Source organism: Nilaparvata lugens, chromosome 6, assembly GCF_014356525.2.
Source record: "Nilaparvata lugens isolate BPH chromosome 6, ASM1435652v1, whole genome shotgun sequence".
Taxonomy (NCBI): domain Eukaryota; kingdom Metazoa; phylum Arthropoda; class Insecta; order Hemiptera; family Delphacidae; genus Nilaparvata; species Nilaparvata lugens.
This window is the reverse complement of record NC_052509.1, coordinates 25,097,535-25,239,540: the sequence shown is the minus strand read 5'-3', so window position 1 is coordinate 25,239,540 and position 142,006 is coordinate 25,097,535. Positions and strand designations below refer to the sequence as shown.

General features: G+C 33.2%; 3 protein-coding genes and 2 long non-coding RNA genes across 13 annotated transcripts; 2 read left to right on the top strand and 3 right to left on the bottom strand.

Moving 5' to 3' along the window:
- Positions 1-20,335: 20,335 nt before the first annotated feature.
- Positions 20,336-30,220, bottom strand: LOC120351853. Its single transcript, XR_005571586.1, has 4 exons — positions 28,032-30,220; positions 26,954-27,077; positions 25,903-26,022; positions 20,336-20,473 (listed from the first exon to the last, which is right to left on the bottom strand). It is a non-coding gene; the product is annotated as an uncharacterized LOC120351853 (long non-coding RNA).
- A 2,981-nt stretch (positions 30,221-33,201) lies between these two features.
- Positions 33,202-41,888, top strand: LOC120351850. 4 transcript variants are annotated; one of them, XM_039430541.1, is made up of 5 exons: positions 33,202-33,306; positions 36,282-36,333; positions 36,968-37,051; positions 37,223-37,429; positions 37,975-40,181. In XM_039430541.1, the coding sequence occupies exons 2-5, from the start codon at positions 36,301-36,303 to the stop codon at positions 38,788-38,790; spliced, it is 1,140 nt and encodes a 379-aa protein (XP_039286475.1). In that variant the 5' UTR covers positions 33,202-33,306; positions 36,282-36,300; the 3' UTR covers positions 38,791-40,181. The 4 variants fall into 4 exon arrangements, with proteins under 4 accessions (XP_039286475.1, XP_039286477.1, XP_039286474.1 ...); XM_039430543.1 differs by lacking the exons at positions 33,202-33,306; positions 37,975-40,181 and adding an exon at positions 41,743-41,888 and having other exon boundaries at positions 36,207-36,333; XM_039430540.1 differs by lacking the exon at positions 33,202-33,306 and having other exon boundaries at positions 36,207-36,333.
- LOC120351851 lies at positions 40,571-96,341 on the bottom strand. 5 transcript variants are annotated; one of them, XR_005571585.1, is made up of 5 exons: positions 96,133-96,341; positions 95,880-96,011; positions 56,229-56,306; positions 47,962-48,051; positions 40,571-40,853 (listed from the first exon to the last, which is right to left on the bottom strand). XR_005571585.1 is itself a non-coding variant. In XM_039430548.1 (5 exons), the coding sequence occupies exons 2-5, from the start codon at positions 86,677-86,679 to the stop codon at positions 40,788-40,790; spliced, it is 255 nt and encodes an 84-aa protein (XP_039286482.1). In that variant the 5' UTR covers positions 86,680-87,025; positions 92,863-93,655; the 3' UTR covers positions 40,571-40,787. The 5 variants fall into 5 exon arrangements, 4 of the variants coding, with proteins under 4 accessions (XP_039286482.1, XP_039286479.1, XP_039286481.1 ...); XM_039430548.1 differs by lacking the exons at positions 95,880-96,011; positions 96,133-96,341 and adding exons at positions 86,659-87,025; positions 92,863-93,655; XM_039430545.1 differs by lacking the exons at positions 95,880-96,011; positions 96,133-96,341 and adding an exon at positions 95,290-95,851.
- Positions 96,342-96,761: 420 nt separating this feature from the next.
- Positions 96,762-97,832, top strand: LOC120351856. Of its 2 annotated transcripts, none has more exons than XR_005571589.1 (2): positions 96,762-96,921; positions 97,638-97,832. It is a non-coding gene; the product is annotated as an uncharacterized LOC120351856 (long non-coding RNA). The 2 variants fall into 2 exon arrangements; XR_005571590.1 differs by lacking the exon at positions 96,762-96,921 and adding an exon at positions 96,959-97,368.
- Positions 97,833-123,266: 25,434 nt separating this feature from the next.
- LOC120352004 (uncharacterized protein K02A2.6-like) lies at positions 123,267-140,176 on the bottom strand. Its single transcript, XM_039431402.1, has 2 exons — positions 140,093-140,176; positions 123,267-124,688 (listed from the first exon to the last, which is right to left on the bottom strand). The coding sequence occupies exons 1-2, from the start codon at positions 140,174-140,176 to the stop codon at positions 123,267-123,269; spliced, it is 1,506 nt and encodes a 501-aa protein (XP_039287336.1).
- Between the last annotated feature and the right edge of the window lie 1,830 nt (positions 140,177-142,006).

The following is a 142,006-nucleotide window of genomic DNA, read 5'->3' as shown; positions in this document are numbered from 1 at the left end:
TCTATTAAATACAGAACGCTTGAAAAATTCAGCAACTGCATGCAACATGATTATAAATAGTGCAAATGACAACCTCACCTCGAATAATCCAAGCAGTATTTCATTACAGCCTTTCTAGAGGCAATCTGCTGCTTGTGTTTGAAATAATTTAGTCAAATATTTTGTAGATTACCAGCCTTTAGCATACAATTTGGTACACAATACATACCATGCAGACGCTCTCCCAACTTTAAAATCCCATGGAGACCAAAATACGACCTTCCGACTACTATTGACAATTGAGAATAATTTCAAAATAATTCTGTGAAACTTTCTTGCTTTCACCACCCACTTATCTTTCAAAACAAAAAAGTTTCGAGCATGACGAAAATTTAATGTTCTCTGCTCGAAATGTATCGACGTTGATGAACATAATCATTAATTAAAAAATTATTATGGGTCAGATAAAAATCATCCACACACCAGTTGAAAGGAGACATTCTCTCTGTTTATTTGAATGAAATTGTTAAACATTACAATGCCCCATGATTCTGGGAGAAGTTATATTCAAAAGAAAAACAAATCTTCGCGATGTTATCAATTTTATCATAAAAGTTGAATTTCCTTCAATCCTTCAACCCTGAAACTTTTTTAGCACTACTAGGACAGGACTAGACAGGTATTGAACAGTAATATTTCTATTCTCCTAGTTGATCATATCATTATTACCATATTTGAACAGAGAGGAAAATACGAGATCTAATTTCTATCTCATTTCATGTGATCAACTACAACTATGATAATAGGAATATTATAATATGAAAATAGGAATATTATAATCATATATTATCATACCAGCCTCAGCAGATAATTTATTCAGCCGAATGTGATGCCACACTCCAAAAACACCACACTACTACACACACACTGACCCTACTGCTTGGGGATGTGTTGATTCCTCAACTATTCTGCATTTCTGCTCACTCTGAAGTGAAACTAGGGGATGATCAGTGCAGTATTCGGTTCCTGAAAAAACCGGTTTTTATTGTGACTGTTAGCTTTCTCCTACTCACACTGAGGCACAACTGGGGATGAAAGATGAATATTGACTCTCTCAAAAAATCGATTTTCCAAGAAATTGATTTTTAGAATGATTTTGATATCCATAACACATGCAAAACATGTTGACCAAGGGTATAATTGATTTTTCAAGAAATTGATTTTAAGAATGATTTTGCTATCCATAATATATGCAAAACGTGTTGGCCGAGGGTAGAAAATATGGCAGAGGGGGAAGAGCAGGTGTTTTGGCCTGAAGACGAAACCAGGTTTCCCCATTCACATTTAGTTCCATCTCAAGAGCAATTAAAATTAATCAATCTTGAGGCCGGGCCTCACATGATTCCAGTGCGGCCGAAATCTGGCATTGAGATCACTTTTCGTCTTGAGGCCACACCATACACGTTTTGATCGGCCTTAAGACCCGGAATGAAGAGTACGGGCCTTAAGACCTATCGAAACGTGAATGGTAGGCCTAACAAATACATGGAAACATATGATTCAACTGCAGCTAGTGTTTTCATCTCATACATAGATTGTAATAATTTGTATGGCCTAACAATGTCAAAACCACTACCTTTTGGAGACTTCCAGTGGGTTGATCTGAGTGCAAATGATCTACTCAATGCACAACAGGGTGATAAATATGGTTACATTGTTGAAGTTGATGTGGAATATCCAAAATCACTTCATGAAGACCTTTGTGATCTGCCATTTCTACCTGAAGTGATATGTACAGGAAATAATCAAAAAAAGTTGTGTGCACATGTGAATAGCCAAAAGCAATATGTAGTTCACTACATGGCATTGAAGCAGGCAGTTGAACATGGATTAAAAATTTGAAAATTCATCGTGTGTTGAGATTCAAACAGTCACGTTGGCTACAGCCATACATTGAACACAATACAAAACTCCATACTCTGTCTCAAAATGCTTTTGAAAAGGATCTTTATAAACTTTATGTTAACTCAGTGTATGGGAAAACTATGGAAAATGTAGGAATTGAATGAGCATGCAATTGGTATGTTGTAGTAGAAAGATTGAAAAAATTATCAGAAAGCCTGAGTTTATTGATAGAACCAATTATTGTGAAAATCTAGCAGCTATCCATTTACAAAAGGAAAAGATTCTGTTTAATAAACCAATATATATAGGTCAAGCAGTATTAGACATTTCCAAAACGACAATGTATAGTTTTCACTATAATGTAATGCTGCCAAAATATGGTCCAAAAGCCATAAAGCTTGCTTACACAGACACAGACAGTCTCCTATACAAAATTTTAACAGATGATCTCTATGATGATATATTGAAAATGATCATGAAATAAAGAAGGCAAAAGGTATTCAATCTGCTGCATTGAAAAAGTGCATCAAGTTTGATGACTACCTTGATTGCCTCAATTTGAAGGAGGAGAGTAGGTTGATAAACACTTGTATCAGATCCAAAGAACACCATGTATACACAGTGGACATTAATAAAACAGCTTTATCATCAAGTGATGATAAAAGAATCATATTGAATGATGCTGTGTCAACAGTACCAATTGGTTATAACCCTTGAAAAGTTATACATATTATACATCATCTCAAAACATAGTTGTATATATTTAAATATTTTGTGAATTGTAACAAATTTATTCTTCTATTCCAACCCTTTACTACTCACATCCATGAGAGCTCCAGTGGTGGATTAAGTAGTCACTGTCTCTCAATTCCCCCCTCCTCCATTATGTCCCCTTATTTCTCACAAAACAAAGTTTATTTTAATTTTCCAAGTTTTTTTTATTTCTATGGAGGTCATTCTGAATTACTATTATTTTATCCATAATTCAAATTTGAAACATTTATTATAAAAGTTATTTAAGTTTTTAAAAATATTTGTTTATATTGTTAGTCTTTATTATTGTCTCAATTGAGGAAATTGAAAAAAATGTGTTATTTAGAATTATTGTTTTGTTTTAAAAGCAGAGTAAATTTTTATTTTTGTGAAAAAAGGGATATTCTTAATGAAAAATGTTACAGTAAGTCATATTTTGAAATTATCCTAGCAGGATTGCTAGATATTTATGAATTTCCTTGTTTATTGTAAATATTATTATTTGAATACTCAGTTATTATGCTGATTTATTTTGTCTTGAAGAGTAGTATTTTTTTTTCATTCATCTCATATTCTCATTAAGGATATCTCTTTTTATACCCCTTCAATGTTTCCCCACTTTGACGAAGTAAAGGGGCTTGAACCATTTCTACAATGGTGACCAAGAGGGAAACATAATTGTAATAAATTCAATTAGCAATAAATATAGTTTTGTAATTTGAGATATTTATGTGTTAATAAAACATATACTATAGTAAGTGGATGTGTTGATTATTTCACCTTACTTACCTTATCCTACTCTATACACACATAGTGAACATTCAAAATGGAACATAATATATTAGATTAATTCATACATATTGTGACACTTTTATAAAAAGGTAGTATTAAACAAAATACTTTATTCTATTTGGTATAGTAGGTACTGTCACGATATCCTTCTTTTTAAGGAACTAAAATTGATAAATAAATTATAGGAAATCAAATTATAGAAAATAGAAATATTTCTATCATGAGAATCTGTTGTAAACCAATACAAGACCTAGCTAACATAACTACTGCTATTATCTCACCTTATATCTATAATGTGTCACTATGTATCTTTTCTTGTATGTCATTTATATATAATAATGAATTTATTGTGCACTCTTTTCCATATAAAATTATTGTTGTGAATAGGAACTATTAGAAAACTATTCTCATTTAGTCAACATGTTTTTAAAATATGTCAAAGGGGTGCAGCCTCATAAATTATTTACCTGTCAATAAGACGAGAAGAATGTTCTTTATTTTTCATATTTGAATTTATAAAATATCTTGAAGATGTCGAATTAGAAAATATTGAGAGACAACATGCAATAAAATAAATAAATCAAAGTAGTGTTTACTCACCAGTATATAGTAGTTGAATTGTGGTTATAAGCAGACAGTCACCTGTCAAGCGCTTATCTTTGTACCGTTATTATCAAAATTAGCCTCCCTTGCTATTGCTTTATTTTCTGTCGTAGAATTAAAATTCAAGTAAGATGGGCAAAGGTCTCCCTGAACTATATTTTGGCTGTGGGAGTTGGCCGGAAGTGTTGAGCTTATTGATATATCAGTCAACGCCACGTTACACCACATTCCATCATTTGTGATTGGATATTATCTTTATATATTTTTTGAGTTCTATGAAGACAGTGTAATCGAGTTGAAAGGAGAGAATAACTATCTCCCAGACCGATTACTCTGGACTCATTCCACTCTTTCTTTGTATTGGCCCTCCTGCTCCCGGGTGGAGGTGAATCTCAAACAACGTGGAGACCATTACAAGAGGTAACCCCCCAGGAAGCCCATTACAAGATGGCGCCCAGCGTGATGAAGGAATGAGAAAAGCTACAATTTTTCTTTTCAGGTATATTGGAGCTAAGAAAAAATTTGTTTCTCTCCTGTGTGAAAACTCACACTCTGACAGATTAAAATCTGTAAAATCAAGGTATTGTGGTCAACACTCACAGTTGGTAAGTGCCTCTCCAAGGATCAGAGTAAACACACTGTACCTTGTGGGTCTGCCAAACGCCCGAAACATTCTGGAAATTATAAATTCTATTATAATTGTCCAAAAAAGTTTTCCTTTTATTTTCAAGAAAATTTTTTATTATAATATTCATCTTCTTGAGTGTGTATGACTCAGGGGACTGGCCTATTTATATTTGGTGCTGATAGAGTCCCCAATGTCGAACCTCAAATAGAGAGCTTAGTTGAATCTAATATTTTTAAGGGTAAAGTTCCATTAAGTCTATTACTTATGTAACTTAAAAATAGTACTTACATATTTTCATTCTACAACTATTTTAGTATTCTGGTCATAGGACTATTGGTTGCTTTATTTATTGTGTTCCCCTATTTGTTTTTGTGGTTGGTTGTTGCACTTATTTATATCCTTTCTCGAAGCACCATACACAAACACAAGCACTCAACCGTCAACACACACACACAATGCGCTACCGAGATTCACTGTATCGCATGCGCGCATCGCGACCGCGCCTCACATGCAGTCAGCCGCCTCAGTCTACACTACTGTCCAGATGTTATACCGTTCGACTCTAAAATGTCCAATTCACCGCGAATTCTAATCTATCCTATATGGATTTCAGTGGCCCTACATATGGTACAACCCAGGCTACAACCACCCCAGAACCGAAGAGCACCATACACCGCGCACAGAGAGAGGGGACGACATCTGTTCAGTGGGCTTCAACCCCGATAACATGGGACACCTATCATCCACACAGGCTGAGCCCGTCGACCAACCAACATCCACACCAGCTTCACCTGAGACACCCAAGGAGTATAAGGTGGAACCAGCAAGTGCAATCTTGAATGATACTCCAACTGACCTGCATAAACTGTTCCAGATGATTGGTGAAAGCATACTCACTACCTGGAGGAAGGAATGTGAAATCGTGAGAGACCGGATGCACACTTTTGGTACTAAAAATGACCAAAGACATATCGAGCTTACCACAAATCTTGCATCACTTGTTTCAAGTGTCGCTAAAAACGACCAAAGACATACCGAGCTTACCACAAATCCCACATCACTAACTTCAAGTGTTGCTAAAAACGACCAAAGACATACCGAACTTACCACAAGTCTCACATCACTCACTTCAGATGTTGCGGCAATAAGCACAAAAATGGATACCATGGAAGCCAAGTTGAATATGAGATTCGAACAGCAATCCACAGTGATACAGGCACTATCCCAGCATCTAGATGAGTCCATCATCAGCCTAAATCATCGGTTGGACGATGTACCCATACAAATTCAAAGAAAATTTGATGGATTTAGGACAAAACTTCATGCTAATCTTACCGCGCACACAAATGAACTGAGGGCGAGTAATGAAGCTGAACCAAGAAAGTGTGTTGATGATGATGCAGAAAAGTTAGAGGAGAAGATTAAGACAACAACCGACACCCGAAAGGAGGATTGTGATTGAGTGCATGAAAATTGGGAAAGGAATATGACTAGTGAGACACAACAATTGGGCATGAAAATGAAAGTAACCTATGACAATGTGAATAAGAGTAATGAAGAAATAGAAACCATGTATGTTCGAGGAAGAAGTTTGATCCAAAACCAGTCACCAACAGATAGCAGGAATATTTCAATGAAAAATAGCCTACCGACTCAGAAAACCCATGTTGTAAGGTTAGATGTGAATCTTCAAAAAATGAATCATTATATATCCACCAGACTACAGATCACTACCACCAAAATCAAGCCTTTAGTTACACCAACAGCTGAATCCTGTAACCCAACTCATTTGAAGAGACCCCGAGTACATGGAGGCATCTCACAACACTGGCGACATGTACATTTCAAACCTGACAAAAATAATCATCATCCAAGATCTCAAGGATATGGGGCCCTATCACAAGACCGGCGACATATACGCTTCAAATATGTCACAAATAGTCACAGAAAAAGATCTCAAGTATGCAGAGACATCTCAAATCATCGGCGTCATGTGCGGTTCAAACCTATTGGCGATAATCACCGGGCAGGATTCCAGGTAAATAGAGACTTTTCTCAACACAGGCGACATACATGCATCAAACCTAAGTTACCTTGGGATAAACATGCCCGACATGCTTCATAGATTTAAAAATAAAGTAGTGATTGAATTGCCCAACCTAAAAAGTCAACATAACCTTCGTACCTGTCATATACAATACCAACGGAAGAAAGCAGCCAACCAAAGTGAAAGATATTATCACAAGGCATCAAAACGAGTTAATAAGCAACATTGGAGACAAAATAACAATAAAAAGTTGATAGAAAATAAGAGTCAAATACAACATGAAGCAGTACAAAACAAGATAGCCTATTCTCAGAAAACTCATCAACAACGCCTAGGTTATTTGTGAGGCACTAACTGGACTACAGAAATTATACAAGTTATTTTCTAGTATGCACAATAAATGCCACAAATATATTCAATAAACTTCGATTTACAACAATTTGTAAACTCATTATGTGAACCAGGCCAAGAAAACTCCACTCAAATGTAAAATGTTGTAAAGCAAAAAATTACCCAATGCAAACTTGATTTCTTGCACACCTTAATGCATTGATGACTTATATAAAATTGTGTTTGTGTACGGTGTTTCCCTGTTTATCGAAAAAGGGGATAATTCATTTTTTATATTTTTATACTATATGTAAGTTATTTAGGGTTAAACTCCCAAAATTTCTGTTTGTTTATGTTTTTTTTTTTTTTTGATGGTACATCATCAGCTGTTTTCAGTCTATGATCACCGATGGAAACCTAGCACTAGAATATTTTCATGTTTATAAACAAAAAAGAACCTAACCTCAAAAAAGGAAAAAAAGTAACTTATATGTTTAAAGTTTGTTATAAAATTATTATTGTCAATTGAAAAATTCATAAAATGTTCCGAGGAACTAAAATAAAAATTTAAATGTCGGTTTTGGGAAATAATGTAAAAACATTTTTACATAGTGAATTTCATATGCAGTGTTACCAAGGCACAACAAAGACCAACTGTCAAAAGTTTATAATTTGAATACCTCGTATGTTGCAAAATAATTTTATTGTCAAATTCCAAATTGTGTATATATTATGTTTAAAGAGTCTGTTACTGTCTAAAATTAGGTGAGCATTGTCAACTTGAGATCAAATCTAACCTCAATGTACAATCATACTTGCAGACCGCAGTGTCAAATTTTGTAGTGGCGAACCTGCACCCTTTTTGAATTTGTTATAAGCTGGATTCTTCAAATAATCCACACATCTCGTGTAAAGAGTTTCATTATGGTTTATTATTTATTTTGTACATAAGATGATTGCAGACATGGTTCCAACATCTTACTATTTTTTTTAGTATTGGTTTATAGAAATGCTATTGTACGCCCTATGAATTGTTAAGTCATTGTAAGGAAATTGTTTAGTTCTGAGTACAATTTTAGCTCGCAATCATGACATTGATTTAGATTTATCTGAAATTCTCACAATGTACTCTTTATGCAAGAGCTCAATTTGTTCAAATTTAAATAAATAGAAGCCCTTGTGTCACGATATCCTTCTTTTCAAGGAACTAAAATTGATAAATAAATTATAGGAAATCAAATTATAGAAAATAGAAATATTTCTATCATGAGAATCTGTTGTAAACCAATACAAGACCTAGCTAACATAACTACTGCTATTATCTCACCTTATATTTATAATGTTTCACTATGTATCTTTTCTCGTATGTCATTTATATAAAATAATGAATTTATTGTGCACTCTTTTCCATAAAAAATTATTGTTGTGAATAGGAACTATTAGAAAACTATTCTCATTTAGTCAACATGTTTTTAAAATATGTCAAAGGGGCACAGCCTCATAAATTATTTACCTGTCAATAAGACGAGAAGAATGTTCTTTATTTTTCATATTTGAATTTATAAAATATCTTGAAGATGTCGAATTGGAAAATATTGAAAGACAACATGCAATAGAATAAATAAATTAAAGTAGTGTTTACTCACCAGTATATAGTAGTTGAATTGAGGTTATAAGCAGACATTCACCTGTCAAGCGCTTATCTTTGTACCATTATTATCAAAATTAGCCTCCCTTGCTATTGCTTCATTTTCTTTCATAGAATTAAAATTTATTTATTGTAATTATTTTTTATTTTCTTGCACTTCACATCACTGTATCACATGGCTTGTGCCAATGTTATTGTAGGTCAGTGATTGTTGTAATCACCACAATGAATGTGATTGTGATGTCCGATAAGGTAGAAGCTAGCTTCATATGTTATGTTCTAGTGATAAGAGGTTCGAATTTTGTTTTGTATTAAAAAATATCCCGGTTTCGAATTTATGTAAATTGCTGATTTTGAATCACTACATCTGGGAACTACTTTCTTTATTTACAAACGTCATTGTGACGAAAGCCATTTTGAATTAATTCAACCTATCAGAAGCCCAGATTTAATTATTCAAGGGGGTATGAACTTAAGTATCTTGAAAAATAACCACTTCTGAGATGATCATGTAGCGGTAGACAACCATGGTTGAATGTTCCCCGTTTAACTGTTTCAAATGTTAGAGTAAATGTCTCAAATAATTGTAAATCAGCACAAAATACCGTCTCTTATGTATTTTTTGATTAATTACGGAGTGAAGTGAAATATAAAAAATAAAAACATCACCCTGAACTATATTCTTGGCTGTGGGAGTCGGCCAGAAGTGTTGAGCTTATTGATATATCCGCAAACGTCACGTTACACCACATTCCATCATTTGTGATTGGATATTATCTTTATATATTTTTTGAGTTCTATGAAGATGGTGTAATCGAGTTGAAAGGAGAGAATAACTACCTCCCAGACCGATTACTCCGGACTCATTCCACTCTTTCTTTGTATTGGCCTTCCTGCTCCCAGGCGGAGGTGAACCTTAAACAATGTGGAGACCATTACAAGAGGTAACCCCCCAGGAAGCCCATTACAGTACCAATAAAGTGGAGAGGTGAGATAATTTTTCCATCACATTATTAAAGATAGACATAGTTTAATCATTATTTTTCATTATTAATTAACGTCGCGATCAAACAGTGGATGCCAAATTGGAAGCCATTATCATAAAGGTAGGTGACTACTGAGTCATTGTTTTAAATTTTCCATAATCACAACAAATTTAATCTTCACTAGCAGCCAAACGAGTAGCCCTTGAAATATTTATCTATTTATTGTTATTTCATAATTTATAATTATAATTCTAATTTTTTTGTACAAATAATTTATTGTTTTGTTTTAACTATCAAAACCAGTTCGATCATTTCTTGGTTTTTCATTTTCCCACCCTTACATACTCGGTGTAGGCACATATTGCTTACATATTTGGTGGAGGTTTATCCTGCCGTCCATATCTTGTTTACATAATTGGTGGAGGCGCCGGGTATTTAATCCAGCTTTTAAAATTTGGACTTTTCCGGTTACCTCATTGAAGATTCAATTTTTGTGGTTGCATTTTTCATTATTAAATAATTATATGTTTTTATTTCAGTGAAATTATGGGTGAAGTAGTTGAGTTTAAACCTTACGGGGCTCTAGAAACAGTTAGTAGGATGAATTTCGAGGATTTATTGAATTTGTGGAACAATAATTGATTACTAATAATGGATTTTAACGGATGGAGAATGATGATTATAATTGAACAGATTAATTTTGAGATTCACGTTATTGGAAGATTTACGATTATTATTGATTTTGAATTGCAAAAGCTATGACAATTGAAGATTTTGTACGATTGCAAGATTTATTATCAATTCTTATTAGAAAGAATTAGATATTTATGATGACATGAGAAATTAATGATTATTAAGATATGATTGAATAGGATAGAATTTATTATTATTGGAGAGATATCGATATTTGAGATATGGAGAATTTATGATTATTGAAACCAGATTAATTGGAAATTTATTATTTATTATTGAATAGAATTGGATTGGAACAGATTAACAATGGAAAAACTTAGACCGTTACTATTACCGAAATTTTTTGATGGAAAAGATGAAGAATTTGACATTGATGATTTTTTCAACTATTTTGAAAAGGTTGCCTTAGCGAACGGTTGGGATGAAAAAGATAATTTATTATACTTGCGATTTTGTTTGAAAGGAAGTGCTGAGAAATATTTTGACGTTATTGAGAATGATTTGACTCGACAGGACAAATTTGAATATATGCCAGTGAAAGAAAAATTGGTTAATTTCTATCGATCTCCTCTCAAATTGTGGAAACTAGAAAAGGAATTAGATACTTGTAGCATGGAATTTGAAGAAGATGGTAGAGATTTTGTAGCACGAGTCTTATCCCTATGTAGAAAAGTAGATTCGAATATGCATGAATCTCGGATTATCAGGATAATTTTAAGAGGTTTGTCTTCAAATATATTTGAAAGAATTATAATGTTATCAAATAGTACTATTGTAGAATTGTATAAAAATATTGAGAAATATGAATTATCATGTCAGTATTTGAATGAGTGGAAATTTGGACAGGTGCAAGTAATTAATGATATTATGGAACCAGAATTTGAAGAACTATTGGAAATCGGAAATGAGTTTGAAAATGAGAATTGTTTAGAAAATGCTATTATCTGTGATGATTTTGATTCTTGTAATTATTATGTTTCAAATGAAGTGGATGTATATTGTCATGTTAGTAACTTCGAGATTGAAAATGGGTTGGATGAAGTTCTTATTTGTAATGATTGTGATTTGAATGAGGAAGATATAATTTACAAAGAGGATAAAGATAGGGAAATGATTAAGGAAGAGTTATCAGATTTATCGGAAAGTGATTTGGATTTCTCTTTTACGATTGATAACAGGCCGTTTGAACATTTTGTGAACTCTGGTATGCGTAATGATTGTGAATCTAGAGGAGTCAAGATGCATCAGAATGTTAGTCTCGTGAATAATAGGACTAATAGAAAAAGAAGACGTAAGAAATGTAAAGTTTGTGGTAAACATAATCATTTTACGCGGAATTGTTTTTACAACGTTAATTATGCTTATCGGGTTTATAAAAGGATGCATAGAATTTGTGAAAAAGAAGGCTATGATATTAGAGTGTGTTCTTTTGATGGCAGAAATAAGTTTTCGGAAAATGCTAGACGTAAGAAAGCATATTGTACTGATAGGACACAGGAGTTTAGTACTAGGCATATTGATGAAAATGTTTTAGACGGCGGTCCATCAAATATTGATAATTCAAGGAATGAATTAGGAGGTTGTATAGTCACTGAATCAGGTTCTACTTTGGAAGGTGTTAGGCACAATGGGATATATGTCAGAAGAAACTATTCTAATACTGATGATAAGAAATATTCAATCTCCCATAAACACGAGATTGATCTTGTAGATATTAAAATTAATTATAGCCAGAAATGTGGATCAGCAAATAATGGTGTTGAACGAAATATTACTGACTCATGCTTGGAGCTGAAAAGTATTACTGACGATAATACACATTTTGCAAACATAAATAACAGGAGGCATGAATCAATTATCGATAAACAAGAACCAGGCCGTGGAAATAGTATATTGAACCGATTACAGAAAAAATGTGAATCAGCGATTTGTGTGAATAGTGAAGGTGAAAATACAGAGTCAGATTTGAATTATTGTAATTATCCGAAAGATATGAAGAATAATAAAATTGAAACTGATGGAATTGTTATTAATGAGAGTTCGGTAGAGAAATATGATGACATAATTTTGAATAGTTTGGAAAGCGTGTCCCAGTTAAGCGTTAATAGCGATGAAATATTTATTGAAACAATAATTCTGGAGAGGTTTGAAAAACGAACTCAGACTCAGCAGACTCAGCGAAAGTATTACATGAGACAATATTGCTAGTAGAACGAGGCCTTTTAGCTGATTTGCAGTTGTCATTCAATGAAGAACGCTGAACTGTTTGGGACTAATACATCATTCGATGTCAGATAAATTGAAAATAATCATTGTCCGATATGAAGAATGATTAATATTATGTGATGTGGAAATATTATGAGCTAGAAAGAATAATGATTAGAGTAGAATAAGATAATAAGAATAGAATTTTTATTAGATTTTGATATTTTTACTAATAATGAACTTTTCAATTTTGGGATTTTATTATTTTTTTTTTCACTGAGCTTGTAGGTAGTGATAATTTCAATCGTTTATGTCCAATAAAATTTTTCGATTAGGGCAGTAGTTTTCGAGTTAGGTATTTTCAATAATTTTCAAAAATTTTCTTTTTGGGATTTTGTGATTTTTTTCTCTATATAAAGTTTTGTTTTAGTATTTTGAAACATATTCTGGAAATTCAATGTAATTCACCGAACGAATCTGTTGTGAAGGAAGTTTTTCAAACGACGATTTTGATAGCGTTCGATATTGATTGACTTCTACTAAATTTTTGCTCTACTGGCTGCTGTTATGGCGAAATTATCGAAAAATTCAGAAATCTCCAGTTCATGGAAAACAATTTTGTGAATTTTCGATTTTTTTTCGGGAATCTTATTTTTTAGGATGAGTACATTCAACTTTGTTCTGTGAAAAATTTTGTTTAGAGCAAAGGGTTTTGAGGTTTTTCATTTTATAGTTTTTGTTGGTGACCTTGTATAGTAGCAAAAATTTTTTTTTTGAATTTAAAGATGAATTTTAGGTCATTCGCTTGCATTTCTAAAATGGGATAGGATATGTGAAGTAGATATTTTTGAGATATTTGAGGGTTCGTGAGTTATTTCAATAGGTAGTAAATTTTCGGCTACAGTCAGACACGGATTTTGAATTTCGCGCGTTTCTGCTGAATAGTTATCTACTGATTTTGAATTTCGCGCGTTTTTGCTAAATGGTTATCTGCTATTTTTCTATGGTTTATGTTGGGATTTCATTTTGGTTTCATGATATTTGATGGATAGTTGTATTCTACATATATTGGATTTTGGTTTTCAGTTATGATGAGTCCGATGAGTTCTTTTTTTTACGATTTATGATGATTACAAGGTATGCGGCGTATCTTGATTGTTAGTCTAGAAATTTCAGACAAATTCGGAAAAAGTCGATTTTCGAAAAAAATTTTATTGCAGTTTCATATTTTCTTAGCATAGATTTTAGCATTGCGATAATTATAATTTTGTTTAGGGCAAAGGGTTCTGAGATATTTCACTTTAGAATTTTGGCCCTTTGGATTTTATATTTCATTATATTAAGATTATGAATAAGTTTTATTGAAATATTTTCAAGGGTTATTAAAGGTAGATATTTTGTTGATAGAATTCATGAATTAAATATTTGAATTTGTTGTCATAAGGTGTTGATAATTAAGGTTTAATGGTGATAGTCATTTTTTTAAGTCGTATTTTTTTGAAGTCATGCGCTATATTTAAGTCCCTAAGAGAATTTTTGTAAATATTATTCGAAATTATTTATCATTTCATCATTGTTTATCAGAATTGATTATAATATTTATGGATTTATCATCCAGTGGTTGAATAATAGGATTATATTTTATTTATTTGATCTGTTTTCGATGGGGTCTTTGATTCAAGCCTATAATTATAAGTCCTCGTAAAATTTTATTAAAATATTATTACTGATTATTGTTGCTGGAGGTGAAGTCCATATTTTTCAATGGTAATATAGACCAAACTTATTGTCCATGGGTTATAATAAACGGTTATAGGGGAATTTTTTAGCTATGGATAGCAGAGTTTCAGTTTTATACGTTTATATCTTTGAATTGAATTTCGTTTTATAATTTTTTCTCAGTATAAAGTAATGATTACTATATTCTTGATTATATTTCATGATAATATTTGGGTTTCATTGTGTCATGGTTCTAATATTAATGGTTTGAGTAGGAAAATTTTTTTTCTTTTGGCACAATAGGTTGAGTTTAGGGCTTATTATTATGGTTGAGTTTTTATTTTCAGAAGTGATTTTTGGTAATCATTGTAGAACCATGTTTTACGATATAGAATCAGTTATTATAGAAGAGGGTTTATTATTCCATGGTTACATATTTATAATTTTAGGGTACAGTTACCTATGAAAATTGGTATTTGGCTGGGTTTTACATTTAATTTCACAGTTGCATTATTGATTTTGTATTGATTTTACAGTTATGACTAACCATGTTATATTTCATAGTCATTATAATTATATCTTAGTTATTTCAAATTATGGTTATTAAAGGAAAATGAACAGGAAATAATTATGGTTGATGGATAGTTTACCATTTTATGATAATCAAATGGTCATGTTGCATTCACATAATTACATATTTGGTAATTACCATATTCTGATTACATGTTACATTTTTGTAATATAACATTCTCACTGATATAACTTTCTTTTTTTTCTCGATAAATCATGGTACGTTTTAATATTTGGTGCCACGAAAAAGTACAGTAATGTAATTCATTGTTTTGTTATTTTATTTTTGCGTTTGTACTGATGTGACCTACGTTAAAGAAAGTGCAATTGTCACGTATTTTTGTTTAGTTGTCAATCTTGTTATTCATATCCAGGGCAAGGTCGTTCATTTTAGTGACAAACGTTGTTATTGATACTTTTAAACGTTCACTAATAGAAATTCATAATGAAGCTGTTATAAGACAATTATATTTTTGATGGATGAATATTTTATTCACTTTTATTTTGACTTGAATTTCTTTCTCAATAAAAATATAACTAGAGTATAAGTTTCTATATTCTGATTATTTATTGTATGATTGTGATTTTGTTTTCATATGACTCATATATTGTTCTGATTTCAGAATTGTTCCAGTATATATATATATATAGGCCTATGCACTTCTAATAAATTGTATCATTTCTAGGTTTCTGATTAATAATATATGCTAACCAGCCAGTCCAGTTGTTAATTGTAATATTCACGTCGAGTTTGTTAATATTATTGTAAACGTTTCTCTTGATTTTTTTTTTATTACGATTATTTGCGGTTGCTTCAAGTAGAGTTTTTTTTGTTTGTAAGAGGTTCTGTTACGCATAAACATGTCAATTATGGTACATTTTGCGTCATTTCTCATTCTCACGACTTTCACGGCGCAACTGGAGGCAGTCAGGGTCTTCGCGGGAGTTTTCTACAAGGAGCTACGTCACGCTGTAGCGTATGAATCATCGGTTCCACTAACATACGAGGTAGATTTCCCGGCAGCTCAGCTCGACATCTTGCAGGCGGAAAGGGTGTTCTGGCCTAACTGTCAACAAGAGGATTGCAGTTTAGCGGATGCGGTAGAAGTTTTGTATAATTCTACAAACGGAATTCTTCGCAACAGCCATGCTGCTTTCAACTCTTCAATTCGTTTGGGAACTCAAGCTTCACGAAAGACCAGAGCGATCGATGTTGTCGGCGATTTTCTTCATTTTTGTTGTGCAGTCGCGACGGATGGGGAACTTCATAAGTTGGAATTCAACGAAAAACATGTAGCTGATCACCTCAACGCATTCCAAGGGTTGGTTGCAGACGACCACAAAGATTTAATTCGGATTTCTCGCAACTTGAGGCAGTTTGCTGGAAATTTTTCTCAGCAATTTCACGATGCGTATAGCAAATTAACAGACAGTATGAGATTATTCGTACAACAGAATGTATCGGAGGAGAAAACACTGTTCACAAACCAGTTATTAATTTACATTTTTCACCTCTACTCACATGTAAATATTTTATCACGGCAGGAATTCATAAATACTGCGAAGGAACGCTGTGATAAAAAGCTTTTACCCTTTTCGCTGGTACACCCCAATTTATTACGTTCAGATCTCTTCAGATTGGAGAAAGGATATAAGTCGAAAGGACACCAGTTAGCTATACCTCTATCGGATTTGCAGCGATATTTTGATCTTCCACTTACGACTTGCGTGGTGAAGGAGAACTCCATGGTGCTTAGCTTAAAAGTACCGTTGGTCAGCATCGGCGGACAGTTTCAATTGCACAAGTATGTGAGGACACCTATGTATTTCGACGGCCAGATTTGTCAGCTTCAGCAGCAGGATTTCGTTTTGGCGCGGAGACAGGAGGACGGTGAGATTCAGGTCATCTCGGGAGATCATCTCTCTTCTTGTCGGGCACAGGACGATTTCTTATGCTATCTTCCGCGGCTGGTGCATGGAGGACATATGTCATCAAGATGTATGCATCACTTGTTTGCGGCGACAGAGCTGAAGGACATCCAACAATATTGCAGTTTAAGCTGTCGTCCAGCTAAGCAGGAGTTGGAGATCGTCGAATTTTCGCCTTCGGAGTATATCGTCGCGAATATACAGGCCAACACTACAGTCACTTGCGAAGGAGGTTCGTTTCATCATCTTCAACCTATTCCGGGAGCAATGTATGTGGTTTTACCCTGTCATTGCGAGATTTCGGTCGGCGGGAGAATAATGGTGAGAAAGACTTTTCCGTGTGACGCAAATGTTGATAAACAACCTCAGGTTCTCCATTACTTACCTTTGCATTGGGTTAAGTTTAATTCGTTGAAAATTGATGTTTTGCAACCGCATTTCAATCCTAATTTTGTTAATTTTAGCGAAATTTTAAAAACTGATATAGATATAAAGGTTCCGGAATTTACAGTTCAAGACGTAATATCGTCAGATATATTTCACAAAGTAGATCTTCCAAATTCTTGGGGAGATGTTGTAAATTCCTCTAGTTTTGTTTTTTATATATTATTTGGCTGGTTAGGGTTTTTAACTTTATTCTGTGCATATTTAGGCATCAAGTTGTATGTGTGTAAATTATCTGCTGTAACGGTAGCACAACCCAAGATACATATAATCGATAGTTAGGAGTTATATAGTTACTTTTCGATGGATTAACTGTTTTATTGTTTTTTTTCTTGACTATATAGTTATGAGTCATAATGTACTTATAAAGTTTTTTTTTCTCTTCTTCGATTTTTATTGCAGCTTTTGAAGTAGTTCAATGTTGATTCACAAATAAATTATTGTCAATTGAGATTTTCTTTTCATAATAAGTTGAATATTCATGTATATTAATGTGTATAATAATATATTGAAAGTTAGTTTCATATATAATCAATGTTATTGTGCAGCATAGTTTCGTTTTGAATTTGATTTGAATGTTTGTAATTTAGTTTGAGTAACCTACCTTTCTATGTAAAAGTTTGATTTCAATGTATAGTAGCATTATCAAGTCAATCAGGCACACGTTTGTTTCCCGAGTATATTATTTTGTTTAATCATTATTTTTTTTTGTTCCCCTCTTGACTACAGACTCAGGGACGAGTCTTTCAGCGGGATGGGTGATGTGTCACCTGGTCATATGGGACATATATATGATTCATATATTTATCTCATATTGATCAGGATTTTAGAGTTTTATTTTACGAAAAGTTTAATGAACGGTGTTTCTGCCTTTGAACAGTTTTGTCATCGACAGAAAGATTGTTTATTTCACTTGTTATCAAAATTATTGTAGTTTCTCTTTTGTTTTTCATAACAAACGTGATCGGCTTGTGCGACTGATAAAAATATGTATTTGAAATGGCTTCATGTTTGGCATTGACTGAGTTATATATTAATACCCAAAATTTTTACTAGTCGGTGTGTGAGCTCGTTCGTTAGGACTGTGAGTAAAAGTCCGGCTGTTCTGGTGAAGGGGATAGATTTTGTTCTTGTTTTATAATACAGTTTTCCTGTCACAGTTCGGGCAGTTTAAAGAGAATTGTATTATTGAATAGGAAGGGATCTGAACCCACTTCATTAGATCAGTTTTTTTTATTTATTTTTCATTATTAATTAACGTCGCGATCAAACAGTGGATGCCAAATTGGAAGCCATTATCATAAAGGTAGGTGACTACTGAGTCATTGTTTTAAATTTTCCATAATCACAACAAATTTAATCTTCACTAGCAGCCAAACGAGTAGCCCTTGAAATATTTATCTATTTATTGTTATTTCATAATTTATAATTATAATTCTAATTTTTTTTGTACAAATAATTTATTGTTTTGTTTTAATTATCAAAACCAGTTCGATCATTTCTTGGTTTTTCATTTTCCCACCCTTACATACTCGGTGTAGGCACATATTGCTTACATATTTGGTGGAGGTTTATCCTGCCGTCCATATCTTGTTTACAAAGGGAAAATTATTTTCAAAAATATTATCATCTTATCATAGAGATTAGATAAGACATGTCATGACATGATAAGGATCAAAAATAAAAAAATTATATAGGTTAGGTTAGATTAGATAACCCAATCAGCAAAATCAACTTGAATCGAAATCAAAACAAGCTCGTTTTGTCAAACGTGAGGGCTTGATTCAAGATTTCATTCGCATGCGTTTTGCTCGAAATGAGTTGAATTCAAGAGTCCGTTTATACATCGTTCAAGCCAGTTTCGAGCTCGAAATGCAGGCTCTAATCAGGCTGGTGCTGCGAGCTAAAATCAAGATCGCGTTGCGTGCTCGATTCAGGCCCGAGATGCACGGTCGAATCAGGAATGAGATGCAGTCTTGACTCAGGCTTGAAACGCATGCTGGATGCAATCCCCCCATTCAAGGCCACCTGGCACACCTTTCACGAAATTCAAGCTCGATTCTATTGTGATTCTAGATCAATTAGAGTCGGATTCAAGCTGGATGTTTAGAGTGAATCAATCCTGATTCAAGGCCAGTGCAATCCAATATCAATGCTTAATCATAATTCAAATTTCATCCAGAATTTGAAATAAATCTGTAATTCTTATTATTCATGATTCAATTATTCTTCCAAACTAATGCTCCAATCTTACTATTGCCTTAATACTCAATTTCTATACTCAGTGGACATCCATACATTCTATATAATTATAGATGAAATCTATATATAATATATAGATTATATAATATATATATTATATAGATTTTATTAATATATAGATTATATAGATGAAATCTATATATAATATATATATATATATATATATATATATATATACTATATAATATATATATTATATAGATTTCATATATATATAGAATGTATGGATGTCCACTGAGTATAGAAATAGAGTATTAAGGCAATAGTAAGATTGGAGCATTAGTTTGGAAGAATAATTGAATCATGAATAATAAGAATTACAGATTTATTTCAAATTCTGGATGAAATTTGAATTATGATTAAGCATTTATATTGGATTGCACTGAATCAGATTATTAATATATATTTTATATTTTTAATATTATTCAAATTGAAATATTCTTTAAAATTCTCCTGTGAATGGCAAATTACTTATTCATTCTCTCCTGTCAGGGCAGTCTATAAACTGTCTCTGTAGCTGTATTGATTGAGTCGAGATCGACCTCTGCTAACCAATAACAGCTTGCAGACTGTCCTGAGAGGGAGCAGTGCATGAGTCACTCGCCATTCGATGAATTAATTAAATCAAATCTGCTCTAGTTCAACAGCCCTCTTTGCTTGCAACACCTCAAATGGAGTACAGTTCATATACACAGTGAGAAACACATCAATTATTACTTTGAATATCTATTAAAATATTAAATATTACACTGTATATTAATATCTATATTAGTTTATTTTCTTTAAAGCTTAACTTCACAGTATTTACTATATGAGCGAAAAATGTAAATAAGAAAGCATTATTTTCAATAAAATGCAATGATTTTTATTAAATATTACAAAAATGAACTTTCAATTTATAACTAATTATATATTTTTACTTTGAACTGCTATCGTCCTCGATTTGAGCTTCATGAGGCGTAGTCTCTCTACTCTTGGTCCTGTAAAATATGAAATGTACAGTTTAGTGGGATAACTTAATAGGTTATTATGAGTAAAATATAAAATTTCTCGGTAATCAATTCTCAGAATGCTGATTATGTAGCTTAAAAACTTTTATAAGTTGGAGACTGATATACATACTGTAACTTTCAGGATAAGTTATTGGTCAAATACTCTACCTTTTGACATACATAAATGAATTTCAACCCCTCATAAGTGGTTGACTTAGACCTTCATAAGGACATCTCATTTACATTTATGACAGTTTGGCACACTGTCAAACGAGAGAATAAAGGGGAACATTTTGGGAGCATCTTTTGAAATGAAATGTAAAAATCTGGTGTGGCGCACTCACACAACTTTCCTTGCCGTTATGAAAATTGATCACCTGACGCTAATGTTCCCGCGCATCTCAAGTCTACTATTCAGTGATTTGAGCCAGCTGGTGACAGGGTAATAACGCTGGAGACACACATGAGGTCTGCTATCTCTTCATAGTGAATGATTTAATAGAATCAACAATAATTTGCAATTGAATAATCGCATTTTCTCGAATTTAAAGCTTATTTTCAATTTTAGGTGAAAATGTTACTGAACATTAATTGTAGAGATTTTCATGCTCAATCTACTCCACTTGATTTTTTTTGTTTCGATTGTATCTGAAGCCTGATAATTGGGATTCTATCTGCATTGATGGGGCGGAGCTCCTGAAATTTTTACAGATATGGGACTTGTGACAGTTGATAGAGCTTATCAATTACTATTTTAGGTATGAATTTGATCAAAATCGTTGGAGCGGTTTCCGAGAAAATCACGAAAAACCTTGTTTTTGACAACATTTTCGCCATTTTAGCCGCCATCTTGAATTGCATTTGATCGAAATTGTTCGTGTCGGATCCTTATAGTGAAAGGACCTTAAGTTCCAAATGTCAAGTCATTCCGTTAATTGGGAGATGAGATATCGTGTACACAGACGCACATACACTCACACACACACACACACACACACACACACACACACACACAACACACACACACACACACACACACACACACACACACACACACACACACCACACACACACACACACACACACACACACACACACACACACACACACACACACACACACACACACACACACACACACACACACACACACACACACACACACACACACACACACACACACACAACACACACACACACAGACCAATACCCAAAAACCAGTTTTTTGGACTCAGGGGACCTTCAAACGTATAGAAATTTAGAAATTGGGGTACCTTAATTTTTTTCAGAAAGCAATACTTTCCTTACCTATGGTAATAGGGCAAGGAAAGTAAAAAGTACCAAACAGATTACTAAATAAATAATCAGTTTTTCAATGTGTTTCGTTATTCATAAAAAAAGTGTTGTTTTAAGTTTTATTACTTTTATCAATCATTTCTATAAAAACTAAAACTTCAATCAGCCGCCATTTTTGATAAAAGTATCATAGAACATTTTTATTGATGTCGTCATTCTTGTTTTAAAAAGGCCTTTAAAACTATGAGCCACACAATGGGTGTTTACATTTTTAATATTTTAGTTACAAACCCTCATTTCTTCAAAAACTAAAACTTCAATCAGCCGCCATTTTGGATACAATTATCATAGAACATTATTATTGATGTAATCTTTCTTGTTTTAAAAAGACCTTTAAAATGATTAACCACACAATGGGTGTTTACATTTTAAATATCCCAGTTACAACCCCCAAGTAAACACGTTATGTGGGGTTGGAACTTGGTTGTACATTAAAAGGTAGAGTATTCTATCAATAACTGATCCTGAAAGTTACAGAATTATATCTACAACTGTCTCGAAATTATTGAAGGGTTCCCATACATATGACTCACTCTGTATATGTGCATATGTATCGTTGAATTTCAAAGGTTGTTGAAAAACTATGTTTGAAGGAGGTTCCGTCTTTGGGTAGCAGTGATTAGATATTGGATGCAAAAGAAGACATTGGAAAAGAGTATTGGGAGCAAGCGGTGAAGTGGACGAAACGATGAGTTCTTCTTTGATTCAAGTAACTGATTTGCAATTTCTCCACATGTATTGGGACTACTAATTTATGATTATTCCATACTTTCATAAAAGAAAGCCTTTTTGACATGATTGTTTTATTCACAAATAAGTTTATTGAATGAACTATTTTCATTTCACATCATATTGGACACTTCAATTTTCTATCTGTAAGTCAAATATTTTCTTGGATTTTTATTTTTATACTTTGAAAACATGATCAATAATAATAATTTACTAATGATGAATTTTATGATGAATATGTATGTCATTGGCCTTTGATGATACTGCTATTTCCTTATAATTGGAAAAAACTCAAGAATAGTATAATAGTAGGTTGCCTTGATCACATAAGACGCGTGGAGACCGCAGCCTGCTATGGTGTGACGTCATGCTGCGACCTCTCGCCCTGGCTTAACATGCATTCAAATGTAAAAATGCCAACTTTGAGCCCTCATAGCAAATCAACCATCAACTTTACATAGAAGTGATTGACATCAAAATGTTCAGCATTTTATCCCCTTTGAAACAATATCAAACTAATTTTCAGTAAAAATCCTATAAATGTTACCGGCGAGTCTAAAACAAATCGTTTGAACACACAATTTGATTTGATGATACCATTTCAAATACGTTTTTGTAGGTACTTTCTATTAGTTTTTTCTGCATCGTTTTAGTTCTTTCTCTTAAACAGATTCTATTCTCATTTAGAAATTTTATCCTTATGAAGTCTGTGGAAAGAACTAACAGCTTCTTTAGGAATTTCAGGATATTAACGTTATTTTATCAACAACTCCTGAAACATAGCAATGCGAACCCATCAACGGTTGCCTAGCTTTATCACAAAAATAAACAGTCTAGATAAGCCCTAAGAATATATGAACATCATTTAAACATTATAAAGATTTTTATTTATCCCAATTATGATAAAAAAATAGATAATCATGACTTTTAATGACTTTAATGCTGTTATTTTATCAAAAAATAAAGCGCATTACACTACTGTACTGTAAAGTAGTTGAATAATTTCATGAATAATTAATGTTATATTATTTGTGAATAATATATGGTATTTCCTTTGTAAATTTGTGTCCCATGAAAATAATCAATAAAATATACTAATAATCGTCAATAATAATAATAATACTGCACTGAGCAGAGACAAAAACACAATACAAGAGCAACGTGTTGGCACTACGCTTTCCAGTAGACAACTGAAATAATTATTAGTAACCAGACAGTTCAAGGTTCTAAAAATAACTTGTAACCATGGTGAACAGTTCCATGATTTCGCTAAATTGGTTCTAGGTATATGTCAATTAATAAAGTCTTAAACAAATATCATTAATACAAATGCTTGCAACTAGCATTCCGGGCGACGATACAACTATCAATTTTCACAAACAATTGTCAAATAATAAACAATCATTTTTAAATATTATTGGACGACCAGCATAAAATTAAATAAGTTCGCTTCATTTTGTCATATTATTGTTTAAAATAAGTCCAAAACAAATAAGTTACCAGCCTTTTCACAAATATGAATAGGTTTTACCGATTGAATATAGTGATAGATTCAAGGACTTTCTACACTTTTCGAAATGAATTAATGTTTTCAAAATACACATTGATGTGGAGCTTGTTTCTTTCTGAATTGAATAGCATATTCATATTTTTTATCAATACAGCGGTTTTTATGTGAGGAAGTGATATTTGACGCGGTGTTTTGTATGTAATTCTTATGGGAAGCCGGCGTTTGCCACGTAGGCTCATGCCATCTCATCCGCGTATGTAAACGCGATTGAGGCAACCTGCTATACACTATCCTTGGTTTACACTCACCATTCTATATAAAGACCGAGTGGCACATATATGTGTCACGAGTGAAAAAACCCTGAAATTTGAGAAACTTGAGGAATTTAACGATCTTCCAGAGTAATTCAAATTACTGTTAAGGAAATATTCATTTCAACAGGTGATATGATTTGGAATGTGTGGAGTATTCTGTATTAATTGACTGGTATATATGAAGTAAACCTAATTTTTTATTGGGAGGAGTTGATTAGTCATGTCGCACATATATGTGCCACCCAGGAGCGAATGTGCTATTCCTTTATAGTCGAATATATGACATTTTTGGTTATGTAAATATGGATGTTACTTATTTTTATTGTATGTTAATTTTTATATGTTAGCAAGGTTAGCGTTTTAGGCAATATTTACACTGCACTGTAGTAGATAGCCGTATTTGTTTTTCAAACCATACCTGTAGGTATGTAAATAAAAACAGAAATTCAAGTACCCATTTTAAAATTGGCATATTTCTTTTTAGAAATAAAAATATTAGAATAATATTATTTTTATTTTTCTTTGATTTCTATTCTCAAGTATTATTCAAAAGTAGCCCTAAAGAAAAAAGACTATAGGTATGTTTTATCCCAGTAATGCGTTCACACTAACTCACTCAAAGTTGCAACCATATTAGTCCAGTCAATATAGACATGAAAAAGAGGGCCTGCTAGTAATTTATATTTTATTTCTGATTTTTATACCTATATTTTTTTAAACATCAATGAAAATTAAACTTGAACTTTCAGCAGTAAAATTATAAAAACATTTTGGGACATATTATTCATTATCAAAATTTGGGAATAAAATAGTTTTGGGCAAAGCCTGCTATTCTTTCCAAATTATATTTTTATGATTTGTGATTGTATCCACAAAAGGATAAATAAATTCAGAACCAACCAATATTTGCATGATAAATAATTGTCTTGTTCTATATAGATACAGAGTGGCCCAAAAACCTTGTATTTTCAATAAAATGGATATTTTCAGAAAATATTTTTTTAATAGTTCAACAATACTATGAAGAATCTATCCTCTAAATCTCAAGGATTTATCTTTTATCGAATTTTAAATGTTCTGTCCCAAAAATTCAAACTTTAGGCTCTCATATCTCAAAAAGTAATGATCGGAAAAAATGTTTTCCTGAGAATACCTTTTCATTTTGATAGGTTGATGATATACAAACCGAAAAACTTTGAAAAATATCACCAGTATAAATTTTATTTTTAGCCTTTGCACAACCTTAAACCGACTCTAGCCGCGGTTCACACTTCTGCCAGTTCACTCATTCGTCAAACTTCTTATAACATATCCAACATTATTGAGATTTATTGTGACTTAAGTCTCCAATATGGTTCTTTGGAAATTACTATACTAATTTGCAGCTTGTTTTACAATAAATTTTTGCTTCATATGAAATTAAAAATCTGAGCCTATTCAATTATAAAGTTATCATTTTAAAATTTTAAAACTGCTTTAGTGATTAGGAAATAGTATAGTGCAACTTACTGAAAATGGTTTCCATCAGATGTAGAAAGGAGTTTTAAATCTAAAACTGTAGTTGGCAGCATATTCGTCTGTCATGGTGGATTTTGGTATATGCGTCTGCAGTTCTATTCCCACCTTTGCCTGAAATCAAATGATACATTAAATGTATGAAAGCGATTTTCTAATTGAGAGGAATTTTATAAGTGATAGTAAATGATATAACAATAAACCAATACAAGAGAGTTTTCAAGGACCTTACATAGTACTGAACTAATTATCAAATTGTAGCCTATCAATAAGAATGATTGCTTCTACTTACAATTTATCTAAAGTATTTATCAAGGGGGTTATTTTATACTGGTCATATTGGAATAAATATGGTTTCATCTAATCAAAATATAAAAAAAATTTAGTTCATGTCCCTAACAAAAATGTAACTATAGTCCCTAATAAATATAACTAATAATTAGTAGGTGGTGTTATGAATAGTTCTATTATTGTAACATTTTACAATAGCTTCTTTTATATCATAACCATCCATGATATTGAATCAATCTATTATAATATTACTATTCATATAAATCATATAATCACTAGCTTAAAATGTATTGAATCATGAAATTAAAACCACTAACTTGATAGTTTTTTAAAAGTTTGAAGTTAACCAACAATGGTAACAGTTTAATCAACTATTAGACCCGGTTGCACAAAAGCCAGTTAAATTTTAACCGTGATTAACTTCACGAGAACCAATCAGAGAATGCGTTTTTGATAAAACGGCTTCTCTGATTGGCTCTCGCGGAATTAATCACAGTTAAAATTTAACCGGCTTTTGTGCAACCGGGCCTCAGTGTTTGAAAATGATAAACTTTCAACTTATACACACTAAAAATTGCAATTACTGTTATATTAGGGTTATTAATAGGGCTTGACATAAAATCTTAAAACTGCTCCAGTAATTCTTGAATATAGGCTATTGTAGGTAGCCTAAGTTTGTTTGTTAAGGTTACAAGTAAGTTTGTTTATGTATGTTGAAAAATTTGATTATTGGAGGAGATAGAGTGCAACTTACTGAAAATGGCTTTCATCAAATGTAGAGAGAAGAACTTTTTTCAAATCTAATCCTTGGCATCATATTCATCTGTCATGGTGGATTTTAGAATAATATGTATCTGCAGTTCTATTCCCACCTTCGTCTGAAATCAAATGGAACATGTATGAAAGCAATTATCTAATTGAAAGAAATTTTGGCTAAAGTGCACGTCCAGTGCCAACATACCTGTCATCAAATTTTTGGTTGGGATCCATTTAGTAGGCCTATGATATTTTGAGCACAAAATCAAAAAATTAAACGGCGGTCACTATTGTTTTCAAAATAAACTAAGTTCAAAGTAGCACAACTTTACATGCATTTAACCTATGCTATAAGTAGCAACCATAAGTAGCTAAGGTTAGGAAAAGCTTTAGGTTAATAAAGCTTAGGTTAGGAAAAGCTTTGGGTTAGGAAAACTCAGATTGGGAATATCATAATTTGATGATTAAAATAATAAAATGGCTGCTACTCATAGGTTAAATTAATGCATGTGCTACTTTGAACTTAGTTTATTTCAAAAACAATAGTGACCGTCGTTTAAATTTGTGCTCAAAATAGCATACTTAATAATACAGAACAGGTATGTTGGCACTGGACGTGCATTTACACCGAAATTTTGAAGTAACTTAATAATTTAGTATGGTTTTAATAAATTGATAGTATTAAAACAATAAACCAATACACGGGAGTATTTAAGGACCTTACATAGTACTGAACTAATTATTAAATTGTAGCCTATCAATAAGAATGATTGCTGCTATTTACAGTTTATTTAGAGTATTTCTCAAGAGGTTGATTTGATACTAGTCATATTGAAATAAATAATGTTTTATCTAATCAAAATACTGTATTCAAAAAGTTAATTAGGTCAAATGTAACCATAGTCCCTAATATGCCTATAAATAACTAATATTATTAGTGGGTAAGCCTATTCTGGTATTAGCTTTATTATTGTAACATTTTACAATAGCTTCTTATATCTTAAACATTCATAATAATTAAATCAATCTATTATGATACTACTGAATCAGATAATCACTAGTTTAAAAATTATTACCTAAATAATAAAATCAAAACCACACTTGATAGTTGTTTTACAAGTTTAAGGTACCAACAATGTTAACAGTTGGTTAAATCAACTGTTTGGGTTTAAAAATGGAAAAAATTAACTTATACACACTAAACATTGCAATTAATGTTGTATCAGGGTTATTAATAGGGCCTAACATAATTTATTATTTACCATAGTGCTTTTAAAAACAACATGTGCTTTACAAATTTATCTGGGGAATAACGCTTTGCCAAAACTAGGCTAAACAGCTTTGTTTAGTAGGTAACTTCTGTATGCTATTAAACTTATCAATAAATATCCTAGACATAAATGAATGATCTTACCTTAATTTAAGACCTTCAGCAATCAAAAATTATCATCAACTTGATGATGCGATAAAATAAAGGATAAACAAACAATGAACGAACTTCACCTTCAACTACTGAAAACTGAAGGAGACAGGCACAGGACATCTTTAATGGCTGTCGCTCAAGCGCAGTAGTGCACAAGCATGAATCACCCCGGGAGTTTCAAAGTTATTGATATAGACAATCTTTATTGTTAACATTAAAACAGTCCATATTTCTGGGACGGATTAATGATTTCTTTATGGGGGACATTAATTTTGTGCTTCCACTGAAATAATGTTGGAATCAATAAAATAGTACCTAGTTTATTATTATTTGAATTTAAAACTTGAAAATTATTTCATAGGCTTGGTGTGTGACATGATTTTTAGCACAAACTGGAATCTAATTTGAAAAAATGATATAACTTTTTCAATTTTGGATGGAAACATTTGAAATTCTAGGACAATGTTTATAACATGAACAGAATCGTTAATTATTTTTTTCAAAATTCTCCATCATCAATTACCAATTATTTAAAATTTTAAACGTTAGTAGCCCGTCAACGGCCCGTCTGACGGGATTTTTGCATTGAGAAGAAGTGCTGGAAATCTACTTCTGTAGCCGAATAAGTGATAAAAGACTGCTTTTTTGAACATTTTTAGGAAACTTAGAAATCGATCAAATTTTTTCCAAGTCCTATCTGGATTAAAATTAGCGCAAAAGGTCTATTATATCATCAACAGTACGTTGTAGACGATTTTCGCAAGAGACAAAAAGTGTTTGAAATTCAATCCTGCATCCGAACTATTGATTAGAAATACAATTTTTCGACTTTTTTGGGAAACTTGAACATCTGGCAAATTTATTCTAAGTCCCTGTGGATTTAGCGCAAAAGGTCAATTATATCGTTAACAGTGCATTTTAGACGATTTTCGCAAAAGACAAAAAGTATTTGAATTGCAATTCTGCACCCGAATTGATTAACAAAAAGCTTAAAGTGAGACTTTTTGGAAAACTCAAAAAAATTTCAGTCTTAATTTGTGTAAAACATTTTCTTTATCTCGATAACGGTGAGTTGGAGACGATTTTTGAAGAAGATAGAAAGGGATTGGAATTCAATTCCACTTAGGAATTAGGCCTATTGGTCAGAAAGCCTAAATTGAGACATTTTTAGGGATTAAGTTACACAGGTGAGGGGGGAGGAGACACCTTCTGAAAAAAATGTTTGATTTTCACTTATAACATTTTCACTTAGTGTGTTGACTGGGTAGGTACTGTAGAAATTCCATACTGTACCAACCTTTCTAACGTTTATTTTAGTAAACATTTCTAAGTTTATCAAACGTTGTTTTCATAACGTTTATCAGCAATATACATTCTAGACGTTTATTAAACGTTTATAGAGTGAACGTTCATTTTAGTAAAATTCCCTAACGTTTATTAAACGTTGTTTTCATAACGTTTATCGGATTTATACATTTCAAACATTTATCAATTTATTAAACGCTTTTTAAACTTTTTGTGCTGTGTGGGATGAACACTACAGGTTGATCTCCTCTCCCCTGTATTAGAGGAGATTTTGGAAGTGACAATGAGAAATAGACAATGTAAAGAAGACAATGTAAAATAGGCTACTCGAGGATTGTTCGACACTCACAATAGAAACAAAATTCAAGGGAATACGTAGCAAGCTATATTCAAGATCGATTCAAATCGGCTTTAACCAATACCTACTATTACTTCAGGCCCCACAACTGATCTCTAATAAACTATGACGTCATCACATGTAGATCATCGATGATCTACTGGCGGTAAGCAAGCGAAATAAGGGCGCTGATGCTTGTTATCACATCTGATATGGTAATCAACAAAATTGGAATTACAAATTCAATTTTCACGGTGTTCCATTTCAATGAATATGGTTTGTTTATCATTCTTCTAATATTTGTTTGTGAAAAGTAATAATGAATTTGGGGTTTTAAATCATTGGGATACTGCTGTGTACCTAATTGTTGCGGGAATTATAACAAGATTCCAAAAGTTTCCATACGGTTTTAAAGTTTAAAACGGTTTTTTTACTTTTTTGAAAGATGATACTTTGAAATGAAAATGGATACGAGCGATAAGAAGAAAGAGCTTCAATTCTACAAAACAACGGTTTACATGAAGTGTAGAAGAACAGTGTAAATAAAGTGTGAGTGGAAAATTTAATTAAAGTGTGAAAGAACAGTGTAAATAAAATGTGAAATAACAGTGTAATTAGAGTGTGGAAGAACAGTGTGAATAAAGTGTGTGAAAGAACTTTTGAATTAATAAATTAAAAAGTAAATGCAAAGTGTTGGAACTGCCCATAAAATCATAATATTAAAGGTTTTACCTAACTGAAAAACATCTCCTGATGGGTTTCTTTGTACTACAGATCAATTGTGATCAAGTTTGTGGGAGCCTCTTTCCTAAAAAAGAGTTAGGAAATTTGGTTTATCTTTGATTTACCTCTCCTTTGACTCTGATACAGGCTATTATTAAGTATTTTTGGTTGAGATGAATTTATCAATAGCTCTATCACTGAATCGAGTAGGACTATGTCTATCAAGCTGAAAATATGGATAAATTATTGCATTTGTGGAATAAAGTGTTTTTATTTCAATAAAATTACAAGTGTCTTTAATTTGAAATTTAGATAGTATTCCATCCAATAAAAATCGATACAGTAACAAAAGTTACATTGATAAGCTAGTAGAAACTATTACGATCTAGGAAGAATCAATCTATGTTATGACGTCATTAATTAGTTGTGGGGCCTGAAGTAATAGTAGGTATTGCTTTAACTGACAAGGGTTATTCAAGGCAGAGTCAAGACTTGTTTGACTCATGCAATAAAAGCTAAATTCGAACAAATACTTTCGAGCCATATTCAAGATCAATTCTAATCAAGACTGTTAGCTTTGACTGACAAGGGGAATTCAAGGCAAAGTCAAGACTTGTTTGACCCATGCAATAAAAGCTAAATTCGAACGAATACATAGCATGCCATATTAAATTTCGATTCCAACCAAGTTTGTTAGCCTTGAAAAACAAGGGTATGCTGCTTTCGATTCTAGTATGGAAATTCAAGGGGACTTAGAGTTGAATGTCAAGCAAGATTGTTTTCAGCTGGATTCAACTTCAGCCTTGATTGACAAGTGAAGGCTGCTTCTAATTCAAGCCTTGAATCAAGCCTTACTGCTGACTGGGAAGGGGTGGCCAGACATGTCTGAACATGCCTGCACATCCTCGGTGGGCCCAGGACCGGCTTTTACTATCTACTAACCTCTTTTGCGTTGATCTCCCCTTACCCGTTGGCTGCCCCTCTAGCCACTGGTAACGGCCGGGTGGTGTGATGTATTTTCAGTTTTTCGGTTACTTGGTCGGTGGGAACACCTTGGGGGTCGTCACTCCGCGACTATCCTGTTGGATAGTGAACTCTAGTCTACATTGTCGATAGAGTCGGTTTAAGTTTTTTGGTAACCTTGGTAGTGTGAGGATCTTGGAGTTTCCGCTCCACGACGTCTCTATTCAGTTGGGTAGCTGATAGGTAGCTCTATACTACTTTATTGTAGGTAGAGTGTGCGTCAAGTTATTATAACTCATGAGGTGTGATTTTCCTTGGGAATTTTCACTCTTCGAGCTGTTTTTCCCGGTTTGTAGCACTTGGGGAGTTCACGCCGTCCTATGTACCTAACAATTTCTATCAATAATGACCACAATCTTGAATTTTTTAATCATGGTGTGAATAATCTTTGTTTCTGTCATCAAAATTCTTATTTGGCTTGTTTGAACGAAGAGAATGAGACCATTTGCAAGTTTCTATCTTGAAGTAGTCATGAAAAAATCGATTTGGTTCTAGCTTGTTACCTCATGCATATGGAAAAACACACAAGAAATCATGCAGTAGAGCTTTCTTGGAGGGCGCTAGAGAACACATTTATTGACATACAGAGCATGAAGATATTTAGGCCTATATCGTTTTACAGCTGAACAACGATCTAAATTTCATAGATTCAAAATATCTTTGTATCTCTTGCACAAAAAAGTTATAATAGGGAGAAATTTGAAAAAAATTAAGATATAACATTTTTGTAGGGTTTCTGGAGGTTATAACTAATAGAATATGCGTTTTAGGTGGAATATTTATGGAACCTAAGTTCTAGAGGACGATTTTTAGAATATTTGAGTTCGAAGAAAAGTTAAATATCTTGAACGGTTATTAAAATACAAGTGATATAGCAAAACCCTAAAATTTTTGGCAGTCATCTTGTTCTCGAGTCGTTTGCCTGTGATTTCGACTCATCAACCTAAATATTACAACGTTACAACATAGTAACATAAGATAAGGGGGTAATTTTCAACTCATTTATCAAATTGAAGCAGTATAACTAACAACATATTAGATCTGCCACTTTTTGTGCCAGTAATTTCGTTCAACTTCCCTATTTACCTACACCATTTGATGAAATGTAGTATAAAGATATAAAATCGACAATTTCCGTGTGAAATTTGCAGGTGTGCTGTAATGTAGGTATTAAAAAATTTCCAAGTGTGACCGCGGGACCCCCTTTTTAGTGAGGGGGGGTATTTAATAACTCCCAAATCAGCGACACCCAGAATGTGCCCCAATAATTTATATGAGTTGGCACCTATGATATTTTGTTCTATTAGATAAAATACATAATCTTTATCATATTTTGCATTGTATTTGCATTACATTCTTCATAGAATCATAATTTTTACACTGGAACAAAGTCGTCCCAAGTTTAACCAAAGTGACCATCCTGTACTTAACTTGTAAAAAATTGAAAAGCAAAAAAAATGTATTCACCGATATCATAATTTTTTAGAAATGGGTTTTCTAATGTGAGGTTTTCCGACAACGAAATCACAGAATGCAGCAGGTAGATTGGTTTTATGTCGATAGTTCAACTAATATTTTTGTACTATTCCTATCTAAATTTGGGAAAGGAACAGTTTTGGGCTTCAAGCATGTTGTTCCTTTCCCAATCATTCATAGTTGGGAATGATAAATTGCATCTATCAGTGTATAAAAAATAAATATACAGAGTGTCCCACCAAGTTTGTAACAGCTGTTGACCATAGATTCTACTCGAAATTTCTGACAAAAAATGTTCAGTAATCTTTTTTCCTTTCGACCTTACTTTTCGAGATTTATCGATTTTTCGATATTTTCAGAATATGCACACTTCTGGTCATTAAATACTCAATAACTCCAAAACTACTCGTCCAATTTCAATTTCAAGGTTATTGTTGGGAAGAAGAAAACATTTCAAACAAGATCAATGTAATTTTATCTGTTTTTAGATATTTTGTAGTTTTTTATTAGGGCTTAAACTTGTAAAGATGCCATTCTTCAAATTCAAAGTCAAAGTTCAAACCGATTTTTCTCGGGGTAATTATAGTGGTTTCAATATTTCAAAAACTTCTCCATTTCATAAGCTTTCGAATGACTATGAATTCGAAAAGATGAGTTCCATGATAAAGTGTTCATCCTACAGTGAAATCACCTGATTATTGCATTATTTTCTGTAACATAATTATAGCCTAAATCCTATATAAAATATTAATCATACACTTTCACAAGATCCAACAAAATCTATTTATAGAATAATAATTCAATGTAGATGAATGACAGAACTGAAAAAAACTGATGGTAATCAAGTTACATGCTCACTGCTTACAGGAATTCAAAATAGCCTCCATTTCTGTTTATGCTACTTCTACTGCCGTTCATCAAGCTTCGAGTTGCCCATCTTACTTTGTTGGGCCATGTCTTCATTACTTCAAACGTAAATCGAATTCTGAGAATCAGTTCCTCCCTGGTCTCTACAGGTTCTCTGTAAACTTTACTTTTCACAACTCCTCAAAAGTAGAGGTCTATTGGAGTAAGATAAGGTGAGCGTAGTGGCCAACTTACGGATCCACCTCGGCCAATCCACCGCCCAGCATAATATTGTTATCTAGCTACCCACGGACGTTTCTAGCATAATGAGGGAGGCAGCCATCCAACTGGAGCCACATATTCTGCCTCAAATTGCGAGGCACGTCTTCCATCAATTTGTGAAGTTCATCGACCAGAAAGTCCATAAAAACTTCACCATTTATTCTTGCAGGAAAAACAATATTTTTATCAATCATGCCAGCCCAAACATTAAATGAAAACTGATGCTAATATATATCGATATGATTATGAGGATTTTCCAAGGACCATGTATGTGTATTGAGAAAATTTACAGCACCAGTTCTTGTGAACGTACTCTTATCTGTTCATAAAATGTTTGGAAAACTCTTGTGCTAAGATCCAACGACAAAACTGCATCCTTGAAACAGTATCAGGTTATTCATTCAACTCTTGAACTGGGGTAGCATGAAATGGTCGAAAGTTATAGTTCTTCAATATTTTTTGAACTATCATTCTTGAAACATCCAACATCCCAGCTGCCCGCTGGATACTAGATCGAGGATTCTGCTCAGAATACTTTAGAATAAGATTCTCTAAAGCTTCAGAAATCAAGACGGGCCTCTTGTACCTTGAAACTGATCCTAGACCCTCACCATTTTGACATCTGTCAATCTTAAAAACATGTTATGCAATGGGTGTTTTCGGTCAGGAAAACGTCTCCTGTATACTCTCTCTGCCTCTCTTGAATTGCATCCACATTCTCCATACACCAATAACATGTTCAAGTACTCATATACTTGATACATGTACTCATGATACATATCATGCCAATTAACAGGAAACGTGAAACGAAAGTTGCTCGCAATTGACTGATAAGATTAAGCAGGGAACGTTTCTTTTGTTTTTTCGCGAGTGAGACGGATAGCATGTAACAAGTTTCATGAAAAGAGCTCCACGAAATGCGTTTCTCCGGTGTGCACCCCGCCTCTGCCTCATGGTACAGAAAATAATGCAAGTTATTGAAAAAGTCATATCAATGTTGATAAAGTCATTGTAGCATGTTAAAATGTTGATGAAAACTTGTGAATATTGTCAGAGAGAAATCAGGTGATTTCACCCTTAGGATCACCACTTGATGCATGTTGTTTGTGAATTTCCTCATTTTGAAGATATTCATTCCAGATATTAGCAGTTTTGAACACTTTATCATGAAACTATCATTTCCAAATTTATACTCGTTCAAAAGCTTATTGAATGGAGAGGTTTTTGAAATATTGAAACACTATAATTACCCGGAGAAAAATAGAGAAAAAACAGTTTGAAATTTGACTTAGAATTTGAAGAATAGAATTTTTTCAAGTTTAAGCCCTAATAAAAAACTACAAAATATCTATCAGCGAATGAAATTACATTAAACTTGTTTGAAATGTTTTCTTCTTTCCAACAATACCCTTGAAATTAAAATTGGACCAGTAGTTTTCGAGTTGTGAATGAGTAGTAGTAAATGACCGGAAGTAGGCATATAATGAAAATATTGAAAAATCAATAAATCTCGAAAACTAAGGTCGATAGGAAAAAAGATTACTCATCCTTTTTTGTCGGAAATGTTGTGTAGAATCTATGGTCAGCGGCTGTTACATCCTTGGTGGGACACTCTGTTTAAATCAAGAGTCGACAATAATATCGATAGCTTACTTGTAAAACCTTGTAAGTCTGAATTTTATGGATTATGGGTTTTTGGTATCATTTTATTCGTCTTTTCGAGCTCTAACAGGTGATCAAAACATTGTAAGTCTGTGTCGACTGTAGCGCTTTCTATGAGCAGTTGAAATAACTTGTAAGTCTTCATCGTTCAGATGCAGGAAGTAAGAGCTTGTATGTCTAGCAGTGCTGTGTTGTATTTGAGGTTAGAAGCTCATTGTTTTCTTTTGGTTTCTTCTGTGGCAAGTTTAGGTCCTATCGAATCTCTGCTATGGAAAAAAAGAAGAATAAAACTATTCCATTGGTAAGTTAACTTTACTATTTTCATATTAGATCAATTTATTTATAAATAAGCAGTTCAAATCCGGTATAGACTTACAAGGTTCTATACGGATGACAAATCGACTTACAAGGTTCTGGAAGTTGCATTCAAGACATAGCCTACGAGTTATTGGTTCTCTATGCTAGTTGACTTACAAGCATTAACACTCAATTTTGAATACAAAAATACTCATTAAGTGAATCCTTGAAACTTTCTATCCTTCTGAGAAACTTTCTAAGTCTCTCCATATTTTGATAATAATTATGATATCAGGTACCTTGTAAAATTTATATTCCTGCAATCTGAATTTATTCATAAATATCACGATCCATTTGCTATAGAAGTTGGTTTTCTACATTATTTATCTCTACATTACAGTTTTGTAGTTCAGCGACTCAACTTAGTAAGTTAGGCTTCATTATTATGTTAGTGAACATTTGATTTTGTTTCTTCCTTCATAACTTTCACTTTAATATTCCAAAATATTGAAATCAAAGTTCAACACAGTGTTACCATAATCAATGTTTACTATGAGCAAAAATAGAATTTACTCAATCTCCCAATCTATCATACCTTCATTTCGTGCTTTCAATTGAAACCTTTCATTTCTTTTCAGATGAGTCGAGCTGAAAAGATAAAAATGCTGCTAATTGAAGGAAATAAATCTCTACTTTCAGAAATGGATTTTGATAGGATGGAGGTAATTTTTCACAGATTTGTTTTATAACAGAATTTTTCTCACACCAGATTATTCATCACGTACCTACTTTGTCATCTAGAAAAACACAATACTTGAAAATAATAATTTCAATTTATCACATCGGTAGGTAATAATTTTGTATTAATGATTTTTATCATCAATTTGTTTCAGGTTTTAAGCACAAATGGCCTATTGGATTCAAACCCAAGTGATAATGATGAGGAAATAATGAGTAATGCTGTGCAACATGGATCCTCAATATCAGAAAATGAACAGTTTCCAATTGTTTCAAATCAGAGCATAACTTCCACAGAAATAATAAACAATGCTCTGACTGATAAATCTCTACTTTCAGAAATGGATTTTGATAGGATGGAGGTAATTTTTCACAGATTTGTCAAAGTAATAATTATCATACCATTCTACACTCTTCTTTGTGCTAATCTATCAAGCACCTTGGCCTCTTGCACCACATCCTGGTGCTCAGCTACTCTTCTCTTTCTCTTGAAGCTTTCAATAATGCTTTTACAACACTGTAGAAGTATGAGGTGGGGATATTTTCACTGGGAATCTTCACTTGTATTTCAAGACCTTTCGTTTGTAATTCTTAACTCATTATTCTCAGTAAGTACTGAACCAAGCATTAAAACTTGCATATTATTTTTTCAAATACATTGTCTCTTACAAGTAACTGTAAGTTTTGACCTCCATACTACTATCACAGTATCAATTTTAGAATGTTTGCTCTTTGCTATGATTTGCTTCTCTATACTTCATACTGTTCAATTCTTATTAGCTGAGCTCAGTTTTTCTTGTCAAAGGCTCCTCAAAACTATTGTCAATCACCAGACCTTAAGTGACAACACAAATCGAGATTGTAAGGATCATTCTAAATTTTTTTACTGATAATTTTTTTTTTACAGTCTGATGATGATTTCCTTCAAGTAGCTGATGAAACTGTATCATTACTTGTCGAATCTACCACTGCAATGGAAGAACAACTTTGTGAAGAAGTGACTCAGACTCTTGATTCAGATCAACACACAGTCAATAACGAAACCTTTGGAAGAGAACTTATTTGTGAGGAAGTGATACAACTCACTGATTTAGAGCAGCAGATCACCTTTAATCAGACCAATGAGGGAGAATTCGTTTGTGAGGAAATCAGTGAACCCAACAGTTTAGACCAGCATACACCCAGTGACCAACCACATGAAGAAGATGCAATAGGGCCTAAAAGACTAAAGAAACCTAATACATCTCGATGGATTCGACTCAGTAATCAAGGAAAGCGGAAAAGGGGAGAAGAATACCATGGAGTGAAAAAAGTATCTGCAAGTTGGCATTATGATGTACCTACACCAGCAAAACAAATGGAAGAGCATTGTAATTGTTCTTTCAGTATGAAAAGTGGAAGAATCAACTGTAATTTGTTCCAAGAAATAGAAAGACAAAATCCATTTGATCAGTTCTGGAAAGAGTTTGGATGGGATCAAAGAAGAACTCATATTCAAGACATGGTGAACTCTTTACCAACCAAAGATTTGAAAAACAAACAGAATGAAGTTTCACGTAGAGAAATGTCATTAGTTTATAATTTGAAACTTGATGGTAGAAGATTACGAGTATGCAATAAGATGTTTTTGAACACATACTCCATCACAGACTGGGTGGTTTTGAATTGGTTAAAAAAAGAAACAAACAAAGATCCACTCACCAACATAAAAAAATTTCATTGAAACCAAGAATCAAAGCAAAATAGTTTGCAAAAGAAATTTTGAGAAGTGTGCTTTTCTTAAAGAATTCTTGGAATCTCTACCTAAACTTGAAAGTCACTACTGCAGGAAAGGTACAAAACTGATAATAATAGTTCGAACCATGTATTGATGGACGATCTCCAAGCAGTACTGCTGTCACCATTTTTGAAAGCTTCAGCCCTATACTATAAAACTAAACTTATCGTCCATAACTATACAGTTTTTAACAATAAGACCAAAGAAGTCGTTTGTTATGTGTGGCATGAGGAACAGGGTGGCATCACTTCAAATGTTTTTGCATCCCTAATTGCTTATCATATTGATGTACAATTGAATCCTTCACCAGGTGAGACAGTGATCATCTGGAGTGACGGATGTGGATACCAGAACAGGAATGTGACTAACAGCCTTTTAATATTAGCCGAAAAAAAGCAGATCGCCATAGTTCAAAAATACCTCGAACGTGGGCACACTCAGATGGAGGTGTGATTCTATTCACGCTCAAATTGAAAAGAAACTCTGAAACAACGACATTTATGTACCTGCTAATTACATTGAAATTGTTAAAACTGCGCGAAAGAACCCAGGACCTTACACTGTGAAATATATTGACCATACTTTTTTTAAAGATTTCTCAAAATCTTGCATTATTAATTCGATAAGACCTAGTGAAAGAGTTGGGGATTCTACAGTATGTGATTTGTCTGCTTTGAAGTACACTAAAGAAAAAGAAGTGTATTACAAATTGAACTTCAACGATGAATGGACAATGTTGAGGAAAAGATTGAGAAAGTCAAACCGCTTCAAAGTGCCAGTACCTTTGTATACCAACGCATTAAAAATCAAACCTGGAAAATTTAATCACAGGATTTGAAAAGAGTGATTCCAAATGACTATCACAGTTTTTATGACAACTTACGGCATTAAGTCAAGAATTCTTTGTTGAAAATATTTTTATATCTACGTACTTTGTTCTCCAGTAGAAGTGTTCTATGTTTGTTTTTCTCAATTTAATAATAATAATCATTCATTTGTACATAGCTGTTCCTCATTACATAAAACCTTGTATGTCTTCACTAGGCTCGGGTGAAACCTTGTAAGTCTGATAACTATTGAAAAATGATAATATAATGAAAATTAATGATGTAGAATGTAACCTTAATGATGTCTTAATAATAATATCAGAAAAAATTAAGTTTGCTATCACTAAAAAAATGTGCAACTGTTTTTTGTATCTCCTGTGAAATTATGAAAATCAGGTTTTACAAGTAAGCTATCAATATATCGATTGTAGAACCTCGGTAATGATTAGGGCCACGGCTATCGATGTTCAACATCAATTTCGGATAATAGAGATGGGAGATAATCGGACTTGAATATTTTTCCGCGAGGTGGGACAAAGTCACCCCAGTTGACGGTATGTTTTAAAGGAAGAGATTCGGTTTATATTTTTGAATGGAAATATTTTGATATTATTCTAAATGTTTTGATTCTTAGATAACAGACACAAATAACAAAGAGTTATTTGATCAGCTGTTTTTGCACATTTTAAATTTGGACAATATGAATGTCATCAGACAACAATGCCTGTTGTCGTAGATGTAGGAAGTTTACTCACAAACGGAAATCCACTGAAGAGCTAAATGGTATTCTCTTTTGGTCCACTGCAATGAGCGCACTAAAAATATTGTCAATAAAAAGAAAATTGGGAAATTGGTTAAAATGAAGTAACTAATTCAAAAACAAAAACAGAATTCCTATTTATGTCATTTATTCAAATATCAATATTTTAATTAATATTTTAGTATAATGGACTTTCAACCTACTAATAATAATTATTGCTATGTATAGCAATTAATTGCCATATTAGCAATTATTCCTATGAAACCACTTACAGCTCCATTGTACATTCTGTAGCACACAGAAAATAATACCTATAGCCTATATTTTTGAGAATTAATTTCAATACGGTAATAGTTTTATTTTATGAGAAAAGTATGAACTTGCACGACGAACATGATGTAGGCCAAACAATAAGAGACAGCCTGAAACAAAAGCACAGTGTTGAGTTACCTTTTTCAATTATTTATCTTTTACATAGTATTATTGCAAGAATAATTATAATTTCATTGCAAGAATAATTATAATTTCATTACAAAACTATCCATACAATGAATATTTCACTCATATGAATATTATATTATACTCTATTCCATTCACTAATATTTGAAGTTAAAAATCAACATATCTAATATCGAAAAATTAGAAAAAGTGCTGTCAATGGTAAAAGCTGAATAAAATTGTTAAAAAATCATCACTAAATTCACTTTTATAATAAATATTATATCTCATAATTATAATGTGTTTCTGATTTTTAATATTCTTCTGTCTTATACTGAATATAATATTGTATTTCTAGCCAACTCCCCCTGACGGATTTTATCCATGGTGAAAATTACCTAAATCATAATATTATCACTTTCTATTATTTTTGCCAATAAAATATCTCATAATATTATTATTGGCGACCTACCAATTTTATCCTAATAGGGTGGATAGCTTTCACCTGTCACCTAAGGAAAGTCATCAGTTCCAAATAAGCCAATATCTTGATATATCATGAATGGATCTAATGCTTATGAATAAGAAATTCAGTTCAGAGCAAATCAACTTATAATTTTCATAACACTTGGACAATTTACAACAAAAATTTACTGAACAAAACCATTTTATACTTAAACAGAAAATTCTTACATGCTAAAAAGTACTTATCTCTTCATATTTGGCTCATTCATTGTCTACAGGCTTTCAAAATTACACAAAACTTTGAACACAAATTTAGAACACAATAAAATTATTCAGATCTCAAATAAAACATTTTAAACTTCACTTTAACAGAAAAATTTCAACAGGACAAAAAAGATTCTATTTCAGCCAGCAGCCATTTTTTCTGAGGGGCCTCTTTAGCTTGCTTTCTCAAAGGATACACCTTGAAAACGTCATCAATGCTAACCTCACTAATAAAGAATACAACTCTACAAATTTCATTTATTATACTCAATAAAACTTTATTTTTAAAGTTATTTTGAATTTATTTACCCTTTATGTTGTTTAGAATTATTGAGTACATATTCTTCGACGTCAAGCATCCTTTTCTCGATAGACCGATAGAAATGATTGAGTTAGAAAGAAAATTGAAGAGATTGAAAAATGGGAGTGCTCCAGGTTTAGATGGGATTTCCTATGAATTTTTCAAATATTTGGCACCTGAAGGAAAACACCTGTTAGTAAGCCTGTTCAACTTGATCATGGAGACTGGGAAAATTCCTTTGAATTGGGCAAAGCTGAAAATATTCCTATTGCATAAGAAAGGCTGTAAAAAAGATCCTAGGAATTTCCGAGGCTTATCTATTGCGAATTGTATTCTAAAAATTTTTACTGGAATATTAACAGATAGATTAGCAATTTGGGCAGATCAGAGTGGGATCATGGTGGAAAGTCAATCGGGATTTCGGAAAAATAGGTCATGCTTAGATAATATTTTCGTTCTAGATTCAGTAGTCAAATATTTTATGGAAGTAAAAAAGAGAAAGATGTATGCAATTTTTATTGATTATGAGTCTGCGTTCGATTCTATCCCGCATAACAGGCTATTTCAGAAAATGAGAGAACTCGGATTAAGTAGGAGAGTAGTTAGCGTTTTTCAATATATGTACTCGAACTTCTCACTGGTAATCGAGAACAGGTTGCATGGTTTACAATCCGAACCTATCCCACTGACAAGAGGCGTTTTGCAGGGTGACCCGGCCAGCCCACTTCTCTTCTCTCTGTACACATCGGCAATAGAAACTTACTTTAGAGATAAAGGAATGCATGGATTACACATTGATAGAGACAACGATGTACTAATGTTACAATATGCAGACGACATAGTCATCTTGGCGGATAGCATTTCTGATGTGAGAAATAAGCTCAAATGTCTTTATCAGTACAGCTTAGAAATAGGACTCAAGGTCAATGCAGCTAAGACCAAAGTTTTGCCATTCCATAAGGGTCGATTGAGCAATAGCCATAGAGATTTCGTGATTGGTGAGGAAAAAATAGAAATTTGTAAAAATTATAATTATTTAGGAGTAATATTCCAATCCTCAGGTAAATATACAGAGATGTGCAAACGCTCAATTAATAGAGGTAAAATTGAATCAATATTGGCTGTCAACATTTTATCCAAGGTGAGGTCTGAGAAATGGGAGGGGAAAATGAAATTATTAGATATGGTTATCATACCATCGAGTTTGTACGGGTGTGAAGTGTGGGGTTTCGGTTGTGAGCAAGCTGTGGAAGCTGTTCAGTTGTTCTTTTTGAAGCGCTTGCTCTTGCTGGTGCGTACGACGCCGAGTTGGTGTGTTAGATTGGAGGCGAATAGACCAAGGCTCAAATTTCATATCCTCAAAAGATGTCTATCTTGGCTGATAAGAATTGCGAACATGCCAGAGTCCAGATACCCTTTCATTTGTTATCGCCTACTGTTGAAAACCAACTTCAGTTCTAATTGGTTATCTATTGTTCAGAGAGAGATGGATTTGTTGGAGTTTCAAAATTTAAGGAACGATATTGAATTTGATGCTATTGAACTATATAATAGTAGAGAGAGAATTCTTGAAAGATATGTAATGAAAATAATGGATGAGGATAGATACTTGGCTCAGAATTCGCAAAGTTCTCCTTTTATAAATTGTTTAATCCTGAATATCAACTAGGAGAACAGCTAACGTATGATCTGCCAATTAAAATGATTCGTTGTATGACACAGTACAGAGTATCAAACACGAGTACATTCTTACACATAAACGGTCAGAGATATCAGCTTGACGGAGAGAAAATTTGCCCTGCCTGTGATTTAGATTTCGAATCGTTAATACATTTTCTATTGATCTGTCCGGAATATGAAAGTATTAGATTGCAGTATATTTTACCTTATGTAAATAATGTAGTTCAAAATGTAGACAAATTGATGGTACTGTTATCTAACTTTAATGATGAGAAAATCAAACAGGTATATCAGTATACTGTGAAAGCACTTATCAAGAGAGAAAATATGGTGTCGACCACCGATAGATAAGCATGATAATTACGATAGTTATCAGTCACTGCCAGCCTTAAGATATTATAGGTTAGATGTATAGAGGTATTCATGTTTTCAATCTTTGTTATTAGTCATTCTTACTTTTCTGTACTTGGTTGGTGGCATTATGATTGGTTTATCATGTTATAATATTGATGTAAAAAAATATTTATATATACAAAAATTATCTATATTCATGTGTAAATGACTCAACTCATTTGTATGGCAATAATTGTCGAAACAAATAAAATGATTTATTATTATTATTATTATTATTATGTTGTTTAGAATTATCTGTTAATTCAGAAATATAACTTTATTACAGTAGGATGTTCAACACAAATAATGTATCTGATAAATTCCCAGTGAAAGTTTAGTCCGCATATTGATTACACCAATATTTGCTATCAAGTTTTTAATATTTTGATATTAAAGTTTTTAATATTTGATTTTAATCAAGAAAATGTAATATTACAAATACCCCCCTCTCGACATAAAAAATTCTACTGTTTGAGAATTTTAAAAAAATTAACATTACATTGTAATATTTGAAATTGAAGTTTTTCTCAGATTTAAAAACAGGAACAATTTCTTCCACAAAAACATTACCGTACAAGTCATCTATAATATTGAAAATTGTTATAAAAATTCATCAATAGCATTTGTTATATATTTACAAACAATATTTCAAAGTATAGAATATCAAAATTATCTTTTATTCAACTTTCTGATTCAAGGGAATTATCTCAACAGAAGATTTAATATATTTAAAGAATAGTTATTGAAATTTCACATAAGTCTAGTAGATAGAGGATTAAAATGTTATTGCATAAAAACTTAGTATGTTGAACAAAAAAAAATTTTTATGAATTGATGAATTATTACATTTAATTTTCTTATAAAATTGCAATAAATTAAAAAATGTCCATTACTTTCACTGTTGACACGGTTGATTTTTTATCAATGTGAATTTTGAAAACAGTCCGTTAAGGCACTCAGTATGAATTTCAGTTAAGTGTTGGGCTGATCTGAATACACGTAGTGTTGGGCTGATCTTGATACACAAGACATCTATTAGCATGGCCTCATGCTTGTAGTCGACTGATGTATACCAAGCTTGATACAGGTGACATCTGTTAGCATTGCCTCATGCTTGTAGTAGCCGGGTGCATGCCAAGCTCACTCAAAGTCACGTAAATTGTAAATTGCGTATTATACATACAGTGTACATTTCAGGCTTGAAATGACAATGTAACTTGTTTTTGTTTTCTTTGGAAAAGAGATAGACACTGCATACAGGATTAATTTAGGTGAGGATTAACTTAGGTCTGGTAGGGTTTGTTTTTTTGATATTTTCAGCTTTCAAGGTTTAGAGTTCAGCATACAGGATTAATTTAGGTGAGGATCTTTTGTTTTGAATAAGTTTCTCTCATGATGCAGTGACTGTTATTTAAGTTTAAAGTTGCGAACTTGGACATGGATGGCAATTACCTCCAGGTAATGTAGTAGTGCAGAAGCTTGAGTTGTGTAGTCAGCAATAGGCATAGTCATTGGCGTTGACATTGGCGTAGGCATTGGCGTAAGCATTGGCATAGCATTGGCATCGGCAATCCAATTATGAGTCACACCAGTTCGAAAATCAACCAAATGTTCTTAACACTCTTCATGGCATTCACTTGTGTTGTAGATTTCAAGATTTTTTAGCTTGTAAGAATTTTCTGTTTAAGTATCAAATGGTTTTGTTCAGTAAATTTTTGTTGTGAATTGCCCAAGTATTATGAAAATTATAAGTTGATTTGCTCTGAACTGAATTTCTTATTCATAAGCATTAGATCCATTCATGATATATATATATATAATATATATATATATAATATATATATATATATATATATATATAAAAGCGAAATGGCACTCACTCACTGACTGACTGACTCACTCACTCACTCGCAGAACTGAAAATCTACCAGACCAAAAACGTTCAAATTTGGTAGGTATGTTCAGTTGGCCCTCTAGAGGCGCACTAAGAAATCTTTTGGCGATATTTCAACTTTAAGGGTGGTTTTAAAGGGTTTAAAGTTCTTTTAGCATGTATATTCTTCTTATTCCAATATCTTAAAATTATAATTGAAATGACCATACCATATGTTAATATAGAACTAAAATCTAGAGAGAGTACCTCTTTGAAACAGTTGTTCTGGTAACTAAATTAAAAATTTTGTGAGGTTGGCATTAAGTTGAGTTGACTTTGTTAGGTTGGCACCAAGTTGAAGATTGAAAAGCATTTATCCAGGACCTCCTAAACACAAATTTATCCAGTACCTCCTCAATAGGTACTGATTTATCACGGAAAAATTTATTGGGTACTGCTACTTCAATCAGAGCTATTGCTGGGAATATTATATTACTTGCCGTCAGGCTCGCTTCACTTGCCATATCCGTTCAGCCAGACGTTTAGTCTGGACCCCGACTGGATCGTCCTAACATATGATAAAAATATGACATAACCTTTCAAATTTGGTAGGTGTGTTCAGTTGGCCCTTTAGAGGTGCAATAAGAACGGATTTGGAAAAATTTTCAAAAATATGCCCAAAATCTACATTTTTTAGCATTTCCTCAGCTTTATCGAGGACAAATAAACAGAAAATGTTTAAATTTACTACAGAAGCTCAGCTGGGGTGCAATAATGTTGTGTTAGAAGGAATTTGAAATAATGCCAAAGATACACCCAAAATTAGCATTTTTTCAGCTTTTCTGCATCTCCTCACCTTTTTCAATAATTGATGGAAATATATTAAGAAAAATTCAGTACACAGGTGGAAGAATTTTGTTCACCAAAGATATGCCAATATAGTAACAGGTGTTTTTCAAGATCAAATTTGGTACAGAGGTTCCATTGAGGTCTACATGCAGGCAAGCAAAGCGAGCCCGCTGATCTCATTTTTGGACAATCCAGTCGGGGGTCCAGAATTCGGTACAGAGGTTCTGCTGAGGTCTACATGCAGGTGAGCGAAGCGAGCCCGCTGATCTCATTTTTGGACGATCCAGTCGGGGGTCCAGGGGGTGGAGCCCCCTGACTAGACGGATATGGCAAGCAAAGCGAGCCTGATGACTAGTATCAAGATATTAGCTTATTTGGAACCAATGACTTTCCTTAGGTGATAGGTGAAAGCTATCCACCTTATTAGGATAAAATTGGTAGCTCGACAAATGGTACACCCTGATGTGGGACTCAAACTACAAAATATATCCCTGGTTATAAAAAATTATTAGTAGTATAGAATATTTTGATAGATTGTGAATGGGAGATGCTGCTGAGTGGGTATTGGTTCGAGAGAGTTCAGGTTCTAATGAGTAAATATTTTTCACGCAGTAGCAAGATGGAGAACAGTAAAAATAATGAAATTTCATCCAGTGAAAATATTCAAAATGTAGTTGAGGAATATCAAGATTTAGACCTAACTTTAAACAATGACTCAAACAATAGTGTAGCTGTAAGTGAAAATGTTTCAAATGTAAAAATTCAAGAGGAAGTAGTAGAAATATCAAATGAAACAAGTATGGTAGGAGCTAAGAATGATATAAATCTTATAGCATTTTAACACAAAAGTTTGTGGCCTCTTTAGCTTGCTTTCCCAAAGGATACACCTTAAAAACATCATCAATGCCAACCTCACAAATAAAGAATACAACTCTACAAATTTCATTTATTATACTCAATAAAACTTTATTTTTAAAGTTATTTTAAATTTATTCACCTTCTATGTTGTTCAGAATTATCTGTTAATTCAGAAATATAACTTTATTACAGTAGGATGTTCAACACAAATGTATCTGATAAATTCCTGGTGAAAGTTTAGTCCGCATATCGATTACACTGATATTTGCTATCAAGTTTTTAATATTTTGAAATATCGAATTGAAGATTCGATTTTAAGCGAGAAAATGTAATATTACATTATAATAATTAACTCTTATGAAAATGTAATACTAGTTTTATTATTCTAATGATAATACAGAGATCTTACACTTTTCACATTCTCCCTCTTAATCGTGTAACAGCCAAATGGTGCTATGCGTACATCAAAGACGTTAACTGTGATCATGAAAGTGTTTATCTGGAAAATATTGAATGATGTAATATAGGCTACTGAAGTACTTTGGAAGATACATGTATTATTATTATTACCATATGGCACATTATATATAGACACACACAAACACATAGGTAAAAACAAATCTGGTCAGGTTAATAAAATATTGTAAATATATTAAAATTTGATGTCGAGGCTGTCAATGTAAAGTAGTGATTGTGGAGAAGCCGAGATAAAATCTTCTAAATCGCCTTGGAAGGCACATATAATACAATTTCTAATAATGTGTTTCATTGTCTGTCTAACCTCTCCATAATCACAAACAGGGGAAGGTAAACTGTACCAGTCATGAAGAGAAGCCCCGCATATCCCGTGGCCAGTCCTAACCCTGTTGAGGGCCGTCCACGTCCGTCTTGGCAGTTCAAATCCAGCCACATTTACACCAACTGAGTATCCGAAGCAGATGCTGAGGGGGATTTTTTCCATCCACTCTTCCTCCCAACTTGCTCTCATTGAAAAATTTTCATCGCTCAGTTGCTCTGCCATGCGCATGGGAGGATGCCTTGACTTTAACCGATCACCCCAACTCAGAAGATCTCCATGGATTGGAAGTGCCCTGTTATGCTTTATCTTTTTGTATTAATGAACAAGAACAGAAGATCTACGCAGCCCCGGTGGAGCAATTATGCTGAGAACTGGAAGCCAGTATAAATGGGAGTGCTTCTAATTGTCCCAGTGATTAAATGCATAGTGTGGTTCAGTTGCGCATTTACTCTATTCACATGGGCACTATTTAACCATACAGCAGCACAATACTCAGCGGTGGGATACACCAAACCCAGAGCAGAACAGCACAAAGTTGTGGCCGAAGCACCCCAAGTAGTGCCACAAAGTTTAGACCTATTATGTAACGTTGTCCAAAAATAAATGATCAGAAAATAGCTATTATTTATGTATTATGTGAGTTTATGATTATGGCAAAATGAATTTAATCTTTTACTCACAGTGTTCATCATTTCATTGGATAATACTTCACTATGATCACTGACAACCCTTCGAAGAACATTTGTTGCTTTCTTTGCCTGGAATTATAGGAGAATGATTAAATACAATTTTTAATAAGATAGAATATGGAAAGGTCACAATACAATAGTTAAAGTAGTATCTCACTACTGATTTAGTTCACAATTGTGGTTGATGTATAATTTGAACATTTTGACATTCTATTTAATAGAATGTTCGAAGTTTAATTTTTATAATTGCCGTGCTACCAATTTTTCCTTAAACGGTTGGAATAGCATTTAACACCTATCAACCAAAGGACAGTTGTCGGCTCCAATAAAATAGATTCTTGATAAATTGTGAATGGATCTATTGCCTATGAATGAGAAATCCAGTTTTCAGAGCAAATTAACTTATAATCTTCAGATAAAATTTTGGCAAAACACAGAAATATACAAAGAACAATAACTTACAAGCCTAATTATTTCAAGTAACTACGAACTAAAATACTTATCTAGTTTACAGTTGAAACACAGTGGCTATTGGCTTGGATACAGAAAAAACAAATTATCCACAAAAAAGAACACTATAAACTGTTTAAAACTCAATTTAAAACATTAATAAATTCACGTAAACAGACAATAATTCAGAGCACAAAATTACACACACAACAGCCAGCCATGTTTTCAGAAGAAGAAAGAACAGGAAAAGCTACAAGCCAGAACAGAGAGACCTCAAAAATTCATTGTCCACGCTACAGACACGTCACCACAAAATTATAATTTACAAGTTTAGAATTCACATTCTACATCTGTTCTCAATAAAACTTTATTTTAAAATGTTATTTTAAATTTTTATATATATCTCGATTTAAATAAACGATTTATTTAGTAATTTGTTAACCCTGCCTCGGTGACACCATGGAACAATGCAACAAACATTCACGATAATAAATTCTCCGTCAAAAAATTTGTCCGTCTATTGATAACTCTGACATTTACTATAAAGTTCCATAGATCTCGAATTGAAGATTCGATTCAATTGTGAGAAAAAATGTAATATTACAAATACCCCCCTCTTGACATAAAAAATTTTACTGTTTGAAAATTCAAAGAAAAAATTTACATTGACCCTAATGAAAATTGTTGAAATTTAATTTGAGAAGTAACAATTTTTTCTAGAAAAAACAATACATGTCATCCAAAAATATTGAAAATTATTATAAAAATTCATCAATAGCGTTTGTTATGTTTCCAAACAATATTTCAAAAATAGAATATCATATTACTTTTGATTTAGCTTTATAATTTAAAGAAAAATATCTCAACAGAAAGTTTAATATGTAAGAATAGTTTTTTGAAATTGCACATAAATTATAGATAGAAAATTAATTTTTTTGCATAAAAAATTTAGTATGTTGAATGAAAACTTATTATTATTATTATTTTTTTTTTTTTTTTTTTTTTTAATGATTGATGAATTGTTACATTTAATTTTCACATAAAAATTCAATATCAAAAAATGTTCATTTCTTTCACTATTGACGTGGTTGATTTTATTGATGCACATTTTGGAAAACAGTCTTTAACCTGCGCCGCAGTGCATATGCTTTCACGCTTGGTGTTGTTGTCATTCGAGTGGTGTCTGGCTTGAATTGTTTCGGCCGCATTGCAATGACTGTTAACGGTTGCAAGATCAACAGCTGGATTTTTTTCGTTATTTTTCGTGATAGAGAAATTCTGATTGCAGATTCGTTCTCAGCGACCCCAATTTAGCCTAAAGGCTCAGAATGTCAACATGTTTGAATAATTAAAATCATCAAAAAGTCATTAATATGGTAGTACACCACGTTCTGGGTGACTGTTTACTGATGACTGGAGTTATTATTGACACACAAAATCAAAATAATCGTGAGAAGAAATGCTGATGAACGCGAATAGACCGCCACTCCATTGTTCTATTGTCTCGGCTGCTTGGCTGAGCCTGGCTGAGGATCAAATAACCGACTGTTTGATCTTTTGTCTGTCCGCTAGGCGGAACTACACCAACCATTGCTGGGTGGAAGATGTTACTGCGGCCGCTCGCATTCCCACAACGCTGCTATTATTTGCTGTCTCAGCCCTAGTCCGATTCAGCCAAGCAACCACCTGCACTGCGGAGCTAGTTAAGGCACTCAGTATGATTTTCGTTAGTGGACTCCAGTGTGATGACGTTAGTGTTGGGGTGATCTGGATGCGTAGTGTTGGCCTCATGCTTGTAGTCGACTGATGCATATCAAACTCGATACAGGTGACATCTCAGTTAGCATTGCTTCATGTTTGTAGTAGACGGCTGCATTCCAAACTCGATACAGGTGACATCTCAGTTAGCATTGCTTCATGTTTGTAGTAGACAGCTGCATTCCAATTCAATACAGAGTCACATAAATTTTGTATCATATTTGTAATTATACAATGTACATTTCAGGCTTGAAATGACAATGTAATTCGTTTTTTGGAAAAGAGATAGACGCTGCATACAGGATTATTTAGGTGAGGATTAATTTAGGTAAGGTTTGTTTTTTGATATTTTCAGCTTTCAAGGTTTAGAGTTCTGCATACAGGAATAATTTAGGAGAGGATTTTTGAATCAATCTTCATCATGATACTGTGACTGTTCTTCTGAATTCAAAGTTGTGAATGTGAACATGGATGGCAATTACCTCCAGGTAATGCAGTAGTGTTGAAGTTTGAGATACAGAGTCAGCAATAAGCATTGGCATTGCTATTTGTGTATGCTTTGGTGTCGGCTTTGGCATCGGCGTTGATATTGGCATTGGCGCAGGCATTGGCATTGGCGCAGGCATTGGCATTAGCACAGGCATCGGCGTTGATTTTGGTGTTGGCATCAGCATTGGCGCAGGCATTGGCGTAGCTATTGGCATTGGTGCAGCATTGGCGCAGATTTTGGCATTTTGGCGTAGTTATTAGTGTTGACATTGGCGTATTTATTGGTGTAGGCCGCAGCGTAGATATTGGCATAGTTATGTCACACTAGTTTGAAAATCACCCAAATGTTCTTAACACTCTTCATGGCGTTCACTTGTTACTGATTTCGCGATTCACATGATAACTATTTCAATGTTAATGTCTGTGCTGTACCTGTTGTCTTAAAATGCTTATAAACTAAGAAGAAAAACTTGATTAGGCTATCCATACAATCTAATACACATAAAATTAATTCTAAATATCTATGAAATTGAAATTTGTTAACATCTTATTATACAGTCAGCAATACATAAATTGTGAAATATGGACATATCAATGATAAATTAAAAAAAAAAATCATTCATTTTCATCTATTCACTGTTCAATTATCAAAATTTAATCCATTCTTCAAAATAGAAATAGAATTTCATAACACCCTGTATCATTATCAAAATGGTAAAAAACAAACATCAGATCATCACAATAAATTTAATTTCAATACATATTTCAATAATTTCAGACAATTGGTCTTCTATTCACAATCATTTCATAATATATCTGCATTTCATTATCATTTAATATAACATTTCATTTATAGCATGTTCATTTCACATTTATGATTTATCATTCAGGGTTTCAAAATTATTTAGTTTTAATTTTGTTCAAAAATTGTATAAAAAGCAAATTATTTAATATTGTTAATCATCGTTTGTTGGATACTATAGTTTATTTCGACTTTTCAATGTTCTAAACACAAACTACATTTCATGACAAAACTTTACTATCAATCATTAAACAAGAAACCATTCAAAACATCAATAATATTTTGCTTCAAAGGCAAACAATATTCATAAGTAATCATCATTTTGCATCTATGGCAATCAACATTATTAATCATTATTTTGCATCTATGGCAATCAACATTATTAATCAACACAAAAAATATTATCTCATTACTGCCTCTCTAAGTCATAACCTCTGTTATTCCTTCTTTAGGCAATAATGGGTTTCCATCTCAAAAACAATCACATACCAGCAAAATTCTAATCAACAAACCCCACTAAAAATTCTACATACACTCCAGCATCCATTTCAAACGATAATCAATCATATCAAAATTTATAGAACAAACAGTTTTAAAATTTGAAAAAAATATCAATTACAAAACACTTTAGAAAAATTTTAGCCTTTAACTCATTTCAATTGATATATAACACAACGTTTTAAATTAAACCAATTATTTTTTAAAATAATTTAAAATTTAAAGACTGTATAATAAGTATAAACATTTCAAGATTATGATACAAAGATGATCAAGATGAAATACTGGGTAAATAAGTTCCCTAAAAAATACAAACAAGAGAAAAAGAAAACTGGGTAAATAAATTCCCTAAAACAATACAAAGAAGAGAAAGATTAATTAGAGCCTATCCTACATGTCAGTACTGAACTTTCATGAGGAAGTATATTTAATAAAAATATACTACTATGGAATTTTGTAAATTCCAAGTATGACTCTAATTTGTTATAATTGTGAGCTATCACTCCCACAAAAACAACTGGTGAAGGAAAAATGTGTTGACTATTGTGACTGGGTGGATAGTTCCTAGATGTCTGTAAGGCAATGTGATAGCAGACTCTAGTATCGGACCACAAAAACAAAAGTATGCAAAAGGTTTTACAAACATTTGTTGTTGCAGTCATAAGGTTTTTATATCGCAAACAAGTAGGTCAGATAATCGAGTCCAGCCGTATGTGGTTCACGCCCACACCTCTAAAAAAAATCACACCTACTTGTCTACCAAAAATCCAAAGTATTGGACAGCAAAGAAAAAAATAAAATGCAAAATGGGTTAAAAGCCCAGAAGAAAACTATAACCTAATTACATATGGCTTATGGCACAATATGCAATGAAAGATGAGAACATGGGACATAATTGCTCTGAAAGACCTAATTACCTAATATGATACCTAAAAAAAAAATAGACATGATTAAAATATGTAATACATGATGAAAAAATATACCGCAAGCAAACAATTATTTACACAACAATGGATAGATTTTAGAAAAGTTAAGTTTTATCAACAATTAAAGATTAGGAAAATAAGCTACTATTTCAACTTCTAATATTATTTCAGAAAAATACAAATTTAAATGACTATGGACAAGATTGGTTAAGATATGCATCATAGAAGAAATTTACTGAATATTACACAAAGACAGGAAAGAATTGAAATTTGAAAAGATCAAGGGCCAAGAAAAATAGGCTATAGGAAAGAAAAAAGACACAATTATGGACTCTTACCATACACTGTGTAGCGATTATGCTATTCTGAATCCCGGCATAACACAGGATTCCTAATCATTGTGTGTTGGGGAATACCCTTTCATCATGTGATTCACTGTCATCATCTTGTAAATAAGCAACTTGAAACAACCTTTGAATACTAATACATCAATGGTGACTTTGTGTTTTGTTTTCTTCAAGAACATAATTATATTCATGGGTTCATTTGTTTTAACAAAGCCATTTTGCTTGCAAAAGTTGGTCATGTTCACTTGAGAATGTATAGCATACACCTTTTCAATTCTCAGTTGAAAGTTGAACTCATCAACTTGACTCAAAGCAACATTCATTTTGTTTACATTTTTCCTAACCTCCACAGAAATCTGTCTCATGTAATCATTCATTTTATTTACTGTTTTCCTAACTTTCGATGTAGTAATCTGATCCATAGAAACATTTGATTTGTTTACTGTTTTCCTAACCTTCAATGTAGCAATAGTACTTTCTTGATAGTTGACTTTCAATGAAGACAACTCCCTACCTACTTCTTTACTCAATTCTACACTTTCACTATGGTTGACTTTTTCAACAACAGTAACTAGGCCTACATTGTCAGAAACTTGAATGAGTTGATCTTGTAACTTAACACTACTATCATCCTGCTTCAATTTGTTTTCATCTTCATGATTATCTTTCACTGTTTCATTAAATTCTTGCTTCATATCATCAAACCTATCATTAAACCTAGCATTTTGCTCATCAAACCTAGCATTTTGCTCTTGTTTAAAATTATCAAACAGTTGTGTTAAGGCAGCTATTAACTCATCATCATTTTTAATATTTTTCATATTGTATGCCATTTTGCTAGTCTGCACAGATAATATATTCATTAGGACTTGATCTCTCTTGAACCGATTTCCCACTCAGCAACAAACCATTCATAACCTATCAAGATATCTATCCTACCAATAATTTTTATAACCAGGGATTTCATGGTGTACCATTTGGGACATATTTATTTTGTAATTCGGTCCCACCACAGGGGTAACATTTGCCGTGCTACCAATTTTTCCTTAAACGGTTGGAATAGCATTTAACACCTATCAAACCAAGGACAGTTGTCGGCTCCAATAAAATAGATTCTTGATAAATTGTGAATGGATCTATTGCCTATGAATGAGAAATCCAGTTTTCAGAGCAAATTAACTTATAATCTTCAGATAAAATTTTGGCAAAACACAGAAATATACAAAGAACAATAACTTACAAGCCTAATTATTTCAAGTAACTACGAACTAAAATACTTATCTAGTTTACAGTTGAAACACAGTGGCTATTGGCTTGGATACAGAAAAAACAAATTATCCACAAAAAAGAACACATTTACACCAACTGAGTATCCGAAGCAGATGCTGAGGGGGATTTTTTCCATCCACTCTTCTCCAACTTGCTCTCATTGAAAAATTTTCATCGCTCAGTTGCTCTGCCATGCGCATGGGAGGATGCCTTGACTTTAACCGATCACCCCAACTCAGAAGATCTCCATGGATTGGAAGTGCCCTGTATGCTTTATCTTTTGTATTAATGAACAAGAACAGAAGATCTACGCAGCCCCGGTGGAGCAATTATGCTGAGAACTGGAAGCCAGTATAAATGGGAGTGCTTCTAATTGTCCCAGTGATTAAATGCATAGTGTGGTTCAGTTGCGCATTTACTCTATTCACATGGGCACTATTTAACCATACAGCAGCACAATACTCAGCGGTGGGATACACCAAACCCAGAGCAGAACAGCACAAAGTTGTGGCCGAAGCACCCCAAGTAGTGCCACAAAGTTTTAGACCTATTATGTAAGTTGTCCAAAAATAAATGATCAGAAAATAGCTATTATTTATGTATTATGTGAGTTTATGATTATGGCAAAATGAATTTAATCTTTACTCACAGTGTTCATCATTTCATTGGATAATACTTCACTATGATCACTGACAACCCTTCGAAGAACATTTGTTGCTTTCTTTGCCTGGAATTATAGGAGAATGATTAAATACAATTTTTAATAAGATAGAATATGGAAAGGTCACAATACAATAGTTAAAGTAGTATCTCACTACTGATTTAGTTCACAATTGTGGTTGATGTATAATTTGAACATTTTGACATTCTATTTAATAGAATGTTCGAAGTTTAATTTTTATAATGATAGACTATTAGATTCATATCATAAAAAATAACTCTCGAAAGAGAATTAGCCTATTTTGATTATGTTACAACTACATAACTTAGGATCGCATATTAAAGAATAAAACATGGTGAAAATGAATGAAACACGAATTGAAGAGTATTCTGCTGAAGAGTTAAATAATCATTGTTTTGTTTTCCAAGTTTGTAACTTACCATTGGATCATATGTAATATACATACTGACAGAATCCAAAGTCAGGGCAGTGGACTGTAAATGATAGTTGTTATTAAAATTAATACCTACAAAATAAATCTCTGAATTCTGTGCATAAAAAACTGATAGCTTGAAGTGCTGGGAGTATGCCAATAAAAGACAAAATGAGTAAACAAGTTGAGATTTAATATTAATAAAATAATAGGCAGATGGCCACATACAAAAACAAGTGTATGGAAATTAAATCGAATAAGAATCTTTAGCTGAATTTTATGACAATATGAGATAAAACTGTTAGAAAATAAACAATTACAAAATTTTAATGAATGTAAATTAATGACACTAATGACCATTGAAGATTGACAATGATTGATAAGGTATTGTCAATGACACCTGAATTGAAAATAGAAAATTTTAAATTATACAATAATAAAGTTAATTTTGAAAAATTCAATGTTAATGATTTTAAAAAGAATATTAACAAATGACAATGAGATGCAGATAATGCTCTATATATTGAAACTAGCAAGAACCCGTGCTTCGCAAGGATCTATTTTAAAACTTGACATAATGAAATTTTGAAGAATTGAGAATAGGCCTATAACCATCCTTGGTTAATTAAGAATCTATAAGCGAAATTTCAAGTTAATTAGTCCAGTAGTTTAGACGTGATGATGCGTCAAACATAATTTTCTTATCCCGTACGTGCATAAGCCAGCTCTTTACTTTATATAATTATTATAGATATAGTTAACGACTGCAAGAGATAGGACTGCGGAACAGAATAGTGGTGAAACTATGATAGCGCCAGAAGTGTCTCAAACACAATAGTAGGTACTACATGAACTTTTTGAAAGTGATTTGAAAAAATGTTAAAACAAAAGAACTGAATCCTTATCATTCTACCTTCATTTAGAGAGGATTTTGTTTGAGCCGAGTGGAAATCTATTTATAAAAAAAATGAATGTCTGTTTGTGTGTTTGTTTGTTCCATGTAGACTTGAAAACTACTTGACATAACGGCATGAAACTTTGGGAATATGTTGTGTGAATACTGGGGATGGTTTCTGAACAGAAATTTTAATAGGGGGGCTAATAATTATTATTTATTAATCCATTTTACAGACATATCTTTTCGAAATTTTCGGCCGAGCGGCTACTGAAGAACGAAAAGATGATCATGATTCAAGATTATATTGTGATAATATGATTTAGCATCTAAAGTTACCAGCTGTAATAAACATATCACCCTGTGATAAATTATTGTGTACTGGTATTAAAACGGTAGTTTGGAGTTGAAGTGTAGTTGATCGGTACCAGCTGTTGATAATGGTTTCTTAGAAGACCTATACAAATAATTATCACTCCCGTATCATTGAGAAACTGGAAAATGTTGGAAAAAATTATTCACCTAATGAAAGAGAGTATATATATATTGTAGTATATATGTATAGTATTCATATTGCATTCATTAATTACTGAAGAATCAAAGAATAATTTACATTTTGCCGTGCTACCAATTTTTCCTTAAACGGTTGGAATAGCATTTAACACCTATCAACCTAAGAATAGTTGTCGGCTCCAATAAAATAGATTCTTGATAAACTGTGAATGGATCTATTGCCTATGAATGAGAAATCCAGTTTTCAGAGCAAATTAACTTATAATCTTCAGATGAAATTTTGGCAAAACACAGAAATATACAAAGAACAATAACTTACAAGCCCAATTATTTCAAGTAACTACGAACTAAAATACTTATCTAGTTTACAGTTGAAACACAGTGGCTATTGGCTTTACTACACTAATAGCTAATTTTGCACAAAAATTTATATAAAACTCAATCTAAAACATTAATAAACAAAAATGATTTAGAGCAAAACTCCACGACAACATTTGTAGCCAGCCATGTTTTCAGAAGAGAAGGGAGAGCTGAACAGGAAAAGCAAAGTTGAAAGTCACAAAACCAACACCCTGTTCAAAATCGATCTCCACAGACACGTCATCAAAAAATTATAACTTATAAGTTTAGAATTCACATTCTACATCTGTTCTCAATAAAACTTTATTTTGAAAATGTTATTTTAAATTTTTATATATATCTCGATTTAAATAAACCATTTATCCAGTAATTTGTTAACCCTGCCTTGGTGACATCATGGAACAATGCAACAAACATTTACGATAATAAATTCTCCGTCAAAAAGTTTATCCGTCTATTGATAACTCTGACATTTATTATAAAGTTCCATAGATCTCGAATTGAAGATTCGATTCCAATGTGAGAAGAAAAATGTAATATTACAAATACCCCCCTCTTGACATAAAAAAATTTTACTGTTTGAAAATTTAAAGAAAAAATTTACATTGACCCTAATGAAAATTGTTGAAATTTAAATTCGAGAACAGTAACAATTTTTTCTAGAAAAACATTACATGTCATCCAAAAATATTGAAAATTATTATAAAAATTCATCAATAGCGTTTGTTATATGTTTCCAAACAATATTTCAAAATATAGAATATCAATATTACTTTTTGATTTAGCTTTATAATTTAAAGAAAAATATCTCAACAGAAAGTTTAATATGTAAGAATAGTTTTTTTTTTTTTTTTGAAATTGCACATAAATTTAATAGATAGAAAATTTAATTTTTATTGCATAAAAAAAATTTAGTATGTTGAATGAAAAATTTATTATTATTATTTTTTTTTTTTTTTTTTTTAAATGAATTGATGAATTGTTACATTTAATTTTCACATAAAAATTTCAATAAATCAAAAAATGTTCATTTCTTCACTATTGACGCGGTTGATTTTATTGATGCACATTTTGGAAAACAGTCCGTTAAGGCACTCAGTATGATTTTCAGTTAAGTGTGACTCCAGTGTGATGACGTTAGTGTTGGGCTGATCTGGATGCAGGTAGTGTTGGGCTGATACTTGTAGTCGACTGATGCATATCAAACTCGATACAGGTGACATCTCAGTTAGCATTGCTTCATGTTTGTAGTAGACGGCTGCATTCCAAATTCAATACAGAGTCACATAAATTTTGTATCATATTTGTAATTATACAATGTACATTTCCGGCTTGAAATGACAATGTAATTCGTTTTTTGGAAAAGAGATAGACGCTGCATACAGGATTAATTTAGGTGAGGATTAATTTAGGTAAGGTTTGGTTTTTTGATATTTTCAGCTTTCAAGGTTTAGAGTTCTGCATACAGGAATGATTTAGGAGAGGATTTTTTGAATCAATTATTTCATGATACTGTGACTGTTCTTCTGAATTCCAAGTTGTGAATGTGAACATGGATGGCAATTACCTCCAGGTAATGCAGTAGTGTTGAAGTTTGAGATACAGAGTCAGCAATAAGCATTGGCATTGCTATTGGTGTATGATTTGGTGTCGGCTTTGGCATCGGCGTTGATATTGGCATTGGCGTTGGCGTAGCTATTGACATCAGCACAGGCATCGGCGTTGATTTTGGTGTTGGCATCAGCATTGGCGCAGGCATTGGCGTAGCTATTGGCATTGATTTTTGTTGTTGGCATTGGCGCAGATTTTGGCATTGGCGTAGCTATTGGCATTGATTTTTGTTGTTGGCATTGGCGCAGATTTTGGCATTGGCGCAGATTTTGGCATCAGCATTGGCGCAGGCATTGGCGTAGCTATTGGCATTGATTTTTGTTGTTGGCATTGGCGCAGATTTTGGCATTGGCGTAGCTATTGGCGTTGACATCAGCACAGGCATCGGCGTAGATTTTGGCGTAGTTATTGGTGTTGATATTGGTGTTGATATTGGTGTAGTTATTAGTGTAGGCCACAGCGTAGATTTTGGCATAGATATTGGCGTAGTTATGTCACACTAGTTCGAAAATCACCCAAATGTTCTTAACACTCTTCATGGCGTTCACTTGTTGCTGATTTCGAGATTCACATGATAACTATTTCAATGTTAATGTCTGTGCTGTACCTGTTATCTTAAGATGCTTATAAACTAAGAAGAAAAACTTGATTAGGCTATCATACAATCTAATACACATAAAATTATTTTAAGTATCTATGAAATTGAAATTTGTTAACATCTTATTATACAGTCAGCAATACATAAATTGTGAAATATGGACATATCAATGATAATTTAAAAATTTATTTTCATCTATTCACTGTTCAAATATCAAAATTTTAATCCATTCTTCAAAATAGAAATATAATTTCATAACACCCTGTATCATTATCAAAATTGTAAAAAAACATCAGATCATCACAACAAAATATAATTTCAATACATTATATCAATAATTTCAGACAATTGGTCTTCTATTCATAATCATTTCATAATATATCTGCATTTCATTATCATTTAATATAACATTTCATTTATAGCAAGTTCATTTCACATTTATGATTTATCATTCAGGTTTCAAAATTATTTAGTTTTAATTTTGTTCAAAAATTGTATAAAAAGCAAATTATTTAATATTGTTAATCATCGTTTGTTGGATACTATAGTTTATTTCGACTCTTCAATGTTCTAAACACAAACTACATTTCATGACAAAACTTTACTATCAATCATTAAACAAGAAACCATTCAAAACATCAATAATATTTTGCTTCAAAGGCAATCAATATTCATAATTAATCATCATTTTGCATCTATGGCAATCAAATAAGTAATCAACACAAAAAATATTATCTCATTACTGCCTCTCTAAGTCATAACCTCTGTTATTCCTTCTTTAGGCAATAATGGGTTTCCATCTCAAAAAACAATCACATACCAGCAAAATTCTAATCAACAAACCCCACTAAAAATTCTACATACACTCCAGCATCCATTTCAAACGATAATCAATCATATCAAAATTTATAGAACAAACAGTTTTAAAATTTGAAAAAAAATATCAATTACAAAACACTTTAGAAAAATTTTAGCCTTTAACTCATTTCAATTGATAATATAACACAACGTTTTAAATTAAACCAATTATTTTTTAAAATAATTTAAAATTTAAAGACTGTATAATAAGTATAAACATTTCAAGATTATGATACAAAGATGATCAAGATGAAATACTGGGTAAATAAGTTCCCTAAAAAATACAAACAAGAGAAAAAGAAAACTGGGTAAATAAATTCCCTAAAACAATACAAAGAAGAGAAAGATTAATTAGAGCCTATCCTACATGTCAGTACTGAACTTTCATGAGGAAGTATATTTAATAAAATATATTACTATGGAATTTTGTAAATTCCAAGTATGACTCTAATTTGTTATAATTGTGAGCTATCACTCCCACAATTACAACTGGTGAAGGAAAAAAAAATGTTGACTATTGTGACTGGGTGGAAAGTTCCTAGATGTCTGTAAGGCAATGTGATAGCAGACTCTAGTATCGGACCACAAAAACAAAAGTATGCAAAAGGTTTTACAAACATTTGTTGTTGCAGTCATAAGGTTTTTATATCACAAACAAGTAGGTCAGATAATCGAGTCCAGCCATATGTGGTTCACGCCCACACCTCTAAAAGAATCACACCTACTTGTCTACCAAAAATCCAAAGTATTGGACAGCAAAGAAAAAATAAAATGCAAAATGGGTTAAAAGCCCAGAAGAAAACTATAACCTAATTACATATGGCTTATGGCACAATATGCAATGAAAGATGAGAACATGGGACAAAATTGCTCTGAAAAACCTAATTACCTAATATGATACCTGAAAAAAATAGACATGATTAAAATATGTAATACATGATGAAAAAATATACCGCAAGCAAACAATTATTTACACAACAATGGATAGATTTTAGAAAAGTTAAGTTTTATCAACAATTAAAGATTAGGAAAATAAGCTACTATTTCAACTTCTAATATTATTTCAGAAAAAATACAAATTTAAATAACTATGGACAAGATTGGTTAAGATATGCTTCATAGAAGAAATTTACTGAATATTACACAAAGACAGGAAAGAATCGAAAATTGAAAAGATTAAGGGCCAAGAAAATAGGCTACAGGAAAGAAAAAAGATACAATTATGGACTCTTACCATACGTAGTATTTACGGTCATTGCTATTCTGAATCCCGGCATGACACAGGATTCCTAATCATTGTGTGTTGGGGAATACCCTTTCATCATGTGATTCATTGTCATCATCTTGTAAGTAAGCAACTTGAAACAACCTTTGAATACTAACACATCAATGGAGACTTTGCGTTTTGTTTTCTTCAAGAACATGATTTTATTGTTCATGGGTTCATTTGTTTCAACAAAGCCGTTTTGCCTACAAAAGTTAGTCATGTTCACTTGAGAATGCATTGCATACACCTTTTCAATTCTCAGTTGAAAGTTGAACTCATCAACTTGACTCAAAGCAACATTCATTTTGTTGACATTATTCCTAACCTCCACAGAAACCTGTCTCATGTAATCATTCATTTTATTTATAGTTTTCCTAACCTTCAATGTAGCAATCTGATCCATAGAAACATTCGATTTGTTTACTGTTTTCTTAACCTTCAATGTAGCAATAGTACTTTCTTGATAGTTGACTTTCAATGAAGACAACTCCCTACCTACTTCTTTACTCAATTCTACACTTTCACTATGGTTGACCCTTTCAACAACAGTAACTAGGCCTACATTGTCAGAAACTTGAATGAGTTGATCTTGTAACTTAACACTACTATCATCCTGCTTCAATTTGTTTCCATCTTCATGATTATCTTTCACTGTTTCATTTGCATTTTTCAATAGAAGGTTTATACTAACCTGCTCTAGTCTTATGCTAGCAAATTCTTGCTTCATCTCATCAAACCTAGCATTAAACATAGCATTTTGATTTTCAAACATTTGGTCTAACTTAGCATCTTGCTTATCAAACAGTTGTGTTAAGGCAGCTATTAATTCATCATCAATTTTAATATTTTTCATATTGTATGCCATTTTGCTAGTCTGCACAGATAATATATTCATTAGGACTTGATCTCTCTTGAACCAATTTCCCACTCAGCAGTATACCATTCACAACCCATCAAGATATCTATCCTACTAATAATTTTTATAACCAGGGATTTCATAGTGTACCATTTGGGACATATTTATTTTGTAATTCGGTCACACCACAGGGGTAACATTTACCGTGCTACCAATTTTTCCTTAAACGGTTGGAATAGCATTTAACACCTATCAACCTAAGAATAGTTGTCGGCTCCAATAAAATAGATTCTTGATAAACTGTGAATGGATCTATTGCCTATGAATGAGAAATCCAGTTTTCAGAGCAAATTAACTTATAATCTTCAGATGAAATTTTGGCAAAACACAGAAATATACAAAGAACAATAACTTACAAGCCCAATTATTTCAAGTAACTACGAACTAAAATACTTATCTAGTTTACAGTTGAAACACAGTGGCTATTGGCTTTACTACACTAATAGCTAATTTTGCACAAAAATTTATATAAAACTCAATCTAAAACATTAATAAACGAAAATGATTTAGAGCAAAACTCCACGACAACATTTGTAGCCAGCCATGTTTTCAGAAGAGAAGGGAGAGCTGAACAGGAAAAGCAAAGTTGAAAGTCACAAAACCAACGCCCTGTTCAATATTGATCTCCACAGACACGTCATCAAAAAATTATAACTTATAAGTTTAGAATTCACATTCTACATCTGTTCTCAATAAAACTTTATTTTGAAAATGTTATTTTAAATTTTTATATATATCTCGATTTAAATAAACCATTTATCCAGTAATTTGTTAACCCTGCCTCGGTGACATCATGGAACAATGCAACAAACATTTACGATAATAAATTCTCCGTCAAAAAGTTTATCCGTCTATTGATAACTCTGACATTTATTATAAAGTTCCATAGATCTCGAATTGAAGATTCGATTCCAATGTGAGAAGAAAAATGTAATATTACAATTTTTTGAATTTAGCATCCTAAAATGGAAAGAATATTGAATTCTGTGTGAATCATCGTACATCGCATATTTCCTGGACCATATATCGACAATCTACAGCTATGAAAACATTGAATATTTTTCTTTGAAACACTGATATAACCTTTTTTTAATTGAAAAATTTACTGATCAGTCAGTCGAAAATTTTAATATTGAAATGAGGGGTATTTTGGCAAGCTGAACAAAAAAGTAAGGTCCTATGCACCTTTTTGATATTATTTCTTCAAATGAAAAATGAGTTTTGTGCACCTAAAATGCTAAATTTAGCATCCTAAAATGGAAAGAATATTGAATTCTGTGTGATTCATCGTATTACAAATTTTAATAGATCACAAATTTTGTGATAATCGCATCATCACGTCTGAACTACTGGACTAATTAACTTGAAATTTTGCTTATAGAATCTTAATTAACCAAGGATGGTTATAGGCCTATTCTCAATTCTTCAAAATTTCATTATGTCAAGTTTACATTTTGTCAAGTTTTAAAATAGATCCTTGCGAAGCACGGGTTCTTGCTATCATTGTTATTTTACTAAAAGATGGGATAAAATGAATAGTTCTCTTTCAGGGGGAGTTTTGACAACCCACAAAACTCATTTTTCATTTGAAGAAATAATATCAAAAAGGTGCATAGGACCTTACTTTTTTGTTCAGCTTGCCAAAATACCCCTCATTTCAATATTAAAATTTTTGACTGACTGTACAGTGAGTCAATCATTCTATCAAGGCTCGAATAATTATGAAATTTTAATTAAATAGAAATGGTAGGGAATAATTATCATGTAGATATCAACACCTTTATTTAAAGACATATTAACCTCACTTTGGACTATTTATGTGCCAAAATCAAGGAATTGAAGAAGTTTTGGGCAATTGCCTGTTTCTCTTTCCAAATATCGTGTTTGTGACTGTTCTAATAAATAAATATTAACTGCATGCGTTTTCATATTGCCGATACATCATTGATAAAACTGTAGACGTTTATTTAGCTGTCTCAAAAAACTATGGTTTTCCTTAACATATGTTTTTGAGATAATTTCTTTGATGCAGCTGTTTCACATTCACCATTATAAATTATACAGAGTTTGTGAAAATGAAAATATTTATTGATTACCAAAACAATACTATTATTATATTAATGATAATAATTAATTATTAAAACAATACTTTTATTATATCAATAATAATATTATTATTAAACATATTTATCAATTATCAGAACAATATTATTGTGGTTGAGTGGAATCAGGTAGAAAGCAATAATAGAACAGATGTTCTTTTTTGAATTTCTATCATATTATTTTGTTATTTCCAATGATTACAACATATGTTAGAATATCACATTTCAATAGATAAATTATCTCATTTCCATATGGCACTCACCTTACCATGTTCATAACCTTACTTAATAGGATCCTTTTTCATCCTTTGAAACCCTCAGAGGCAAAATATCTCAAAATCCGTTCTTAGTGCGCGTCTAGCATGCTTGAAGAATATTTGTGCAGAGTTTCAAGTCTGTAGGACAATTAGTTTGAGCTGTAGTGTGATTTTACATCAAAATTTTCGAAAAATGCCCTCTCCTGGACCCCCCTGTGCTCCTGATAGAAATTTTTCTGCATAGATCTAATTTTTTTTGTAGCTGAACAAAAAAGTTCTTCATGACTTTGCTGTGCAATGAGCGGTTAAAAAGTACAACATTTTTGTGGGGCCCTAGCTCCCTCAGGGGGAGCTCCCTCAGGAGGGGGGGTATAGCAAATTACTGAAAATCCTTTCTTAGTGGATGTTTTCAGGCTACCATAAACAATCGTGCAAAATTTCAAGTTTTTAGGCTCAGTAGTTTGGGCTGTGGTGTGATTTTAGTCTTTCGGGGCTTAGCCTTATATAAGTATAGAGAAGAAGATAGTTGAATGTCTTGATCGACATTAATACCAATGAATAAGTTCAGGAATGAGAATGTCTTGGTTGACATTAACATAAGTAAGTTCCAAAATCAATGTCATACACATTGAAATAGGCGTTAGTGGCCTTAAGATATCGCTTGCAAGCCAAGGGTAACTGTCAAATACAATGAAATAATTATCAATGTTGAGTACATTAATATAGGCGACATAGGCCTTCAATGATTTGAATGTCAAGTTAGACATCAATAGAACAATTCAAATATGAAAATACGCTTGCAAGCCAAGGGTAGCTATCAAATACAATGAAATAATTGTCAATGTTGAGTACATTAATATAGGCGACATAGGCCTTCAATGATTTGAACGTCAAGTTAGACATCAATAGAACAATTCAAATATGAAAAAACGCTTGCAAGCCAAGGGTAGCTATCAAATACAATGAAATAATTGTCAATGTTGAGTACATTAATATAGGCGACATAGGCCTTCAATGATTTGAACGTCAAGTTAGACATCAATAGAACAATTCAAATATGAAAAAACGCTTGCAAGCCAAGGGTAGCTATCAAATACAATGAAATAATTCTCAATGTTGAGTACATTAATATAGGCGACATGGGCCTTCAGAAATTTGAATGTCAAGTTAAATATCAATACAATAATTTAGATATGAAAATATGCTTGTAAGTCAAGGGTAGCTATCAAAATTGAATGTCTTGGTCGACATTAACACAAGTAATTTAGATATGAAAATACACTTGTAAGCCAAGGGTAGCTATCAAATTGAATTAATGTCTCGGTCGACATTAATACAATAATTTAGATATGGAAATATGCTTATAAGCCAAGGGTAGCTATCAAAATTGAATGTCTCGGTCATCATTAATACAATAATTTAGATATGAAAATACACTTGTAAGCCAAGGGTAGCTATCAAAATAGAATGTCTTGTTCGACATTGATACAATAATTTAGATATGAGAATACGCTTATAAGCCAACTATCAACAAAATTGAATGTCACGGTTGACATTAATACACTTGTAAGCCAAGGGTAGCTATCAAATACAATGAATACATATTATAACTTTGAAATAACATAGGACAGTCCTCTCAATGAGACATACACTGTAGCATATTGAATTGCTGTACATAGGCTCGATTGCCAAATAAGTACGGACAATTAAATGTTTTTAATTGATGTAAAAGCTGAATAATAGCTACAAAAGTAATATGAATTAACATTGAATGTTTGAATTAGAAAAAGAGAACAACGTGGTCCAGTTTCGACATGCTTTAGGTTGTTTCATGAACAATTATGCAATACATGAGTAAAATGAAAATTGAATAAAAAGATTTACGTAACCTGAATTGAATTTTGAAGAAAGAGATGCGGCCAGGCAGACAGGCAAAGAATCCACAGTACCCCAAGGAACAGCACGTTCAGCAAGCGACAACACGATGGCCACACAATGACGAAAAAATGGAAGCATCAAACATAGCAGACAACTCCCCCAATGGGAATGTGCACAGGAACATGTAGAACTCCAAACAAATACCTCGAATTCCAAGTTGTGGAATTTTTAGATTGATTTCCAAACGGTAGAGATGATGAAATTGAAAGTCTGAGTTTCAAGTGGTGAAGCCATGTTGTTAGATGAATAGCGATAGACGCCAACACGAGACTATGGAATCTTGACAAAGTCTATCAGCCTAAATACACAATGAAATTGATAAATAATTGCATCACAGTTGATGAATACATTTGAAGAATTAATTTGAAGGAATAATTCACATTTAAAACGTTCAGTAAACAAGATGAATTTGGATGAAGAAAGGTAGACCGCATAAGCAATGAGCACTCACCAACGAGAAGAGATCGGAAGACGAGAAAGCAAGCTAAGGCTCGACTAACTAAGGACAAGCCGGAAACGCTCGATACATAAGCAAAACATTGGCAAACATTTGATGAAAAAGTAGCAAATATCTAGAAAGTAAGATGCCTAAAAGACGAAATAAAATTCCAAAAATTGAATAATAAAAATATTAAAATTGAAATGACGAATAATATTAGAAAACAATCTTCAGTATGACAGTGACGTGTAACCGTGACTGTGACATCACCGGACAGTGCAAACGGACAAAATAACGTCTACGTAGTAACGGAACAAGTATTGAAGTGGACCTGTTCCAATAAATGCTTTGTCAGATTTTACATGAACTGGGCCCCTTGTGTCATACGGGGGTATGGCACAATAAGAAAAGGTAAAAAATATGTCAAATCTGGCAAAGCAATTGGAACTGAAAACTGGGCCCCATGTGAGAACCAGGGAAAAAAACAATGAAACCTGAAAATATGAAATGAACCATAAGAAAAAGGGAATCAACTAGAGTCCTCATCAATGAGAAGAGGTGCTAAACTCGAAATAGCTCTCTCAAAAGTGCCGGAGGGAGTGAGAACAGTGACAACTCGAACCTTGTCGTCCTTACTGGGATGAACTTCAGTAATGCGCACCAATTTCCAAGTGGACTGCACAGAACCAGGATCCTTCAAGATGACAACCGTACTGACCTTCAAATTTTCACAATCATTTAACCATTTGCCTTTTTTCTGAAGAGTGGCTAAATATTCACGAGACCACCTATCCCAAAGCTCCTGGATAGAAACAGCAAGTTGATACCAACGTGAACAATGATCAATGTGTTTGGTGTTAGGCAGTAAGAAGGGTAATGATGTAAGTGGACGTCCAATCATGCGGATCTTCCGACAAGGGGACAAGAGGGCGCGAATTCAAGATGACTTCGACCTGAGCAGCAAGAGTACAGATTTCTTCAAAGTTAAATACCTTGTTGAATGAAATACAAGAGAGAAGTTCTCTTTTAGTGAAAGATGTTTTATGTAATACATCAGCAACATTGGAGGAAATAGTTAAGATGTCTAGAGTGGAATTCCAAATGAGGCCTAGTGCCTTGACCACACTATCATTGAAATTAGGTTTGGAAGTGTTTGATTCAAGCAGATCAGAAGGAATAGTAGCAAGAACTTCAGGAGAGTTAGACAGCCATTTCCTAAGCTCGAAACCACCCTGAGCTAATGTATTAATCAATTGTTGAACTAAGTGTTTAGCTTCTGTAACCGAAGAGGAACCAGAAATAAGATCATCAACGTAAAAGTGATTTTTTATAACATTAGCTACAGCAGAGTTGGGTGCCGTATCAAGATCGGCCAAATGATGAAGCGTACAAGTAGCTAAGAAAGCTGCTGGCGAAGTGCCGTAACTTACAGTATTCAAGGTGAATTCTTGAATGGGTAGAGTAACATCAGATCTCCAAAATATTCTCTGAAGATTACGGTCTGAGGGATGAACTGAGATTTGACGGTACATTTTAGTAATGTCTACAATGAAGGCTATTTGATGTGTGCGAAAGCGCAGAACAATATCGAACAGTTCAGGCTTAACTGTATGACTAACGTACAATACTTCATTAAGCGATGTTCCAGTGGTAGATTTAGCAGAAGCGTCAAATACTGCACGTAATTTTGTAGTGGTCGAATCAGGCTTAAAAACCGGGTGATGGGGAATGAAGCTTTTTTCATTATCCTGTGCTGGAGGCACTGGTGACATGTGATTCAACTGTTGATATTCTTCCATGAAAGCTGTGTATTGATTTTTTTATTCAATATTCTATGATAACCGTTCTTCTAATGAATGGAATCGGTTCAATGCTTGAAATTGGGAATGACCCAATGAGTGGAAACTATCCTTTTTGGGAAGAGTGACCATAAACCATCCGTCTTCAAGACGCATGGTAGTGGTTGTGTAATGCTTTTCAAGTTTCAAAACCTCAGGTGAGGGAGGAAGCAGAGGAGAGATTTCTTCCAACTTCCAAAATTTCTCTAATTGATGAGAGACATCATTTGAAGTTAGAGAATTCGACATGACCCTACGGGGAGTGGCCACAGGCAAGGCAGGGAGGCACAAACGAGGTGCTGCAATAGGACAAATAGTTTTACAAGAACCAAATATGACCCAACCTAGACTAGTTTTCTGAAGAATGGGAGCGTTTTGAGCTAGATACAATTTACCAGGCTGAAGTATAGATGCAAATATGCCAGCACCAAGTAACAAATCTACAGGTTTAGATTGATCAAACAATGGATCTGCTAATTCAAGTTCAATGGGAATTGAAATTTTAGAAAGATTGATGTTCACACTAGGAACATTAGATGATATGCTCTCAACTACAATACAATTTTCTTCAACCGACCACAAACGATCAGATGAAGACAAGCAAACTGAATGAGAAATAGATGATTTGGTCTTATTCTCACCTACACTATGAATCAAAGTGTCCGAATACAAAGTAACAAGTGACAATTTTTCAGCCAACCTAGTTGACATCAAATTACAATCAGAACAAGAATCTAAAAGTGTGGTTGCTTTAATAAATTCTCCACTAGAAGATTGAACCAAAACGTCGGCAGTAGGTAACAAAGCAACAGTTGATTGCTGTTGCAAACACAGTGACGAGGTGGAGCTCATCGTGACATGAGTATTCTTCTGAGGCTGTTCTGCATTAGAAACAGCTTGTTTAGTTGTTTCCGCATTCTGAACCATGACAGAATTCAAAACAGCATTCCTACCCTTGGAAGGAGCGAAAGATTGAGAATGAATAACATTGGAAGTTACTTTATCCTTAGAAGTAGGCTGAGTGTCTCGCGATTGAGGATACAGCCTATGAAGAACAGTGTGGTGACTCTTGCCACAAAGTGCACAAGATTTGTCCGAACAAGTATGATTGGGTGTGAAAGGCTTGATGCAATTATAACATAACCTTTTGTCACGGACAGCATTCCAACGATCAATAACCTGCAACTTCAATACCTAATTCATCACAAAGACTTGGAAAATGACCAACAGAATTACAAAAACTACAAGGTGGCATAGAAGAGGTAGTAACCTGCATTCTAGATTGAACATTTGATTGATTTTGATTGAACTTCGGCTTGCTATGAGCACCAACCGAGTTAGATGTACCTTGCTGTACATTTCCTTGATGGTGGTTAGCTGAGCTTGAAGCAACAGCTTCCATGATTTTGCATTGTGATTCCAAAAAATTCCAAAATTTGTCAGTGGTGGGAATTTCATGTATACCAACACTCTTTTCCCATTCTCGAACAGTAGCAGTATCCAACTGCAACAACATTTTGTGCATGTACAATAAGTCCTTGATTTGGACTCCAAGTTGAAGTGCTTCGAGTGCGGTAATGTGGGACTTGCAAAAGTCGATGAATGCCTGTAATGATTGCGGACAGTTACGTTTTATGGTAGGAGGAGATTCAATTGCCATGACATGCCTGGCAGCAATTAATCTCTTATTGTCATACCTCTCCCTTAAGAGGTTCCATGCAAGCTGAAAACCATTTTTGTCAGCTTCAATGTGTTCCACTCTAGCAAGAGCTTCACCACTGAGTGATTGACGAAGAAAGAAAAATTTGAATGAGTCATTAATATTATCCTGATTACCAATAATATTGGTAAAAGCACTTGAGAATGCTTGCCATTTTGAAAGCTCCCCATTGAAACGTGGAAGCGAAATCTGAGGCAACTGAAAATTTGTCAAATGCGAGTTTTGAGATGTTGGCCGCTGGGAAGCACCAGCAGTGGCCTCATTGTTATGTTGTCTGCTTTCAAAAGCAGTTAATGCAGCGTTTGCCTTAGAGGTAATGGAGACAAACTTAGTAAGTATTTCAAAATGAGTTGAAGTGTCTTGTGCTTGCAACTCTGTGTTGGATAGTTGCTCATAGATTTTGTCATACTTAATTCTAAGTGGACCTAGTTCGTTTTTGACAGTCAACAATTGATAATAAGTGGCTTCAGTTTCCACAACATAATCGTTATAGCTGGTTATGAACCAATCTATTTCCTGGTGTAAATTGTCTCTTGCATTGAAAAGAGAAGAAGGCTCAGGAAGTGAATCTTCCTCATGATCGGACATGCTTGAAAATTAACAGAAAAACCTGAGTAAACTAAATGATCCTGCACTGTAGCAATGCGATTGCTGCGCCAATAAGAAACTTTGGGCGCTGGTCCAGTACACAGAGAGGCACGCCTGTGCATTTGAGGCAAGTTGTGTCAAGCTTGCTGTGCGGCGAGTCAAGTAGCGAGCTCGCAAGGCGGTGTAGTGTGCCCTGTGTTGTTTTCTCAATGCGCAATAGCCCAATAGCCGTCTGTGACCAGTTCAGTGCAGTTCAGTCTCTCAGAGTACAAGATAGCTTATAGCTGGTGCATACATGTCACAGCATGCTTTGAGTTGCAGCCAGTACTGAAAATTGAAACAAGTTTGTGAATGCTTAATATTAAACAATACAAACATACAAAAATACAATGGAATAAAATATACTCTAGTGTGAGACCTAATCATTGGCGTCAAGCTGGACTATTAGGCACACGGTCACTAAAACCCTAAGGTTCAACGGACCAAGAAAATGGGTAATAAAAATGTAACAATTATCCTAGGTAACTACTGAATCAAAAATGCACGTGGGGCAGAGGACCATTTTTATGACAGAATCCAAAGTCAGGGCAGTGGACTGTAAATGATAGTTGTTATTAATACCTACAAAATAAATCTCTGAATTCTGTGCATAAAAAACTGATAGCTTGAAGTGCTGGGAGTATGCCAATAAAAGACAAAATGAGTAAACAAGTTGAGATTTAATATTGATAAAATAATAGGCAGATGGCCACATACAAAAACAAGTGTATGGAAATTAAATCGAATAAAAATCTTTAGCTGAATTTTATGACAATATGAGATAAAACTTTTAGAAAATAAACAATTACAAAATTTGAATGAATGTAAATTAATGTCACTAATGACCATTGAAGACTGACAATAATTGATAAGGTATTGTCAATGACACCTGAATTGAAAATAGAAAATTTTAAATTATACAATAATAAAGTTGATGTTGAAAAATTCAATGTTAATGATTTTAAAAAGAAAAATAACAAATGACAATGAGATGCAGATAATGCTCTATAAATTGAAATAGTTGAATGTCTTGATTGACACTAGTACAAATAACCTTAGAGTAATCGACATTAATACCAATGAATAAGTTCAGGAATGAGAATGTCTTGGTTGACATTAACATAAGTAAGTTCCAAAATCAATGTCATACACATTGAAATAGGCGTCATTGGCATTAAGATATCGCTTGCAAGCCAAGGGTAACTGTCAAATACAATGAAATAATTATCAATGTTGAGTACATTAATATAGGCGACATAGGCCTTCAATGATTTGAATGTCAAGTTAGACATCAATAGAACAATTCGAATATGAAAATACGCTTGCAAGCCAAGGGTAGCTATCAAGTACAATGAAATAATTGTCAAAGTTGAGTACATTAATATAGGCGACATAGGCCTTCAATGATTTGAATGTCAAGTTAGACATCAATAGAACAATTCAAATATGAAAATACGCTTGCAAGCCAAGGGTAGCTATCAAATACAATGAAATAATTCTCAATGTTGAGTACATTAATATATGCGACATGGGCCTTCAGAAATTTGAATGTCAAGTTAAACATCAATACAATAATTTAGATATGAAAATATGCTTGTAAGTCAAGGGTAGCTATCAAAATTGAATGTCTTGGTCGACATTAACACAAGTAATTTAGATATGAAAATACACTTGTAAGCCAAGGGTAGCTATCAAATTGAATTAATGTCTCGGTCGACATTAACACAAGTAATTTAGATATGAAAATACACTTGTAAGCCAAGGGTAGCTATCAAAATTGAATGTCTCGGTCGACATTAATACAATAATTTAGATATGAAAATACGCTTATAAGCCAAGGGTAGCTATCAAAATAGAATGTCTTGGTCGACATTAATACAATAATCTAGATATGAGAATACGCTTATAAGCCAAGGGTACATACAACAAAATTGAATGTCTCGGTTGACATTAATACACTTGTAAGCCAAGGGTAGCTATCAAATACAATGAATACATATTATAACTTTGAAATAACGTAGGACAGTGCTCTCAATGAAACATACACTGTAGCATATTGAATTCCTGTACATAGGCTCGATTGCCGAATAAGTACGGACAATTAAATGTTTTTAATTGCTGTAAAAGCTGAATAATAGCTACAAAAGTAATATGAATTAACATTGAATGTTTGAATTAGAAAAAGAGAACAACGTGGTCCAGTTTCGACACACTGTATGTTGTTTCATGAACAATTATGCAATACATGAGTAAAATGAAAATTGAATAAAAAGATTTATGTAACCTGAATTAAATTTTGAAGAAAGAGATGCGGCCAGGCAGACAGGCAAAGAATCCACAATTTCCCAAGGAACAGCACGTTCAGCAAGCGACGACACGATGGCCACGCGATGACGAAAAAATGGAAGCATCAAACACAGCAGACAATTCCCCCAATGGGAATGTGCACAGGAACATGTAGAACTCCAAACAAATAACTCGAATTCCAAGTTGTGGAATTTTTAGATTGATTTCCAAACGGTAGAGATGATGAAATTGAAAGTCTGAGTTTCAAGTGGTGAAGCCATGTTGTTAGATGAATAGCGATAGACGCCAACACGAGACTATGGAATCTTGACAAAGTCTATCAGCCTAAATACACAAGAAATTGATAAATAATTGTATCACAGTTGATGAATACATTTGAAGAATTAATTTGAAGGAATAATTCACATTTAAAACGTTCAGTAAACAAGATGAATTTGGATGAAGAAAGGTAGACCGCATAAGCAATGAGCACTCACCAACGAGAAGAGATCGGAAGACGAGAAAGCAAGCTAAGGCTCGACTAACTAAGGACAAGCCGGAAACGCTCGATACGTAAGCAAAACATTGGCAAACATTTGATGAAAAAGTAGCAAATATCTAGAAAGTAAGATGCCTAAAAGACGAAATAAAATTCCAAAAATTGAATAATAAAAATATTAAAATTGAAACGACAAATAATACGACAAATAATATTAGAAAACAATCTGGAGTATGACAGTGATGTGTAACCGTGACGGTGACGTTTTTAGACTGTGACTTTGTCAGATTTTACACATACTTATAACATAAATTACAAAAAAGCAATCCTTAGTACAAATTCCATACATTAAACTGGTATTTTGTTTAAGAATTATATTCAATGTTTTCATGAAAACAGTTTTTTTACAAAAAATATTTTCTCTCTTACAACTGTGCTGAAATTCATTGATATCTTGTACCGAACGAAGTGAAGTTGATAGTATTTTGATCAATCAATCAATCAATTTATTGGAAAAATGTTTACAATGAGTATATAATGTATAGAATATGCCATTGTATAGAATGTGCCATTATTATAATCAGCAAGACTTAAATATTAATAGTCAATCTATATAGTCATCAAAATAGTATTCTAATTAAAAAATGGAAAGTATAAAATTTAATGTTACAAGAATACAAGCGGTGGTGCAAAGTAGGCTCTAACGAATTTATTTCTGATTCAAATATGAACTGATATATTAGCGGACTTATGTTTTGAAAACGATGTAGAAATCTCTCTTCAGATATCCCGCGCAAACAACACAACATGCAGCAAATGAAAGAATTGACTCATCAAATCATATTCAATCAGCAATATTTGAAAAATACCTTGCAGTTTCCTATTGATGGTGGGATGGACGGTGGTGAGGATACGATTTAGGGAAGGCAGGCTTTTCTAAACTGCAATAGACACCGGTCTCCTCCTACACTATTTCACAATTATATACAAATTGCATTTTTCCAGATGATATAATATTATTATTAATAGATGGAAAACTGGGTATGTTTGGTGAACAGTTTTATAATGGGTAGAATTATTGAGAGGAGGTGAATTATTTTATTTTTTTATTTCTCATGATATGCCAATCTAAAATCATTGAACTTTGGACTCGATGGCGTGATCGGACTGAATTTTCTATGTGTTTCATTTTTATTCTAGACGTAAGGGTATTTCAATTTTCTCTAGTGTGAAAAGTAGATTATTGCGTTTTAGAATATAAGAATAGTGCACAGTACAGCGTATTCTTCTGCCTCGTGGAAAAAAACTGCAATCTGGTGACAGTTTTCCACGAGGAACTATCTCTTTCTCCATCCAATTTTAAGCTCTCACTCTTTCTCTCCCGTGAGAAAAAGGTGAGTTTCCCATGTGTTTTAGGCTAGGGTAATGTCCATGGACAGCCCTCGAGTCAGTCAGCGATGGACTCCTGAGCGAACGCACTGCGGTGAAATAAGTTTCATTTGTTATATTATTTTCGTTGATTTGATTTTGTGATTTGAACGTTAAAGATAAGTCCAGTTGATTCGTTATATTTGATATAATTATATAATTAGGTCGTGGTTTTCTAATAGTATTCAGTCTCATAAATCTTTCTAGGCCTAGGTATGGCTTCTCCTATAACTCTTGTAATTCAATAAAAAATAAATATATATAAATATGATACTTATACAATAGTGTTGAGGAATAATAAATAAATTGCACACCATAAACGTTTCATACATATATTACACAAATAATGCAAAAAATAAATCGAGGCAAAAAATATATATAGAGCGATAAAAAATATAATATAAAAATAGAACAATAATTGAAATCAATAAAATATCACAGGCTAAACTTTATATTCTAGATTTATGGCACGAATCATTACCATGTGCCTTTATCTTAAAATCATATGCATTCTGTTGCATGTAGCTGCGATATGCGCTTGCTAATACTTGTCGACTTGGACAATTCAATTAAAAATGTGTGCTTTAAGATCAGCTTGATAAATTAGCCACTAATAATCCAAATATATATATATTAAAATCTCTAGTACTTAGTAGATTTCTTATATCGAATATATATTTTATCTCAGGGTGCAAGATTCGGCACCTGACGGAATAGGTAGAGCCATTCATCTAGTGAATTAGAGCTATAATAAACTATCGCAAATTGTATTGCAAAAAATTAAATATCATATGCATATGTTTTAATAGCCTAGATTTTGTACTTCTTTGATTTAATAGAAATTTCTGAAATATTGATCTATCTTTTTTCTTTTAATAAAATACCTTTAATAATAATTTTACTTGCACAAGTATTACTCTTATTAATTTCTTAATTTATAATAAAAACCCTTTCGACGAGCTAGCTTTGATTATTGGATTAATTCGAAGCACTAGGGCACCCATCACTAATTCAATATTTATCACTCACGTGTCGAAAATCTTCTTGTAAGCCGCCGATGTCGATCCAACTCCATGTGGTCCGGGAATATGGTAGCCGGAATCGTCTCTTCCAAGGGGTTATAATTTATTTGAAATTGAAAATGACTTCTGCTTCACAATAGCATCACGAAGTCTTTTAAGAAATTTAATAATTTAATTTAACTTTAACTTTTACAAAATCATTATCAAGGTACTACGCTCTAAAATATTTGGGGTCCTCTCCTGGTGGCATTTGGTTGGCGAGTGCTGGTTCTCCTTTCTCAATTTTACAAATCTTATTTCCGACTTTCAAATTAGCATAAAATTTGAATATCTTAGTCCTCCGCCATTTAGGTTCAAATAGATCTTACAAAAAATATCAAAATATTGCTTAGATTGTATGATTAATAATTTCTTTGCATTCGAGCCATATCGATAACATAGACTATACAAAGTTTTAACACAAAATCTAGTACATTTATATAAATATATAGAAATATTTTGAATTGGCCTACAGTTGCCGCCTATTAACTGCCGTTTTACTATTGGTGCATGCAAATTTTATTCGGTATTCATGCGCCTGGTACCTCTTATTTCCTGAATACACTTAATTATTTTTATTTGGTTTATTTGTTATGCTCTTTACATGCTAGCTAATATTCTATACATTAATATTAATTTCATGCTACCTAATAATTAGCCACGTGATTAGGTGTTTTTTCACATTGCACACCATCTGATTGCAATAAAGCTCTGCCAAGGGGTTTTGGTCAGATTCTACGTTTCTCGGTTTGATCGATCTCTAGGTCACCGATCCGTGAATACATGTACCTAACCTCAATCTTCAAAATATTTATTATAATAATCTATTTATTAGCAACAAAATTCCTTCAAATCCTTTTTAGGTTTTTGTACCATTTAGCCAGAACAAGCTGAGGCTATCTAATCTTAGTTATTATCTATTTGGCGATATTAGCCGGTTACTTTATTTTCAGACCTATTACTATTTCGGTTAGGGATTTTTATCTACCCAAATTTGATACTTTACACGCGCCCCTGGGTTTGAATTCAAAATATTTGAGAATCACAATGTTTTTAATGAAAACCCACCCTTCAATACATGGATATACACTATACTTTATTTATAAATTATACTCTCATACTTCTATCACAGTTCGCAGACATATTTGCTGCATCTCCTTTATACCTTTATCAAATACACTAACAATTCTCCTCCTCAACACACATAAAATATCATAAATATAAACTTCTAAACGCACTCCTCCTGACAACACTTAAACATAATATTTTTAAATTCGCCGCTTGCAGGGCCGCCAACCTAACTACACACATTTCATGATTCTCACAATCGATTCCTTTCAGACAATAATTTCGATTCACAAACTTCTGGGCTTATATCTTATAGTATTCTTAGGTCTTAATATAAATAATTTTCTATACATCAGGTACAATACTTTTCTTTTGCTAATGGCTCTTTGGTTTTTTGGTAGCTTGTATTCACTTTAGTTTTTTTTTTTTTTTTTTCAGGTAACAAACGTGGCATAACTAATGGCAATAAATATAAAACATATAAATAAATGTACTAACATTGATAAATATAATAAATAACAATAATAAATAACAATTTTGGGGTTACCATACTTTTTCATAATCATATGTTTACAGACATTACATATTTGATTCAGGTGGCTTTGCCCAGCTGGTCACTGGCTCTACAGAATTTGCTGTCGAATTTCATAATTAACCTAACTGCTGCATTTTTTCTCTTTAAAGGTAATTTACAAATTTTAAATATACTATCCCCGCTTGTGTCCTTTTTTAGTTGATGTAGCTAATTTAATTACATATTTAAAAATTGTTCTTTTTCTTATTGCAGGCTTCTAACGGTTGGAAGGAATAAAACACTGGATTGTTGCCATGCGGTCCTATGCCAAGATTAAATTTATTACGAAAGGTTAGTAATTGGCTTGATAGTGGTGTTTTCTTTGATTGTTTATCGTATTTATTTCAAATTCTGCGATATGGTTTGTAGAAATTTCGTGGCTTTCCCGTAACTCTTGGCTTTCTGCTTGTTATAGCTACAAGGCCGGTTAGGTTATCTGCTGTTGATTGTTGATAGTTGAGGCTGTCCTATTATTAATTTATCTTCATGAATATAAAACCCCGGTATCTTGTATACCTTTTTAAACAATTCCTTGATTCATTAATGGTAGTTCCTTTCAATCCATTCTTATTCCAATCATCATGTAATTTTAATTCATCTTTCCTCTTATATTCATCTAATGTTCTTGATCTCAGTTCATTATAATTCATTAAGCCCACAACAATAAACATTTTTATAATATTAAATTTCCAATTATCAATAATAGATTCTTTCAATAATAACAATATAATATTTTCCATCCTATCTACAACACAGTCTTTTATTAATATCACAGCCATTATTACAAACATTACACACCATATCAAAACATTTATCAACTTTTCAATAGCATAATATCCAGGTACTTTCACTTTCATAATATTATTTTTTATTGCTTCCATTCTTCTCAAACACTGTTTATCCTTAATTAGTTCCCACAAATAATCCAATTTATTGTCCACACATGAATCGATAGTAGTCCTTCTAATAGCTCCGTTTTTATCCCATTTATTACGTCCATTTTGCCGGTCACATCGCTGATTGGCTCTCTTGAAGCGTATGTGCCGCGGATGCATGACGTCGGTGGTCTGTTCTCCAAACTGGTCCCGGTCCGGTATCCTCCTCGGGCGTTTAAAACGCGCATGCGGCCTCCATCGGCGCGCGCGGTTCCTCCGTTTCTTCCGCCTCCGGGCCTTGCGATGCATCTTCTTCTTCTCCCGAATGCCGTCCTCTCGTTCCTGATGCCGGTCGGGTGTCCTCGGGCGCCTCCGTCTCCGGGCCTTGCGATGCATCTTCTTCTCCCGAATGCCGTCCTCTCCGTCCTGATGCCGGTCGGGTGTCCTCGGGCGCCTCCGTCTCCGGGCCTTACGGTGGTCGCTCCTCTTGTCCTGGATGCCGTCCTCCCTGGTGTCGTCCTCTTGATCCTCTATCTTGGGGTCCTCTGTCTGCTTCGGTGGTGTCCATTGATAGGCGGTTGTAGGTTCAGTGCACGGATCTGTTACATTTTTAATTTGTTCTGTATCCACCAACTCCTTGATTATAGCATGATCCTGGTGGCTGTTGCTGTTCTCCGGTGGTGAGGGATCTTCGGTAGGGAACAGGATGCTTAGTATGGGTTGATGTTTGCGGGTTGTTTTAATTTCATGGTGGGCGGCGGTTTTTGATGGTAGGCTGTCTTGTATTGACTTCTGTTTTTCTAATATTTTCGGTAAACCGTTCACAAAGGTGGTATATGAGGCTGTAGTATCTTGATTTTCTTTGTTTGTTTCATTGGAGCTTGTAGGTGTTATATCGGGGGTATCATATAGTCCTGGTTTATTAGCTGTAGTTTTCTGTATATCTGGTGGCGGGTCGTTGGGTGCTGGGTTCCGGGTTTTTTGTTGATTCAATCCTATTGCATGTGCTAATGTATAATTTGTGCTTACTTGTTGAGGTGGCGGTTTATAATTTCTGTTGTAATTGTTCTGTGTGTGATTATTATTTGAGTTTAATCGATCACGGCCATCATAGTGATTCTTACGATTGCTCTGCTGGGCATAGTGGTTGGTTGTGCGATTTTGAAATTTTTCATTATTCCAGTTACCATTTTGCCTGTGCTCATAGCGGCGTTCAAATTGAGGGGCAGATCGGTAGCGATCATATGATACCGGTTCATAATTTTGGCTGTTATACTGACTAAATTTTGAGTTATGTTGATTTTGTGCGTATCTCTGGTCTGAACGGTGGTTTGATATTGCCATCACAGACTGTATGCCATATAAATGATTTATCAGCTGCTTGCAATCAGTAATGGGTTGTGTGGCGAGTGCCATTCTAACTTGATACGGTAGCTTCTTTAAAATAATACTTGCTAATGCCGATTCATTAATGGGCTCGCTCAATTGAGAATTTTTAAACTGTAGGGCAGTGACGAAAGTGGTACATGCACCGTCTAAGTTAGGGTTGAAATCGCATGAGATAATGTCCGCTAGCACGTCCAACTGTTTACTTCTGCTCCAATACTGTTCCAGGAAGACAGCTACAAACTCATCCAATGATGTAAATTCATGGACTCTACTCCGAAAGAACATCAGGGGTTCGCCAATCAATAAACTAGTCAAACGAAGACGCCAAAAATTCCAAGAGGTGGGTGTTAATGATTGAACTAGTTTTATCTGATCTATAAATTCTTTAGGTTGGAGATAGCGGTCTGTATTGTCAAAACGGCCTAATTCATTGAAACTGTGTAGTGAATCAAACGTTGCTATGGGAATAGGCTCTATATTCTCGTGCGGAAATTGATGTATTTGACTTTCAAGTTGTACTAACTTCTCTTGGGCCTGTTTCCAATGACTAGAAGCTTCTGTCTCATTCTCTACTACTTCGGCATTTAATTCAGATGAAAATAATTGCTGTTCTCCAACGGCTGTCTCCAATGAATTAAGTTGTACTATGTTTTGATTTATATCAAAATTTGGGTGAGCTATTTCATGAATTTGCGAAGTGTTTTGTGCTGGTAGGTTATCTATTCTTTCGTTTAACTCACAAGTGACAGTATCTATTTTTGCTGTTAAATCGGTTGTAGTTAGTTCTTGATTTTCAGCGGTAGATGCTGATATTGTGTCCACAGTTTCCTTACCCGTTCTTACCGGTGTATCCTTCAATGATTCCCGCATTTCCTTCATTTCCGCCTTCAAGTCCTTCATTACCATGGTCATTGTTTTTTCTAAACTATTAGAAAATGACTTGATCATCCCCTCTACTATAACCCTTCTTATTGCTTCTTGGGAGACATTTAACGGTTTATTACTGTTCACAGGATTCTTGGCGGTGATTGAAGAGATCTGGGCGTTGGACTCCATCGCGCCCCCCTCAGCGTCGATCTCCGCTACTATCGCCGTCTGCAGTGTGTCTGCTACCTTACTTTGCGTGGACGAAAAGAGACTCATATTTTAAAAATGGATTAAGTGTCAAGTGTTGTTAAAAAAGTGAAAGTTTTGGCCAACAAGGCATTAATAAGGACACAAATGAGGATAGGCCTATGGACATTACAAGCCAGGTAACCTATTTATTACTTAAGCTCTTATAATATAATAATACTATTCATTGATTTCTGACTAGCAGTTTAGGCCCATAAAATATAATCTCTCTCTATAAACATGTATTTTTTACAGTACTAATAATATAAAATTTTCTTTAAAACATATAATTTCTCTTTATTTAAAGCTATTGATTCCCCAAAAAGTAATACAAATTTCACTTCGCCAGTTTTCCTCAAAATCGTATAAGTTATCTATAATTTTCAATATGGTTATTGACTTAATTTCAAATAATTATTCAATGAGCTTGGCTCTCATCATCGAGCCCCACGTTGGGCGCCATGTCTTTATGTCACGTTATTCTTTATATTTAAATAACGATTAGCCTCCTGCTTGGCATCAGTCGGTAAAGCATGAGATTTGATATAATTATATAATTAGGTCGTGGTTTTCTAATAGTATTCAGTCTAAAAATCTTCTAGGCCTAGGTATGGCTTCTCCTATAACTCTTGTAATTCAATAAAAAATAAATATATATAAATATGATACTTATACAATAGTGTTGAGGAATAATAAATAAATGCACACCATAAACGTTTCATACATATATTACACAAATAATGCAAAAAATAAATCGAGGCAAAAAATATATATAGAGCGATAAAAAAATATATATAAAAATAGAACAATAATTGAAATCAATAAAAATATCACAGGCTAAACTTTATATTCTAGATTTATGGCACGAATCATTACCATGTGCCTTTATCTTAAAATCATATGCATTCTTTGCATGTAGCTGCGATATGCGCTTGCTAATACTTGTCGACTTGGACAATTCAATTAAAAATGTGTGCTTTAAGATCAGCTTGATAAATTAGCCACTAATAATCCAAATATATATATATTAAAATCTCTAGTACTTAGTAGATTTCTTTATATCGAATATATATTTTTATCTCAGGGTGCAAGATTCGGCACCTGACGGAATAGGTAGAGCCATTCATCTAGTGAATTAGAGCTGTAATAAACTATCGCAATTGTATTGCAAAAAATAAATATCATATGCATATGTTTTAATAGCCTAGATTTTGTACTTCTTGATTAATAGAAATTTCTGAAATATTGATCTATCTTTTTCTTTTAATAAAATACCTTTAATACTAATTTTACTTGCGCAAGTATTACTCTTATTAATTTCTTAATTTATAATAAAAACCCTTTCGACGAGCTAGCTTTGATTATTAGATTAATTCGAAGCACTAGGGCGCCCATCACTAATTCAATATTTATCACTCACGTGTCGAAAATCTTCTTGTAAGCCGCCGATGTCGATCCAACTCCATGTGGTCCGGGAATATGGTAGCCGGAATCGTCTCTTCCAAGGGGTTATAAATTTATTTGAAATTGAAAATGACTTCTGCTTCACAAAAGCATCACGAAGTCTTTTAAGAAATTTAATAATTTAATTTAACTTTAACTTTTACAAAATCATTATCAAGGTACTACGCTCTAAAATATTTGGGGTCCTCTCCTGGTGGCATTTGGTTGGCGAGTGCTGGTTCTCCTTTTTTCAATTTTACAAATCTTATTTCCGACTTTCAAATTAGCATAAAATTTGAATATCTTAGTCCTCCGCCATTTAGGGTCAAATAGATCTTACAAAAAATATCAAAATATTGCTTAGATTGTATGATTAATAATTTCTTTGCATTCGAGCCATATCGATAACATAGACTATACAAAGTTTTAACACAAAATCTAGTACATTTATATAAATATATAGAAATATTTTGAATTGGCCTACAGTTGCCGCCTATTAACTGCCGTTTTACTATTGGTGCATGCAAATTTTATTCGGTATTCATGCGCCTGGTACCTCTTATTTCCTGAATACACTTAATTATTTTTATTTGGTTTATTTGTTATGCTCTTTACATGCTAGCTAATATTCTATACATTAATATTAATTCATGCTACCTAATAATTAGCCACGTGATTAGGTGTTTTTTCACATTGCACCATCTGATTGCAATAAGCTCTGCCAAGGGGTTTTGGTCAGATTCTACGTTTCTCGGTTTGATCGATCTCTAGGTCACCGATCCGTGAATACATGTACCTAACCTCAATCTTCAAAATATTTATTATAATAATCTATTTATTAGCAACAAAATTCCTTCAAATCCTTTTTAGGTTTTTGTACCATTTAGCCAGAACAAGCTGATGCTATCTAATCTTAGTTATTATCTATTTGGCGATATTAGCCGGTTACTTTATTTTCAGACCTATTACTATTTCGGTTAGGGATTTTTATCTACCCAAATTTGATACTTTACAGTGTTTAGTCAATGTCAAATTAATTTGTTGTACTCGTTGTATTATGTTGAACAAATTCGTGAGATATGAACGATAAAATCTTTCTTTGTGTTTCGTTATAGTTGTTGAAATTATTCGAGTGATACAGCCAATAAGGATTGGTTCCCTGATAAAGTTTGCCTGTAGTTTTCTGATATATTCTGTGGAACTTATTCGGGCGATTATTTCCATGAGAACAATAAATTAATTCGTGGGAACAACATATTCGTGTGACTCTAACCCGAATCCAGAAGCCAAGATGCGGTTTTGGACCCTAATGAAAGTGACCCTCGGAATTATTATCACAGGTGAGTGAATTTATTCTGGCCACTCTAATTGATTTAAAATTTGAGATATTTACTGACCGAACCTTCCCTTTGAAATTGTCGAAAATTACTTCTATCTTTGTCTATTTGGCGGCTGGAGTAAGAGATAGGTAGTACTGTGCTATTATAATTTTGTATTATTTAAATGATCAAGTTGATAATTACTCTGAATGTTATTTAATTGGAATGTTGGTGTTTCATTAGAATTTGAAATTGGACGAGAGTGGTGAAGAATTTTATATTCCAACGTTGACAGCTAATTGGATATTCTCGCCTACTATAATCAATGATTGAGGAACACTTATAATCAATTTGTCAATTTTATTCAATTGTACCATTAACGAGAAGACAGTTATAATTCTGTTAACAATTAACCTGACGACAATTGTGTAACATTGAATTGATTGAACTGTGATATCCATCATTTGTAATAAATGATTGGTGACCTGTCTGGTAAGAGTAATAAAAGGGGGCGATCCACCAGTTCCCAGTGGGAACACTGCAATATTGTTGTTGCGTAGCATTTGATGGTAGAGCAAAGGCAGTTGGTTTTTTTTTATATTATCAACTAGATGTTCTTTGGAATTTGAAGGGAAACATTTATATTAGGAGTCAGATTTATTTTATTGAAATGAAGAAATTAATGTGAGATTTAAATGTGAAATTTAACATATTTTGATTTTATAAAATCAGTTACGCTACAACTATTCTAATACAGAACAATTGAGGAAGGTTATGAAATTTTGAGCATTTAATCAATTTTAAAAATTTGAAATAAACTTTGTTGCCAATGATTTTACAAAACGTTAGACAGAAATGTGTTGGACAGATTATTGTGTTTTTTATTTAAACAAGTTATATGACAGTTTAAAAAGCATTATTCATTTTTAATTAATTTGGAATTTTTAAAATCAAAACAATATTGAAAAATAAATTGAATGTGGAACGATACCGTTATACTGTTGATGTCCATCCTAACTTGCCATGGTCTGAATGGAGAACCAGGGGATGACCATCCACGGGCCAGCTCGGTCTGTCTCAGGAGGTAGGCGATCAAAAAGTGTGTAATTTTACAGAAAGATAAGTGGAAAGCTTTTTCCACTAGCTGGCTGGAGGGGAGACGAGAATGCTAGCCCCACTTCTACCTCTCCTCAGCATTTTTAGTCTGTCAGCCAAAACTGCCTGATCAGCTTTTAGTTTTTAAAGTTGGGAAAAATTATTTCTCTTCAGAAGGAACTGATGTTTGGGGGTATGTCAAACCTTGTGGTTCATGACAATTGCATATTTTCATAATGTAGAGAGTAGTTAAATGTATGTACCTTGTAATATTACATTTTTTCTCACATTTGAATCGAATCTTCAATTCGAGATCTATGGAACTTTATAGTAAATATCAGAGTCATCAATAGACGGACAAACTTTTTGACGGAGAATTTATTATCGTAAATGTTTGTTGCATTGTTCCATGGTGTCACCGAGGCAGGGTTAACAAATTACTAGATAAATGGTTTATTTAAATCAAGATATATATAAAAAATTTAAAATAATATTTTCAAAATAAAGTTTTATTGAGAACAGATGTAGAATGTGAATTCTAAACTTGTAAGTTATAATTTTTTGGTGACGTGTCTGTAAAAATCGATACCGAACAAGGCGTTGGCTTGGTGACTTGCAACTTAGGTTTTTCCTGTTCAGCCCTCTCTAGAAAAATGGCTGGCTACAAGTGTTGTTGTGGAGTTTTGCTCTGAATCATTTTCGTTTATTAATGTTTTAAATTGAGTTTTATACAAATTTTTGTGTTCTGTTTTGTTCATAATTAGCTATTAGTGTAGTCAAGCCAATAGCCACTGTGTTTCAACTGTAAACTAGATAAGTATTTTAGTTCGTAGTTACTATAAAAATAATTAGGCTTAATATATATTTCTTTGTGTATTTGTATAAATTCATCTGAAGATTATAAGTTAATTTGCTCTGAAAACTGGATTTCTCATTCATAGGCAATAGATCCATTCACAATTTATCAAGAATCTATTTCATTGGAGCCGACAACTATCCTTAGGTTGATAGGTGTTAAATGCTATTCCAACCGTTTAAGGAAAAATTGGTAGCACGGCAAATGTTACCCCTGTGATGGGACCGAATTACAAAATAAATATGTCCCAAATGGTACACTATGAAATCTCTGGTTATAGAAATTATTAGTGGATAGATATCTTGATAGGTTATGAATGGTTTGTTGCTGAGTGGGAAGTCGGTTCAAGAGAGATCAAGTCCCAATGAATATATTATCTGCGCAGACTAGCAAAATGGCATACAATATGAAAAATATTAAAAATGATGATGAGTTAATAGCTGCCTTAACACAACTGTTTGATGATTTTAAACAAGAGCAAAATGCTAGGTTTGATGAGTTAAATGCTAGATTTGATGAGCAAAATGCTAAGTTTAATGCTAGGTTTGATGATATGAAGCAAGAATTTGCTGAAACATTGAGTGATAATCATGAAAATGAAAACAAATTGAAGCAGGATGATAGTAGTGTTAAGTTACAAGATCAACTCATTCAAGTTTCTGACAATGTAGGCCTAGTTACTGTTGTTGAAAAAGTCAACCATAGTGAGACAGTAGAATTGAGTAAAGAAGTAGGTAGGGAGTTGTCTTCACTGAAAGTCAACTATCATGAAAGTGATATTGCTACATTGAAGGTTAGGAAAACTATAAACAAAGTGAATGATTACATGAGACAGGTTTCTGTGGAGGTTAGGAACAATGTAAACAAAATGAATGTTGCTTTGAGTCAAGTTGATGAGTTCAACTTTCAACTGAGAATTGAAAAGGTGTATGCTATGCATTCTCAAGTGAACATGACTAACTTTTGTAGGCAAAACAGCTTTGTTGAAACAAATGAACCCATGAATAAAACTATGTTCTTGAAGAAAACAAAACGCAAAGTCACCATTGATGTGTTAGTATTTAAAGGTTGTTTCAAGTTGCTTATTTACAAGATGATGACAGTGAATCACATGATGAAAGGGTATTCCCCAGTACACAATGATTAGGAATCCTGTGTTATGCCGGGATTCAGAATAGCATAATCGCTACGCAGTGTATGGTAAGAGTCCATAATTGTGTCTTTTTTCTTTCCTGTAGCCTATTTTTCTTGGCCCTTAATCTTTTCAATTTTCGATTCTTTCCTGTCTTTGTGTAATGTTCAGTAAATTTCTTCTATGAAGCATATCTTAACCAATCTTGTCCATAGTCATTTAAATTTGTATTTTTTCTGAAATAATATTAGAAGTTAAAATAGTAGCTTATTTTCCTAATCTTTAAATTGTTGATAAAACTTAACTTTTCTAAAATCTATCCATTGTAGAGTAAATAATTGTTTGCTTGCGGTATATTTTTTCATCATGTATCACTCATGTGAAGTGTATCAATTTTGTGTGTATTGTTTTAGGGAATTTATTTACCCAGTTTTCTTTTTCTCTTTTTTGTATTTTTTAGGGAACTTATTTACCCATATTTCATCTTGATCATCTTTGTATTATAATCTTGAAATGTTTGTACTTATTATACAGTCTTTAAAATTTTAAATTATTTTAAAAAAATAAATGGTTCAATTTAAAACGTTTTGTTATATTATTAATTGAAATAAGTTTTTGTGATTGATATCTTTTTCAAAATTTTTAAAATTGTTTGTTCTATAAATTTTGATATGATTGATTATCGTTTGAAATGGATGCTGGAGTGTATGTAGAATTTTTAGTGGGGTTTGTTGATTAGAATTTTGCTGGTATGTGATTGTTTTTTGAGATGGAAACCCATTATTGCCTAAAGAAGGAATAACAGAGGTTATGACTTAGAGAGGCAGTAATGAGATAATATTTTTGTGTTGATTACTTATGTTGATTGCCATAGATGCAAAAATAATGATTAATAATGTTGATTGCCATAGATGCCAAATGATGATTACTTATGAATATTGTTTGCCTTTGAAGCAAAATATTATTGATGTTTTGAATGATTTCTTGTTTAATGATTGATAGTAAAGTTTTGTCATGAAATGTAGTTTGTGTTTAGAACATTGAAAAGTCGAAATAAACTATAGTATCCAACAAACGATGATTAACAATATTAAATAATTCGCTTTTTATACAATTTTTGAACAAAAATTAAAACTAAATAATTTCGAAACCCTGAATGATAAATCATTAATGTGAAATGAACTTGCTATAAATGAAATGTTATATTAAATGATAATGAAATGCAGATATATTATGAAATGATTGTGAATAGAAGACCAATTGTCTGAAATTATTGAAATATATATTGAAATTAATTTTTGTTGTGATGATCTGATGTGTTTTACAATTTTGATAATGATACAGGGTGTTATGAAATTCTATTTCTATTTTGAAGAATGGATTAAAATTTGATATTTGAACAGTGAATATATGAAAATGAATGAATTTTTTTAAATTTATCATTGATATGTCCATATTTCACAATTTATGTATTGCTGACTGTATAATAAGATGTTAACAAATTTCAATTTCATAAATACTTAAAAATAATTTTCATGTGTATTAGATTGTATTGATAGCCTAATCAAGTTTTTCTTTTTAGTTTATAAGCATTTTAAGATAACAGGTACAGCACAGACATTAACATTGAAATAGTTATCATGTGAATCTCGAAATCAGCAACAAGTGAACGCCATGAAGAGTGTTAAGAACATTTGGGTGATTTTCGAACTAGTGTGACATAACTACGCCAATATCTACGCCAAAATCTACGCTGCGGCCTACACTAATAACTACACCAATATCAACACCAATAACTACGCCTAAATCTACGCTGCGGCCTACACCAATAACTACGCCAATGTCAACACCAATATCAACACCAATAACTACGCCAAAATCTACGCCGATGCCTGTGCTGATGCCAACGCCAATATCTACGCCGATGCCTGCGCCGAAGCCAATATCTGCGCCAATGCTGATGCCAAAATCTGCGCCAATGCTGATTCCAATGCCAATATCTACGCCGATGCCTGTGCCAATACCAATGCCTGCGCCAATGCTGATGCCAACAACAAAAATCAATGCTGATGCCTGCGCCAATGCCAATATCTGCGCCAATGCTGATACCAATGCCTATGCCTGCGCCAATGCTGATGCCAATGCCAAAATCAATGCCGACACCAAAGCATACGCCAATAACAATGCCAATGCTTATTGCTGACTTTGTATCTCAAACTTCAACACTACTGCATTACCTGGAGGTAATTGCCATCCATGTTCACATTCGCAACTTTGAATTCAGAAGAACAGTCACAGTATCATGAAAGAATTGATTCAAAAAATCCTCTCCTAAATTAATCCTGTATGCAGAACTCTAAACCTTGAACACTGAAAGTATCAAAAAACCAAACCTTACCTAAATTAATCCTCACCTAAATTAATCCTGTATGCAGCGTCTATCTCTTTTCCAAAGAACGAATTACATTGTCATTTCAAGCCTGAAATGTACATTGTATAATTACAAATATGATACAAAATTTATGTGACTCTGTATTGAATTTGGAATGCAGCCGTCTACTACAAGCATGAAGCAATGCTAACTGAGATGTCACCTGTATCGAGTTTGGTATGCAGCCGTCTACTACAAGCATGAGGCAATGCTAACTGAGATGTCACCTGTATCGAGTTTGATATGCATCAGTCGACTACAAGTATCAGCCCAACACTACGTGCATCCAGATCAGCCCAACACTAACGTCATCACATTGGAGTCACACTTAACTGAAAATCATACTGAGTGCCTTAACGGACTGTTTTCCAAAATGTGCATCAATAAAATCAACCGCGTCAATAGTGAAAGAAATGAACATTTTTGATTTATTGAAATTTTATGTGAAAATTAAATGTAACAATTCATCAATTCATTTAAAAAAAAAAATAATAATAATAATAATAAATTTTTCATTCAACATACTAAATTTTTTTATGCAATAAAAATTGAATTTTTCTATCTATTAAATTTATGTGCAATTTCAAAAAACTATTCTTTACATATTAAACTTTCTGTTGAGATATTTTTCTTTAAATTATAAAGCTAAATCAAAAGTAATATTGATATTCTATATTTTGAGATATTGTTTGGAAACATATAACAAACGCTATTGATGAATTTTTATAATAATTTTCAATATTATTGGATGACATGTAATGTTTTTCTAGAAAAAATTGTTACTGTTCTCAAATTTAAATTTCAACAATTTTCATTAGGGTCAATGTAAATTTTTTCTTTAAATTTTCAAACAGTAAAATTTTTTTGTGTCAAGAGGGGGGTATTTGTAATATTACATTTTTTCTCACATTTGAATCGAATCTTCAATTTGAGATCTATGGAACTTTATAGTAAATATCAGAGTCATCAATAGACGGACAAACTTTTTGACGGAGAATTTATTATCGTAAATGTTTGTTGCATTGTTCCATGGTGTCACCGAGGCAGGGTTAACAAATTACTAGATAAATGGTTTATTTAAATCGAGATATATATAAAAAATTTAAAATAATATTTTCAAAATAAAGTTTTATTGAGAACAGATGTAGAATGTGAATTCTAAACTTGTAAGTTATAATTTTTTGGTGACGTGTCTGTAAAAATCGATACCGAACAAGGCGTTGGCTTGGTGACTTGCAACTTAGGTTTTTCCTGTTCAGCCCTCTCTAGAAAAATGGCTGGCTACAAGTGTTGTTGTGGAGTTTTGCTCTGAATCATTTTCGTTTATTAATGTTTTAAATTGAGTTTTATACAAATTTTTGTGTTCTTTTTTGTTCATAATTAGCTATTAGTGTAGTCAAGCCAATAGCCACTGTGTTTCAACTGTAAACTAGATAAGTATTTTAGTTCGTAGTTACTATAAAAATAATTAGGCTTAATATATATTTCTTTGTGTATTTGTATAAATTCATCTGAAGATTATAAGTTAATTTGCTCTGAAAACTGGATTTCTCATTCATAGGCAATAGATCCATTCACAATTTATCAAGAATCTATTTCATTGGAGCCGACAACTATCCTTAGGTTGATAGGTGTTAAATGCTATTCCAACCGTTTAAGGAAAAATTGGTAGCACGGCAACCTATGTTTCTTTTTTAAGCCGATGTCTAAGGCATTAATTTCGTGTAGTATTAGAATTTGAATTTAATGAGAGTTGAGAAGAGTTTTATGTTCCAACGTTAACAACTAATTGGACATTCTTGCGAACTATTGAGGGATACATTATATCGATTTATTCAATTTATGTCGTAAATTTAATCTATTTCGATTCAACAGTCGTTATGTTTCTCCAGTCGCCCTGTTCTCACTTAGTTAAGGCATGTTATAGATATATAAGAGGAAGAGTCGAACAGTTCTGCTGTGGTCTGCGTCTCCTGGAGGAGTTTGTGCCTCTTTCCCATTGGGGTTGAGATTTTAACCCACTCAAGCTCAGAGGGCTTCCAGGGTCGTATAGGCAGGACTGGGCCGACCTCCTAACTAGGTTTAAGTTTATGTCCGAACTGGTTGGGCCTGCTACCAGATCTACCCGCCAGTTCGGTTACAGTTTCTCCACGATATTTTTAATCGGTGATAACTCCACTATTGAATGATACAAAACTTAATTTTATTTATTTATTTATTCCTCATGAATGACAAAAAATTAATCAATAGACTATACAATATACACTGCAATAATCAAATTAATGTACGGTACACAATAGCATACTTCCCCAAAAAAAGAAAGCTCAAGCAATTCTGGTGAACAAATTTTCTCCTGGAAATATACGACAATTATATTTTCTGATTACAAAATTAAAAGTCCTCTTGTGAACTATTTTAACGACATTGCAGTTTAATATCTATGAATATTAGTTACAGTATTAGCTATAGTGAGGTCCACCTTATAATGACAGTATTTGATCAACTTTGGTTTCGCTATCCTTGTCTATCATTTGTCAAAGCCGGTGGTACTATCCTTTTCTAGGTCCACAAAGATTACAATTATGTTTTTGACAGTGTAGAAATATAATTAATTAATGCAGAGAATCGGCATCGCTATTCTTCTATCTTTATCCACTGCCATTATAAGGTGGACCACACTATAGTACCCACTGTGGAGCGCTTTCAAATTTTTGAATCCATTTTCAACACTCAGTGAGTACTAGTTTTAATAACTAATATTCAAAGATATTAGACTGTAGTGTCGTTAAAATAGTTCTCAAAAGGATTATTACTTGCAGTTCCTCATGGATAATGAAATAGATGAGTAAAATTAAAAGATTGGATTATGAGCCGAATTGATCCAATACCAAACCCAAACGATACGAGAGGGGAGAGCATTTTGCTTCTCAATCGAAAGTTGTACAATCTGCAAACACTGAGCGCTGAGCAGCAGTCGATGCCAGACAACTCCTGACCTCCTGACCCCCGGCATGCAAACCCTGGCCAACAGCCGGAGCTCAATGGACTTGATAACTAACCACTCCCAACAAGTAGCAGGGGGCAAAAAAAAACGTATCTATACAGCACATTAAAAGGCAAGTTAAGTAAACAACAAGTTATTGGTACCTACTTACTTCATTTAATATAATCTATAATTAAATATGTAAATTTTGTAAGCTGATGTATATATTTTTCCACTGTAATAAATTACTAGAGTGAGGTCCACGTTATAATGGCAGTGAAGAAAGATAGGAGAAAAACGTTGCCAAGTCTCTCCATTTTGCCACTGAGTGTACACAGCTGTTACTCAATTCTTCTCATCAAATTTGATCCAATAATAATTATCATAACCTTGATAAAATAATCAATTTAATGTCAAATTAATCAAGAAAATATATTTTTTCATAATTTGATTAAAAAATTTGCTTTCATAACAACTGAGATCAGATTTTTATTTTTATACAAATCTGAAATGGTAGCTAATTTAAAAAGCTGTGGTACAAGAATCTGAATTTCAAACCAACAGAAATTAGGTTATTTGGTAGGTATTCTTCTCCAATTTCTTTTAAAGATAATAGAAATCCTATCCAAAGAAAGTAATTTCAATGGAAATATTCTGAAATAGCATTTCAATATTATTTATACCGCCGGTACGAGTAGGTCTAATCTATACGTGTAGCCTACTGAAGCATGGATAGAGTCTAGGATGGTTAGTTATCAACTTTTAAAATGTCATTTCAGGTATTTCAATTTGTGTTTCTCATATATGGTAATGTCTAAAATGTATTTTATTGTTTGAAAAATACATTTTAAATCAATTATACGACTTATTTACTCAAGTATTTTGATAGAATGAAGAAAAAATTGGCGGCTGAGAATTGTTTGTCTACTTTTGTACAGTCACTGTCAAAAGTAAAAATAAAATATTCTGGCAAACTGACATTGCAAAGCGAGAGAGATAGCGCTATCTGTTTCGTTGTATGATAGAAAAGGACAGCAACAGTATTGTCAATCGTACACTGCCATTATAACGTGGACCTCACTATAGATCTATTCCTACTCTCCTAGTTACATAATGTAATCTCACCTCTTTGTAGGCACTCTCATTCGCTTCGCCAATCAAGTAGAAAGCATAAATTCCTCTAAAGCTCTCACTCAGACAATTAACCAATCCATAAGTATCGATTGTATTCAAATTAAAAATAAAATCATGCTTGAGAATTATGGTCGCCATCATAGTAATTTGGCAGATGCACAGAATTGGGCCACAATGACGACTTATACTCTTCATATGATTGCATAGTTTCATGTAGCGTTTGGAAACGCGCTTCATTGCATCCACATTCATGTTTCTCGAGTTGAAAGTGTTGATTGTCAGATTAATGTCTCTGAATGACAGTTCTGATATTCTGCATAAGAATATTACTGGAATACAGTGAAACATTAAAGTGCTGTCGATGAAAACCCACATCAAAAAGTATAAACTTCTAGCTGCCTTTTCTACACCAAAACAAAGAGGAAAACAAGCAGAAATGATTTCATAAATAATAAAGTAGGATCTCGGTGGGAGAATATGGTTATGCTTCATCGTCAACAGTAATTGAAGAGAGTCATCGATACATTTCTTGTATTCTTTCATTCGAATCATGGTGAAGTATGTAATTACTAAAAACTTACAGATGTGGAAGATAAAATGAATCAATACTGCTTTTGTAGATACTATGAAAAAACGGATGAAATAGCAGTATTCTAAGTGCACTACAATCAGCAGAAATGTTGTGATTACGCTGATGGGGGATATCTCTGCACCTGTGAAATAAAACAATCAAAACTCAAATTGTAGTTCTGTTGAAGGAACGCTTTTATCAGAGAAGTTGCACTGAGTCTCAATGTTATTTAATGATTACTTTGAATTGAAAAAATAAAGTACCTTAGGGCTTCTCGAACAAAACTAACTGATAAACTCAGGCCCAAGTTCTCTGCTGTATTAATTTTCATCATCGTGCTTTAATATTCCCGAAAAGACCAGCACGGGTTAGAACCAGCTGCATCAAGGTATTGTGAGTGTAATATTATCACAGAATCTAATAATAAATTGTAAAAGAGAATAGACTCATCTGTACTAGTAGTTCTGTGAACAGTAGACCTCACACAGTATTCTTATCCATAAGTACCTGATTGAAACTATAGACCTATATACAGCAATAGACTGGCTTCTCCACACATCTGTATAATCACTGTCAGCTGATTTATGATTAATAGTTCTATAGTCTGATTTTTACAGTAATATTGGCGTATGAAGGAGGCTCCTTTTTCCTTTTATATTATCCTTGAAATGCAAAATTTCCAAAAACCTTGTATATACGTCGACGCGCAATTTGAAAAGGAATATAGGCCTACCTGTCAAATTTCATGAAAATCTATTACCGCGTTTTGCTGTAAATGCGCAACATAAGAACATTTAAACATTAAGAGAAATGCCAAACAGTCGACGTAAATCTTAGACCTCACTTCGCTCGGTCAATGATTGATTCATCCATTCAAATCCACAAACAGCATTAATTTATACGGTACCTATGTAAAAGTTAATATCGGGGACCGAACTTCGCTCTGGAGTACGAAAGCAGGACCTCCTAAATACCGGACATGCGCCTGTGTGAAAATCTAGGTAAAATGACGGCGATAGTTGGTGGAGTCTCAACTCAGCTGACACTGATATGTATGTTGTCATCAGTTTTTAGTATTTAGTTGTAAGTAAAGTTTGTTTACAAATGTCATGGGCTTTATAATATTTACAAGTTTTATAATTAATCAATTATCATTCTATAATTGATTATTTAATATGCAATAGAGATTCAAATTGGATTTTTTCAGTAGGCTACTCAAAGTGTTTAATGAATTCAAATTGTGAATAGTAAAGTTTTAAGAATTCAAAATGTATAGTGAGTGTTGAGTGTTCAAAGTGTTTTATTCAACAATCATTTTATAATATTCAACCGTGGATTAATTTTTGTTTATCAACCGTAACTCAACATTTAGCTTTATAACAACATGCTACAATGAGTATGAACAGTTTTAATTGAACATGTCTAGAAATTGTTGTGTCCCTGGGTGTAAATCGAACTATATTATAGAAAACCCCCTTTTAGTAGCAATATTCACTTTGGTAAATATAAAGTAGCAGCCATTTTGATTATTGAAATCATAAAATTATGATAGTCCTAATCTGAGTTTTCCTAACCCAAAGCTTTTCCTAACCTAAGCTTTCCTAACCTAAAGCTTTTCCTAACCTTAGCTTATAGGTTAAATGCATGTAAATTTGTGCTACTATGAACTTAGTTTATTTTAAAAACAATAGTGACCGCCGTTTAATTTTTGTGATTTTGTGCTCAAAATAACATAATAAATCGATCCCAACCAAAAATTTTATGACAGGTATGCTGGCACTGGACGTGCACTTTAGCCATTCGACCAAAGATAAAGAGCTGAGGAAAAAATGGACAAGGTGTAGAAAGATTTTAAAGTCACCAACAATTTGGCTGTGTGTATCAATCATTTTAGAGCATCAGGCATTATTAAAGAAGACAAGTTTTTGTGTGAAGATGGTTTTTATGTGACTATTCCAAGAAATTATGACTATTTTATGTGATGGTTCCTCCCCTACAATTTTTCCAAATCAACCTTCTCACAACACAATTAAATCGTTGTGTAAAAGTATTGTGCAATATACTTCTGAACAATTACTGCAACATGAAGAATAATAATCAGTTGCCCAAGCAAGCAAAGTCACGAAAATTGAGAACATTGAATTCTTAGGCTAGAATAAAATAACGATATTATAAGCTATGTGCATGTGAATTGCACTTGAATGCTATGTGCAAGAGAATAAATAAAGTCCAGTTACCCTATCAAATAATTACTTTTTTAATAACCTTAATTAAGTTAATTAAACTAAACCTTATTTAAATTCTTAAAAATGATTTTGAACAGTAATAAGTTATTAGAGAGAGCTGGAACCTAGCTGATGGCAGTAAGTTAGTCCACCAACTATGGCGGCCATCTTGTTTGTATGCTCAGGTCCGGTATTTAGGAGTTCCTGCGTGAACCAAATGAGAGAAGACCATTTCAAAAAAAGGATCCACTGGAATTAATCAGGATCGAAAATAACTCGGATTTTTGCAACCGGCACTAAGTACCAGATTGAATACAAGATTGAATGATTACAAAAGTTCAACAACAGCTGAGTCATAATTTTGACACAGTCCCACACACATGAGCTCGCTCACTCATTTCCATCACCAACAGATGACGAAATAATTATTTTCAGCTGTTTTTCCAAGGATGAATAATAATTATCCTTTCAATGTCCTTCAGCGAGTTTTCCCAGGGATATAAAACTGATAAAAATTGATATAAAACTGACATATGTTTAAATTTATATGACTAATTATTTATGGTAAAAGTTTTTAAATTTATATTTTAAAATTTTAATTTTATTTATTCATTTTAATTTTATCAAAAATAGGATTATTTAAGTCAAATTGGATTATATTTATTAAATTATTCCTATTCAATTTTGCAGTTTTATAGATATAAAATTCTTCTTTTACATTCAATTTATTACTTTCACTACCAATGCTTAATATTTTCATATTAGAATTTATATTGATATAATTATGATTATTCTCAATTAAATGTTCAGCAAACGCTGATTTTTGAGTAGTATTTTTTGAATTTAAAGCCTGAATATGTTCATTGAACATTTTTTGAAAACATCTACGTGTTTGACCAATGTAAAATTTTTCACAATTACTACATTCCAGTTTATAAAGGCCGATTTTTTAAATTGTTCTTGTTGTATTTTTTTATTAGAAATTGTCTTTATTAAATTAAAAACATTATTTGTTGTTTTGTATCCTAAATAAAATTGTTTTGCAAATGTCTTCCTAATTGCCTTATTGAGAATAGTGTTGTATGGAACACAATTATATTCCTTATTTTCTGAATTTCTATCATTTTGTGGATTAATTTGTTTATATTTTTGCTTATATATCATCTTATCAATAAATTTGGTATCATATCCATTTGTTACTGCAAAATGTTTTATAATTTTCACTTCTTTTTCATAATTTTCTTTTGACATAGGAATATTTATCTATCTATAAATCATTGATCTGAATGCTGCTGTTTTTTGCTGCCATGGATGGTTAGAGTCTTTTGGAATAAGAGTATTTGTATGCGTGGGTTTCCTGAAGATATTAAAATCTTCTTCTACTTTAGGCTTTCTAAGTTTTGAGAGATACATTATTTTAACTCAAAACTTAGAAAGCTTAAAGTAGAAGAAAAGATAATATATACACAAATAAATGAACTATTCCATGAGAAATCGATCGAAGAATGTGAATTACAAATTAAATCTTGGATTACTCCATACATTGAAAAGAAGAAATTCATACAGTTGAAAAAAATAGAAATGCTAACCTTTGAACAAAAGAAAAATATTGACTCTAATCAATATTATAAAATTGATGAGTATGAATCATTTGAAAAAATGAAGAATTTAACAGATATTGAGTTTAATAAGAAAGAGAATGAATTACTTTCAAAAGCTTCAAAATATAATGTCAATTTGGATAATAAAACGAATGTAATTGAAGAACAACTTTTTGATATTGAAACCTCAATAAGATTCAAGAAGAGAGAGATCCAAGGTACTTTGAGGAACAATTTTGTGCAGGAACTCGGAAAAGATAACAATCTTAAGAAAAAAGAAATTTTAGTAAAAGCAAAAGAAGATATGAAAATTATTAATTCAATTTCAAAAAAATTAATTAATGGAAAAGCTATGATAACAAAAGCAGATAAAGGAAACACTACAGTTATCATTAAAGAAATAGATTATAATGATAAAGTAGAACAATTTATTAGAGAAAATAAATTTCAAACTTTAGGAAAAGACCCAACTAAAGAATACTGCAAAAATATAAATAATATTATATCAAAATGTGGAACTATTTCTAAAATAGATCAGTTTAAAATGAAAATGATTAATCCTGCCTCACCAATTTTTAGAGGTCAACCTAAAATTCACAAAGTAGGTATACTTATAAGACCTGTGGTAAACTATAGAAATGCTCCAACTTATAAAGCTTGTAAATATCTGAATAAAGTACTTCCTCAAAAAATAATAATAAATGAAAATTATAATGTAACAAATTCTTACCAACTAGTTCAAAAAATCAAGGGAATAACTATTCCAAGTCACGCAATTTTTCTATCATTTGATGTAGTCAACATGTATACTTCTATCCCAACTGATGAAACTATTAACATTTTAAAGCAAAACTTGATTGAAAATGATGTGAACAGTAATGAAATAGATGATTTAATAGCATTAGCAAAAACATGCATAGATCAAAATTATTTCACTTTCAATGACAAAATTTATAAGCAAAAGGAAGGTTTAGCTATGGGATCACCATTATCAGGATACCTTGCTAACATATATATGAACAATTTGGAAAAGTCTAAAATTATGAATGATAATAATAATCCTTTGAGAGAAAATATCATTTATTGGTATAGATATGTTGATGATATAATATGCTTATACAATAATAATAATGATGAAACACATGAAGATTTAGAAAAATATTTAAACTCAATTTCACCATCTATAAAATTTACTATGGAAGTTCAAAAAGAGAAAATAAATTTTTTAGACTTGGAAATAAGTAAGAGAAATGAGAAACATAATTTTAATATCTTCAGGAAACCCACGCATACAAATACTTTATTTCAAAAGACTCTAACCATCCATGGCAGCAAAAAACAGCAGCATTCAGATCAATGATTTATAGATTGATAAATATTCCTATGTCAAAAGAAAATTATGAAAAAGAAGTGAAAATTATAAAACATTTTGCAGTAACAAATGGATATGATACCAAATCTATTGATAAGATGATATATAAGCAAAAATATAAACAAATTAATCCACAAAATGATAGAAATTCAGAAAATAAGGAATATATTTGTGTTCCATACAACACTATTCTCAATAAGGCAATTAGGAAGACATTTGCAAAACAATTTTATTTAGGATACAAAACAACAAATAATGTTTTTAATTTAATAAAGACAATTTCTAATAAAAAAATACAACAAGAACAATTTAAAAAATCAGGCGTTTATAAACTGGAATGTAGTAATTGTGAAAAATTTTACATTGGTCAAACACGTAGATGTTTTCAAAAAAGGTTCAATGAACATATTCAGGCTTTAAATTCAAAAAATACTACTCAAAAATCAGCGTTTGCTGAACATTTAATTGAGAATAATCATAATTATATCAATATAAATTCTAATATGAAAATATTAAGCATTGGTAGTGAAAGTAATAAATTGAATGTAAAAGAAGAATTTTATATCTATAAAACTGCAAAATTGAATAGGAATAATTCAATAAATATAATCCAATTTGACTTAAATAATCCTATTTTTGATAAAATTGAAATGAATAAATAAAATTGAAATTTTAAAATATAAATTTAAAAACTTTTACCATAAATAATTAGTCATATAAATTTAAACATATGTCAGTTTTATATCAATTAGTAAACAGTTATTGAATTTTATTTATTTATTTTAGAACCTGAAGATGGTTTTAGAACCGAAACTAGTTGTTCAACTATTTTAAATTTTTTAATAAATAACAGGTGCTACAAGTTTTATTTTGTTTTATTAAACATCCAAATATATAAACAGAAGTTGCTAGTATAGGATTAGGTACTGAACTGAATATAATAATGTAGCTAAAGCCGTGTTTACACCAAAGTTATTAACAAAATGTTTATTTCTCCATCCCTATAGATTCTATTAGGTTGAACATAACTTATCATACACATGATGAGCATAATATGTTTGTTCCCTCCAATCTAATAGGATATATAAGGACGGAAGAATAATCATTTTGTTAATAAACTTTACTTTGGTGTGAACGCAGCTTAAAGTTATGTAGGCCTACCCACTTCAGCAAATTGTTTACAAAACTTTAAAACGTGTCTTTCATTTTTAAAATAGTATTTTGTGAAATATTGAATTAATTTGACAAAATAACCAGCCTTAATTTATATTTGAAGAAATTCAACTGTACCATACTAAGCTTTAGTACATATATGTATTGTGTATGTATGTGTTCAATATACGTGTATTATATACATACAAACGTGTTATATATACGTGTATATATGTATTTAATATGTACTACTGGCCTACACTACAGGTCTACTCTCGAAATTCTTCAGAGAATCAAGTATAGTATCTTACTTGCAAGAAAGGGACCTTCCTTAGAGATTTTGATCTTCAAAGGAAAGAAACCAAGAAAACTGCAGATATCAAAACTCAGTTTGAGAAAATGTAGTCTTTTACTTGTGAATTCAGTCCTTGAGAAAAACGGTCCCTTCCACTTGGAGTTTTTCATTGTTCTATTAGCAAAATATTTTTCGATTTCCAGGTTCTTGGATATTTAGTACTATCTTGATCTTAATATCAAGCAAAGAATACTGGGCGATTCTAGATAGTTCGACAAAGGAAATTGGTTTTGAAATAGAACAGGCTATAACAAGTTGTCAATTTAGAACCAATCGATAAAATATGTGTCATAAAGAACAAGGTTTTGATATCAATCACAAACTAGGCAAACACTATCAATAGATTGAATTCATGTAGGTCTTTAATCATGCAGTTGTATATTTTTCCTGATTGATATGTGCATTATTTTTGGTAGTCTATTTTGGGAATAGAAGTTCATACCGTATTTGACTGACAACATCTCAATAGTAGGCTAGATTGATTTTTCACAATTGACAAAATATATACTTGGATTAACATTCTAGTAAATTTGGATTATGATCAAACATTATTATTCGTTCCAAACAGGAAAATTTTCAATTTTGCTGATAGCGAGTTATTCATTTTAAAATGAAAAAATGAACTATAAAGACCATCTTACACCGCCATAACGTAGCTTGAAATACGTCACATACCCGGAGTATCTCATCCTAATATTAATCCATTAATATTGAAGGAGTAATCTGTTTATTTCAAACCAGTGTAGCATAGTAACGTAGATTCAACATTATCAGCAGATATGACGACTATGTATTTCAAGCTACTTTATGGCGGTGTAAGAAGCTCTCATTATTTTTCTTCTGAAAGATTTCCTTCCATACCTATTATATTTGCATATACATTTCTATATTATGCATAAAAAATTAACAAAGTAATTTTTTGCCCAAGTATTGATTTTGATGGAACTATTTAGAAGTTTATTTAGGTACAATAAGAATTACTATTACCACTAGGCCTTATGCACTTATAACTATGGTAGCGAGGGTGGGCCACAATGAGACGAAAATCACTTTTTCAATTCTCATAATTGTTTGATTTGACAGAATGCATAGTTTGTAATATTGCATTTTCTCAATGAAAAATCGAATCTTTGATTCGATATTCAAATATCAATATAACTTGATAGTAAATATTGGTGTAATTGATATGTGGACTTAATATCTGCCTGAAATTTATCAGCTATTCTAATGTTGAATAATTTACTGTTGTGGAATTCTCTTTCTAAATTGAAAAATCATTATAAACAATATAAAGATTAATAAATTCAAAACAGATTCAAAATAAAGTTCTATTGAGAAAAATAAATGTAAATTGTAAACTTGTATTTTTCTATTTGGGAGGTTGGCAATTGATGACATGTTTAGGTGGGGCACTTGGAACTTCAGGCATCTCTCTAAAAAAAATAAATGGCTGCTGGCTTGTAGAAGTGTTTTTGTCCTCTTGAAATTTTTCTTTATAAGTGAAGTTTAAGATGTTTCGATTGATATCTGAATATTTTCATTAGTTTCCCAATTTGTGTTAAATGTTTTGTGTAATATTGAAAGTCTGTAGCCACATACATGAAATTAAAATGTACAGAGTAGTATTTAGCTTGTAAGAAGTTTCTGTTTCAAGTATCAAATGGGTCTGTGAAGTATTTTTGCATTTTCAATTGCCCAAGCTTTTTGAAAATTATAATTTGATTTGCTCTGAACTGGACTTCTTATTCATAGGCATTAAATCCATTCATGATTTCTCAAGATATTAGTATAAATTGAACCGATAATTTTCCTTGGGTGATAGGTGAAAACTATTAAACCTTTTTGGACAAATTGGTAGCATGGCAAAATGGTACCTCTGGTGGGACCGAATTACAAAATAAATATGTCCCAAATTGTACACCCTAGATATAGAAATAAATCCCTGGTTATAGAAGTTATTAGTAGGCTATAATATCTTGATAAGTTATGAATTGTAAAATGCTGCTGAATGGGAGATCAATTCTAGAGCAATCAAATTCTAGGTAATGAGTAGATATCAGTGCATATTAACAAAATGGCATACAATATGCAAAACATTAAAATTGATGATGAGTTAATTAGCTATTATAAAGCAAATGTTAGATGAGCAAGATGCCAGGTTTGATGAAATGAAGCAAGAATTTGCTAACATCAGATTAGAGCAGGTTAGTATAAATCTTTTATTGAAAGATACACAAGAAACATTGATTAGTAATTGTGAAAATGAAAGCAAATTGGATCAAGATAGTTGTAGTGTTGAAATAGAAGTGTCAAATGTAGAGATACAAGATGAAGTAATTCAAGTTTCTGATAATGTAGGCCTAGTTACTGTTGTTGAGAATGTCAAATAAGCCTATTGAAAGTGTAGAATTGAGTAAAGAAGTAGGTAGGGAGTTGTCTTCACTGAAAGTCAACTATCATGAAAGTACTATTGCTACATTGAAGATTAGGAAAACTATAAACAAATTGAACATTTCTATGAATCAGATTACTACATCAAATGTAAGGAAGATTGTAAACAGAGTGAATGTTTACATGAGACAGGTTTCTGTAGAGGTTAGAAAAAATGTAAACAAGATGAATCTTGCTTTGAATTAAGTTGATGAATTCAACTTTCAACTGAAACTTGAAAGATGTATTAAATGCATTCTCAAGTGAACTTGACCGACTATTGTGAACAGAATGGCTTTGTTGAACCAACTGAACTCATGAATGAAATCATGTTCTTGAAGAAAACAAAGCACAAAATCACAATTGATTTGTTGGTATTCAAAGGTTGTTTTAAGTTGTTCCTGATATGATGAGAATGAATCACATGATGAAAGGGTATTCCCCGGCACTATGTTATGATTAGGAATCCTGTGTTATGCCGGGATTCAGAATAGCATAATTGCTACTGTTTGAGCACTGGACTGTAAGGTTTTGAAAGAATTGAAAACTCAAATACTTTGGATTATTGTACTTGCAAAATATGAAATGTTAGAACACACAAAACATGGAGCTGCTTCAGGCGCTGATCAACAACTGAACTCATACTACATACTGAATGCATATTACAAAGTTCTGCCACCAGGTGGCACCTTCCTACAGTCTCAACATACCACCCGCCAAAAAATTTATCAATTTTTTATAAACACACAAGAAGAACATGTAAACAATTGAATATGAATCAATACAAAATAAACAATCGTGGAATTATTAAATATGAAAAAGTTGTGAAATGACAGTCATTGTTATTGTGATGACAATAGGCATAATTTAGTGATAGGCCGGTTGATCACATGATTGTCAGTCAGTACTGAGACAACACGCACAACACCATCACTACCTGAATGAAGAAGTTCAACTCTTCCAAGCCTCCATTTAAGTGGTGGGAAATTATCATCCTTGACAAGAACAATTGAATTGAGTTCTATGTTAGGTTTTGAGGTTGTCCACTTTGGTCTTTGTTGGAGTGCACACAAGTAATCTGTAGACCATCTCTGCCACAGTTGCTGGTTGAGCCATTGAATGTACTGCCATCGATCCAATTGATTCAGCTTGATATCACTCAGGTCAGGGTCAGGTAAGGTGGTCAAAGGTTCTCCAATAAGGAAATGGCCGGGGGCTAGGTAGGTTGAATTGAAGGGATCATCTGATATTTTGCAAAATGGTCTGGAATTCAGAGTTGGTTCAATTTGAGCCAGTAGTGTAATTGCCTGCTTGTAATCAAGAGAACTATTAGCAACAATGTGATAGAAATGATGCTTCATGGATTTTACTGCACTTTCCCACAGTCCTCCCATATGTGGTGAACTTGGTGGAATGAAATGCCACTGACAAGATACAGATGATAGATTCTCTGATATTATGTTATTGTTCTTCTTCAACATCTTATACAAGTCTTTGAGTTGTCTTGATGCTCCAACAAAGTTTGTACCATTATCACTGTAGATATTGGCACAATTTCCTCTTCGAGCTACAAATGTATGAAGTGCAGCCGAAAATTATTCTGTGGAAAGGTCACTTGCTAACTCCAAATGTACAGCTCTTGTGGTGAAACAGATGAAAACGCACATATATGCCTTAATCTTGATTTTACTGCAATGAGAAGTCTTCAGAAATATTGGTTCAGCATAGTCTACACCTGAGTTTAAATATGGTCTTGCTGGGTTCACTCTCAAAGATGGTAAATTGCCCATCAGTTGATTTTGTGTATCTCTCTTGAATCTGAAACACCGGATGCACTTGTGAATTATGCTTCTTACGATTTTTCTTGCTGTTGGGATCCAATATTCGTGCCAGAGAGAGCCAATTAGAAGTTGTGCTCCAGCATGTAGAAGTCTTTCATGCTCATTCTCGATAATAAAGTGAGTCAAACGATTTTCAGGTGACAGGATAATTTGGTGTTTTGTCTCAAAGGGCAATGCAGAATTTTGCAGTCTACCACCAACTCTTAGTAAACCTGAACTATCCATAAATGGATTCAATTAAAGCACTTTTGATTTGTCAGATGTCTCTTGTTATCTAATGCAAGGAGTTCTTGTGAATATGACTGGCATTGAGCAATTTTCTGACAGGTATGAAGAGGTGATTTTAGTTCCATCACTGACAAAGGACCTGTATCTCGAAGGTGTTTCTTTCTCTGACAATTATTTATGAAACGCAGACTGTATGCAATAGTTTGTTGAAGCCACGAGAGAGTGGAAAACTTGCTGAAGAAATATTTATCTGGTATGTCCACAACTGCCATCAATGTATCAACCTTTTTTAGTTCAGGGATATCCTTATGTAGTAGTGGTCAAGTCACAATAGGCCATTGAGAAGAATTTTCTTTGAGCCATGGTGCTCCTTGCCACTGCATAAGTCACTGTGAATTAGTTGATCAGGTAATGTTCCTCTTGAGACCAAATCTGCAGGGTTGTTATGTGAACTGACGTGATGCCATTTGTAGTCTCTAGTTGATTTCTGCAGTTCACTGATCCGATGACTAATGGATGTTTTCAAAGTTGAAGGACATCTTTTTAACCAGGCCAGAACAATGCTGGAGTCTGTCCATAGATGAACCTCATCAATGTTAATGTTAAGGCTGCTTTTTACAGTATTAATTAGATGAGAAAGTAGTAAGGCACCACATAACTCAAGTCGAGGAATTGTTTGTCTTTCGAGGGGTGCTACTCTTGATTTGGCACAAAGTAGTTTCACCATGATTTCTCCATCTGAATTCACTGATCTGATGTAGACACATCCTCCATAAGCACTTTCTGATGGATCTGAGAATCCATGTAATTGTAATTGAACATGATCTTTAATGATTATGACTCTGTCAATCTCAATATCATTTAGTTTGGGCAATGCATTGAGTAAGGTTTTGCAGTTGTTTTCTAGTGCCAGAGGTAACTTGTCATCCCAATTTAATTTCTCCTTCCAAATTTCTTGTAATTGTATTTTACATAGAGTGACTGTTGGACATAAATTTCCCAAAGGATCAAATATTGATGAAATGATACTCAGTACCTTTCTTTTGGTACACTTAGTTATGATGAACTGTTGACTCATCTTTATTCCACTGACAATTTGAAGCTTTTCTCGATCTGGTTGCCATCTGAGACCCAAGGCCCTGACTGTTCATTACCATCAAGATTCAAATCAATTTTCGTCTCATGTAGTTCTGATGGAATGGTTTGCAGGAGTTGTTTACTGTTGGAAGAGAATTTCCGTAATTCAAAATCACCACTTGCAGGAAGTTTTCGCAGTTCTGCAACTATCTCAATTGCTGCATCTAATTGATCCATTTCACTAATAAGATCATCAACGTAAAATGATGTTTTCAATGTCTTGATTGCTGTCTCTGAATGATTATCCCTTTCATCTTCTGCCAATTGTTGAAGACATCCAGTTGCAAGATATGGAGCTGCTGAAGTGCCATATGTTACTGTTGTTAATTGGTACTCCTGAACTGGTTCTGATGGTGATTTTCTCCAAAGTATTCTTTGGCAATCAAAGGAACTGGGATGAACCTTAATTCTCCTGTACATTTTACTTATGTCTGCAATGGAAGCAATCTGCTGAATACAAAATTTGAGTATTATAGGAAAGAGTGAGTCGTGAACGACATGACCTGTCATAAGGATTGAATTTAATGATAGATTATTTGTTGTCTCACATGATCCATCAAACACAATGCGGACCTTGGTTGTTGTGGAATCTTCCTTGAAAACAGCATGGTGTAGCATGTAGTAACATAGTTCATCTGTAGGAGAAGCTAGTCTCATATGTCCAAGTTCAATGTATTCGTCAAGGAATTTGTGATATTCTATCTTCAGTGGTTCATTGGATGCTAAGTGACGTTCAAGTCTAAGGAGCCGGTCAAGGGCAATTGATCTGGATTCACCGAGTGTAGATAGTTCTTGTTCCAAGGGTAATTTTACAACATATGATCCACCATCAGCAACAAAATGTTTTTCACATGCCTTTTCCTCAAGAGACCAAGTTGAACCTTCAACATTTTCCAATCTCCAAAATTTCTCCAGTTGACTGTCAAGTGACTCAATTCGTTGAATGAAGAAGCTCTGTTGTGGTTGATGCAAATCTTGTAGTTTGTCCTGATATTCTCCTGACACTAACCAGCCAAACTGACTATTCTGAAAAATTGGATACTGTCCTATTGGTTCTAGTCTTTCCATCAATAGGATCTTCATGAACACTTGAGCTCCTAAAAGTAAGTCAATACGTTGAGAAATGTTAAATCCTGGATCTGCCAATGTCAAGTCTCTTGGAATTTTCCAAGAACTGGAATCAATTATTGGTTGCTGGTAATGAGAATGTGATATTTGGTACAAAATTACAATTTAGTGACACAGAGAACGATGACACTAATGAACTGATACAAATATTTACAGCATGTTCTTAAATCGCTTCATGTATAGAGATTGAACTGGGTTCTATGTTGCAAAGTTCACCATACTTCCATTATCAAACACACACCAGACTGTCATTTGATTTCCATGCTCATCACTTACATTGACAAGTGCTGTGGCCAGTAACACTTGAGTTTGACCATAGCTAGAGTAACAATTCTTAATTGCTGATGGATTATCATTTGAACTGATATTTTTAGAATTTTCAATCGAATTTGAATCATTGACTGCTGATGATTTTCCACGTTAATTAGTGATTTTGTAGTGGAGAGCTATATGATGTCTCTTTTGACATTTGAAGCTCGATGTTTTAGATGAACACTCTTTTGATATAAGTCCTGCTCTGAGGCAATTAATGCACAGATTGAATTCATTCACTTTCTTTACTCTGTCATCAATAGATAATTATAGATACTTCATACATTTGTGTAATTTATGAGTACCTTTACACAACAAACAACACACAGAATTGGTAGCCATTAATGTATCAATATGATGTATAATGTATAATGTAACATGATTTGGTTTATTTATATATCTTGTAGAATAGTGACCTGTAGTAGAAGGAATGTGACCCGATGTTGAGGGAATAGCATGCTGATTATTGTTTTGAATCAATTGATTTGTCTGTGATTTTTGTCCTAAGAACTCCAACAATTCATCAAGTGTAATGATAGTTTCAGATTTATATGATGATTCAAACTCAACTCTCATTTGTATACTTATGTTAGCTAAAATCATTTGTACAAGCAGTAACTCTCCTAAGTTAGCATCTGTATCAAGGGCATAGATTGCATCAACATTTGTTTCAACTGCATTGATCAATTGTCTTAATTGACCAGTGTCACTTTTGTGAACAGTAGGCAACTCTTATAATGATTCAATGTGATTAGCAACAATTAGTCTTTTGTTTCCATATCTTTGGCAAATCGTCTGATAAGCATTTTCAAAATTAGCATCTGTTATTGGAATATTTCTTATCAATTCATGTGGCTCTCCATGCAAACATGACAAGAGGTGATGAAAACGTTGAATATTTGAGAGATCTTTGTTGTTTAGTATTAATGATTCAAAAATGTCCTTCAAATGATACCATTCACGGAAATCACCACAGTAATTTTTCAAATTTTTCAGCAATCTTATTGTAGGCGTGTTTCCAGTATTAACATCTGACAACTTAGCATTACAATTAATTTCTTGTTTAACTCTACATTCATCTATCAGCTGTTGTACTTTGGCTGACAGCGAATCTAACTGGTTCTCAAATTCATCACAATAATCTAATTCCTTTTCTGTATCATCTGAAAGTAATTCTATCTTATTTTGTACAAGCTCAAATTCTGTTGAAATCAATGATATTCTGTTTTGTTTCAGATTTAATTCACTGTTATCTCCATCTTTAACAAATGCCTTCATCCAATTACATAGTTTAGTTAATCACATTTTCAAATATCCTCTTTGATTATCTTAATATCCTCATTTTCCATCACTTTTTCATTTTCAGTGCTATCTCCATTCTTAGTCATTATTATCAATCAATTCTATAAATAGGATTTAATTGTAAGGAAGTGACAAAGGGAACGATATGTAAGGTGAGAGTGATAAGCCAGCTGATAAGCTGATAGATCTTACTTGAAGTAGCACTGCCTGTGGATAGTACCATCGATGAGCCACAGGAACCCCGCCCGTTGAAGACGTTGAGTAGAGCAATGATGGAGTAGAGCATGATAATCGCAATGTTCACTTATGTTCCATAATGGAATGCAGAAATACACATGAGACATCTGGAGTCCAGCACTGCTGGTGAGTGTGAGTGCATAATGGCAGCCAGACACAGTGGGTGGTCATTCAAGCTGCTGTTCAAGTTCAAGGTTGCATCAATTGAATGCAATACACAATGCAATGATTTCTTACTTCATGCATGCATGACAAAAAATGTTCTTCCATATTCACTTTATAGTGATTGATTACTGATTCACTGTTTCACAAATATCGGCCCGGTTGACCAAAATGTTTGAGCACTGGACTGTAAGGTTTTGAAAGAATTGAAAACTCTAATACTTTGGATTATTGTACTTGCAAAATATGAAATGTTAGAACACACAAAACATGGACTTGCTTCGGGTGCTGATTGACAACTGAACTCATACTATGTAGGTACTGAATGCGTATTACAAAGCTCTGCCACCAGGTGGCACCTTCCTACGGTCTCAACAGCTATGCAGTGTATGGTAAGAGTCCATAATTTATTGTGTCTGGTTAGAACGCAAACAGTACAGTGTGTCTTATCGCTTTTAGTTCCCCCCCACTCTCTCTCTCTCTCTCTATCTAGCTCAGTCTATCTCTGAGGAGGAGGAGAAAGGTGCTATCACCCGGCAGAGCTGGCTGAGACCCCCAGTCATCAGTGAAACCGCAATGTTACAACCGCATCAAGTAAGTTAATCTGCTTTATATATTTTTCCTCGTTTATTGTAATTGTGAATCATATCCTTATCACAAATTTATTCATCCAAGTTCTGAGTTTGTTCTTATCAATTTTTATCTTCTAATTTGAGTGTCAAGTGTTCAAATTTGCGAGTGTGATTGTGAAAAAGCTATTTCATTTCTATTATTTTGTTGTATTTCTCTCAGTCTGTAATTCCAAAACGTGTTTCATTTTTCAATCCAAAATGTGCAATATCATTGTTTGTGAATCACTTATCAATTATCCTTATCGCTTCCAACATTGTTCTTTCCAACTTCCAATCAGTTCGGTTCGGTACGCGCACGTGCCTAGAAAGAGCACAAATAGGAGCAGCAACTGTCAGCTGGCAAGCGGTGCTAGCGCCACGTTCGCCTGGAGAGAGAATGAATAGGAGCCACGTCAACCTGCACAGACGTATGCAGCCTTCACCTGTAGTCCTGTACAGGTTAGAGAGAGAGAGTGAGTAAGACAGGTGAGACGACACCAAATTCTACCCCATTCAATTCGCACTGTACTGCTCACCCCACAGCCCAACAGCTGTAGCAATAACATTATTGTTATAACCTCCAAGCGTTTGTTCTTTACCTTTTCGCAATGACAGATCCTCTGGAAACTAGCTTAACAGAGTCAAACATTAACATATCTGTCCTAAATCAATCAACAATGGACAGTTCCAACAGTTTCATTCAATACAAATTGCTCTCAAATAAGTGCTTACGACTTATTTGAAAAAAAGAATTCACTTTGAAAAATATTCAAGGTGAAATTTCTCAACCCATGATCACTAAAATTGAAAATGATTTTAGTCTTTTCGAGAGTATCAGTGAACAAATTTTTGAATTATCAGTTATTTATGACATACAAGATACTTCCCTGCATGAAATTCAATTAAAGTACAATGAATTGTATCCACGTTTCATTCAAATGTCAAAACCGCAAACTCCTGTAACCCCCACTGTTAGTAAATCTAATATTCAGTTACCGCGAATTCCACTCACAATATTCAATGGGAATGTCAGCAAATGGAACGAGTTCTACAATCATTTTAAATGTCTCATTCATGATAATGACAGGTTGTCTGCTATTGAGAAATTCCAATACTTATGATCAAGTTTGAGAGCAGGGGCGAGGCGTGACTTTTTGGCTCAGTCATCTCCAGGAACAATTTAGTTGAAAGTTACTCAATCGCTCTTCTGTCTGGCTCGATCTTTTATAGGTGTGGATCCTTTTGAACGCTGAAAAACTGCGCTCAACTGATGCTGTGGTTGCTGGAATTGTGCAGATCAAATTCGCCAGTCGGAGCACCTCTTTGAATGATGAATCCAGGCCTTCTCGTTTCAGAAATTGTAGCAAGTCAACTGGTGATTTCTTTTGAAATACTGAAGTATGATAGAACACTACCAATTCACTTTCTAGTCCTTGAAAATCGAAAACTTTTGGATAGAGTTGTTTCAAAAGAACAAATAGAGTGTCAGGAAACATATCTGAAGTGGAATAGAGTTCAAAGTTCTTGGGATTTCAAAAAATCTCAAGCTTCCCAATGTTGAAAATCACGCTTGGATGTGTCCGATTGAATTATCAATAATTGAATAATATAGCCTCCTGTATTTTTGTTCAGGAGATACATACTCTTCCTTGGTCCTCTTTCTTGTATTGGGGGGTAGGCCCATGGTTGAAACAGTCTTTTCCCACACTGATTTGAAACCTACTGTTTTGCATTGATCACATGATATATCATCTCTTCCAGTTTCCTTTTCCTTGCAATCTTTGCAACTGATCACTCCTTTCCGATAAAACTCCAGCTCATTTTCAAAGTCTCTTATCACATTCAAACACGTCATTATGTCCGCTTGCTCACTTTGCAAAATATTGTAGATTAAATCAGTTTGTGAAAATAACGGCGAAAATGTGTTTAGAAGAAACACAGTCTGAAAACTTTCAAGATATTGAATGAATCCCATGGCAGTGCATCTGTCTGCTCCTTATTTCCACTCATCATTTTCGTTCTCATTGATTCTATTGAAAAATTCTATAATCTCTTCTCTGTAAGTTTCAATAGTGTTCACAAGTCGAGATGTGAAACACCACCTGGTGGGTGCAAAGGATGGTATAGACTTCTTCAAATATTGTTGAACCGCAAATGATCTTTTTGAGGAATGCGAGGAGAATGTTGATATCCCATTGAGAGTAGAGAAAAATACATTACACTCATGAATTACACTCATCCCTTGTGATAGTACAAGGTTGAGAACATGTGTGTAGCAATGTGTGGAAAGGGCAGTAGGGTACTCGTCTTGCACTTTTCTCTGAAGACCAGTCAAATGACCTGACATAACAGCTGCGCCATCGTATGTTTGAGCCACAAATTTATCAGCCAAGTTGTACGTTTCTACAGTTCTTTTAACATGAGCCAACAGTCCCAACAGTCCATCCGCGGAACTATCAGCACTAACATCTGTAAATCCAATGAACCGCTCCTCAATGCATCCATTTTCACGCACAAATCTAAGAATTGTAGACAGCTGCGATTTTTTTCTCACGTCAGAAGCTTCATCAAGCATTATAGAAACAAAACTTGCGTTTTTTATCTCTCATTGGATTTCTTCATTTTCAAAGGAACATCTAGTGATATTCAAAATGATCTGATTACAATTATTATAAGTGACATTTATAATAATTGTAATCAGATCATTTTGAATATCACTAGATGTTCCTTTAAAAACTGTTGCAGTTTCAAAATGTTCAGAAAGTGTAGGATCACACGTTTTAAGAAGATTCAAAGTTTCAACATAATTCCCTTTATTCAAAGATGTTTCCCTCTCGTCATGTCCACGGAATGGTAGCTCCTGCTTGGCAAGGAAACATGTAACATCAATCAACCGTTTTAAGACATCTCGATTCTTATTCACTCTTTGATTATGCAGCGAATTGTTTACTTTCAAAGTTTTATCAATTCCTTCATCTACTCTCTGTCTCCCGAAATTGTATATATAAATCCATGACACTCTGAAGATGACTCTCGGATTTTTCATGGGCTTTGGCTGATTTGGTTAAACCACCTAGATTAATGAATCCTTTCAAAACCCAAACATTCTTATCACGAGAAAACAGGGAACATGGCCAGCAAAATAATCTATTTAAACTTTCACTTCCACAGAGCCATTTGTAATTGTCATAGTTCGAGGGTGTGAAATGTCTGGTGAATTTTCTCTTGTTGTCGGTAACTTCATTGGATAATTTTTTAAAACAGGACAAGGGCGCCTATTTTCAATTAGTAATATTTTTTGTTCAAAAGTCAATGAACTAAAAGGTTTGTTTTTCAGTTGAACAATAATTTCACTGGCCGCAGCTGCCATTTTAGACTAAAAGAAGAATTATACAACACTGCACATCATCTTCAGAAAATAAAGATTCTAAGAATAAACGTGTGAGCCTGTATTATCAATGACTTTATTAAGCTAGTTGAATTGAATTACTAATTAATGATAGATACAGTCTTAAGCTTAAGAACACTAGAAACTAATAGAAACAATAATTGAATACAGAACAAACGGTGTTATTCAATCTAATAGTAATAAATAAGTTCCATTACTCAGCACTCAGTAGGCTAATTGAAATACAAATAATTGGAGTCCATGCCGCTACACTAACCATAAGACGATAAGACATACACTATTCACACTTGTTTATTGCTTTTATCTATCGAGTCTAGTTTAGATACAGTTTTGCAAACTAACACCCTATTATCAAACTAAATAATTATCAAAATATCAATAATTAAAAGGACCGGTTTCCGAGCTCGGGATTTAGCTGTTACTTTCAATAGACTCAGAAATTTGACTGTTCCAAGCGCTGCATCTACGCCCCATTTTAACCCAAATTTCTGACTTTAGAGTTGAAAAGTCTAGATTTAGCTGAATATTAAGCTCGGAAACTGCCCTTAATTATAAAAATAAATTTTGAAAATTGAATTTAAATCATAATAATTATTAATTCATTAACAAATTTCAAACAAAATAATTATATTCTATCACCGTACGGTTTGCAACACTGGCGCGGAACAGTGGAATCGCAGAAAATAGCGATGTCTTCGACCATTTACTACACCATCGTGAGAGGGAGAGTGGGAGAGGGATGATTCAGAAGAGTGGTGGTAACCAATGCTAAATAGCATTACTGGAATCGCATATTTTTGAGAATCACACTGAACGGATGGAACTGATGATGCACTAGTCTACTATTCAAACTTGGCATGCTCGCTAAAAAACTATTCGCTTTTGGTTTCTTCACCTATTTTTGTATTTTCTCCTAAATATTTCAATTCAATTAAATAATATACACATTACATCAACTTCTGTCCAGTCATCGGCGAATCCAAAGATGACCAGACGCCTCGCCTCTGTTTGAGAGATTCTGCTTATGAGAGCATTTCAACCATTCCTCTATCTGAACAAGGCTACTCATTAGCATATAAACAGTTGCAAAGACGTTATCAGAACCCACGTATCTTATCAAACTATTTCATTTATCAGATTCTCGATTGTAAAAGTGTTACAAAGGCTGACTATAATTCAATTCGGCAATTCATTGATGTAAATCAAGTGGCAATTGAGTCATCAAAGGGTCAGCAAATTGATGATCATTTCGGTTTTGTATTACAATCAATTATGTTGAGGAAAATCGACATGAAAACTCGGTATGATTTTGAATCATCATTGTTGCCTGATGAAATACCGAAGTGTAAATCTTTACTAGATTTTTTGACCAAAAAGTCAAGAACTTATTGAATGAATAAACTCATCAATGGGCCCGTTCTGTGTACATGGAATGTGGTAAATTGTCCAATTCACAATTTACCAAGTAAAAAGTTCCACGTTCCATGGGAGGAATTTTGACAGATTCTGTTCCAGAAACCTATTCCAGTTCCAACTTTCTGCCCCGCAGTCGAAATGTGGTAGATTGTTCGACCTGGTACAGTTCCAACTATCTGAGCACTCATTGGTCGATCATTGTAGTCTGCTTGCTTCTCTACCCATGAGCTGATAGTTTGTTTACCATAGCATTATAGCATAGAATACATAACCAACAATATGATGTTTGATAACCATTCATTAATAATGAATTTTTCTCGATAGAAAATTTGAGAGTAATGGAATAAAAGAAATTTACACTTTTCTAGATGGTAGGTTTGTAAAACAGCCTTTCTTCATTCACGCAGCTATTAAACGACACATTTTAGTATAAATCAACTTTATATGTGAGCACCAAAAGCTTGAACCAACAATTTTGAAATGGCATTCCATGGGAACATTTTGCACTAGTCACGTGATAGAACAATTCACGATTGGAACTGGAACAATTTACTGTACACAGAACATACACATTGCAACTGGAACATCCACGACAGTTAAATCTAATTTTAATATTGATAAGACAAAAAATATATTTAATTCTAGCCTGATAGTTGCTAGCACTTCAAACGCAAACTCAGACTCTTAAAATTTAAACATGAATAAAAAAGGTAACACTTAATGTAACGTTTGTTCATCAAATGATCACAACATCTATTATTGACCAAAATTATTCAAAATGACAGTCAAAGAAAGATATGATGCTGTTAAGAGATTGAGACTTTGCTTTGCTTGTCTTGGCAACCATAATAGGAAATTATGCCGCTCGAATAAATCTTGCAAAACTTGTAGTTCAACTGGTCATCACACTTTACTCTATTTTGAAAAAATGCCGCTCAGATCTGAACCTCAAATGTTGTCTTCTCAGTCTAATGTAGAAAACTCCGCTTCTAATGTATGTGATACCAGCCTTTCTGCATCCAACTACTCAAATTGTTTGTTGGGTACTGCTCAAGCTATTGTGTTTGATGTATTTAATAGCGCTCATATCACTTGTGCGATGATTGACTCTGGATCGCAAGTCACCGTCATCACTAGAGAACTCATGAACAAGTTACATTTAAAACCAAGACCTTGTAGCAGAAGGTTAGTTGGAATTGGGTCTTGAACGTCAATTACTTATGGAAACGTTGACCTGAGATTTCATCTAGATTTCAACCGCACTTCAAATTGAGTACCACTGCTACAGTGTCCTCAAATCAAACGTGTAATCAACCTAGCATAAGTTTCAATTCAGCAGACTTTAGACAGTTCGCAAATTTAAAATTAGCAGATGAGAAATTTGATGAACCAGCTTCTAAGATCGATTCATTCATAGGTGCTGATTGCTTCATCAACATTTTATATAGTGAGCACACATTATTGAGGTTTGAGTCTGGGCCTCATGTGTTGAATACAAAATTCGGTTGTGTCGTTATCGGAAAGATTGATTCTGCCAGCCAGCCTGAAGCCGTTACAGCCTTACTCGCTTGAATAGAACCAATCAATGAAGTGCTTCACAAGTTTTGGGAAACCAAAGAAGCTCCAATTGTCGCTCTGGAAGATCCTTCACATAAATGTTGCAAGAAACTCTTTACCGAAACTACAAGGTGCCTTCCTTCTGGCAGGTACATTGTAGCGCCACCATTCAAAGAAGAAAGTGTAAAATTAGGTCATAATCAAATCTCCTCTATGAAAAAGTACTTCTCTCATGAGAGAAGATTGGCACCGTACAGTGCTATGTGCAAACAATATCAGACTCATGTAATGCACCATGTGGGCGGTCGGCTATAATGTGAAGCATTCTCCACTACTGCCTGAACAACCTGAATACTTCACCAACCCTGTGGCCATTGGCAATAGTCGAAACGATCCATCCTGGCACCAACAATGTCACCAGAATGATGCCACTTCACACCGCAAGTGGGGTCATGAAGCGCGTAGTGAATCATGTGATCCTGCATTCCATTAATAATTAAAATCTATACAGATCTACAACACTAGGAAAATGTTCCAGTGTTGTAACAGACTTTTTCTGAACTCTTAATTCAGTGTTATAATTTTTTGTCTCCATCACCTATGTATTTAAATTCCATTGAACCGTAATTTGGTGGGCAGAATGGTTAGAATGCAAACATTACAGTGCATCTTATCGCTTTTAGTTCCCCCCTCACTCTCTCACTACCTAGCTCTGTCTATCTCCGAGGAGGAGGAGAAGGGTGCTTTCTCCCGGCATAGCTGGCTGAGACCCCCAGTCATCCTTAAAACCGCAATGTTACAACCGCATCGAGTAAGTTAATCCGCTTTATGTATTTTTCCTCAGTCCTCCATATTTTGTTAACCCCTCAAAGTTACCCCACGCTGTTCAGTGTCTTTTTCCTTTCCTGTAGCCTATTTTCTTGGCCCTAAATCTTTTCAAATTTCGATTCTTTCCTGTCTTTGTGTAGTATTCAGTAAATTTCTTCTATGATGCATATCTTAACCAATCTTGTCCATAGTAAATTAAAATTTGTGAATTTTGAGTATTCTTCTGAAATGATGTTAAAAGTTGAAATTGTAGCTTATTTTCCTGATCTTGAAATTGTTGATAAAACTTAATTTTTCTAGAATCTATCTATTGTAGTGTAAATAATTGTGTGCTTGTGACATATTTTTTCATCATGTATCACTTATGTGAAGTGTATCAATTTTGTGTGTATATGTTGTTTTAGGAAACTTATTCCCCATAATTAATCTTTCTCTTCTTTGTATTACTTAGGGAATTTATTCACACATTATTCCTTTTTATCTTATTTGTATTTTTTTAGGGAACTTATTTACCCATTATCCAACTTGATCTTCTTTGTATTATAATCTTGAAATGGTTTGTAGTTATTATACAATCTTCAAATTCAGAAATTATTTGAAAAATAAATGGTTCAATTTAGAAAATGTTGAAATTTAATCTGATGTATAAATTCTGTTGCTATAACGATAGAACTTCAAAATTGAAAGTATTAATGAATTGTGTTGCCATAAATATGAAATGTTCAAGATAAATAAAATTAATTTGAATAATAATAATAATGATTTCATTGAATGTAAAAGTTTTGTCATATTATTAATTGAAATGAGTTAAAGTTTGAATTTCCTCTAAAGTTTTTGTAATTGATTAAATTAAAAAAAAAACTGTTTTTTTTATAAACTTTGATATGATTGATTATCGTTTGAAATGGAGCTGGAGTGTATGTAGAATTTTTAGTGGGGTTTGATGATTAGAGTTTTGCTGGTATATGATTGTATTTGAGATGGAAAACCATTATTGCCTAAAGAAGGAATGACCAAAAGGTTATGACTTAGAGAGGCAGTAATGAGATAATATTTTTTGTGTTGAATACTTATGTAGATTGCCATAGATGCAAAATAATGTTTAATTATGTTGATTGCCATAGATGCAAATGATTACTTATGAATATTGATTGCCATTGAAGCAAAATATTATTGATGTTTGAATGATTTCTTGATTAATGATTAGTAGTGGAGTTTTGTCATGAAATGTAGCTTGTGTTTAGAACATTGAAAAGTCGAAATAAACTGTAGTATCCAAAAAACGATGGTTGATAATATTAAATTATCTGTTTTTAATGAAAATTTTATAAATCTGTCTACATAAATAGCTTTGAAATCCTAAATGAAACATAAATCAAATTTGAAATGTTATACTGAATGATAAATCATAAATGTGAAATACTATATTTTAAATGTTATACTAAATGATAATGGAATGCAGATATATTGTATTATGAAATGATTTTTTTTTTAGTGGAAGACCAATTGTCTGAATATATATATTGTTGTATATGTGTTAAGGTATTTGTTCTTGTGATGATAGATCATTTGTTGTAACATTAATGGATAAATAAAAAGGTTATTTGAAGGATTTTATGGATTTAAACTAAGTGTATTGAAATTGTTAAATATTTTATTAAAGTTTTGTAATTGATGTCTCTATAAAATGGAAGAAATTTCAAAATTTATGTATTGCTAACTGTATAATAAGATGTTCACAATAAATTTCATTTTTTATACTGATTACATACTTGTAAATAACTTTGAAGTGCATTAGATTGTTTGGTAGCCTAATCAAACTTTTCTATTTAGTTTATAAGCATACTAAAATAGCAGGTACAGCATGAAAGTTAGCTTCAAAATAATTATCGCATAAATCTTGGGATCTACAAATCAAGTGAATGCCATGAAGAGTGAGTGCCATTAAGAATATTTGGGTGATTTTCGAACTGGTGTGACTCATTAGTGGATTGCCGACTACGCAACTCAAACTTCTGCACTACTATATTACCTGGAGGTAATTACCATCCATGTCCAGGTTTGCAACTTTAAACTCAAATAACAGTCACTGTATCATGAAAGAAACTGATTCAAAAAGTCCTCACCTAAATTAATCCTGTATGCTGAACTCTAAACCTTGAAAGCTGAAAATATCAAAAAACCAAACCCTACTTAAGTTGATCCTCACCTAAATTAATCCTGTATGCAGCGTCTCTCTTTTCCAAAAAAAATACATTTTCATTCCAAGCCTGAAAAGTACGCTGTGTGTATAATGCACTATTTAATTGACTTTGAGTGAGCTTGGCATGTACTCGTCTATTACAAGCATGAGGCCATGCTAACAGATGTCACCTGTATCGAGCTTGGCATGTTTCAGTCGACTACAAGCATGAGGCCATGCTAACTACTGATGTCTCATGTATCCAGATCAGCCAACACTGATGTCATCACAAACGAAAGATCAAGTTTGTTTGGAGTCACACTTAACTGAAATTGATACTGAGTGCCTTAATGGACTGTTTTTTAAATTCCTATCGATAAAAATCAACCACATCAACAGTAAAAGAAATGGACATTTTTTAATTCAATGAAAATTATTGCAATTCTATTGATAAATAAATATAACAATTCATTAATTCATTTGAAAAATCTGTTCAACATACTAAATTTTTGTGCAATAGCATTTAAATTTTCTATATACTAAACTTATGTAAATTTCAAGAACTATTCTTTAAATATATTAAGTTTTCTGTTGAGATAATTTCCTTGAATTATAAAGCTAAATGAAAGATAATTTTAATATTGAATGAAAAAGACTAAGATATTGTCAAAAAACCACTGATTTATTGAAATTAGAAAGACCGGTTTCGGTTATTACACCATTGTCAATCTCTGATAAACAGTGGTTTTTATACTGAATAAATCAGTGGTTTTTTGACAATATCTTAGTCTTTTTCATTCAATATGAATAATTACCACAATATCAACTTCTCAACTACACAAAACATAATTTTAATACTCTGTACTTTGAAATATTGTTTGGAAATGTATAACCTATGCTATTGATGAATTTTTATAATAATTTTCAATTAAGATGACATGTAATGTTTTGTAGAAAAAATTGTTCCTGTTCTCAAATTTAAAATTCTCAAATTCCATTTATTACAATGTAATGTAAATTTTTTTTTAATTTCTCAAACAGTAAAATTTTTTATGTTCAGAGGGGGGTATTTGTAATATTACATTTTTTCTCAATAAAAATCGAATCTTCAATTTGATGTTCGAAATATCAATAAAACTTGATAGTAAATATTGGTGTAATCGATATGAGGACTTAACATTTTACTGGGAATTTATCAGATACACTAGTGTTGAATAACCTACAGTAATAATAAGGTTCTATTTCTGAGGTAACAAATAATTCTAAACAACATAAAGGGTAAATAAATTCAAAACAGGTTTAAAAGTTTTATTGAGAATAATAAATATAATTTGTAAACTTGTATTCCTTAATAGTGAGGTTGGCAAATAATGATGATGTGTCTAGGCATCACCCAAAAAGCTTTAGGTGTTTCTCTCAAGATAAGATGGCTGCTGGCTAGGGTAGAATTGTTTGAGTCCTCTTGAAATTTTTCTATATAAGTTAAGTTAAAAATGTTTTAATAGATGTGTATTTTTGAAAGAATAAGAACTCTCATAGAATTATTTCAATGATTTCAATTATTTCAATGATATTGTTAAATCAAATACGCTACAAAATAGAAAAATGCTAGACAGGTGAACAGAGCCTTCATGAATGTGTCTGAGTTTGTGTTTCCAATGCCTGTCTGATCTTTTTGAATGTTGTAGTGTAGAAATGTACAATAGATAATAATTTAGATTATAATGCAAATGTTTGTAATTGTGTGTATATAATGTTGTAATAATCATATCATATTCATGTATAATAAATGTTGTTGGTAATAAATTGAATCAGTGTTTTCTTCATTTCTGTGCGATATTTTAAATTGGCTACTCTGTGTAGGCGGTAGTTCAAATATATATATAACAATTCTCCCCCATGATAGTAATAATTACAAATTCAATTTATTGACTGGTCTTCGCTCTTGGTTGGAACGCCTAGGCTGGTCCTGGGCTCTGGAACTGGGATCAACCTGTTGCTCAACAACTCCAGTTGTTGACATGGGTGCTCTCTGTTGCATGTCTGCATTTTGAGGTGGTTGCAAGGCATGTTGTGTCAAATCCGTGTTCATGTCAGTTGGTTGGTGATATTCTTGACCAGACACTGGAACATCTTGTTGGTTGCTGTACAATTGTTGTCTTGGTCTGAAGTCAGGTATCTTCAAGGTAACAATTGGAGAAGACTGGTCAAGTGCATTCTTGGTGAGAGGAATTTCACATAGTTGAAGTTGATCGATGTGTCTCTTGATTGTGTATCCTTCATCCAGTTCTACAAGGTAGTGGAGCCTACCAAGACATTCTACAATGGTTCTGTACCGCCACTTGCCTGATGTGGTGTAGTTACAAGCCCGCACCCTGGCTCCTAAGGGCAAATGACAGACTAGTTCAGGTGGTGGTTGGACTGCTAGGTTGATGTCAGGGATAGTGGGTTTGTCTAGATGTGTTTGTAGTGGACGACCCATGAAGAGTTCTGCTGGTGTTTTTCCTGACTCCAATGGTGTAACACGCAGTCTGAACAGAGCTGCATGGAACTTCTCATGATGAGTGCCTTCGTCAGATGTCATTGTCTTAAGTTTCTTCTTGAAAGTCTGGACGTAGCATTCAGCCAATCCATTTGTTGCTGGGTGGTCTGGGGCAATAAATCTTTGTTGTATTCCATTTCGTTTGCAAAATGCTTGAAAGTCATTGGCAGTGAAAAGTGTGGCATTGTCACTTACCAGGATCTCTGGAAGTCCATTGTGGGAGAATATTTCCCTTAACATCCTAATGGTTGAATTTGTGGTTGGTGGAGTAGCTGTCACTGCAATTTCAGGCCACTTTGACTTGGCATCAACTAGGATGAGGTAATAGTTACCTTTGTATGGGCCTGCATAGTCCATGTGGACACATTGCCAATTGGACTCTGGTATATCCCACACATGTAGAGGTGCCTCCTTTGGATCTGCTTTGAATTCGCAACAGCTCCTGCAGCTTTTCACTGCTGCCTCGATGTCTTTGTCAATATTTTTCCAATAGCAGTGTCTGCGGGCCAATGCCTTCATCTCTACAACCCCTGTGTGAGTGTCATGAAGATCCTGTAGTACCCGAGGCTGGAGCTTCTTTGGAATAACCACTCTCACCCTCTGGAAAAGAATTCCATGCTGAAGGCAAAATTCTGGGTTCTGTACCGTGCCGGTAAGTAGATTTGCCTTAAGAGCAGAGAGTTCAGGATCAGCATCAGTCTCTTGCTTGATGATGTCAGATGTAATAGTAGTAGATGAAATGGACTGAACAGTTTGTGCCAGAAGTGGATCATCTTCATCATCACATGGAACCTCCAAAGTGATTGGTGATCATAACAGATAATCAGCATTACAATGAAGTTCAGATCGTCTATGATCGATATGGTAGTCGAATCCACTCAGAAAAGCAGCATAACGCATTAAACAACCAACCATCCTAGTCGGAAGATTTTTTCCTGGGTGAAAAATCATCTGTAGCGGTTTGTTATCAACAATCAATATAAACTTCCACCCATATAAATATTGGAAGAAGTGCTTGACACACCAATATACAGCAGTAGTTTCCTTATCCAGTTGAGAGTAGTGTTGTTCTGCTGTTGTCAAAGTCCATGAGATGAATGCTATTGGTCGTTCCTGTCCATCAATAATATGTGAGAGCACCCCTGCTATGCCCACCGGGCTGGCATCGGTAGCCAGGGTTACAGGAATTTGTGGGTCATAAGCCACAAGAATTCTATTGCTTGTTATCTCATTTTTGACAAGTATGAAAGAGTCTTCACACTGCTTGTTCCAGCAGAATTTGGTTCCTTTTGATAAAAGATGATTGATAGGCTGCATGATTGTTGACACATGAGGGATAAATTTAGCATAGTAAAGGCCACAAAAACTTTTTACTTCCTCGGTGTTGGTAGGACGTTTTGCTTTTAAAATCGATTGAACTTTGTCTTCAGATTTCTGTAGACCAGCTTCACAGATAGTGTGTCCAAGGTACTGCACATGAGACTTGAAAAATTGGCACTTGGCAAGGTTGACATGAAGGCCTAATTGTTGAAGCCTCTGTAGACACTTGATGACTCTGAGCTTGCATTCATCTCTGGTTTTGCCTTGAATAATGATATCATCAAAATAAACAGCAGTACCATCCAAATCAAGTAGAGCAGTGTCCATAACCTTTTGAAATTTGTTGGGAGCGACCTTTACCCCAAAAGGTAATTTATTCACATAATATGTCCTCAAATGTGTAGATATAGCCAATACCTTGTGGCTTTCATCATCAATAGCAAGGTGATGGAATGCTTTATTAATATCCAATGTACTGAAGAACTTGCCTCCTCGAATTTTATTGTAAATATCCTCAATCCAAGGAATTGGGTACCGACCTTCTTTGATTTGAGGGTTGACAGTAGGTTTATAGTCAAAACATAACCAAATTCTGCCATTCGCTTTTGGAACAACAATGAGTGGTGAGCCCCAATCAGAGTAATCTGTCTTGGTTAAAACACCCTCTTTTTCCAAATGCTTCAGCTCAGCTTCAACTCTGTCTTGTGGAGCATATGGCACTGGACAGGGCTTTAAAAATATTGGTTTGACCTGATCATTCATGATGAGAGAACATTTGTAGTTTGGAATAGTTCCTATTTTGTCTTTGAAGACATCTGGATACATCTGGAGAATTTCATTTTGAAATGAGTCTGTAGTTGATGAAACATGACTGATTGTGTTGATGGAGATCTGAAGGCGTCGCATCCATGCTCGACCTAAGATGGCAGGAGAGTCTGTGTCAACAACATGAAGGGTTTCTTTGGAACGTTTTCTTTTGTAATTCACAGGAATTGTCAACTCCCCTGATGGCGAGAAAATTTCCTTGGTGTAGGTGCGAAATTTCACATTTGTAGGGGACAAATGTTTAGAAAGCTGGAGCTTATGCATTTCCTTCTTATTGATAATAGGGACAGGGCTGCCGGAATCTGCTTCAAAGTTACAGACATGATTCCCAATTGTGATTGGAACCATGAATTTTTCAGTATCAGGACCAGACAAGAATCTCACATTGATAATATTTGAAGTGTTATCAGGAAAATTACCATCATATTCATTGAAGGATTGTGAAGTTTCATAGATTTGTTTCACTGATGACTTTTTGGTGCGAGTTTTTATACAAACTTTGGACACATGGCCAGGGGAGCCACAGGATGAGCAATGGAGAGTGAATGCATTCTGCCAACAATCTCGTGTTTTATGGTTTGCAAACCCACATCGAAGACAGAGTCCTTGCAGGCCCAATGCAGATAGATCAACCCTGGTGGCAGACTTGGAAAGTTGAGACCTTTGGAAAGATTTTTTTGGTCCTTTGTGAGTAACAAGCAAATTGACAGGTTTGGATGACATTTCCAGGTTTCCTCTCTTGGAAGCATCCAAGGACAATGTCAAATTGCAAGCCTTATTGAATGTTAATGAGGTTTCTTGCATAAGCTTCTCACGAAGGACAATCCAAGGACAATGCCAAATTGCAAGCCTTATTGAATGTTAATGAGTTTTCTTGCATAAGCTTCTCACGAATATTATCATCTAACAACCCACGAACAAACTGGGCTCGCAGAAATAAATCAGACACAGATTTTTTACAGTCTGGATTGTAGCAATTAAATTCACAAGACAGTGTGAGTGTTTTTAATGCTGCTATGTACTCACAAATTGATTCAGATTGTCCTTGAAGTCTAGTCAGGAACCTGTGCTGCTCAGCACAAACATTAGGTGCAGGGCACAAATGTTGAAGTAAAAGCTCACATAATGTTTCATATGATTCATCAGTAGGCGATTTTGGTGCAGTTAAACTACTGAGCAACATGTAGTATTTGCTACCAATGCTATTAATGAGAATGCGAGCACGCAATCCAAGCTCTGCAGGATCAGACAAGCCTTTCAATACGAAAAAATTTTTCAACCTCCAAAGAAGGAGAGGAGGAAGAAGAAGAAGAAGAGGAAGAAGAAGAAGATGATAACAATGATGCTCTCTCTCTCTCACACCCTCTCTCTATATTTTATAGTATTTTTCACACTTCACCGTTCAATCCTATTTAAAACTCATCTAAAATAATCTAGCACTTTCTCCATCATCTCCTCTACTTCTTATTTTTCTTTCTCATTTCTCTTCTTGATCTTATATTTATAATGATTACTTGAATATTGTTGTTTGCGATGATGATTATTATTCTTTTCTATTCTTCTTCTTCTTCTTCTTCTTCTTCTTCTTCTTCTTCTTCTTCTTCTTCTTCTTCTTCTTCTTCTTCTTCTTCTCTTTCTTTTTCTTTTCTTCTTCTTCTCTCCTTGATTAATTCAAGATCACAATACTATGTTCTATTTCTTATTCTATAGTTCAGTTACATAGGTTCTTCTCAATTTGTGCACATTCCTTCTTTCTCTTCTTTTCTTCCCTATTATTATCATTATTTTCCCTGTGATTTTTCCACTAGCTATCCAGCATGTTCAAATGTTTATTTCTCTCTCTATATCTATTTATCTTTCTACCTTTTCTCTTTCTATCTGATTACCTCCTACTTATATCCATTTATTATATTATATCCATATATTTATCCATATAATATTTGATTCTTTCCCACATTAAATCATACTATTCCTCTTCAATTTTATGCGAATATTATTCATTATCAGTTGTATTATGTATCTTTTCTCTATTGATAACTCTCTTCAAAGATTTTTCATTTTTCTGCTGGCTTTTTCTTCTCTTTTTCAGTTTTTACTAGATCCCATTTCGCTCTATCTCCACCATAAACACGATCTTCCACTACTGGATTCCATCTCTCTCTATCTCCACTTGGACTTGATCTTCCACTACTGGATTCCTTCTCGCTCTACCTCCACTTGGACCCGATTCTTCCACTACTGGATACCTACTCGCTCTATCTCCACTTGGACCAGATCTCCCACTACCAGTTCTTCCTCAATCTTCATCTTATTCACCATTAGGATTATTCATCACCGGAACTCCACACATCTACATCTTATTGTGTTTAGTGAATTTTTTGAACTAGTGCTTTAAATAGTGAAGGGAGCCGAACTGTCAAGGCATACTGAATGCACTCAATCAAGAGACTTTTTCATTTAGGTTAAGTTTTATCAGTTTCATCCCCATTTTCCCCGTCATGTGTCGTTCTGAGGTCATTTCACGATTGGTCTGCTGCTTCCATGATGCCTCTCACTGACACGTCAGCTCGCTCGCCCTCAAGTAGGTATGATTATTTCAATAATAGTAATAATGACGCAGGTATGTTTCTAGCAGATAAGCTCCACTCTTTCAAAAAACTTTTCAAGGCTGCTCACCTTAACGTACAATCCCTCAGTTGCCACATTGATGAACTCAGAGCAATCTTCTGTTTTCAGGACTTCAATATAATCGGAATTTCCGAATCATTTTTGAAGCCTAGTATTTCATCAAATTTTGTTGCATTGCCTGGATATAATCTTTTCCGGAATGATAGATTAAATAAAGCTTGTGGGGGTGTAGCAATATATGTGAAAGATGGTATCAAAACAAAAATTTTAATCACATCTAAACAAGAGTATTGTTCCAGACCAGAGTTTATGCTACTTGAATTATCCTTATCTGGTACTGATAAATTACTCGTTGGAATCTGTTATCGCCCACCAAAAATAGGTCATTTCACAGATTTCGAAAATGCCTTGCTTTCTCTTATGCCTTGTTATAACCGTATACTAGTTATGGGGATATGAACACCAACTTGAACATGACAAATCGTAACTTTGACTACTTTCAACTGACTACAATTTTCCAATGCCTAAACATGACTATTTTACCTCTCGATCCAACTCATCATACTAATGAATCAGACTTTCTCATTGACCTTCTCATTGTTATTGATCCCAATGAGGTTGTTCAAGCAGGCCAAATCTCAGTCCCAGCTATATCTAGACATGATTTGATCTACTGTGTACTTTCCCATAAGATACCAAAGCCAGAACAGAAAATTATCACTTATAGAGACTTCAAAAACTTTGATGAAGCCGCCTTCCTGACTGATGTGGCTCAGACTCCAAGGCATCAAATTGAAGCATTACCCTCAGTTGATGACATGGTCAAGACTTTCAAGAATTGGACTTTGACTTTGTATGACAAACATGCACCTTATGTGACAAGGAGGATTAATAGAAAACGACGAGTACTGTGGATGACTGAAGACATACTTAAGATGATGGGATGTAGAGACAAAGCACATAGAAAATTTAAGAAGACATTTTTGACTTGGACAGTTTGATAGAATATAGGAGCCTTAGAAATAGGGTTTAACAGGAATTACGGAACTCAAAGATTAGGTACTTGAATTTGTTTATGACAAACAATAGACAAGACTCTAAATCACTTTGGCAGGGAATAAAAGAATTCGGGCTTGGCAAACAGAAATCGAATCCACAAATTGACTTACCATTGAATAATATAAATGACCATTTTGTTTCACACTCTAACCAACGCGACGAAGTTGTCATTGCTAATCATATCGATGATCTTGAAGAGCAGGTTACAAACTTAGATTTACCAATCACTGATCAATTTCATTTCCATCCAATCTCAGAAGATTGCACTTTCAGAGCAATTCAACGTATCCATAGTGATGCTACGGGTGTAGACAAAATTCCTATTAAATTTATCAAGAAGATGTTATTTGCTGTTTTACCAACCATTACATACATTTTCAACAAGTCACTTGAAGAAGGCATTTTCCCTGAAAACTGGAAGTTTGCTCTGGTTCGCCCTCTAAATAAAGTTCCATCACCAAATAAAGTTGAGGATTTTAGATCAATCAGTATTTTACCTGCATTGTTCAAAGTGCTAGGAAGACTCATTCATGCTCAAGTTGTAAAATTTCTAGACAACAATAGTAAGCTTCATAACTTTCAATCAGGCTTTAGAAAATCCCATTCAACTGAGACAGCTCTGCTTCGTGTCACTGATGATATAAGGTTAGCTATGGACCAAAGAAAATGCACCATCCTCACCCTATTTGATTTTTCTAAAGCATTCGATACTGTTGATCATACAGTCCTTCTGAAAAAGTTGGCTATTCTTGGTTTCAGTCACAACTCGTTAGTTTGGTTTAAATCCTATCTATTAGGTAGGAAACAATGTGTATCTGTCGGTGACAAAAAGTCAACTTGGAAAAACGTTATGCATGGAGTACCACAAGGTTCAATTTTAGGCCCTCTCCTCTTCACTTTGTATGCTAATGACCTTTCTTCCATTATCAAATTCTCCAGTTTCCATACTTATGCAGACGACCTTCAAATCTATTTAAGCTGTCCCATAACAATAATTAATGAAACAGTTGGAATAATGAATCAGGATATCAATTTGATAGTGGAATGAACAAAGAAAAATGGCCTTAAGCTTAATCCCATCAAAACACAACCCATTATAATTGGATATTCTCGTCTTATAAACAATATTGACCTTGAATCGATTCACAAAATTAGTGTAGATGGTAATGACATTCCTTACAGTAGCTCAGTTAAAAATTGAGGCTTAACTATGAATAATACTCTTGACTGGTAAGAACAAGTGAACAAAACTTGTAAAAAGGTATTCTCATCCATGCATGCATTAAAGAAAATGCACGATATCCTACCTAGAAACATTAAATTATTATTGGTTCAATCTCTCATCTTCCCACATTTAATGTATTGTGATTCTGTTCTTAACGATATTCAAGTCACTCTGAATGATAAACTACAGCGTTGCCAAAATTATTGTCTACGTTTCGTCTACTCTCTCCAACGCCATGATCATATCACCCCAGCCCACATTGCTAGTTCAACATTGAAGCTTCCCGATCAGAGGCTTTTTCGAATAGTCAAGCTTGTTAGAGATATCTTGAAATACGGTAATCCAAACTATTTTAAAGATGATTTCAAATTTGTCTCTGAAGGTAGGAGGATAGATGCTTCACATACTAGAACTGGAGAAAGTACTTTAAGGATACCTAATCATCGAACTACTATTTTCACAAAAACCTTCTTAGTCAGTGCCTGTCGTGCATGGAATACACTTCCTGTTTCTATCAGGTCTATCGAGAGCCAAGCGAGCTTCATCCTGACTTTGAAAAAACATATTTGGAACAAATGACTGGAACTGTCCGGCCCTAGAATGATCACATGACAACCATCCCTCACCCATTCCACCAATATAAACCTTTAAACCATGTTATAGAACAAATTGTATATATATATATATATTATATAAACTCATGTTATTTCAATTATCCACTGCATACTGCTGTATATTACTGAAAGTTGATAACCCTGATCTACTTTCAGCCTACTTCATTTTATTAATCAATTATTCGATCTTATCTACCTATATAATTATTTTACTTTATCAATTTTCTGTTTTTTTTCTCTTTAATATTCATATTGATTAAAACTTTTACAATATTTCCATTAATAATTAAATCCTTAGTTTAAATAATGAAATTAACGTTTTGGTAGAGAGTTAGTGGGGAGGATATTTTTAATATTCTTTCCGAAGAATGGACATTGATATGTCCAAAGCTCCGCCAATTTATGTAGATGCATAACAATATGATTATTATCTATAGTTATTATATTACAAATTGCTTTTTCATATCATATACAGTTCAATAATTATTTTCTTAGTCTATATTATGTAAATTCATCTATAATTTTGCTGTACCGTAAGCTATTGTATATAAGTGTATAAGCCAGTATATATTGTAATCTACATAAATAAAGTACTCAATCAATCAATCAATCTCTCTCTCTATGTTATGCTCTATTTCCTTTATAGATAGTCATGCCCAATTACATTCAGTCATGTCCAATTACATTTAGTCACAGTCTATTTGATGATGATTTATAGCAGAGAGAGATATGTGAGAGAGAGAGAGGCATTCTACAGCCAGATTTAAGTGAAATGAATATCTTACTATCAGATTTAACTGAAACAAGTACTTGACAACGTTGTCAAGCACATGTAGAATTGTGGGTTGTACACACAGCAAACATTATATTTATAATGTTTCCTCAATCATAACTAATGCATAGAATGAACTAGTATATCCAAATACACACACACATTAGTTTTGAATTAGACATATATCTTTAAACTCTCTAGAGAGTGATCTATGATCTTTTACATTTTTTATCGGCAATGTCATATAAGCATTTCCAGAGATCATTAGAATTATTAACATTGGCTAATGATTCATCATTATTTGTACAACCATAATGCAAATGTCCAGTTTCTAGTATATCAAGTAATTCAAAAATTTCAGATAAAATTGGAAAGTGGAGATTTTCTGTTTTTGTTAATGCAAGATTGTTCACCTCATCACCCGTTGAAAATTTAATATTCTTTGCAATTAGATCAAATTCATTGAATAAAATTGACATCAAGAGACGAGATAGTTTCTTGAACTTTGAAAAGCTATAACAATCAACCATATTTTTCAGTTGAGTGTATGTACAGGTAAAACGTGATAAGAAACTATTTGAATGAGCTTGTATCTGCACACTATACTACACACTTCTATAAATAGAATTGAGCTTCAACACATGTGAGATCTTTACAGCTCAACTAACAAAGCATTACTGAACGATTAAACCTAGACATTGCAGGTACAATGGAAATGAAAACAATTGAGTTTACACTAGAAATTTATTTACACAATTCACTACAATTGTTCATCACTTCCTCTTCAATTTTTATTAGTTTACTCACAGACAGTTTATGGGGTCTGTAATAGCATAGATAATCATGTATATCATTCAAATTCACTGTGTTCAAGAAAATGTCTTTTAGTTGTTCCACCAGATGATGATTTTCATGAGTTGAATGTTTAATTGCAATTCCACAAGCATCATACCAATCAATATACTGTTCTAACCTCATTTCCAATTCACTATCAGCTTGCATCCACTTGCACGGGTACATGATGAGCGAATGAAGAAACTATACATATGTCGGTACCAATATAGAGAAATTAAATGGCTCCTGTCCCTTTCCACCAATTCAACATACACGAGCGGTATGATATCTCAATGCTTGCTTACAATAGACACATTGAATTTCTTGTCCGTTATCCATATCATGCAAAGTTTTTCTTTTCTGTATTTGAATAGAATTGACATTTTTTCATGCTAAGCATTCTATTGTTTTCGCACATGAAATTTGGAGACAAGATCATATTTTTCATTATCAATGAATTCTAATGGAGAGTGGCGAAGAGGGCACATCGCCCAGTTGGATTGTGATGATGAATTTCACAGGCATTATAACACCATGAACTTGTGAAGTAGTTAAAATTTGGTTTCTCAATTTCATCTGGTAAACAACATACGTTTCTGTGTAACCTTCTAAGAAACTTAGCTTTCTCTGTACCTTTTGTGTAGATTTTATCATATCCTTCAAGATAAGATATCAATAATTTGTCTGTATAAATAAAATGACCATCTTCCCAGCGTATTTTGTGATAATTGTTCTCTGCCCATGTTGCTTGCTTACGCAATTTAACATTCAATTCTGACTTTGCAAATGGTGACTTGAAATGCAACACAACAAAGCTATTTACCTGATATATGATTCCGATTTCTTTCACAATAATTTGATTAGAATTTCCCTTGAACCAATGCATGTCGACGGTTGTGAATTTTTTACAAGAGAGAGTTTCTTCCTTCTGTTCGATGATGGGGTCTGTTTTCTCCTCCTCCTCCTCCTCCATCGTCCTCCTTTGTCCTCCATTCTCCTCCTCCTTTGTCCTCCTTTGTCCTCCATTCTCCTCCTCCTTCTCCTCCTCCTGTGGTTTAGATGTACTTCATCTTGATTGATAGTAGAAGAAGTCTTCCTTGGCGTCAAGATCACACTGTATTGTGATAGAGCGTGTTTTCTTCTCAGAATTAGAAGACATTGTAGATGTTAACTGATCAAAGCTAAAACCTCAAATGAGTAAAATTTGAAAAATGCAATACTTATATAGTTTGTGCTCTATTGAGAAATTACTGAACATCCTTCACCCTGGAAGTAAGAGGAGTGTACTCCATGATACAATCACTGATTAAAATGCAATAAGCGGAAGTATTTGGGGGCACAGCTTCCTTAAATTCCATATCTATTCTAATATCTGTGGAGGATTTCAAATGAGAAGATTGATGTGAACAGTCAATTACAATCAGGGGTGTTTTAGTACAAAATGTGTTAAAATCAATCTCTGTTCCAAGCTCATTGATACTATGGTTATAGTATGCTGGCGCAAAATCCAAAAACATACGGTACATCAATTGTTGTTTACCAAGGAGGTTTTCATAAGGAAAATAGTCAGAGTTCATGTAGACCTTTGCATTCTGAAGACTACAACTATCAAATTCCGAGATTGATTTATTAATTTCATTCTTACAATCTGTCTGAAACGCTAGAACAACATACTTTGGTGTGTCGAGATGGGATGCAGTTTTTACTGCCCAAGAATGAACAGTGCTATTTTGTAAATTTGGTAATTCTGAAATCTCCCAATGACGAATGCTCAGCTTCAGCGGTGTATCAGCATCAAGCAATCTCGAAAATTTCAACCTCACATGATCTTCTAAAGTAATATAGGGAATTCTCCATTTAAGCTTTGTTATTTTTACATTAACGTTTGCTGCTTCTGTAGACTCAATGCAATTGAGATCTGTTGGTGATCTTAATAATACAAGTTCTTGTTTCAAGTTTAAAATTATTCTTTGAAAGTCTTCAAAAAAAAATGGTAAAACTAATTTAAGAGGTACACAGAATGTAAACTTATTATCTTTTAGTGTATATCCTGCTCTGTCAAACCCAGCCAAGTGATATGTGTTTTTATCAAACATATTTTTCACTAGTATAGCTTTAATTGTTGATGTTAATCCAATTAGTCTTGATTTAGAAATTGGTTGTCCAGCCAATTCATATCGAATTTCATCAAAGAGATTTCCAATGAGGTTACTGGATAATATATACTTAGCTTCTATCAGATCATCCCTGGCCTTCGCAGCTGGTTTTGTACACTTCACCTCCCCCTCAATAAATATAAATGATTTGCATGGAAGACTGTACTGATCCATAGAAGCCACATGGATGCGAGCTTCATCTGAGGGTTTAATTTCTTGACCCGAATATACTGTATGAGTATGGAACTGAAATTTAGTAATATCATTATAGAACTCGAGTTGAGATTCAACATCGAGAATTTCACTAATTGCTGTGTCATACATAATGTCAATCTACTATAAATCCCAACTTTTCCAATTTTCTTGCGCTTTTCGGTGATATAGCACATAGCTTTTCAGGTGTTGACTCTATCACGTTCGAGTCTCTAATGAGCTTCTGTGAGCAAATGCTAGTGTGAGGTTAGAAACGAGGAATCCCATTTCAAGGTCTTTGTTTTTCATGAATGTGAAGTCTAATTGTAATTATATCTCCCCGGAAATCAATAAACGACCCTTCTTGATCAGTTACCTTTACATTAATGCTTTGAATTCTATGTGTGTTTAAAGGCATATAGATTATCGGATTAGGCGTTTCATTTATCAAATACCCACTAGGTACTCTAGGTGAAAACTTGTATATAATATGTTTCTGTTTGCCATTAGAGTAACTCCCACAGGCTATATTACACTCAACTACAATACAGTCAATATTTGTTATGCTAACTAAATGCTGAGAATAATACCATTTATACGGTTGTAATATAACATTTTCAAAACCAAGCATTTTTCCTATTGAAGTGGATGATGTAAAGTCAATAGGCTTATCAGAACGAATTTCGAGCTTCATAGTATTCGTGTTATCTCTTATATTAAGTTTCTTTTCGTCACTATTCAATTTAGTCTTTAAAGCTAATATAATGTCATCAACTTCATACACACCCATATCAAGATCAATTAATTTATCACCATATTTGAAGCTAGAATTTTTACCTTTGCAATGCTATTGTAAGTACAGAAATTAATCAATCCAATTTCCCATTCTTTATTTTTATCCAAATCGAGAATTTCTTGCAAATGTTCATAGAGGTCACTTGATCTAGATTGTAATGTAATAACAACCATCTTATATGTTTATGGTACAAATACTGGATTACAACTGGTTCACAAAAAACAAGAGCATGAGGTGTCCACATATATTTGTATGTAATGGTTGCATGTACTCAATATTGTAAAAAATATTCACTCTTTTTTCCAATATTTATTCAATTCATAAGGGTGTTGTAAATTACCAATTGGATCAAAATAGTGAACATTTGATCCCCATTTCTTATAACCAACCCAGTGTGTACCATGTCCAGATTGAGTGTCTAAATTAAGAATACAATTCTCATTTTTTAGAATTTTATTAGGTAATGTATCTATCATGTATACACCTCGTAGGAGAATTTGTAATAATTTACACCATTTTTTTAGATTGTGATTAGACAATTCACCATCGATATCCATTTTTTCACCTTCTTTGTCTTTCTACGTTTTTTAACTCCTTTTTTACTTTTTTTCTTTGGGAATAAACTCCATATGGTGAGGAGGAGGAGGAGGGGTTGGGGCCAATCAAAATACGATCACCAGTCGAGATTTGGGGGTACGGTTTCAAATAGTAACCTCTACCTGCAATATGCTGTTTCAACTGAGCAATAGCTTTTTTCCTTACCGACATGCTATGAGTTTTCCTACCACTTGTGCTCTTCTTCTTCTTCTTTCTCAAACCACTGCCAAACGCTGCTTTAGCTTTCATCACGTTTGTTACAAGATAACTAAGTGCTTATTCACTAAGAGATGTTTTTGGATTTTCGAATATCTCCCATGCAGTGTTTGCAAGAGCTCTGTCTGCAATCACTCGCGACTTATTATCACTATTTCAAGTGTATGCTATATCATGTACCTTACAGGCTCTATCTAATGAATTTATACCTTAATCACCTCTCTTTAACCTATGATTAACCTTTGTTCCTGGGCCACAATACTTATAGCTGGGGAAGTGGGTTTCCAGTGAGGCATTTATCAATTTATTTAAAATAGTTGATGTAATGTCTCCCGCAGTACCTGCTATACCTTTGACAATTTTGCTAGCTGAACTCAAGATTTCTCGAAGAAAAATCCTAGAAGATAACTTTCTTCTACATACCATTTTTCATTACCTTTCAACTCAATAGTAGAACATCGACTGAGGTTAATTAATCAAACACTTAACCTCAATCGAGAGACAAAGAAATTGTCTCACTAAGTGCTTTATATATCACTACAAAGTTGGTATGTTTTAATCAATAGGGAATACAATTTTCTATCATCAAGTGTCTTATTAACACACTTGTCAAGTATGTTGTAAGTTTTGTAGAAATTGCAAAGAATTGAATGTTCATCAATCATAAATCTATACCAATGTCTTAGACTAACATCGAGAGAAGCATCTGATGAATTGACACATGATTTGATATAAGATAATGTATGATTTCTTACTAGCAGAGATTCCTGCATCAATTGAAGTGTTTCCAAATCCTTAATCTTATTTTGTACATTTTGTATAGATTCCAATATTCTCTTACTATCATTTTGCATTGAATCATATTTTTTCAAAGCAATATGGAGAAGTAATATCATATTCACACAACATATTATAAAGAGAAGAACAAATACTATTCTCCATTTGATTATCTTCATTGCACAACTTCTCCCTTCAAGTGTTGTAAGCATACTGATAAAAATAGATTGCAATATCTATAGTGAGTTTATAGCGCTAACAGATGGAAGAGAATGCCACAACAAGGCTGAGACCAACATGTGGTGCATGCGCGTGCACGCAGCAGCAACTATAAAATAGCTTCTCTTGTGACTGTACACTCATTGACTGCATAGTTACAAGAGCATCACTATTCTTGCGTGAACAGTGTACTATTCTACATCTTCTACATTCATTGAGTGCTCAGTTACAAGAGGATCTATTCTTGCGTGAACAGTGTACTATTCTACATCTTCTTCTTCTTCTTTGACACAACAAACAGGTGAGAATTAAAAACAATTTTTACAAAAACAATATTACAACTTATTATTAATCACTACAATATTTACATCATATACTACTACTACTTGTAAAGCATCCCACTGCAACATGGTATGACAATAAGATTGTTAAATTTTAACAATCTTAATGTCAGTCCATGTGGTAGTGACATGCTTCACCACTATTGCTAAATTTTTACAATTGGCATTAAATTTAACAACTTTTATTGGTGTAATTGTGGATGAAAATCTCTGAGGTAGATATACCTCAGTGATTTTCTTTGTAGATGCAATGTTTATTTTTAATATGATTCTTCTCCCATGATGATTTGTTTCTTCACGAGCAGAGATAATATTATGCAGAACATCTTCCGCCAGCTCGTGGAGAGGCATCCATGGTTTTGCTGACTGAAACAAAATTGATGAGTGAAATGAATTGATGAGTGAAATAAAATCATCATGATCATCATCATCATCATCCTCCCACGCCACCTCCTCTAGTAGCGGAGTGATGAAGGACTTCTCACCTTCATATGCACATTGTTTCTGATAAATAAAAATGAATCTATGATTGGTAACTTATTAGAATTTGTTTCAGATTATCAACTACTTGTGATCAACAGATTATTGTCATAATCTCAACTTGATATCATCAGATTGACAAGACATTCTCTACACAAAGTGAGTAATAACTGATATTGAAATGATTTGAATAAATAATATTTCTTGCTTCATATTGCAGAATCCAATAGTGATGCATCAAATGCATACATCAAATTAATAAGCAAGCTCTTTCAATGTACATTGCAACAAGTAACTATCAACTGAATCAGTAACTTTCTTAACACATCACTTCAATTATATTCTATTATTTTATAGCAAAAAATAGTATGCATGCATGATTAGTACAAATAATTTCATAGCATAATTTAAATAATATGTATGATCAGTGCAATGTAAGCATCATAATAATGATCATGAAATCAAAATATTCATCTTATTCGATTTTTGACTGAAGTCTAATCAATTCAACTAGTATGCTTGATCAGTTCAATTTCAAAAAGTAATCATTATAATATTCATGAATTCAAAATATACACATCTTATTCAATTCTTAACTGAACTCTAATCATTTAATATCACATTGTGAATGCATGTAATACAAAGACATCTATTGGAAATTAGTTTTTCTCAGTAAAGTGAGAAATTTATTGGATAGTACCATGCATTCAACCTAATAACTTCAAATAATTATATTTCTTGATTTCATAAAACAACATAGAAGTTGCTCAATTCAAATGAACATATCAATTTCAATGTAATCATCATATTCATGAACTCAAATCTTATTAAATTTTTAACTGAACTCTAAAGTTGAATAGTTTCATTTCCTATATTACAATTTGTTATCAAGAAATAATTCTTGTTTGAAATTGTCTTTCAAATCTAATCAGATTCATCAATTTCTCACAATAAATTGAACTCTAATCATTTAATATCACAATGTGAATGCATGTAATGTGAACAGATCTATTGGAAATTAGTTTTTCTCAGTAAAGTAAGAAATTTATCAGATAGTAGCAAGCTTTCAACAAATTAATGACAACATATAAAGATTTAAAATTATCTGTTCACATTACAAGTTAATAATATTTGAAATAACTAACCTTTGAGGGTACAAAAATGGTTTCCTCATCCTCCTTCTCCAGAAAGCGCAGCTTTCTCTTCCCCTGTTGCTTGTTGGAAATCATGGTGAGTGGCACACGTCTCGGTGCCCACTCCGGATTAGATGTGGTTGATGGCGGAGTGTCCGGTATGATGATTTCCTCACTGCTTAAATCCCTCTCCACAAAGATACCATGGCTCTTCAGTCGGGTGCAGCAGCGGGAGCAGCAGTGGTAGTGGTGGTTGGAAGCTTCTTCTTCTTCTGCTGTGCAGCTCGCGCTGCCCAGTAAGATGGGAAGGAAGTGCTTTGTTGAGGAGGAGTATCTGGAAGAATGTACTCCTGATATGTAGATGATGATGAGTTCATGATGACAAGGATATATGTAACGTGAATGTGACTAGTGCTCAAATGAAGCTGGCAAATCTAATAAGTGCTACTTATATACTCATTTGTTTCTCTCCCTCTGTTTTAGGTTGAGTGAGAGATAGTGCATTTTCCCACTTATCACACCCTTGATATACAAAAGCATTCTGACACGTACAGCAAGGTGCATTCAGAGAAGAAAAAATCAAATCTCTCACAGCTTGCTGAAACTCATCCTCTGTTAGATTCTGCTTGTAAGTATTGAATTTAAAATTTAAAAAATTACTGTTTTCTCACAATGCACTAATATAAAATTTCTTAGTTCCAGATATAATACCTCGAATAACAATATTTCGAATGTGAGAGCAATGTAATATCAAATCTCCTCATTAATTTTCAATTAGCGTCTCATAACTATGTAGAGATATTGGAATTTCTTCATTGAGCTCTTTGATTTTACAGACTTTGAACGTACATTTTGAATGTATGAGCAATATAATATCAAATCTCCTCATTAATTTTCAATTAACATCACATAACTATGTTGGCTTGCTAAATTTCTTCTCAATATTATTGTGATTTTCATTATGTTTGTTGATTTCACAGAGTTCGAGTGTGCAGTACTGCATAATCACTCCAGTCTTTGAGGAGGAAAGATGTATGAAGAACTAGTCTGAGAGTTGGTGTGTAACCAGAGAGACAGTACAGCACATCACATCATTCATTGCATGTAAGTATGATACAATTTTTACTTTATTTTTCTAATCATGATTTTTTTCAGAACATACTCCATTCCTGATAAATTAATACTACAATGCAATTATTCCTAACAAATCACTAATATCTCGATTCTGATTAGGAATTACTTCTACAACAGAGTGCATATTGTTTTCCAGCTTGTTTTCCCACAGCTTCTTCTTCTTCAACATTCGTATTTTCTTTTCAATTATAGCTCATCTTCTTATATATACAAAATGGAACATGTATCACTTTTTCATAAGGATTTTCAATAATATATTTGCAATATACACATTGCAGATATGATTTCTCATGTAAAAAATATCCATTTATTGCAAAATAGTCTGCTCTATTAATAAATACCGAGAGCTTGAATGGTTCTGGATGATGGAAAGTTAAAACTCGTTCTTCATATTGTCGAAGAATATTATTATTGAAACTCTCCTCTTCACATGAAATATTATCTTGTTTGTGCCATCCACAATTTGGACTGCATTGCTCATGTTCCTTACTAGGATCATCTGTTGACAACCAATTCTCTAAATATACTGAACAAAACACACATTGAACAACATCAGGTGCTCGCACAAATTTTAAACCCTGTTTAGCCATATTTTGAGGTGACAACAGACTTGATTCTAATTTCCAATGATTATCAAATGTTAATAACCTCAATCGTTTGTACATGAAAATCTGATCCTGAGATAACATTTTTGCACTGTACTTGCAGCTTGTCAAATCACAACTGATTTTTAGATTAATGTTTACTTGTTTTTATATCTAATTCTATGCCATATTATTTGTTTGTTTTCAG

Excerpts from the sequence above, each read along its gene's own strand:
- LOC120351850 (XM_039430541.1), top strand. The coding sequence starts at position 36,301 with ATGGAAAAAAAGAAGAATAAAACTATTCCATTG. Across the intron at positions 36,334-36,967 it reads AGAATAAAACTATTCCATTG|ATGAGTCGAGCTGAAAAGAT; the intron begins GTAAGTTAACTT and ends ATTTCTTTTCAG. Across the intron at positions 37,430-37,974 it reads TGGATTTTGATAGGATGGAG|TCTGATGATGATTTCCTTCA; the intron begins GTAATTTTTCAC and ends TTTTTTTTACAG.
- LOC120351851 (XM_039430545.1), bottom strand. The coding sequence starts at position 95,850 with ATGATTCGAATGAAAGAATACAAGAAATGTATCGATGACTCTCTTCAA. Across the intron at positions 56,307-95,289 it reads ATGAGAGTGCCTACAAAGAG|GCAAAGAAAGCAACAAATGT; the intron begins GTGAGATTACAT and ends CTATAATTCCAG. Across the intron at positions 40,854-47,961 it reads AGAGGGAGAATGTGAAAAGT|GCTGTCTCTTATTGTTTGGC; the intron begins GTAAGATCTCTG and ends CTTTTGTTTCAG.
- LOC120352004 (XM_039431402.1), bottom strand. The coding sequence starts at position 140,176 with ATGATTTCCAACAAGCAACAGGGGAAGAGAAAGCTGCGCTTTCTGGAG. Across the intron at positions 124,689-140,092 it reads CCATTTTTGTACCCTCAAAG|GTTCCATGTGATGATGAAGA; the intron begins GTTAGTTATTTC and ends ATCACTTTGGAG.